General features: G+C 37.4%; 22 protein-coding genes, 1 non-coding gene and 1 pseudogene across 35 annotated transcripts; 12 read left to right on the top strand and 12 right to left on the bottom strand.

The window, feature by feature from the left end:
- The first annotated feature begins 193 nt into the window (after window positions 1-193).
- LOC137736624 (chlorophyll a-b binding protein, chloroplastic) lies at window positions 194-2946 on the top strand. Its single transcript, XM_068475862.2, has 5 exons — window positions 194-643; window positions 767-955; window positions 1938-1975; window positions 2081-2595; window positions 2705-2946. Exons 1-5 carry the CDS (start codon window positions 393-395, stop codon window positions 2720-2722), a joined length of 1011 nt encoding a protein of 336 aa, XP_068331963.2. The 5' UTR covers window positions 194-392; the 3' UTR covers window positions 2723-2946.
- An 885-nt stretch (window positions 2947-3831) lies between these two features.
- On the bottom strand, window positions 3832-4575 carry LOC137736626 (uncharacterized). The gene has a single exon (XM_068475863.2). The coding sequence runs from the start codon at window positions 4448-4450 to the stop codon at window positions 4154-4156; it is 297 nt and encodes a 98-aa protein (XP_068331964.1). The 5' UTR covers window positions 4451-4575; the 3' UTR covers window positions 3832-4153.
- Window positions 4576-11365: 6790 nt separating this feature from the next.
- TRNAL-AAG (transfer RNA leucine (anticodon AAG)) lies at window positions 11366-11446 on the top strand. Its single transcript has one exon. It is a non-coding gene; the product is annotated as a tRNA-Leu (tRNA).
- Window positions 11447-11554: 108 nt separating this feature from the next.
- On the bottom strand, window positions 11555-14345 carry LOC137737980 (oxidoreductase, 2OG-Fe(II) oxygenase family protein). The gene is made up of 7 exons (XM_068477574.2): window positions 14066-14345; window positions 13832-13983; window positions 13143-13489; window positions 12738-12876; window positions 12558-12624; window positions 12317-12438; window positions 11555-12158 (listed from the first exon to the last, which is right to left on the bottom strand). Exons 1-7 carry the CDS (start codon window positions 14176-14178, stop codon window positions 12019-12021), a joined length of 1080 nt encoding a protein of 359 aa, XP_068333675.1. The 5' UTR covers window positions 14179-14345; the 3' UTR covers window positions 11555-12018.
- A 138-nt stretch (window positions 14346-14483) lies between these two features.
- Window positions 14484-17599, top strand: LOC137737597 (uncharacterized). 3 transcript variants are annotated; one of them, XM_088683083.1, is made up of 5 exons: window positions 14484-14802; window positions 14905-15008; window positions 15141-15254; window positions 16329-16380; window positions 17076-17159. In XM_088683083.1, the coding sequence occupies exons 1-4, from the start codon at window positions 14547-14549 to the stop codon at window positions 16368-16370; spliced, it is 516 nt and encodes a 171-aa protein (XP_088539209.1). In that variant the 5' UTR covers window positions 14484-14546; the 3' UTR covers window positions 16371-16380; window positions 17076-17159. The 3 variants fall into 3 exon arrangements, with proteins under 3 accessions (XP_088539209.1, XP_088539208.1, XP_068333230.1); XM_068477129.2 differs by lacking the exon at window positions 16329-16380 and adding an exon at window positions 17298-17599 and having other exon boundaries at window positions 14486-14802; XM_088683082.1 differs by lacking the exons at window positions 16329-16380; window positions 17076-17159 and adding an exon at window positions 17298-17599.
- A 1618-nt stretch (window positions 17600-19217) lies between these two features.
- LOC137736256 (uncharacterized) lies at window positions 19218-21794 on the top strand (annotated as a pseudogene).
- A 3160-nt stretch (window positions 21795-24954) lies between these two features.
- Window positions 24955-26235, bottom strand: LOC137737389 (arabinogalactan O-methyltransferase 2). Its single transcript, XM_068476849.2, has one exon. It carries the CDS (start codon window positions 25966-25968, stop codon window positions 25120-25122), a length of 849 nt encoding a protein of 282 aa, XP_068332950.1. The 5' UTR covers window positions 25969-26235; the 3' UTR covers window positions 24955-25119.
- A 5438-nt stretch (window positions 26236-31673) lies between these two features.
- On the top strand, window positions 31674-33905 carry LOC137737653 (non-specific lipid transfer protein GPI-anchored 1). Its single transcript, XM_068477195.2, has 2 exons — window positions 31674-32365; window positions 33496-33905. Exons 1-2 carry the CDS (start codon window positions 32020-32022, stop codon window positions 33699-33701), a joined length of 552 nt encoding a protein of 183 aa, XP_068333296.1. The 5' UTR covers window positions 31674-32019; the 3' UTR covers window positions 33702-33905.
- Window positions 33906-34768: 863 nt separating this feature from the next.
- On the top strand, window positions 34769-38692 carry LOC137737272 (ranBP2-type zinc finger protein At1g67325). 4 transcript variants are annotated; one of them, XR_015955168.1, is made up of 11 exons: window positions 34769-35109; window positions 35240-35285; window positions 35539-35654; window positions 35982-36255; window positions 36496-36569; window positions 36862-36913; window positions 37016-37125; window positions 37280-37307; window positions 37413-37564; window positions 37812-38043; window positions 38379-38692. XR_015955168.1 is itself a non-coding variant. In XM_068476708.2 (10 exons), the coding sequence occupies exons 1-10, from the start codon at window positions 35101-35103 to the stop codon at window positions 37812-37814; spliced, it is 864 nt and encodes a 287-aa protein (XP_068332809.1). In that variant the 5' UTR covers window positions 34769-35100; the 3' UTR covers window positions 37815-38183. The 4 variants fall into 4 exon arrangements, 2 of the variants coding, with proteins under 2 accessions (XP_068332809.1, XP_068332810.1); XR_015955169.1 differs by having other exon boundaries at window positions 34971-35109; window positions 37283-37307; XM_068476708.2 differs by lacking the exon at window positions 38379-38692 and having other exon boundaries at window positions 37812-38183.
- Window positions 38693-39964: 1272 nt separating this feature from the next.
- LOC148691982 (uncharacterized) lies at window positions 39965-40429 on the bottom strand. The gene has a single exon (XM_088683464.1). The coding sequence runs from the start codon at window positions 40427-40429 to the stop codon at window positions 39965-39967; it is 465 nt and encodes a 154-aa protein (XP_088539590.1).
- Window positions 40430-45423: 4994 nt separating this feature from the next.
- LOC137737437 (squamosa promoter-binding-like protein 2) lies at window positions 45424-50335 on the bottom strand. 4 transcript variants are annotated; one of them, XM_068476905.2, is made up of 6 exons: window positions 50086-50335; window positions 47305-48055; window positions 47032-47171; window positions 46387-46650; window positions 45817-46205; window positions 45424-45630 (listed from the first exon to the last, which is right to left on the bottom strand). In XM_068476905.2, the coding sequence occupies exons 2-5, from the start codon at window positions 47997-47999 to the stop codon at window positions 45868-45870; spliced, it is 1437 nt and encodes a 478-aa protein (XP_068333006.1). In that variant the 5' UTR covers window positions 48000-48055; window positions 50086-50335; the 3' UTR covers window positions 45424-45630; window positions 45817-45867. The 4 variants fall into 4 exon arrangements, with proteins under 4 accessions (XP_068333006.1, XP_068333004.1, XP_068333007.1 ...); XM_068476903.2 differs by lacking the exon at window positions 50086-50335 and adding an exon at window positions 48318-48765; XM_068476906.2 differs by lacking the exon at window positions 50086-50335 and adding an exon at window positions 48507-48679.
- A 4036-nt stretch (window positions 50336-54371) lies between these two features.
- Window positions 54372-56966, bottom strand: LOC137736553 (4-coumarate--CoA ligase-like 1). The gene is made up of 6 exons (XM_068475808.2): window positions 56458-56966; window positions 55782-56363; window positions 55500-55689; window positions 55173-55318; window positions 55010-55077; window positions 54372-54816 (listed from the first exon to the last, which is right to left on the bottom strand). Exons 1-6 carry the CDS (start codon window positions 56878-56880, stop codon window positions 54573-54575), a joined length of 1653 nt encoding a protein of 550 aa, XP_068331909.1. The 5' UTR covers window positions 56881-56966; the 3' UTR covers window positions 54372-54572.
- Window positions 56967-58287: 1321 nt separating this feature from the next.
- LOC137736500 (EPD1-interacting receptor-like cytoplasmic serine/threonine-protein kinase) lies at window positions 58288-60107 on the top strand. The gene is made up of 5 exons (XM_088683263.1): window positions 58288-58626; window positions 58698-58842; window positions 59014-59141; window positions 59227-59350; window positions 59591-60107. Exons 1-5 carry the CDS (start codon window positions 58393-58395, stop codon window positions 59965-59967), a joined length of 1008 nt encoding a protein of 335 aa, XP_088539389.1. The 5' UTR covers window positions 58288-58392; the 3' UTR covers window positions 59968-60107.
- Window positions 60108-65340: 5233 nt separating this feature from the next.
- Window positions 65341-69205, top strand: LOC137736661 (F-box only protein 6). 2 transcript variants are annotated; one of them, XM_088682621.1, is made up of 3 exons: window positions 65472-66616; window positions 66808-66858; window positions 67690-69205. In XM_088682621.1, exon 3 carries the CDS (start codon window positions 67742-67744, stop codon window positions 68933-68935), a length of 1194 nt encoding a protein of 397 aa, XP_088538747.1. In that variant the 5' UTR covers window positions 65472-66616; window positions 66808-66858; window positions 67690-67741; the 3' UTR covers window positions 68936-69205. The 2 variants fall into 2 exon arrangements, with proteins under 2 accessions (XP_068331999.1, XP_088538747.1); XM_068475898.2 differs by lacking the exon at window positions 66808-66858 and having other exon boundaries at window positions 65341-65837.
- Window positions 69206-69675: 470 nt separating this feature from the next.
- Window positions 69676-71142, bottom strand: LOC137736662 (uncharacterized; the record flags this gene model as incomplete). Its single annotated transcript, XM_068475899.2, has 3 exons — window positions 69676-69895; window positions 70508-70664; window positions 70846-71142. Coding segments are annotated over 3 exons (501 nt in total), but the record flags the coding sequence as incomplete, so codon positions are not given.
- A 925-nt stretch (window positions 71143-72067) lies between these two features.
- Window positions 72068-75638, bottom strand: LOC137736660 (uncharacterized). The gene is made up of 2 exons (XM_068475896.2): window positions 75388-75638; window positions 72068-74868 (listed from the first exon to the last, which is right to left on the bottom strand). Exon 2 carries the CDS (start codon window positions 74787-74789, stop codon window positions 72525-72527), a length of 2265 nt encoding a protein of 754 aa, XP_068331997.2. The 5' UTR covers window positions 74790-74868; window positions 75388-75638; the 3' UTR covers window positions 72068-72524.
- Window positions 75639-87149: 11511 nt separating this feature from the next.
- LOC137736659 (histidine kinase 3) lies at window positions 87150-93577 on the top strand. Its single transcript, XM_068475895.2, has 11 exons — window positions 87150-88476; window positions 88846-89127; window positions 89409-89578; window positions 89787-89999; window positions 90158-90344; window positions 90430-90481; window positions 90604-90833; window positions 90961-91059; window positions 91231-92363; window positions 92578-92929; window positions 93079-93577. Exons 1-10 carry the CDS (start codon window positions 87988-87990, stop codon window positions 92843-92845), a joined length of 3123 nt encoding a protein of 1040 aa, XP_068331996.1. The 5' UTR covers window positions 87150-87987; the 3' UTR covers window positions 92846-92929; window positions 93079-93577.
- Window positions 93578-94240: 663 nt separating this feature from the next.
- On the top strand, window positions 94241-96842 carry LOC137737897 (nuclear transport factor 2B). Its single transcript, XM_068477474.2, has 2 exons — window positions 94241-94690; window positions 96494-96842. Exons 1-2 carry the CDS (start codon window positions 94394-94396, stop codon window positions 96566-96568), a joined length of 372 nt encoding a protein of 123 aa, XP_068333575.1. The 5' UTR covers window positions 94241-94393; the 3' UTR covers window positions 96569-96842.
- A 2127-nt stretch (window positions 96843-98969) lies between these two features.
- On the bottom strand, window positions 98970-100258 carry LOC137738395 (uncharacterized). Of its 3 annotated transcripts, none has more exons than XM_068478033.2 (3): window positions 99985-100256; window positions 99287-99632; window positions 99024-99256 (listed from the first exon to the last, which is right to left on the bottom strand). In XM_068478033.2, the coding sequence occupies exons 1-3, from the start codon at window positions 100147-100149 to the stop codon at window positions 99219-99221; spliced, it is 549 nt and encodes a 182-aa protein (XP_068334134.2). In that variant the 5' UTR covers window positions 100150-100256; the 3' UTR covers window positions 99024-99218. The 3 variants fall into 3 exon arrangements, with proteins under 3 accessions (XP_068334133.2, XP_068334134.2, XP_088538371.1); XM_088682245.1 differs by having other exon boundaries at window positions 99066-99251; window positions 99283-99632; window positions 99985-100258; XM_068478032.2 differs by having other exon boundaries at window positions 98970-99632.
- Window positions 100259-100637: 379 nt separating this feature from the next.
- On the bottom strand, window positions 100638-106807 carry LOC137737646 (calmodulin-binding transcription activator 4). The gene is made up of 12 exons (XM_068477186.2): window positions 106026-106807; window positions 105532-105657; window positions 105296-105411; window positions 104917-105005; window positions 104795-104840; window positions 104080-104679; window positions 103771-103858; window positions 103461-103672; window positions 102272-102945; window positions 101429-101993; window positions 100993-101286; window positions 100638-100903 (listed from the first exon to the last, which is right to left on the bottom strand). Exons 1-12 carry the CDS (start codon window positions 106033-106035, stop codon window positions 100793-100795), a joined length of 2931 nt encoding a protein of 976 aa, XP_068333287.2. The 5' UTR covers window positions 106036-106807; the 3' UTR covers window positions 100638-100792.
- Window positions 106808-108834: 2027 nt separating this feature from the next.
- Window positions 108835-109424, top strand: LOC137736640 (uncharacterized). Its single transcript, XM_068475876.2, has one exon. It carries the CDS (start codon window positions 109052-109054, stop codon window positions 109259-109261), a length of 210 nt encoding a protein of 69 aa, XP_068331977.1. The 5' UTR covers window positions 108835-109051; the 3' UTR covers window positions 109262-109424.
- A 2535-nt stretch (window positions 109425-111959) lies between these two features.
- On the top strand, window positions 111960-112658 carry LOC137738391 (uncharacterized). Its single transcript, XM_068478025.2, has one exon. It carries the CDS (start codon window positions 112187-112189, stop codon window positions 112394-112396), a length of 210 nt encoding a protein of 69 aa, XP_068334126.1. The 5' UTR covers window positions 111960-112186; the 3' UTR covers window positions 112397-112658.
- A 1097-nt stretch (window positions 112659-113755) lies between these two features.
- On the bottom strand, window positions 113756-116153 carry LOC137737360 (uncharacterized). 2 transcript variants are annotated; one of them, XM_068476812.2, is made up of 2 exons: window positions 115384-116153; window positions 113756-114196 (listed from the first exon to the last, which is right to left on the bottom strand). In XM_068476812.2, the coding sequence occupies exons 1-2, from the start codon at window positions 115778-115780 to the stop codon at window positions 114180-114182; spliced, it is 414 nt and encodes a 137-aa protein (XP_068332913.2). In that variant the 5' UTR covers window positions 115781-116153; the 3' UTR covers window positions 113756-114179. The 2 variants fall into 2 exon arrangements, with proteins under 2 accessions (XP_068332913.2, XP_088539304.1); XM_088683178.1 differs by lacking the exon at window positions 113756-114196 and adding an exon at window positions 114229-115055 and having other exon boundaries at window positions 115384-116142.
- A 4651-nt stretch (window positions 116154-120804) lies between these two features.
- Window positions 120805-126277, bottom strand: SEP3 (K-box region and MADS-box transcription factor family protein). Its single transcript, XM_068477057.2, has 8 exons — window positions 125880-126277; window positions 123761-123839; window positions 122533-122600; window positions 122345-122444; window positions 121871-121912; window positions 121679-121720; window positions 121458-121585; window positions 120805-121097 (listed from the first exon to the last, which is right to left on the bottom strand). Exons 1-8 carry the CDS (start codon window positions 126062-126064, stop codon window positions 121022-121024), a joined length of 720 nt encoding a protein of 239 aa, XP_068333158.1. The 5' UTR covers window positions 126065-126277; the 3' UTR covers window positions 120805-121021.
- Window positions 126278-137782: the final 11505 nt, after the last annotated feature.

Here is a 137782-nt window from a genome sequence, read left to right as displayed (position 1 = left end):
GAAGAAATGTGCCTATGACCTCAATGCACTACATCAAGAATTTCCCGAGAAGAAAACTAAATCTAACTTCGTCAACGCATTACAATACAAGTCAATGCATTTTAGTACAATCTGGTAGGGTGAAATACAATCTAATTAAAACGGCTACCAAACGAGACTTTAAAGTTATAGATAAGACGACATTTTTACGTTTGTGTTACATGTGTTTCATACATTAAATTGGATAATAAACATTACCTTATGTGAGAATATTAGATATCTACTTGGGCCTCCTTATACGATGCCGTCATTGGTTGCGATCAGTTCTCAGATATATCGGTGGCTCTGACTTGCAATCTAAGCCACCAGCTTGTGATTTTTCCAGGAAAGCTCAACAACTGGACGTGGAAGGAATGAAGGGCCCACTCTCAGATTCTGCATGCCACATGGCACCCCAAAAGCCAATCGGACACCACTCTCCTATCCTACAAGATAAGCCCCTTCAATTCTGTACATTAACTCATCTGCGTCTCTCTCCCCAAACACTCCAAACCCCATACAATTTCACAGATCAAATAAGCAACAGAGTTTGGTCGAAGCCTCGAAAAATGGCCTCCGCCTGGGCTTCCTCTTCCGCCATTGCAGCCGTCGCTGTATCGTCGCGGTATTTATTTATTGATTAAATGTGTGCTTACTTACGTACTCTTGCATGGTTTATTGGGTTTTTGGAGTTTTTTGTTCCTTCGCATTGTTAATTAATACAAGCAAGATGTGAATTATGCTGCAGCTCCCAGAAGGGCGGGTCTTCTTTGGCGGCAACTAAGGCTTCTTTCTTTGGTGGGAGGAAGCTGAGAGTGAGAAGCTTCACAGCCGCCACAGGATCATCGTCATCTTTTACAGTACGTGCGGCTGCTGCTGACCCTGATAGGCCTCTGTGGTTTCCAGGAAGCACCCCTCCCCCATGGCTCGATGGAAGGTAGCTCCAAAATATCCCGTTTATGAATGTTCTCTTATCAGGCTATCTAGCAACATGAAATATTTTGGTTACCAGCATCAACATGCGAGTCTAAACCATTAATTAAGTTGATAAATGTCCAACAATGTGGTTCATATTCACATAATTGAACCTAAACCCTTAATTAAGTCGACATTTGTCTGAATATCTTTGGTTCATAGCCGCATCGTTGAATCTTAAGTTATTAATAAAATGTTTGCTTATAGAAAAAGGGGTGTGCTATCCACACACCTCTTTTTACTTTTCACACACTCTTGTTAATTTATGTCCGTTGATCTTCTTCAATTCATCTGATCCGACAGCCGAAAATTAAAAAGGTGTGAAAGAAGTAAAAAAGGGTGTGTGGATATCACACCCCATGAATGGAGCCAATGAAGGCTCACTAGGGGCAGATGCCCCCACTCAAATAATTCGTTTGTTTAGTTGCAGACTACAATTATATAATATACACGGGTTATCTTTGAAGAAAATATATGTATCTAATATCCAACATACATTCATTTTACTTATACTCTATATCAAATATTATATGAGCAATAGTGCTCTTGTTCTATCATTCAAACCGAAAAAACACTCTCCCGCCTATCATGTACTTATATATTTTCTCATCACTTTGCCACTTTCCACTACTATATTGAAATTTTTGTAACATTGGAATTGTGATACATCATCATTTGAAACCATCCTTAATATCATATTGCATATAACCATACTATAATAGGGTTTTCTTAGTTGTTTTTTGTTGCCCCCACTAGAAATTTTTTTTGACTCCGTCCCTGTCACACCCCATAGAAAAATGTTGTCTTACCAGACTAGATTACAATATAAGATGTTTACGTTGCTAGCATAGTAGCATGTGAACCTAAACCGTCACGAAACAACTCTCTATATGGTATTTTACGTTGTCTATCTACCTTACTGATTAAGTGTTATAATAATGCAGCCTCCCAGGAGACTTCGGCTTCGATCCTCTTGGTCTTTGTAAGTCGAACACCAATGCTATTAATCCCTAACCATGATTCTCACATGATCTCTTAATGCTGATGAAATTTGTAACTAATAATGTTTGTTAAAATGTGATTACAGCATCTGACCCAGACAGCCTGAAATGGAACCAGCAAGCAGAGCTTGTACACTGCAGATGGGCAATGCTCGGCGCAGCCGGAATCTTCATCCCCGAATTCTTGACCAAAATCGGCATTCTAAACACCCCCTCATGGTACACAGCCGGAGAGCAAGAGTACTTCACAGACACCACCACTCTCTTCGTCGTTGAGCTTGTTTTGATCGGGTGGGCCGAGGGGAGGAGATGGGCCGACATCCTCAAGCCGGGTTCAGTTAACACGGACCCAATCTTCCCCAACAACAAGCTCACCGGGACAGATGTAGGGTACCCGGGAGGGCTCTGGTTCGATCCACTTGGATGGGGAAGCGGCTCGCCTGAGAAGATCAAGGAGTTGAGGACAAAGGAGATTAAGAATGGAAGGCTAGCTATGTTGGCTGTGATGGGGGCTTGGTTTCAACACATTTACACTGGGACTGGCCCCATTGACAACCTCTTCGCTCACCTCGCTGATCCCGGCCATGCCACCATTTTCGCTGTGAGTGCAATTAGCGCACTTTAAATTGATTTTAACTAATTTGATTGCATGCTTAGTGTTTTCTTAATTAGGGTTAACATATCTAATTGTTTTGGTTGGTTTTTGGCAGTCTTTCTCCCCCAAGTGAGGAACGAAGGAGATTTCTAATTGGGGTTTTCAAGTGCCGGGAGGAGAAGCAGCAAAGTTGTTAACTTGTTATCAATCGGGGAAAAGAGAGACTGAGAAGTATTGTGTTGTTCCAAGGGAAATTTGTAGGACTAAAAACTTGTAATTTGATGTGCTTGTGTACAAAAATCTCTTTGGAACCTTCGTTACAATATGTATGAAATCAACTGGTGACCTACGAACTTATTCCAACTGTATATGCATGGCATGCAACTACGTTAAACTGATGTTCTTATCAAACTAGCTTGGGATTTATACACAGTAAAATCGATCACAAATTTTTAATCAAAATTTATGTTGCAAATAAAATAATAGAGAAAAGCGGTACATGATCACAATTCAATATTTGTTTTTTGTAATCAGTTTTATTTGTGCATATTTAATTTCATCGGAAAGTTCTACCAATTTTATTTGTGCATATTTAATCATCCACTGTTGACCAAAAAAAGTTAAAAAATCATCCACTTTGATACCAAGTTGCGGAAAGGAATCATTTCTGAATTCCTTCCTCCTAATCCACAAAATTAAAAGATCTGTGTTGTTGAAATTTGATCTAACGACTACAAATAGGAACTCACTTTAAAAGTTATAAGAACTTGAACAATTAGATCAAATTTCAATAGCACGAATTCCCTGATTTGATGGATTAGAAGAAAGAGATCAGGAGAAGATCCCTTTCCCAAGTTGCCACCTAACATCCACAAGTAATAGCCGCCAAAATATTTTAATCAGGAAGGTGAGCTCCATACATGTATATGCATACTATATTCAAAGTCTAACTTGTCAATCAATCCCCCCAAGTTGAAAACAGAAACACAACTATTTGTTTTGAAGCATTCAACTTTTATGAAGCTAAGGCTAATGGAACCCAAATTCATGTTAGTTTGGTATGCAAACACAATTCAAATAGATGGTTGGTTTGGTGATAAAACGAGAATGTAGGAGGAGAAAAAATGTCTACGGAAATCATTTCTCGAAGATAAACTGTTTGGACATAAAATCCTGAAACTTCATCACAAACTTGTGGCCACAAGAAAATTCAAGCAACAAATTAAGCAGCAAATACTAAAATTCTAATTAAACTTGAGTAAACTAAATTATGAAATTCTGAGGAACCCAATACAATTTACAAACAAATTACACTTAAAAAGGCTACAAATTTGTCAATAAGCAGACAAATTTAGTCATAAAAATATATTAATTTGAAGGAAAGTCACCTCATTACAGCCTAATGACGAACTCTCACCTCCTCTTCTTCTCTCAAAGTATCATCAACTACTATTATACAGGATTTAATTTTTTGTAATTTTCACAAATCTCTTCTTTGGGAAAAAAAATTGAGAGGAAAGAGAGAATTTCTATAACTTTCTGATAAGAAGCAAAACCGAACCGGCTAAGACGGAGGGTTGGGGCGCTGTACGGAGATCTGAACCGGAAGTGGCCGACTAGTACCCGACCCACCACAGCTGCTACAAAACGTACGACCCGAGCCGGCACAGCTCCGGCACCCGACATCGCCATCGGACCAGCGCGAGCAGAAGCAAGTGACCCGACCCGTTCCGTTGCACCTGGGACACCGCGGGAAGGGGCCGGCCATGGGCTTCTGGTCCATGACCGATTTGACGAAGACCGCGCCCGCCAAGACGCCGAGACCGGTGGCGAGCTGAGTCAGCACGATCGGATCTCCCATTTGTTTGGTGATGCGTCGGATAACGAGGAGGGAGAGAGCAGAGAGAGGGAGGAAAAGAAGCGAAAGGTGTAGAGAGAGAGGAACAAAGATTTTTATTAACTTATGGGGATTTTACTTTTATGCAAAAAATTGAAGAATTTAAAGTGGTGAGGGGAATGAACACGTTGACGCGGTTGGGTTGGGTGGGATTTTTAAGAATCCGCATCCTCGACGGATTCTATACGTAAGGATTCCGATGATATATTAATTATGCATGTTCATCATATATTATGCGGTTATAAATTATTGTAAATATTTTTATTTAAATTTAAATAAAAACAGTATTTGGTAAAAACTGACCACAAAATTTACGATGAACGAACACGATTCACATATTTTCAGAATCCTTACCAAAAAGATCCGGAGAGGATTTTTAAGGAGGTCGGGGGATTTGGAATATTGCGGACGTGTTTGCTTCCTTGTACGCTACTTCTACTTGGAGCCTTGGGGGCATGTACCACTTGATCTTGATTTTCTTGTACATCACATGTTGGAAATTTAGGAGGTGTGATGAAATTGGTTTTTAAATTTTTATGGGTGGTGACAAAAATTATCTGAATAGTGGGTAATCTATGTGAGTGTGGTTAGTATTGTCATATTTTCCTACTCCAAGCATAAATATGACAAACGTTTAATAAAAAAAGACGATATCTTTTGTTACAAGAGGTAGTGATAGATCTAAGATTTGAATTTTGAGGGATTTTTGTGTTAAAATCTAACTTTGTTAGATAAACACTTACCCGTTAGTATCACGGTCTAGTGATATCCACTTCACTTGTAAGTGAGAGGTGTTAGGTTCGATTCTCATCAAAGGCAAATTTGAACTACATTATTGCTAGCCCATTATGAGGCTAAGCCTACCCCCTCTCCCTTACTGTGATAGTATCGTTTATTAAAAAAAAAAACACTTGGGCATCATCAAAGGCATTTTGTCGAACACTTGGGAGCTTGTTGTCGTCAGTGGAACTAAGTTGCACACATGCCAAAAGATATTGATATATGCCGAAACAATTTGATGAGTGATATTAAGAGAATTTGTCAAGTGTTGTCGATGCAACCTGTGAGAAGCATTTCATTAAACACTTGATTGGCACAAAATAAACCATACTAAACATTCAAAAGCTCTTCACAAAACTACCTCAACCATGGGTTGAACCACAATCTCATACCTCATGTTTTAACAGTTACAATGTCATACCTCCACTTACGAATTTGTTGCAATGTCAAACCTCCATCAGTTTTTTGTCAATTTTTCTTTTAAATGCTAACATGACTTGAGATGGGCCTCACTGCCTAGCCCAACTAGATTAAAAAAATTAATTAAATATTAAAATTAAAAACAAAATCATTTATATAGAGATATACTTTTGTAAAACAATCTAGGAACCACATCCTCTTCCCCTTCCGGTCATCCCTTCCCTTCACCACCCAAACCAACATGAACATGACCTGCAAAAAACCCAGATTAACAGTTATAATCTTTCCCAAACCACCACCCAAAAAAATTCAGGAAAACAAAACAAACTAACATTTTACAACCTAACTCTACTTGACCCACCACATGAAAACCATTAAAATCCAGAAAATCTTCAAATAACAAATCAAAGAATATAAATTTAAATTTACAACTCAATTGGATTAGTGTTCATCTTAGATTCAAAATTACTTCTCTTCGTGACGCTGTCGTAGTATGTTTCCAGATCCGGTAGAGTCGGTTGGCGATGATGGTTTTCTCGTCGACGATGCTTGTGGAGGCGGTGACTGAAACTCAGTTCTTTTCTCTATTCCGATTCGAATTCCAGGTTCTTTTGGCTTTAAATTTGTTCAAATGCTTTTTTAGTGAAGGGATGGGGGACGAATGGAAAGGGGATGAAGGGTGAAGATGGATGTTTGAACGCTTTCCCTGCCAAGGGCGAAGCTACAGAGAAGCAAGGAGGGGATGCCGCCCCTCATCTTTCCAGAAATCGCCACTGAAAGTGAAGATTTCAATCTTCTGAAACCGCTAGAATCTGGGTTTGGTTCTAGGTTTGCAGTGCATTGCACTACTACGCTAAACTACAACGTTTTTTTTTTTTTTTTTTTTTTTCAAAATACATAGGCCAAACTATGTCATTTTGGTCCTGGGATTGTTTTGGTTATACAAAGCAACATCGATGAAATGAGGCAGAACCTTTGTTCTGCCATTGGAGAGCACGACAGTCAACAACAACAACAAGGCTGCAAGCCACCGTCGTCCAGCCATCTGAGAAGAACCTTTGTTCTACCATTTGATCTTTGCTTGTTCTTAGAGCCTTTCACTTAAAACATTTTGCTTTCTATGCAACAAACCTGCAAAAACTCTGATGGGTTTTAAGGTTTTTCAATTTCCCGGATTGGTTTTTTATGTTTCTCAAATTTGCTTTTGATTTGTTCTTGTTAGTACCTTGATGGGCTACTTCTAAATTTGTATGTGAGATTAAATCTTTAAATTTTATCATTTTGTGTGTTGAATCTCTAAGTTTTAGAGGGGTTTTAGACTTTAGAATTGTACCAAACATTGTGCTTTCCTACGATTGTTATGGACCATCCAATTTTCAATGGAATTCCTGATTACATGAATAGTTTTAGGTATCCATGATTACATGAAGGGGGAAGGAGGGTAAGGATGGATGTTCGAATGCTTTCCTAGAATCTCGGAGTCAAAATCACGGGAATTCCACGGTTCGATCCGCCATGAGTGGCAGCCAAACAACGTGAAAGCTGAGTGGGTCATGTTCGTGTCACCAAGAGCAATGGAACGGTGGTGGTGATGACGGCGCTCGTCACCAAAGTTCGCTGTAAAGTCATCTGGGAAGCTTGCCTGGAAACGGGCCGGGGTAGACAGAAGGGGAAGGAGGGAAGGTTAGGGGAGATGGGAAGGGTGAAGGTGATGGGTTGGTAGGGTGGGTCCACAATTTCTTATAAAAATATTAAAATGATTTTATTTTTTTATTTTTTTAATTTAGTTGGGCTAGGAAGTGAGCTCCGCCTCAAGTCACATCAATATTTAATAGAAAATTTGACGAAGATCTGACATTACAATAAATTCGTAAGTTGAGGTATAACATTGTAACTTTTAAAACACGAGGTATAAAATTATGATTCAACCCATAATTAAAATGGTTTTGTATAATTTATCCAACAAGATGACGCGGTTGGGTTGGGTGGAATTTTTAAGGAGGTCGGAGGATTTGGAATAATGCGGACGTGTTTGCTTCCTTGTACGCTACTTCTACTCGGAGCCTTGGAGGCATGTACCAATTGATCTTGATTTTCTTATCTTTTTCTTGTACATCACATGTTGGAAATTTAGGGGGTGTTATGGGAAATTGGTTTTGAAATTTTTATGGGTGGTGATAAAAATTATCTGAATAGTGGATAATCTATGTGAGTGTGGTTAGTATTGTCATATTTTCCTAGTCCAAGCATAAATACGACAAACATTTAATAAAAAAAGAGACGATTTCTTTTGTTATAAGAGGTAGTGACAGATTTAGGATTTGAATTTTGAGAGATTTCCATGTTAAAGTTTAAATTTTTTAGATAAATAGTTGCTCTTTAGTATTACGGTGTAATGGTATTCCTCTTCACTTGTAAGTGAGAGGTGTTAAGTTCGATTCTCGTCAAATGCAAATTTGAATTACATTATTGCTAACATATTGTGAGGCTAAACCTACCCCTCTCCATTACTATGATAATACCGTTTGTTAAAAAAAAATAAAAAATAAAAAATAAAAAATAAATAACACTTGGGCATCGTCAAAGGCATTTTGTCGAACACTTGGAGGCTTACTGTGATAATATCGTTTGTTCAAAAAAAACAAAAACAAAAAATAAAAAACACTTGGGCATCGTCAAAGGCATTTTGTCGAACACTTGGTGGCTTATTGTCGTCAGTGGAACCAAGTTGCACTCATGCCTAAAGAAATTCACATATGCCGAAGCAATTTGATAACTGCTATTAAGAGAATTTGTTAAGTGTTGTCAACGCAACCTGTGAAAAGCATTTCATTAAAAACCTGATCAGCACAAAAAAGAACCATACTAAACATTCAAAAGCTCTTCACAAGACCTACACATGTATTTCTCAAACTGCGGGTGGTCTCGGTGACCAGTCTCTATGGTAACAAAATTGTGGTTGTGACATTCTCAAAACTTGGATACTCTAATATTCCTTTTTCAAACTCGATCCTACTTTTCAAGTGATAAATAAACAGACATATTCTTACACTTATCGACGTAGTTCACCACCATAAAAAAGCTCATCTAGGAATTTCCAAAAATAAAAGAAGTCACGTTTAATTTGCTCTTGTGGTTGTCAATTTTAATTTGTTGTATGGTTAGAAGAGTAAACGATGTAGAAAAGAAACACCTTTTACATATTTGTATCATCCACTAATAGGGATGAGAAAAAGCAAACTTCATACATTCTATTGGCTACCACTTTTCATCAGTCTCCATCGTCCCTTCGTCTTCGACATCACTTATTGCCTGAAGCAGTTCCAACTGAGTAGCTGCAGGATCCAACTCCCGACAAGGCGACAACTCTTCTTCCGAAGTAACTCCTGTCTATTTGGATCCAAATGCGATCAAATATTGTCGAAAAGCTAGCCACTTTCACCAAGGGAGTTACAAGTACACCTTGGTCCTCACCGAAGTCTTCAATGGCGTCGACCATATCATATTTGTGTACAATTTCTTCGGTTGTCAGTTCATTCCAGTCGAGAGACCAAATCCTGAACAGTGCCCAGACTTCTCTCTTCCCTCGATGAGAGTAACCTACATAAACCTTGTACACTATCAGTGAGATATTCCAGTTCAATAATACAATGTCATGCGTAAAAAAACTTAAATACGATGACATTGTATTATTGAGTGATATTCTCACTTCATATTTTCCTACTGGAAAATCCGCAGATAGCTTTGAGAGGCCAGAGGAACCCCGTGTCAAGGGGTCCAGTTCACTATTTGTTTTGGGGTTCAGCCGAAGGATCCGGAATGTGAAAGAACCCAAAGAAATCACCTTATGAACATAATACCTAGACATCCCATCATCGCCATCAAATGCCGCCCACACCTAATTATCTCCAAACCACTTCTCTGGTTGATCCGGAATAAATTCTTTTGTTCTGGTCAACCTAGTTTTAAAGGAGGGGGATGCAACATGAGAACTTTCCAGAAGTCCATCCATATCTCCAAACCACTTCTCTGGTCGATCCGGAATAATTTTTTTTTTTTCTGATCAACCAAGTTTTAAAGGAGGGGGATACAACATGAGAACTTTCCAGAAGTCCATCCATATTCCATACTAGTGCTACTCTCGCCCAAACTTGACCAAAAATTCTTTAACTAGATGAAGAAGTTGCATCTTTGTTACACTCCATGCATATTCCTACACAAATGGATTAGTTTGGTTTTGTTAGTTTTATAGTAACCATTCTAAACAACGATGTTATTAGGTTTTGTTTGAGGTCGGAAGTCTAAACCGAACCAAATCGAAGTGCAACTGCATCTTCTGTCACTACATTTTTGGTGCCCTTCTTTTTTAACCAAATATGAAAAAAATTCTTTAAAATTGGGGCCTTTTATAAAAATAACAGAAATGAAAATTTGTCACAAATCTATTAAATGCCGATGTGAGAAAAAATATTGAGGATATGTAGATTAGATAAAGAAAAAAAAATCAACATAAATTTTGATTGAGTTAAATTATGAACAGATTTCAAACAAGAAATTTCAGCTTAAAAATCTTGATCCTGGGGTTTAGTAAATCTACTCATTAGTATATGAAAAGATTCATTTAAGTAAAAAAATCAAATTGAGATATGAGACTATGAGTAATTACCTTGTTGTACGAGTTGTGAAGAATTTCAACCACAAAGCGCTATCTTGGGCAGACCTTTTGTCTCTAGTTTTTCATCCCTAAAACTAGACCATTTCTTAGAAAAGTTTTCACAACTAAGTCGTTAAATACTAATTTTGACGCTCGTATCGAGGCATGAAGATAAGAACACATCAACATAAACATCACCAAAAAATCTCAATTTGAGATACGTTACCAAAAGTGGGGATATCGAGGACATTTCTGCGAAATTTTAGGCATGCTCACAACTTAGACAATATGTTAAAAATATTTCCTAGCCCAACGTTTAATTATATAAGGTATTGATTTTGACTATTTCTAAAAAAGTTCTCACATCCAAGCTGTTAAATATTGATTTTGACGGTCTTATTGAGGAATGGAGATAAGATTATATCAACATAAATATCGACAAAAAATCTCAGTTGCGATATGTTACCAAAAGTGGGGATATCAAGAAAACTTCAGCGAAATTTCAGGCATGCTTACAACTTGGACAATAGCACAAGAATGTTAAACTATTTCCTAGCCCAACATTTACTTATGTAAAACGTTATAGGTATCTAGTTATAGTGCGTAGAGTGTCATACTAACCCGAGTAATTTAAGGCGTGCTTAAGCAACCTCACACGTATAAGATTATGGTGACTAAATGAGAACTCCTTTGCTAACCTTCATCGTACATGAATCACTTTGTTACAGTTTTTAGTTATAAGTTTAAACTAACAAGCTTGGCAATGTCAAAGCTCAGTGTAAATCTTTGTGAACATTTGCTCCAATCAATACTCCTTTACTAACCTTCATCGTACATGAATCACTTTATTACAGTTTTTAGTTATAAGTTTAAACTAACAAGCTTGGCAATATCAAAGCTCAGCGTAAATCTTTGTGAACATTTGCTCCAATCAATGTTTCCATGATGTGGGACATCTTTCTATTTTGTGATAGGCGCAGATATTCTATCATTATTAACATACAAATAGCGCATTCTCTCAACATGTTGATATGGCCGAGTTGGTCTAAGGCGCCAGATTAAGGTTCTGGTCCGAAAGGGCGTGGGTTCAAATCCCACTGTCAACATCCTCTTTTTTCTTAGTTTTATATGTTTTATATATTTTAATATTTTTTCTATTTTTATGGGGTAAAGTTAGTTTGATGAATTTTAATTCGCACCTAGAACAAAGACTATTGAGCATAAAAAACAGTTAACATCCATTAGCTTCAAAATTTCTTAAAACATTATACAAATTTTTCTTTAGCCTCAGAACAACCTACAAAATCGAGTTGTGACAAAACTATAACCTTGCGCTGCAAGAGCATCAACTATGAATTTTTACAAAAAATAACAACCCCAATTAAATAAAACTCCCAATAATACACGTTCGATTCAATTCCACAATCAAATAACAGTCTTTTTTCTATCCAATGCTACTTGCATTGCTCCATTGGATGATCAATGATGCTTGCATTCGTACTTATTTTCTCTTGTTTCTGCTTAACTTCTAATGAGCCACGCATTCATCGGTGCAACCCCCGGTTGTAGTTATATAGGTCTCCCACATCGTTGCGTAGCACCATCTCTTACAATTCTCCATCGCCAAAAATTCATTTCCGTTGAAACAAAAAAATCAATGACAAAGAATATAAGAAACTCAGAATACTTGTCTGATGTTGATGTTGATTCTTGAAGTTTGGATGTACTCTAAAACACAAACATCCTCCTCGTCGGAGAACTGCTTCTCAAGAGGCACAATTTCAGCATTTTCTCCCTCAGTGAATATCCGAGGCACGCCTGCAACACAAGAAAGCCAAGGCGTTGTCTTATAAGGCTGTAAATACAATACTCTACGAAATCACAACCACAGTTAAGTGTTGTGGTAAATGGGAAGCCGCACTGTTTATCACAAGAAAGCACACGAAAGTAAAAGATAGGTGAAGATTCGCATTTACCATGAAAGCATTCCCTTGCTTCCCCGGCCATAAGTACAACATCACCGCTTCGAAGGAACATTGCTATTGGAGGATCCTCCCTAAGCTTTCCACCCAAAAGGAAAATTGCTTTGCAGCCTAAACTGAGGAAAGTGAAAGACATTTCAGCTCCTAAGGAGATGCATATTACTAAATCTATTTCCTTTTTTCTTGATGAACAACCAGGATCGAAAACCAAAAATGAAATGGCATGGAAGGATACCTCATGCTTACAATAGGCTTACTCCAATCAGCTTCCATGTCATCAAGGTGGCCCCCAAGCATATCGCCTAGACAAAAAACCAGAAGACAGAACATATGTAAATTCTAGCTTGTTCTTTCTTTCCAACCAAAAAAGAAACAGCATTCAAATCGTTGGTGAGGAACTCTTTCGTAGCAATACCTGGGCCAAAGTAGTTGACTATTGCACCTTCAGGCTGGAACTCTTCACCCGGAGGCATTGCAGGTTTTGCCAGTCTTTTAGCCAGTTGACAAAGTGTATCAGGGATTTTGTTATGTGGAAGAGAGACGTCATAGTTTCGCTACACCATGAACATATTTTTGGTTCGATATGTATTGTGAGGAAACTCGAATGCATCAAACAAAGTCTCAAATTGAACTGATTTACCAATAGATATCAGAAACTATTCATTGCTTACAAGGGTAACAACTATTTTTAGCTTGAAAAGTACAGTTTCCGTTTATTCTCGCCTAAATCGTGTGGCATCCAAGTGGCATGCAACTTTTGTTTACTAAAAATGCATGATAGGCTTTCTAGATTGAAAAGAAAAATTGGACCAACACCTACCTTGGACCATTCAAATTGCAGGCCAAGGGTGCTCCAACGCAGTTTCCGTAATAAAACTGAAGCCGAGACCAATTTTCCTGAGTTTCCCTTTGACGACACTTCATGTTCCTCAAAGAACGTCCACCTGTCAGCATCCCCATTGCTGACAGCAGAACTACATTCAGAATTTGAACTCCCTTGTGCAACCAAAACTTTCCTCTCCTTCGCCGCAGAAAATAAATCACTAATAGGCCCGTAAAATGCATTGTGATTAGTTCTGTTAGGAGGCTGCGGGAAGCTGGTTAAACTCTCCTTTATCCATTGGCATTGTTCTTCTACGCTCAGTGCTCCAGGAATGAAATAAAATCCTGTAATGTTTCCAAAAGGAGATACCAAGTCAAATCCGTATAACTAATTTTCTTTTGTTCAAGCGGTATCCTAATTATATATAATCTAAACTACTAGAATGGGGATTCGATCTTCGGTGTGACGTGGGGTGAGCACACTGCTTTAGTCAACTTGGCTACGACAGGTCTATAAACTGAAATTAGTCAATTCAAATCCCTATAGTACTAGTTACTAACGAACCGCGTATGAATTCAAATCCCTAATATACATTAGCATTCATCCAATGCAGGAGAAAAAAAAAATGAATGTATCAAAAGCATATGATGAAATTATGAATGCATTGAAAGAGAATAGGTTGTTGCCTGGGCGATTTTCTATGGAGAAGACGGGGCCATCGAAACCGCATTGAACCGGAACGATTCCCGGCGGAAGCACAGCCTTCTGATTGCAGGATTCTAGAATTGACTTGAAATCCAAGACCTCAGATAAATCCACCGGTTTGGGTTTCCTTTTCCTGACAGAAAATGAAATTAAACGTTTAATTATACGAAATTGGAATCGGAATCGTCAAATTACATGTTCGGGAATCGAATTACTTTTTGGAGGATTTGTAAGTGTCTTCGTAATACAGCTTGTACTTCTTCTCCGCTCGTCTGAAAGCGGTTCGCTCCAAATCATCCGGGACCGTACCGGATTCGGATCCGTACATTTCGGCGAGTCGCCTCGGGCGGCGGTGAGTTAACTCGGAGCCGGGAAACAGAGTGAGCAAGGTAGTCGGAGTGGGGGGTTTCACTAGGGTTTTATCGCGCGGTTTCAGCCCTTCTGGGGTTCGCGTCGCCGCAGTGGTTTTCCTTCTGCCCTTTTTGCCCTTTCGCGGCGGTAATTTCTTATAGCCCTCCACATTCCACCGAAAAGACTTTTAAGCCCTTACTGAGGACTCCTCACTAACGCCAATTTCAAAGGATAATTTCGTCTTTCTGAATTTCAAAGAATCTTCTTTGATTATCTTCTGGGACAGAGAAAGGAAAACAAAAGAAAACACGAAACAATCTTCTCGGAATCGAAAAAGGACCAGAAATGGCGTGCAGGACTGCGCTACGATCCGCTCTGCTAATAGAAGCGTGGCGACCCGTTCATCTCGCTCAGAGCTCCGCCTCCGCCTCGTTCAAGACCCGCGGGTTCTCCTCCCCCAGGCTGACCCGCCACTTCAGGACCCGGGACGTCCACTTCGCGCGACGGACTCACCTCAACCGCGCCCACAACGAAAATTCGTCGGATTTGCCGGAGGACGACCAGGGCCCGCCGCAAGAGGCCATCTTGAAAGCAATTTCAGGTTTCGTCCTCCTCCCAGTCTCAGAAATTTATTTATTTTAATTTTAATTTTTGGTATTTATGAATTTCTTTAACTCGTTTTTGGTGTTGGAGTTGGATATAGAGGTTTCGAAGACAGAAGGGAGAGTTGGGCAGACGACGAATGTGGTTATCGGAGGCACAGTGGCGGATGATTCTACGAATGAATGGGTCGACTTAGATCAGAAGGTATTGATAAACCCATTTCTTTGCTTTTGATTAATTTTGATTCAACAGCTGACTTTTAACGTTTAGGAGTAAGTTTGTAATATTTTCGACGTGGTTGTGTATATAAAATGGTGTGACTTTGTGTTATTGAAGGTAAATTCGTATCCAACTGTTAGAGGGTTCACAGCAATTGGAACTGGAGGGGATGATTTTGTTCAAGCTATGGTTGTTGCTGTCGAATCCGTAATTCAACAACCTGTCCCCGAGGTATACATACTTACGTGCAATCACAATATATGTATATATTAACCCTTGTTGTGACTGCCCATCATTTGCAGTTACTTGATAGATATATTTATGAATTGGTCTAATGCGTGTATTTGCAAGCATTATGGGTACCTTGCTGAAATCAAACCATTTGTGGACATACAAGTACACTTGTGTAGTTCTGTAGGCTGTTGTTTTCTTTCGGGTCAAATTGTTGCACATAGTATTTCATTGAGTGTATCAATGTTCATGAAGTTTTTTTTTTTTATGCAAGTGATGTTGGGGGAAGGGGGAAGCCAACCTAGGACCTTGGGTGCATGGGTAAATGATTTTGACCACTTCAGCTACAAGCCCCGTGCTTTATTACTTGTGTATTGAGTAGTTCAATTGGAGATGAATATAATAGGAAACTAGTAGCTAATTTCTGAGTTGATTTCTCGAGTATGTAAATTTATGGACTGAAACAAGTGAATTATGATAGCCAAAGAGGTGCTTGTTGTCTTAAATAATGTGAGGACATATTATTGCAATGTCAAGTATATGCTAAACTATAAGCAGAGATGTGGTGCATTGGAGTTGTTTCTTAGACTTATGTGTATGTCCTTGAAATTACGATCGGTAGGCTTAAGGTAATTTTATTATTTATTAGGATCAAGAGGAGACCTTATAGCGATGTATTCTATCATGCCCCTCCTGCCCTCTATTTTTGTACAGAACATTATGATTCCAACCAAAGTAAGTGTCACTGTAGTTTGGGGACAAGAATTTTAAGATGTACTGATAGACAGCCTGAGGAATTTTGAGATGTACTGATGGACAGTTTTATGAGAAATAAGGAGCAGCTTTGACCAGTGATCATGATGGAAAACTAATTATGGTTTATGCAGTTGCCACTGAGAAACATCTTATTGGAAGTTCAAAGCTCCTGAAAAGGAGTGAGAAAGTGATAAGAGGCTAAGAGTATGAAATGTGCCAGAAAAGATGTGGTTTGAATTTGAAAATGCGGTGCAAAGAGTTGGGCAGGCTGCATATGTCATAAAAGAAACTAATCAACTTCTCTTTTGAGTGTGGTAGGTACTTTGCCAATCATCGATTAAAAGAGGTTCTGTTGGCTAGAAAAAATGCGGTATACGTCTTGCCCTTAATGCTCATAACTGAAACTGGCTCTTGATGTGAACTTGTTGAGGGTAACATGGAACCAACCATAGGGAAATTGACTAATAGTTGAATTTGACCATAGTTTAGTGTTCTCGCTGATTTAAGATGGCTCAGAAACAGGCATAGCTAATAGATCTGCTGACTCTGCTCCCTCTAGGCTATAGCCAAATGCTTATCCATTGGGATGCATTTTGAAGTATAGATCGTTGAGTGGAATACGAACCTGACAAATTAAGATCAATGGGTGCCAAATTATTATTATTTTTCCAAACGCCCCAATGAACGGATTTTTCACCAATAAGATAATTGTGAATGGAAGGATCATAATACTTAAAGAACTGGGAGTTTTTGTCTTCTTGGCTTGGCCACGATTGCTGTAGTAATCATGACTTGACATTTGTTTTAATTTAAACCTAGTATAAGGTGAAAAGTGAAATTCATTTACTCCAAAAGGCTTATGTGGTAGGTGGTAGGATGGTGCAACATATAACAGCAATCCTTGTGCTACAATCCATTTTTGTTGCCCCTTTTGAATTAAGATGAAAATTTGAGTGTTGATATGTTTGCTGACGTCTGATCTATCAAGTGCACGAGTTCAATTCACTCATAAATAATGAATGCAAAAGTTTAACGGAGCTTGTTATATGCTGTTTTTTATGGCAGGGTCATGTGAGGCAGAAGGTGTCATCAAGGGGAAAATATGTATCTGTAAACATTGGACCTGTTCAAGTAATTTCAAGTGAACAGGTTTTCCCCTCCCTCCCCTGCACTCTCGCCATGAATTTGCTAACGTTATTCCTCTATATCCATTATGCAGACAATCTTCAGGCAGTAAATGGATAACGATTATAATTTGATGACGTGGAATTGTATTGTGATTTCCAGGTCCAAGCTGTATACAACGCCATGAGAAGAGATGATCGGATGAAATACTTTTTGTAGTGGAATACTCCATTTTTATCGTGCATCTGTACAGAGTGCCAATTTCTAGTGGCCTCCCCAGTGCCCTTCTCAGGTTTGGTTCAGATTTGGGCTAATTCATAATACTATCGAGCTGAGCAGTCGTTCAAAATCGATCCATCTACTCGCTCGGGATGTATTTAGGTATAATTCAGAAAGTAGGCATTCATCAATCTGTATTACTGAACTATATGTTACTGATTATATGGAAGGCCAGATTATTAGCAGTTTCCTACTATTTTTTTCTTTAATGTCGGTTTTAGAAGTATACGAAACGAGTCGATTTTAGTCGTAATTTGTTTGAGGTCACGAAATATTTTCATCATATTTGAGTAATGCAAACCAATTATTCGTAAAGCAATAATGTGTTTGGTTGGAGAGGAGATGCTCCCGACATATCAGTTAGCAAAATTCCACTCATGTACTGCAGACACATGCAGCGTTTTGCTTCCAAGCTTTGGCCCAAAGGAGCAACCAAATCGCTGCCATGCGGCGTCTTGTACACAATTTGACCTTTTGCACTCAACCAATGTTGGAAGGGGCTAACGCTAAAGTGATCGAAACTACAAAAAGTGACATTCAAACTCGAGTGTAGAGAAAAGAACACAATGCTTTAAAATAAAGGGATGTGATACCCACACATCATTTTACTTTTCACACACTTTTTTAATTTTTTGGGCTTCAGATAGAATGAATTGAAAAAGATCAACGAACAAAAATTATCAAGAGATGTGTGAGAAGTAAAATAAGATGTGTGGATAGTCATCCCAAAATAAATTAACGCATGATTTTACGAGCCCCTATCAATTTTAGAAAGATCCACGCCCGCCTCAACGACTCGCCATCTCTCCCAATAATTTAATTAATCTTTGATGACCTAATAGTTGGTACCTTTGTTAATTTACTGCTACTTGTTGCCATTTCGTCGTCTCCAACTTTTTGATATCCTTTATTTTTTGGAACTTAGATCGATGCATGCAGTCACGCAGGCATTTCGGTGGAAAAAAAATATATAAACTCAAGGGTGACACATGTTTAAAATTCAAAACTTGAACCGTACCTACTTTGTTAATTTTTTGGTTTGACTCAACCAAGCATTATGTTACCCATTTACAAGTAAATTTGATAATCATTGCTTACTTGAAACGGAGAAGTAATAAATCTGAAAAGTTAGGAATAATAATGAAATGGTACATGGTCACCTATTTCATCAATGTAATTTTTGGTTTTTCAAGTATTAGATTATAGATTAATGTAATGTGAAACTCGAATACTTTTTTATTTTGCATGTGGCAGTAAACGAAAAAAGTAATGAATTTGGGAAGTTAAGAAAAAGAGAGAAGAAAATGGAACAAGATCACTTAATTCACGTAGTCAATGTAATTTATGATTTTTCAAATATTAAATTACGAATTGTAATGTGATCATGTGTATGTCAGTAAAATTTGAGAAAGTCAGGAACCTGAATAATTTAAATACATATTCCATGTAAACCTATCAAAAACCTCTAGAAATCAAGATTGTACTTAAGGGTTAATTAACCTTAATAATTATTGTTAGCTGAGCTAATCAAGGTGAATATATAATTGAATAAACTATGATTGATATCCTACCTAAATGCTGTGTGTGGGTATTGCTTTCATCACTTGCTGGCATTGCTCTCTTTGTCTTGAAGATATATGGTTTTATTTTAATCTTTCAATTTGATCCCCCACCCTGCACCATATAATCTTCATACAGCAAAAGACTAGTCTCAAGTCTTCACGACCACCTTTCTGGTTCGACATTTCTGTTTCCTCTCCCAATTTTCTATGTTCTCCTGCTTCTGAAGGAGTGAGAAGCAACATGGGAAGAAACAAACAAGAAAAAGATACCATGAATGGCAAACTCAAGGTACATATATACGTGTGTGTCTGTATTTCCGTAAACTTTTCTCTGTAACTGTATTATTACTTCAAAGCTGCTCCAAATTGGCATAAGGAAGTGATTTACGTTCATTCATTCTCTCCGTCTGCACAGCCCGTTAATTTCAGTGACTTGGTTCTCTTTGGTTATTCAATCCAAAGGCCAGAGATAAATAGGGGTGTGCATGAAGAGAAAACGAGTGTTTGAAAATCACTTTCCGTTGACATATCTTGTCATAGTGAAGTTGGCTAGAGCATTATGCTCTCCCTCTTCACTCAAGTTCAAATTGTTTTCCCCGTAGTTGAGATGATTAGAATAAGAAAAAATTTTGTTGCTAAATGTGAGCTGTAAATTTCCAATTCTCTGCTCTTTAGGATATAGTAAAAGCTGAACTCCAAGGACTGGCTTCAGGTTCTTCACCAAACTCACCAACTGAAGATGGAAGACCAAGCAGCATGATAGTTAAGGTCGGTGAATTTTGTCCCATACTTTTTTCCTTTTTCCTTTTTTTAAGCGTGGCGGTCATGTCATCATCTGGTATTACTACTAATTTATGTGTTAACTGAGTTCCGCCATACTTGTTTGAATCACAGAAAGCAAACACCATGTTTCCTGCTCACTTGATAGCAGAAGCCATATCCTCACTCAGAGGCCTTGATCTGAGATGGTCAGGTCCCATCACACTAAGTGAGATGCTCTATGTTCAGCAATACATCTTCACAAAGTACCCAGAATACTGCAATGGATTAGCAGAAGATGTCGAAAAACTAGACATCGATAATCTATCGACCAACGAAGAATCCTCAGGAACTCCACCCCATGACAATAAGCTCAAGTCACCCAAGAGTGTGACACCAAAAGAGTTGTCCCCATTCAGCAGCACTCACTCAAACCTGGACAGGACGCAGATGGAACCCTCAAGACTTCTCGACATCCTCGTTCCAAGGTAACTTTGTATCCATTCCTGAGGTCCAAGCAAGGAATTGAAGCAATGTGGGTTGCAAGGGGATGGCTATTTAGTCATTTTCATATCAAATTACAAAGATGCGATGGTGATGATTGGTGAGAGCTACCCTTTCTTCAGAGGAAATTACTATATGACCATTGTGGGAGAGAAGACTGATCAGTCTGATCCCATAAGAGCAACTCCACCGTAGGTGGATGCTCGGGGGACAGGCCAGAGAAAAGGGGGCTGAGGCCCTGTGAACCGGCTCCAGCGTGAAGGAGCCCGAGTGGAGGTGGAGGCCCGAGCTTCGGGCCCGTGAAGAATTGCCAACCCGAGGTTCTGAGTGGATGTGACGTCAGCCTGGCGTCAGGCCTTTTTTTATTTTTTTTTCTGTCAGGTGCGTGCACCCCACTCGCGCGTGGGGGCGCGCCACCGACACAATTTCAGAAAAATCAATAACTTTTTCAGATTCAAAAGTTACCATTGGGAAGCCACGTGGCTTCCCACGGTCCGTTCGATCTCAACGGCTCTTTAACTTGGACCATTCGATCTCAACGGAAAAAAAAATAAAAAAAAGTCTTATTTAATATCCACCGTTCGATCTAAGATCAACGGTCGATATTAATATACTTTATAAATAAATAAATAAATAAAATAAAAAATAGTTTTAAAATTAAGAAAAGTTACCGTTGTGACACGTGGCACAATTTGGAGTGTTGGAATTCAAATTTTTTTATATCCAACGGTAGATATTAATTAGTTGAATAAAAATTAAAAAAAAATTGTAAAAAATTCGAAAAAAAAAATCTGAATTTAAAAAAAAAATGTTTTTACTTTTCTATAAATACCTTATCATTTCGGATTTTATGACAAGTGGTGCAATGAGAACGATTAAAAATCTTATCCGAAATTACAAATAAAATTATTTTGTATTATTTAATAATACTTCGGATAATGACACGTGACGCAACGAGAACGATTAAAAATCTTATCCGAAATTACAATTAAAATTATTTTGTATTATTTTATAAATAAATAAAATACTAATATTTTATTGCCTATTGTCAGTGCTATTGAAGTGTAACGGTGGAGATGCAAAAGGCGATTACTGTTCATTAAGGGCAGTTACCGTTCACCAGGTAGATTGAATAGTGAATAGCCTGGAGGGAGGGCTCCAACGCTGGAGTTGCTCTAAGAGACTTTGCAAGTACCAAAGAATCTAGGGCTATTTCAGCACCAGAAACTTGGTTGGATTTGAGGATAAAAGGGTCACAACTTAGCAGTACTTTAGGAAAAAGTGCAAGTATAGTCCCAAAGGACTGTTTTCCTATCCTGCCACTGTCAATGAGACTAAATACTCCATAGATTGGATCTCGAAGGCACATAGGAACTCATGGCATGTCCTGCTTGACGCAACCGGCTTGGTTGTGGGGGAGGACCAGTTAGCGCTTGCGCTGTACCGGCCGGATTTTCTGCTATGCACCCTCAATAATACACACACCTAGCCATCCAGCATCACTTGCCTCTTGGTCAGGAGAAAAACATTTGACACTATGACTAATCCAGCCTAGGGTTTCATCATGGTATTGCTTTTATTAACAATAAACATGTGTAATTTTTATTTCTTTCTTATTCCTGTGAACTCTAATTTCATGGACCTAATTGTACGTGTTCCTGTTATAAATAGAGCATATATTAAGTCTTTCTTTTTCTTTTTCCTACTCCTATTTTTCAAAACCTAATAGTCTTGACATGTTTTAATTTCTTCATTAAGAAGGAAAGAATTTGTTGGGTAGAGCGTTTACCTTTTGGATTATTTCGCCAATTTTTTCTCCGAACTTGGAGCAACTACTAGTTTCCTCCTTGAACTTTCCTTTGGGCCTATTCTTCTCCTCCACAATCATTATAAACGGTTAGTTTCCAACTTAATGATTATGTTTACGCACAATTTATTCAAATTTTTTCTGGTAAAAAGTACACATGCAAATCATTAGATGTTATTTGCTATATATTTAGGGTAAATTAATCAAAATAGAAGTTTAGAGGAAAATTAGCAATGCATTGCAAGCAAAATCATAGAAATATTCTTACCATTACATCGTTATTTTCTGTTAAAAAATGATACAAAATCGACTAGAATATTTTTCAACAAAAAACTACGGTATAATGGTAAGCATGCCCTTAAGTCCTCAAACATATTCCAGGGTATCACCCACACATTACGGGTGAGTAGTCAATCATTCCAGTTGACGGAAGAGGTTTACAAGACAAGTAACAATGAATCAAGGACCATACAACCTCAAAAACTTTTAAAAGTCGCAAAGTACCTTACAAAATTCGAACTCACCATTATTGTTCTATTGAGTGGTCAATAACATTCCAGAATTATCATTAATTATCTTTCTTTTCACCGACTATTTCAGAGACATGCCACTAACCATTTCATTTTTTGGTAAAACATTTCATCAATTTATTAGTGTTTATATATGTTGACTTTAAAAATTATCAAGCATACGTGGCGCGCAGACCAAGTAACTAATAAGCTAACTACGTCATTCAGTTATGTGCAAGGCGTGCCAACTTGACGACTGAGCTCAGCTGGGAAGTAAAATATGATGATGTCCCATTGAGCGCGTTGCTGACTTCTTGATCTTGCGACTGCGGTCGATGAAGGAACACGTCTCGACATTCAGGTTCTAAAGCCTAAAGACAAGGCTACTAGTTCTGCAAAGTTCACAAATCGTTGGCACCGGATTCGGTCACGGTGATTATATTCATGAGAGTATAAGCACGTCGAACTGGCATCAGACTATATGAACACAAATACTCAAAAAAGATGTATGTCTTGATGGCAAATGTGGTTCGGTCGTTAGAATGTCGAACTCTAAAGTGTAGTTGTGAATATCCAATCATAAAACAACTCGGCGTTCAACGTGCCAAGCCTAGTAACCTGTAACATCTCACTTCGTCGAGAAGGTTGATGAGATGACCTCTACCAACAAGGACTCGAAAATCCTTGTGGATTGAGACTTGGATAAATAACCAGTCAGTCTCGAAGCAGTGTTGTTTATCCAGACTGAAGGTGCTCCTTGATCGGCTGATTCAACGGCTCCAATGTTGTTTATCCAAACTAAAGATGTCACCAATTGTCTTCACAGTGTTGTTTATCCAAACTGAAGATGTGTTGGTGAGAAAAAAGGGACAGAGGATAAAATCTCCAAGGTTGTTAAGAAGCTTTGTGCAGGGCAATTTGTGTGTTGAATTGGAGGGGTCTTGAATGATGCACTCCCTTATTTATTTATAGTAGCGAATCCCCTCATGGCCGAGCTAGAGATGGACTAGGAATAAAACTCCTCACCCCAATTCGATCAGGTCTCGGCCAATCCTAATTCCTATAGGACTTTGAATCAAGCTCTTTAACAATCCAGATTCATCTCCTGATCCTAAGCACCTTTAGCTTCAAGACTCCTTGTTCCATTGGAAATCGACTACTTCACCCTTATCTAAACTAACCCCTCTCGCAATAGAATTCGCTCGACCCTAACCGGACAGTCCACAAGAAAATTCTAGACAAATGTCATTGGGCCGAGAATAATCCCAGGCTCGACCCAAACAATATCATAAATGGTTTTTAAAATTGACTCACACCATTAAAATGGTATTTGAAGTTAAAAATTTATCAATGTAGTATCTGAAAATAGGTATCGTAAATCAATGTGGTCATTTTGTCACAATTTAATAAAAAAAATTGTTATGTGCTGATACGGCACATAAATGGGGTCCACAAGATGTAAGAGTTTTTATCACGCATTGTCTCTGAAATTGACTCACACTATTAAGATAATCCCTAAAATTGAAAATGAATCAACGTAGTCCCTGAAAACATATAGGTGTCGCAAATCAATGTGGTCATTCGTCATAATTCTGTAAAAAAAAAAAAAAAAACAAAACAAAATTATGTACAGATGTAGGTTTAATAACTAATTAAAAAAACTTGTCAAAACACGTTTCACAGTGAGATTATATCAAGGCAGAGCTCACCGTTCTCCGTGTGACCAAGATCATCGGTGGAGAAGCTCTCCAAGATTAAAGCTATGAGGCTGTCAAATGCCCAAATATTGACGATGGAGTCACAAAAGTCGTCACCAATCCAAGTCGTCCCCAAATATAGTTTGGATCGTGATCTAATTCAATGAAGGGTGTCGAAAGGTGTAAAGATGGGTGTCTTAAGAATTTTTTTTTTCCTTCAGAAAAAAGATGGTGAAGGCTACCAGAGATGGAGGTAGAAGAGTATGGATTGAGATTATAGGTGAATGCAGGATTGAGTTTTTGGTTCGACAACTTTTTTAATTAATTATCAAATTATTAGACCTATTTCTAATTTAGTTTTGCTTTAGTTAGATTCATAGGTGTATATATGTGCCACATCAACACATGACACAATTACGACGGAATGATTACACTGATTTACAACACCTATTTTAGGACCAAATTTTTAATTTCAAATACCATTTGTGATTAAAAAATGACCTGCTAGACCGATTTATATGTCATATCAGCACATAAATTTTTTTTTTACAGAACTGTGATGGATGAACCACATTCATTTGCGCCACCTATTTTCAGGAACTACATTTTAAATTTCAAAGACCATCTTGATGATGTTGGTCAATTTCAATTATCATTTGTGATAAAACCCATCCTATTTATTAATATTAAAAAAAAAATTAATTGTTATGAAAACCATCACACTTTATCCATTATCATACTGTGAAAACGGTTTATAATTTAATAAAAAAGGTAAAATTATTTCTTTAGAAGGAAAAGAGAGAGCAGCCAGGAGTAATGTGTAACGCTTCTCCACCTATCCAATCGCCGTTTCGACCGCCGCGGGATTTAGCAAAAACGTTCGCCGTCACCGTGCGTCACGTTAGCGGCGGAGGGGATCTCAAAGTGCCAGAGCCTCCCCACCGCTTTAACCAAGAACTTCCTGCAGAGGAACTCCTCCGCGAACGCCTTCTCCACCTTCCGATCCACATCGTGAAGGAACACGTGCGTCACACCGGATCCCCGCCTCCTCCTCGCCATTACAGCCGCAGAGAATATAGCCCCCATCCGCCCCGGCGCCTCCGGGAAATACCCGCGCGGCGCATCGACCATGACCAGGTCCCACTCCTTGTCGTACACCTCGTCCGGCAGGTTGTCCAGCGCCAGCCTGCACTCGGTATTTCCGCGCAGGACAGCCTCGGACGGGGAGCACGACCGTTGGGAGCGGTACGAGGAGAGGAGCTCGTCCGCCTCCTTGAGCTGCGTGCGGTAGCGCACCGTCTCTGCCCGCAGCTGGGGGGCGTCCTTGAGGACGGTCTGGACCCACTTGGGGTCCTCCTCCAGGAAGAGCGTCGTGCCTCGTGGATTCAGGGAGGCCCACATGAGGGAGTCGAAGCCTAGGCCGAACACGAGGAAGTTGCAGGGGGAGCGGGACTTGAGGACCTCGAAGGATACAGCGATCTCGTCTCGCGACTGCTGCGGGGTCTGGTGCGACGTGGCGTAGTGGAGGATGGCCTGGAGCTGGATGGCCGCCGGGGCATCGTCGACGGCGCGGAGAAATGTAGGTCCGGCGATGGAGTAGAGGACGGAGGTGCCAGCCTGGAAGAAGCTGGAGATCGCCAGCGCCGCGCCGATCAGTAGAACCAGAATGACGACGAGAAACACGGGTCTCTCCGACAATGGACTCCGATTCTTCATGTTAATTTTTTAATAATATTTAAGAAAAATAAAAAGGTGAAAATGTAAAAGGGTAAATCTGCATATATATGTCGATTGAGACTTTAGGTTCCGACGTGCGGTGGTTTATATAAAGCTGGGGAATGGGGATGGGAAGAAGGGGAAGGCGGAAAGGTAATTTAAGCAAAGATCGATAGGGCAGGGGGGAGTTTCGAGGGGGACATTAATACGATTATGCACGTTTTTGGCAGCAAAAACTTGTCCCGTCGTGTCTGGGTTTTGTGGGTGCGCAAATCACGTCGCGTGTCCGACACGAAGCTTGATATTTTTTACATCCCCTCACTCGACTGGCGACACGTGGACTTACTTTTTCCCCATACTGTTGTTTTCTCCCGATACTGTCTCAAATTCTCGGATTTGAATTCTAACCGATTTTAAATTTTTTTATATTTTATCTACTGATTGTATATTATTTGGTTAAAAATTATTTTAAAATTTTTATTTAAAATTAAATATAAATAGTATTTAATAAAAATTAATCACATATTATAAGATAAAAAATAGGATTAGAAGAATTGTACAATCTTACAAAAAGAATTCAAAGATAATCCTCGTTCAAAATTCTCACTACCTCATCAGCCAAAATCATACGGTCGTACATGTTTGACTCCATAAATGCTACCAGAACGAATTTAATTTTAAATATTAAGGTTTAGTAAAATTTTGTGAGGAGAGTTTGACTAGTTAAGGTCGAGCGAACATTTTTTTTCCATAAATACTTCCAGAAACTTTTTTTTTTATTTTTTATTTTTGGGTAATATAGCCAATTTAATTTTAGATATTAAGGTTTGGTAAAGATTTTATGATAAGAGTTTTGGCTCCTTAAAATTGAGTGAGGAATTTTTTTTTTTTCCATAAATACTACCATAACTAATTTAATTTTAGATACTTGGACATGGTAAAATTAATGATAAGAGTTTTACTCTTAAGGTTGAGTGAGGTCTTCAAAATACTTTGTAACCTATTTAAATACAAAGAACTTCTAATTAATGATTATGATAAAAAAAAATGTTCATGTTATCAGATAAAGATTATTTTTGAAGAAAAATAATCAATTTAAATTAAGATCGTTTAGTCAATCAACTAAAGCAAATAGATAGACGGTTCATAATATTTTTACCGAATTTGTTCATCTATTTTTATACAGTTGGATGACTTTTTGGGCGGCCCAAAATAATATTTTGGGCCGAGCTTAGAGTCATTCTCGGTCCAGTAACATTCATCTAGAATCTTGTCATGGGCTGTCTAGTCAAGGTTGGGCGAATTCTATTATAAAGAGGATTGGTTTAGATAAGGGTAAAATAGTCGAACCCTGGTGCAACAATGAGTCTTAAAGCTAAGGATCCTTAGAATTAGGGGATGAATCTTGTTCGTTAAGAAGCTTTGTTTGAAGTCCTATAGGGTTAGGATTAGTCGAAACTTGATCAGATTGGGTTAAGGAGTTGTAATCTAAGTAAGCTTCTAGTTCAGCCATAAGGGGGTTCACTGCTATAAATAGAGAGGGGAATGCATCATTCAAGGCCTTTTCAAATCAACACACAAATTACCCTACGCAAAGTTTCTCAGCAACCTTTATTCTCGCCAACACATCTTCAGTTTGGATAGACAACATTGTGAAGGCAACCGGCTACATTTTCAGTTTGGATAAACAGCACCGGAGCCGTAAAATCAACTGACCGAGAAGCACCTTTAGTGTGGATAGACAACACTGCTTAGAGACCGACTGGTTATTTATCCAAGCCTTGGTCAACAAGGATTTCCGAGTCGTTGTTGGTATATGTCATCTTATCAGCTTTCTCGACGAAGTGAGGTATTACCAGGTTACTACATTCGGCACATTGAAAGCCGAATTTGAAATTGAACTTCACAGAACTATCGCCCTTCTCTTCAAGTTTTAGAACTTGAAGGCCGAGATGTGTTCCTTCCTTAGTCGCAGTCGTAAGATCAAGAAGTCAGCAACGCGCCCAATGCCACATCAACATATTTTACTCCCCGGTCAAACTCGGCCGACGAGTTGGCACGCCCCGCACATAGCCGAATAACGTAGTTAGCTTATTAATTACTCGGTATGCGTGCCACGTAGGCTTAATAGTTTTTAGGGGCAACAATGACTAAAAGATCTTAGTTTTAATTGATTTTTTTTGTGAAGACGATTTTTATAAAGTGATTTATAATATGAACCGTTTGAATCATAAGCACAAAGTTTTATAAACATGGCAGGAAGTATGGAGCCAATTCTTTCTCAAATTTTATTGCACGAAAAATTTTCTATAGTACGACCATGATATATCAAAAAAATTTATTGTAAAATTTTCAATTATAGTAAACTTGATATAAGTTAGCAAATGGTCTTTTACCACAGTGGTGAAAAGTTGTTGAGCCTTTACATGACGACATGAGTTCGAACCCCATCGGTTGCTAATCTAGCATCTAATTTAACAAAATCAATTGTTTAACAAAAAAAACTTGATATAAGTTCAATTTTATGAGTTATTATTGGGCTAAGTCCACTTTGTTGGATTAGGTCCACTCACTAATTATCCACATCAACTTATTTTTCTTATTTTTTGATAAATATCTCTTTATTTATAGGATATCTTTTACTTAATTTTAAGATTAAATATAAAAATTAAATATTGTGTCTCCTGCTCTAATTTGTATCTTAATTTTTCTTCTCCCACATCACAGGCTAACTGTGTTGACTTCTTTATATTATAGGTACTATATATAACAACATATACATGAGTTTATAAATGTATGGAAGATGTTTCTTTGAATTGTTTTCATGAATAATAGGTAGTTTAATTTTTATTTATTTTGTATACACCTCAATCACAGGTTAAATGTATTTTATTAACCCATGGTATATGTATCCTATATGATGACATATCCATTTTGTTATTAGATTTTCAAATTAAAAATTTGAGTAAAGATATATAAATTAATAAAATTAAAACTGAAAAAATTGGAAAATTGGACTAAATTTATAACAACTCCAATTTTTTGACATGAATCAAAGTACCCCTTTGATTATTAAATCGTTAACTGAGAATTTAATGGCTAAAAGTTTAATGTACAACATATAATTAACGAAGCATACTGATTTTTTTTTTTTTTTGTTGGATTGTGGTTTGGTAAATTGCTTAATCTTTAGATGGTTGATATTCATGGCATTGCATTTTTTTTTTTTTTTTTTTAACTCAAGAAATCAAAATTTTATCTGTTGTTTGATAAGGATGTCGTACCGAAAGAAACTCATTTAACATCAAATTTTAGAAAGTTCAAAATGATTGAGGCTTAGAATATTGAAAATTGTTGAAACTCAAAAACAAAAAATGAAGTAATGATTTTACCTTGTATAAATTTGATATTGGATATTCTTAGTGATCCCCTTTTTTGATAAGGATTCCAAACCAACGAAATTGTTTTTGGATAGGTTTAATAAAGTACTTCGCATGTGACATTATACTGCAATGACATGAAGTAATTATGTATATATACACTATGCAGGTTGGATTCTCACTGATGCTCCTTCCTTACCAACTAGTAGGGAGCATCTATCTGTCTACATGCGGGGCTTTTGTTTGGAATTGGATCCTCTCCTGAGCAGCATATCAGGATCATCCTGATCCACTAACACGGATAATTGGATTTTGATCCAATAACTACAAATAGGAAGTCCTTCTAAAACTATAATAATTGTAGCCGTTAGATCAAAATCCAACGATCCGTGTTAGTAGGTTAGGAGGATCCTGATCTTTTGCTAAAGAGAGGATCCAATTCCCTTTTTGTTTAATGTTTCTTGGTGGTGATTAGGCGGATGAAACATCAAAATAAAGTTACAGTGCTAGCGAGTCTAAGTGACCTGCTCCGATACAAAGAAAGTGAACGACTATATTAGTACTTGATATTATCATTGTATTAACAACATTATATTGATGTAATGGTGGGAAATACCAACATTACATAAATAATATCTACAAAATATCGATTATTTATCAACAATATTTATTGAATATAGACTTCTCGTTGCAAACAACGTTGAACAAGTATAAGATAGCACACAAATTAGAATAGCTCCATAAAGTAACAAGAAAGTTCGAGAAATGGTATTGTCTTGTGAGAATCTAACATGAACATAATACCAATTTTCTTTTACGGTTTATACCAACCAATTATATAGAGTAAGGTCGCGTTTGACATCTAAGATTAGATTGGAATGAATAATTCTCAAAATTAAATTATATTGAAATCAAGAATTTTCAATGTTTGTCGAAACTTTAGATCCAATTGTTAAAATATACAACAATGATATTAGCAACAAATTACTCAAGGACTACCGTGGAAAGGGTGGTAGGTTTGAATGGAAAATACTGATAATTTTATCTAATAAGTAATCAATCTTCTACCTTTAAGTTGAACATAATTTATTCATTTATTTCTCAACCTATGAGAAAATTAATTTCTATCCTCCCAACACGCAAGAAATCAAATATGTGACCATTCTCACACCTAATTATGGCCATGACCGACTGTCAAAAGGCCGTATAGATACTTTGCCAACCTCTTTTGCACCACTGGTACTGGATGTCTCATTCATGTGAAATGGGCTTAGGTTAGGCCCTACCAATACCTAACATTGGGCCTGTAGGGGCCACATGGTCCTCCTGGTCACGACCTGAGCCGTTGATTACCGAGCGACTCCGGACGAGGAGAGAATTTCTCCCATCTGATCTCGTACGTCACGGAGCTTCCACGCGGGCGAAGACGTCGGCAGTCGACACGTGTGGGCCACAGCTTACTTCATTTAAACCAAAACCTCATATCATCACTTTCTCGGAAAATTTTTAGTGTGCTCGAAAAACAGAGTGGAACATAACATACTATTACACAATTATAAGAACATTTAAAAAATAAATTTTCTAATTATATAATAATATGTGATATTTTGTCACTTATAAAAACACTTAAAAATAAACTTTCTAATTATATAATAATATGTGATGTTTTGCAAATTATACCAGCGCATTGAAAAATCTCTTACCCTTCCCTTCTTTCACAATAAATGCTGACAAAGTTGGTGGCAGTCCCCGCTTTCACTTTTGTATAATGAATAAGGAGCGGCAGAAGCTACTAAATGCGGCCCAACTACCCCAATGGGCCTCCAATTAAAACCCTCTTCATGTCGGTCGGGAAAACCTCATCTCTTCTCTTCCTGCATCCTCATTTTCTTCAGCGAACATACCATAATATTGTATAATAATAATGAGGACTTCTGTTTGTCCAAAAAATAATAATAATAATAACGACTTAAAAAATAAACGATTCATATCATATTTTGGATAAGAAGCAAAAAAATTGCTATAGAATAGCGATATGAATTGTTCAGCATTCCCTTTTTATCAAATACTAACATTATTGATTTAGGATTTTAGACATTATTGAATTAGGAAAATGATCAACACACGTTATTTTTAAATTTAAATACTCTTTTGTCTAGTTATGTTTGTTGTTTTCATTCATTTATTTGACTTGACGACAAAAAATATATAATGTATGAAAAAGTGTGCGAAAATTATCTATATGCGTCTGTAATTGTCTTAGTTGCATGCAAATGCTAGAAGGATCACATTGTTATAGCGCATTTGTTTGTCGTATGATGTGATTAATGATTGATAACCAACATTTAATTAGATAAATTCATTAAGACATAATGTGTACACATCACTTATCATATCATGTAGTCCGCAAATATAATATAAAAACATAATCTCCGTGACATTTGTCATTTGTCATTGGATAAGCGTCACGATTATTGATGTTAAATTTAACTGACGCGGAAGGTCCAGATTGAAAGCATTCAACCCCCATCCCCCCTTCATTAAATAAGCTAGTTAGACAAGACCAACTCTAACATTTCCCTTCTATTACCAGTCAATTTGTTATTCCACATTATCAAATATCACACGCAAAGAAGAATATATAGAATTGTTGATATAGCTCGTTCAGAAGATGATGAGGAAAATGATGGCGGTGCTGTTCTCCGTTTTCGTCGCCTGCGCTTTGGTTGGCGAGGTCAGAGCGGCGGCGCCAACGGTGGCGGAGAAGTGCAACGACAAGTTCCAGAAGGTGGCGGTGTGCTTGAACTACGCGACGGGGAAGGCGGATGCGCCAACGAAGGAGTGCTGTGATTCGGTGAAGGGGATAAGGGAGACTCAGCCGGAGTGCCTATGTTACGTCATTCAACAGGCCAACAATGGGAGCGAGGAGATTAAGAAGATGGGGATTCAGGTGGCCAAGTTGATCCAGCTCCCCACAGCATGCAGCTTGAAAAACGCCACTTCCTCCGACTGCCCTAGTAAGTCCTAAAACGATGTCATTTTGAGTTTACATGCTTGTCTTGATATATTATTTTTCTTTCCTTTAATACAAAAATATTATTTTTTGAGTTGAATTTGGACTAAGGTTAAATTCACAACTTAGATATAGTTATGTTTCGAATTCACCATGTGAGTGAATTAAACATGAGATACATACAAGTAGTCTAATTAGGTATAAACTTGTCAGTGAGTTAAATTTAAAACATTTCACTTACAAATAAAGAGAAATATCATTCTAAAAAAAAAAAAAAAACAAACCCCGCCAGTGACGATTTGGTCTAGTGAAATCTAGTTTTTACATTGTTGGGGTAACTCATAAATTCAAATGTTTTCTTAGTTCGATTGTGATTTGCGGATTAGTCAACTAAGAATTGATTTTATTTTCTTCTTCCCTTGATTACTTAAACTAGTAGTTTCATTTGTAAAAAATGATGTAATTTAGTTTTGTGTGTCTAGATAACATCATACACGTAGATGCTAGAAAATAAATTATGTTTTATCAAATTTTTCTTCCTAGTCTCTCACATGTGAAATGTGACATGGGGAAAAATGTTGTGGATCTCACATGGAGGTGAGAGGATAAAATTGGGAAATTTAAAGTCAGGATTTTAAAGAGTTTTCATTTATATATATCATAGCATTAGAGAGATTTTTTAATGTACCGGAAATAAGGTCCTTGACACACCAAATGTTATAATATAAGTGAGAAGAAGTTTTTCTTCACTTATCTATTTACTTGTATTTATTGATATTTGGTGTACCGACCACGTATTCTGGCACCAAGAAAAATCTCTCAGTGCTGCATGGGGTAGGCAATTGACAGGTTGACACCTAAAGGCTTAAAATACCTCATGCCCTAATGCACCTGTCCCATCAGGGCCGCGAGGATTAATAAGCCATTGCTCCAACCACCAACTACCAACCAGAAATATGGCTCACACACATACTGACACCAGTAGATAACCATAATTAGATTAACAAGTTGTTTGGCTCTTGATTAGTTTAGGGTTTCCTAATTAACCCTACTTAATGTGTAACACAAAGATCTTAATCCTACCTCACTAATGGTAATTGACTGACTTTGCAATATTGTGGTGTGAATGGCCAGAGCTTCTAGGCATACCTGCTGGCTCACCAGAGGCTGCTATCTTCAACAATAATGCATCATCAACGGCTACTCCCACTGCTGGAGCTGTCGGGCAACAATCGGCGCCCGAAAAGGACGGAGTTTCCAAGCTTGGACCCCAGCATGCTGGTCTGATGGCAATGGCTGTGGCCATCTTCTTCTTTGCATTCCCCGCACTATATGTTTAGCTAGTATATGATCAGACGATGAAGGTTCTCTCTTGAGAAGTGTTTAAGTGCTTTTTCTGCGTGATCTTTTTAGGGTTGTTCGCATTTGATGTGTAATTGTTTCCTTTGACTTGGTATCTACGTTTCAACTTTATTTGTGAACTTCATGCTGTAGTTACCCACTTCGGAAATCTTCTTAATGGTATTATTCGAGTTTAATATTCATTTGTTGTGGTGGGAGCTAATTCATATTTATTTGAATCAGCAAATATTTGATTCAAATAGTACGTGAAAAGGTCAGTTAATTTACAAGGAATCAAGTTTCATGGAGGTGAAAGAGGTAAAATTAGAAGTCGGGCAAGTTTCTTATCTAAATTGCATGAAGAAGAATTCAAACTCAGGTGCATAGAAGAGTGTATGATTGGAGTGTATATGTTACATATTCTTTTGTTCATTTGCCTACGCTAACGTGCACATAGAAAACGGTTGGGAGAAACATGACGTGCAGAAACAACTTAACAAAGAACTTTTATGTAACTTTGTACCTTGGAATTCAAATTATATGGGAGTAAATGGTCACTGTGGCAGCTCAACTGCGCGAGCCAAATAGAAAGTAAAGGCACCAAATTATACTGGTTCTCAACTTCTCACACAGAACAGAAGTACCAAAATTGAGTCTTTACCTCTATAAATTGAGTTTCTCGACTGTTACTAGTAATTCTCATTAATTGCAGTGTAAAGTCAATAGGGCTGCCTTCAAACTCAATATTATGGAGTAATTTTGGCTTACCATGTTCATCAGTACCAGCACCTAATGTGTCGATTTTGGCGAACCATGCTCCATCCGATGAACTCAATCGGTTCCAACATGCCCAACTGCCGGGTTGAATCCGTTCACAGTTTGTAGGACCAACACCATTCGAAGGTCAGTGGACTGCTTGCTTAGAGCAATCATATTCGGCTTTACACTCATTTGCTCACTTATTATATTCTCGCTTGCTATTCTTAATCATAACGAGCGACCCTCTCCTAATCATTACAATGTTGAAAGACCCTTCTTACAATGTGTCTTGCGTAGGGCATATTGTGCAGGACGTGAACAACAATACACTTACTTCTTTAAGAAAAATAATAGAATTAAGAATCATCCTTCTTATAAAAAAAAAAAGGAGTCCTCCTAATCGGCCCATCTGGACCGTCCATCCTACCCGAACTTGCAATCTCTGAAAGGGCAGACACGAAACGGTGCGCCGCGCTCGACCCGCCACTCAAATCCACTTAATCGTATATTATCGTATAGAAAACCCCTGACAATGTATTCGTCGATTCCCCAGCCAGCCAGCGCCACCGTTGCTTCTGCTAGGGCAACTTGCCTTCCTCTCTGACATTCGAACCCGGATTCTAATATCTCGCCGCCGATATGTCTCAGGTAATCGCCTCCCACTTTCTGCAATTTCAATTTTGCATTTTGGTTTTCCCCAAATCTCCACAACGAAGCCAAATTTAGGGTTTTCCCCAATTTTTTTAGCCGCTAGTAAAGTTGATTTCTTTGTGTTCAGGTTGACAACAGAAATTCTTCAGCAGCCAAGCGTGCTAGAACCGATGGTATTTTTTTCAATTTTTAATTCTTTAATTGAGGTCCGTTTGATTCGGTTTTTGTATGTTATCAGATACAAAGATTTTTTTTTTTGGTTATATTTTAGTTTATTTATTTGGAAGATCTAATTTCAGTAATTGTATATAATGTGCATGTGTTGATTCATAATGTTTTGAATGTGGATTTTAGGGTTTAATGCATTTGTATTATGTTTGGTGTTATGGTTTTGGAGTTCATTATTCGTGTATACGGTGTTTGTAGGTAGTCGAAGGGAAGATGATTGGACCTGCCCTAGCTGTGGGAATGATAATTTTTCATTTAGAACGACTTGCAATATGCGTAATTGCACTCAGCCGAGGCCTGCAGATCATAACTCAGTAAGACACCGACCGCGATTATACTGAATACTTATGAACTTGGATGAGTGTGATGCGTGTAATGCATATTTGAAGTCACTTGCTAAATCCTGTTTGCATTTTGTTCTCTAAACTTTGCATGATTTGTTTGTTGGTTTTTGTATTTTGTTTAAAAAAAGAAAAGAGAGATGGGGTCAAGTGGCAGAGGGGATTTATGTTGCGAAACTTTGCACTTTATAATGAAAACTTGTATATTTGGGTTTTTTGATAATTTTTTTTGACATGGAATCTTTGTTGGGTTAATTATGTTAGATATAGATATAAAGATTCGAGTTTTATACATTTCAGAAACCCGCTGCTAAGCCTTTCCCAGCCCCACAGGGTTACCCGTCTGCTCCTCCTTATCTGGGCTCTGCTGCACCCTCTTCAATGTATCTTGGTGTGCCACCCTATGGTTCTTCTATCTTCAATGGATCATCCATTCCTCCCTATGATGTTCCATTTTCAGGGGGATCAGCATATCATTACAACTACGGCAGCCGCCTATCTACAGGCAGCCCCTACAGACCTCTGCATTTGTCTGGACCAACACCATATTCTAGTGGTTCCATGATTGGAAATGGTATGCTTTCTTGATTTATCCTGTGATGTCCTTGTTTTTTCTTGCTTGGATAATGGATTAATTAGTACATTGATTACTATTTTTTTTATGCTGTTTAAGCAATTTTTTCTTTTCCCATTTACAATTTTGTGGTTATCCCATGTTGCTGTAACCTTGCTTATGCAAGTTCCATGCCAGAGTGTTGTTGCTTGATGAGTTAGTATCTTATGGTTTCTCTCTTATGATTTTCTAATTTTGCAGGTGGAATGTATGGTATCCCCCCGCCTATGATGGATCGGTTTGGCCTGGGTCTGCCCATGGGCCCTGGCCCTATGGTATGTGCAAAAGCTAATGTTATTGTTGCATTCTTCGCATTTAGTCATCTTCGTTCCCTAGAACTCGTTCCCTAGAACAGTCTGCTTGATATGTGTTTTCTATTGCTATTTTATAATTTAAGCCAATTTTTGCTCAGTCATTTAATTACATTTGATGCTCATTGGGCTCTCAAATTTTCTATATATTTGTTTCCGAAGTTCACAGGAAGCATTTCTTTTCTTTTGTTGAACTTGCAACAGAATACCTTGCTCTTGGATGTTGTAAAGCTTTATGTATTATTTTCTTGTGCAGGGACCAAGGCCAGGATTCTTTCCAGATGATAAAGCTCAAAAGAAGGGCACAGGTCAGTTATGTAGTCTCCTTTCGAATCTCTAGTCGTTGTTGGACATCAGTAAACGATTATTTCTAAATGATCATCAAGTTTTCAACTTTATTGCACATTTAGATGCTACACGTGACAATGACTGGACATGCCCAAAATGTGGAAACGTCAACTTCTCATTTAGAACTGTTTGTAACATGAGGAAGTGCAATACACCAAAGCCTGGATCTCAGGTCTCTCTCTCTCTCTCTCTCTCTCTCTCACACGCACACACACACACACACACACACACAAGTATGTTTGTGTGCATCTCCTTTCTCTGAATATTTTACATTTAAGTTTCTCTCGAGGATCAATTTTTCTGACATGCAATGTTCTCTTCTATAGCAGCCTGCAAAGATGGACAAAAGTTCCAGTAAGTCATCCCAGGCCTTTTTCTCACCAAATTAATTCCTTTTTCCTTTTACCGTTCTTGGCTATTAACTTTGTTGTACCCTTTTTTAATGTCAATTGTTTTCAGAACAAAAGATGCCAGAAGGTAGCTGGAAGTGTGAGAAATGTAATAATATAAACTATCCATTTAGAACCAAGTGTAACAGACAGAACTGTGGAGCAGACAAACCAGCCGAGTCAAAGAAGTCCCCTTCACCTGCTCCGAATGAAAATGATCAGGTTTGTTGCATTAGACATTTTTTCTGGTTTTCTATGGGTTGCTTGGAATCCTTGTTTTTGGTGATGTGTCTACACATTACAAACGTAATATACATCTTATGTTGTGAACTATTAATGGATCAAAAGCTTTCTTTTTCCGCTTGATTTTTGTTTTTAAACTGTAGATGGATTTTGATTCTCGCTGTTTTTAATTTTCCTTGTGTATTTTCAAGTGCATCGGTTAATTTATATTTGTCTACTGTTCCAGTGAGTACTAGGACATATTTGAGGGTTGAGAAGGTCCAGAGTTGTCATCCAGCGATGCTCAATATGGGTGTCTGAAAGTCAGTCCTGTCGTCGTCGTGTTGCAGCGGTTATCGAGTTACTCTACTTTATAATGATCTGTGTCAAGTTGTATTAACTGCTATGGTATTTATGGTCTTTGTGGATCGTACAACGCATCTTGTGTCCGCCAGTGCCATCTGTCCTGGGTTTAACAGGTTGGTTCTGGTTTCTATTAGCTAGACCCTTTACTTTTGGAATCAATTCATCTTTTCTAGTCAGTAACTCAGTAAGTTACCGCGCATGGTGTGGTACCAGTTGGCTATAAAGGTTACGAAAGTTTCTGGTTTTCATTTGATCTCAAATTGTCTGTCTTTTAAGTATCTATGGTCTTCCAAGTTTGATTGTCTGACCGTTAGAGTTGGGGACGTACAGGTTTCTTTTTTAGTCAGTTGCTTGTATTTCAATTTACTTTGGCTCTGGTATGGTGGTTCCACGTCTTATGGCCGTCATTAATCCCGTTACCTGAAAATTTATGTTTATTGTTTGACAGGCCGTTCAGTGTCATGTATACGCCTTTCCCTGTGTTTGTTTTGTCTATAGTAACCAAATACACTCGTATGCAGCAAAGAAATTGTTAATTCATACGGAGAGATTTTTCATTGTGCCCAGAACGTGAGCTGGTACGCCCTATTGTAATAATGCAGTTGGTTGAAAAATTGAAGAAATTTTTTTTAGAACCAATTGTATTATAACACTTCGTGTATTAGGTCGTTTTCTCAGCAATTGGGTCTCCGATTGGAAGTTTGAGATTTGTGGTAGCAAAAGTATTGACTTTAATAAATGCGAAATTGAAGTTGTCAAAAAGTTGTTTCGTCTTTATGATTGATCATATGAATAAATTACCACCTGTTTCCCTTAGTTGTTCAACATTCTTAATGTAACATTAGTTTTATTTTCAAAATATTCAAAAAATGGGCCATAGTAAGGGCCTTACATTTAGGGCTGGTTTCGGTTCGGTAATTGAACCGTTTTATTCGGGAATAAGAAATAAAACTGAAACTGAATCGAAATTTTTGGTCGACTGAAAATCGGTAAAACCCAAAATATATTTGGTTTTTCGGTTGGTTTGGTAAACCGAAGTGACATTTGTTTTATGGATTCGATGGAGGATTACATGGCGAAATTGTAGGGGGATTCAACTGAGGAACTGCAAGAGGATTCGAAGGAGATTTGCTCAGAATTACATGATGGTTTGACGGAGGAGAACTAAAGAAATCCGGGTAAGGTTCGCCTCAAACTGTTCCAGAAACGGTTCTCCTTTTAAAAATAATTAGAACCCAGAGGATTAGAAATTTAAAATTAGTAAAATTATATCAAACCCCAACTCGATTTTAAAATCGTCAACTGGGAACTCTAATTCAACTTTAAAATTCCCAAATCGTAAGCCTTAAATCAATTTAAAATTTTCCAAATTGAATATCCAAATCCAATTTAAAATTCCTAATTTTTCCATTTAAAAAAAAAAAAAAAAATCACAAAGTTTTTCCAATCAGGAAAACCGAATACCATAACAAAATTTTTGGTAAGTTTCAGTTTTGGTTATCAAACGGTTTGGTATTTACTGGGTTTGATATTTTTTTGTTGGTTTGGTAGGGATCGGGTCAGGTTTTGTTTTGTCGGGTATTTTTTTCAGTCCTACTGATAGGGACTCGAGAAAAAAGACAGATAAAAGGAAGAAAAAGGGAAAAGATAAAGGCTAAAACATTTGATTTTTCATTTTATACTTTCCCAAATGATGAAAGTTGGTTCTTATACAACCGTGGAGAAAGGAGTGTACATGATTGGAACACATCTCCACTCTCTACCCAGTTGGATGATGCCAACATTAACAACTGAAAAGACAATAATACCATAAAGATAATAGCCTAGTTACAATATAGTCCAGAGTCCTAACGATCCTCCCCCCTAAGAAGAAGCTTGTCCTCAAGCGTTATAGTCTAGGAAACGGTCCAAGATGACATCGGCATCTTCCCAAGTAGCGTCATGTTCTGGTAGACCCAACCATTTGATAAGCCAGCAAGTTACCGCCTTGTTTCCGTGTTTGATCATTCCACGTTGCAGGATGCTTTTAAGAGTCTATATGACAAACCCGGTATCAGAGATTGGCAGGAGCACAGTAGAAGAGACCACATGAGAGCCGAGCTTGGGTTTGAGAAGGGAGACATGGAACGTTGGGTAGATGCGGGAGGAAGGAAGCAGATCCAAAGTATAAGCAACCTTGCCTACACGAGCCAGGACATTGTAGGGTTCATAGAATTGAGATGCCAGTTTACGACAGTTGTTGTGACTTACTGAAGATTGGCGATATGGTTGTACGCGGAGGAAGACCCAATCACCAACCTGAAATTCTCGCTTAGAATGTTTCTTATTGGCATAAAGACACATTCGAGCTTGGGCAAATTGCAGGTTCTCGCACAGGTGGCGGATGAGAGCATCACGGTCACGCAAGATGGTATCCACAAGGTGAACTGGAGATGAACCCGGTAAGTAGGACGTGACACGCGAGGGTGGGTGACCATAGACAACTTCGAATAGGGTCATTTGGATGGCCAAATGGAAGGTGGTATTATACCACCATTCAGCCTACGGTAACCAGTCAACCCTGGATTTTGGTTTGTCATCCACAAAGCTGTGAAGGTAATGTTCCAAGGTTCGATTCAACACATTTGTTTGGCTGTCGAACTAAAGGTGATAGGTAGAGCTGCGACATAACTGTGAATCGTGCAACTTGAAGAAGGATTCCCAGAAATGACTGATAAATATTGGATTGCGGTCGCTGACAATTGTGGCTGGAATACCATGGAGACGAAATACCTCTTGAAGGAAGACATCAGCAACCTTGGCAACAAAATAAGGATGTTTGATGGGTATAAAATGGGCATACTTAGAGAGCCGGTCCACGATCGTAAAAATGGCTTACGACCCTAAGTAGAGGGAAAACCTTCGATAAAATCCATAGCAATATCAGTCCAAGTTTGTATGCTGTCAAGTATCACAACTAGCAACAAAGGACTTAACGTCTTTCTTTAGACCAAGCTAATGGAAATTACGAAGTATCCTCTTGTAAGTGCGAATAAAGCTCGAGTGCCCTGCTCTTGGGGAATAATGGAATTCCTCCAAAATACAGCATCGCCAAGGTAAGGAAGCAGCCACAAAAATACCATATTTATAGTATAAGAGATCACCTTAAAGAGAAAAATGTGCAAGAGCTGACTGGTGGTTTTGTAGTGCCTGGAAAATAGCAACAGCTTCGGGGTTGTGGGCATACTCGGCTTGGATCTCGAAGATGCTGTCAAAGATAGGTTGGGAGATGCCCATCAACGCCAAGCATTCATGCTGTTAGGACAAGGCATCAGCGGCCATATTTGTAGAACCCGAAAGGTATTCCAAGGTGTAATTGTAACCCAACAATTTAAGAAGCCATTTCTATTAAGTTGGTGTTGTGATTTGCTGATTGAAGAAGTGTTTCAATGTTTGATGGCCTGTGAGTATTGTCAAAGGGTGCCCGAGTTAGTAGAGACATCATTTTTGGACCGCAAAGACTATCGCCATCATCTCCTTATCGTAGACCAACAAGGTTTTATGTTTCTCTACCAAGGACTTGCTCAAAAAAAACGATAGAATGGTGGTCCTGCGAAACCACTGCCCTAATGTCCGCGTCGAAAACATCGCATTCCACGGTGAAGGGCTTAGAGAAGTCCGAAAGAGCGAGGATTGGGGTAGACGACATAACATGTTGAGAGTTGTGAAGACGTGTTTTGTTATCGGTGTTCATTTAAAATTGTCCTTCTTGAGAAGGTCCATTAAAGGACGAGCAATAAGGCCAAAATTATGCACAAATTTCCAGTAATAGTTGGTTAACCCAAGGAACCCACGCAAGCCTTTTAGTGTACGGGGAGGAGGCTAATCCAGGATGCATTGCACCTTGTGAGAATCGATGGCAATGCCGACCGCCGAAATGATATGGCTGAGGTAAGCTACAGTAAGTTGGCCAAAAGAGCACTTGGCGGCTTTGAGCTTCAGGTCGTGTTCCCTCAGAACCTCAAATACAGAGGTTAAATGTTGCAGGTGCGATGGTAAATCTAGACTAAACATGAGAATGCCATCGAAAAGGACCCTTTTTTTTTTTCGCGCTTTCTTTTGTCTTTTTCTCTGTATAATTTGAAATTGTGAATTCTGTGTTTTTCCACATCCAATTTCTAAATTTTTTTTTCATCCGTTCAAAGAACTTCTCCGCGCTACTTAGCCAATCAAGAAAGTCCTCAGGATGCAATCGTCCATGGAAATCGAGAACGTCTGCTTTGATCCCAGGATCTTCGCATTTTGAAATCATGATCCTAAAAGAGTCCTAGTCGCCATAATCAGAGATTTAGATATAGTTCCGAATGATCAAGACAAACTTTCGCAAAAATGGCTTGAAGATGGAATTCATTAGGGCTTAGAATGTAGAAGGAGCATTGCAGAGGCCGAAAGGCATGACCAAGAAATTGAAGTGCCCATCATGTGTGCGGAAAACTGTTTTGGGGATGTCTTGTACATGCATACGGATATGATAGAATCCTAACCGGAGATCGAGTTTGAAGAAAACCTTAGCGTGACGAAGTTCATTGACCAGCTCGGCAATGATGGGCACGGGAAAGGGGAACTTAATAGTCACCAGATTTAGACCCCGGTAGTCCACACAAAAACGCCAAGTTTTGTCGGCCTTGTAAACCAATAAGGCAGGGGACGAAAAAGGACTTGAGTGAGTAATGGTAAGGACGAACATTCACTGGTAGAGTACTCGGCAACAAGGTGATTCGGTGGTCAATTTCACGACGGAGTGGAAGGCTCGTAGGAGTAACAAACAGATCCGAGTAGCTATCCAATAGAAAGGTAAGTGTCATTGGGGTGGGTTGAACCTCCAAACGATAGTTGGTCCCATTAATTTGGAATTCCATAACCTTGTCTTTGAAGTGCCAACCGATGTATCCCAAAGTCTCTAACCATTCAGCTTCGAGGACGAGATCACACTCGACGATGGAGAGGAGACGCACATCTGAAGTAAACTTGTAACCCTGTAAATTGACCGAGACATTGTATGCAATCCCTTTGGTATAGCAGAGACGGCCATTAGCGACAACTATTGGTTCAATACATGAGCTGTTAATACGGAGATCGAGGCGAGTTGCAAGTGAGGGGTTGAGGAAATTAAGGTCAGCACAAGAGTCAACAAAAACCTGAATAGGTAGAGTATCTACGTGATCCACAAGGTGCATAGCACGGCCTCGCGTGCGTTTGGGAGAGGCCAAAGCGTTGAGGGTGATGGGTTCAATATTTTCCCCAGAGGCTTATCTGGAATTGGTTGTGTATCTTCGGAAAATGTATTGGAGGCTGCCTCAAAGACGGACGTCGCATCCAAAAGTAACAAGTAGGGTGTGGCACATGTGTGACCTGGAAAGTATTTCTCAGGGCAGTAGAGACACTGGCCTCGTTAACAGCGTTCACGGATTTCCACCGGAGATAGGCGCAGAGGTGGCCAAGCCGGCAAGGAGGAAGATGGTCTGGTGGGTGAAGCAGACGCTGTCGATGATGGTGCAGGAAACGTTGGAGAGGCGAAGAGAGTAGAGGCGAAATATGCTACGACGCTGTTACTGCTTGTTGTCATAAATACGAGTGAGCTCTATGGTGCGGGGATTGGGCTAATACATCATCTTGTAAGTCCAACTTAAGCCCGCCAAGGAAAACCCCTAAAAGTTAGGCATCGGTCCAACCTTGGGCTCAGCAAGACAAACGAATGAAATCGTTAACATAAGCCTCAAGAAAGGCTTTTTGGGACACATGAGAGAATGACATATTAAAGTCTAATTGATCATCGGGCCTAAACCGTTGTAAGAGACATTTTGTAAATGTGGCCCATAAGCCCGACCCAACTTGTTGTTTATACCAATCGAACATAAAGCCGCATCACCAGTGAAATGGAGGCCCGCGATCGTGACCTGGTTGAGGGGATCGACACCATGATAGTCCAAATACTCTTCTGCAAGTGCTAACCAGTTGTACGGGTTGTCGCTGCAGAATCAGATGAGCTCGATTTTCATGAATTTGGGACCATGGGAGGGGGTCGAGGCACCAGAAAAGATTGGGTGTTGCTAGTGGTTGGGAAAATATGTAGGAGGAGGATGTCAAAGGGTAGTAGTGGACATCAAAAACTGAGGTGACGCTTGCGGGTATTCGGTCATGGGGGATAAGGTGTAAGGAATATATGGGGATTTGGAGTAATGAGAACCCTATGTATGTGGAGGTACAACAGCAGGGGGTGGGGCAGCGGGGTGGGCGCCGAGCCAATCGGAATTTGGAGAGAACCAATTGGGATCTGGGAGACCTGGGTAAGTGGCGACGGTTAGCGGAACAACCAGAGCTCCTCCATCAAGTGGGACTGGACAAGGCTGATATTGGACAACAAGGCCTAGATGTCCGTCAAGTGGGACTGGAACGTCTCTTGGCGAGTGGCCAACATTGACACCGAGTCATGAAACCCATTAAGCTGTTCAAGTATTTGGTGTTGCTGATACTCCAGCTCGAGATTGGCCTTCGTGACGTCGGCAACAACCACGGAGGCTTTGCTCTTGCCCATAGAAGACAACACCTGGATGCTAATACCAAATGATAAGGACTCGAGGAAGAAGACAGATAGAAGGAAGAAAAGGGGAAAAGATAAAGACTAAAACATTTGATTTTTCATTTCATACTTTTTCAAATGGTGAAAGTTGGTTCTTATACAACCCTAGAGAAAGGATTGTACATGATTGGAACACATCTCCACTCTCTACCCCATTGGATGATGCCAACATTAACTGAAAAGACAATAATACCATAAAGATAATAGCCTAGTTACAATATAGTCCACAGTCCTAACACCTACTCAAGTTATTTTAGTTTTATTTTGAATGGAATTTAAGGGCGAATATGAGTGTGGTTCCATTTTATAGTCATAGCTTTAAATCGAAGTTCTTTTACACCTACAGGTTTGGTGGGTTTCTTCTTGATTTATAGTCAATATGTAGAGGTAAAAGAACTTTCATTTAAAGCTATGAGTGTGGTCAAAATAACATTTTACGTAAACATGTACAACCCTTGGCCCGCCATTGTTCCCATTTTCAGGTTTTCCAGTTCCCACAACCAGTTGAAGGGCGTTTCGAAGGCAAACGTTGGTGGCCTGGCCTTATGAAAGGTACCGGCAGCCTGGCGCACGGAGCCATGAGGCATGGCGAGGACATTGTGATTGCGGTTGGGCGCCGAGAACTCGACTGGTGGAAATCAGTTTTGTTTTTTCATTTGTTATTAAAAGAGAACAATAGACGGTGTTTTCGATGTATATACATCTTAACTTGAATTGTTTCCTACTGCTCTAAAGAACGGTAATGGCTGCTCATGAAATATATAGTATGTCTTTCTCAGCAAGGGATCCATCGCTAAGTTCCGTGACCACCGGAAAAAAAAAGGCCCGGTCAAGCAAGTTTATCATCGTGGGTTCCTTCCATTTGACGTACAAGTCACAACAACCACCAGTATATAAGAAAATCCACAAATATAAAGCAATATCCCAACAACGAACCAAATTTGCAAAAAATTGTCAAATTATTGATGCAATAACAAAGATAGAGTAGCTAGCACCAAAGTAACACACACAGCCCTTGAATTTGCATCCATGCCCAATCCCCAGATTCTCGTCTGTAGTAAACCAAAGCAAGGCCGAGTTTCTGGAAGACAATGACATATTGTTACAAGTAGCCTGATTATCAAAAGGTACTCAAAACACACAACTCAGAACTCACAATTTTTCAACATAAAACTTCATTAGTGTAGTAATCAAGAGGCAAAGAAAAATCAAATATAGCAGTAAGATCAGATAGGCAATGCAAACAAACACCATTGAAGGAACTAACCTTCACAAACGACAAGTTACACGGGTGAAAAAATAGTTATCTTAGGTGGAGTTAACTGAATTGGTTTGGGTGATAGCCAAACTCATACGGCGCCTTGAACTGATGAAGATCCTGAAAGTGGTTGCTGACATTACTGTGTGAGTGGGAGACATGTGCTTGGGTATCGAGGGATGGATGCTGACTTTGCCAGTACTCTGAAGAGACCGGCACACCTTGAGTCATTGCATGCATCCCCTGTTGAGGCAAGTTGTTATGATAGCTTTGGTTGGTATCAAATGGAACAGGTTTCGACTCGCCTGAAACCCAAGGACTTGTTGACAGAAGAGAGAGAGCACGATGAATATCCCGTGTTGCATCCAGGTTGAAGGAAATCATAGATTCTTCAGCACCTGCAAACATAACAAAATAAAACTTACACCACCTTTTAACATATATGAAAATCGATGAACTACGAGATGTGATACTATTTAAATCCAAACAAAAACATTGAGGTTCAAGAATATTTCAAAAAGTGAAGACAAAAAATGATTGATTATGAATCATAAGGCAGTAGTGTGAAGTAAAACAGACCTTGGTTGAGAACCTCAGCCGCAGTGTTCTCAGATGGTGACAGCCTACTGGAATCCTGATAAAGCATGGTTATCGAGCCTGGAGTTTCATTGTTGGCAAAATTTAGCTGCCTGGCATTGCCTCCTGCTTTTGCAGGATTTGGAAAATAATCTTTCGTTTGTGCGAACTTGAGATTGCACGAGCCATCCCATGTTAAATTTGAAGCATGCTTTGTGTAAACATATGGACCTTGGTCAAAAGCAAGGCTCATCTGTTGCCTGTCATCTGCATTGGAGCGAAAAGCCAGCTCAACGTTAATGGATAAGTAACAGGACAGTACAAATATGATTAAGTACTTAACATTAGCATTAATCTAAAAGCATGCCAGAGGACCAATATTGCAGTTGGCTTATTTCTCAGGGATAGATAACTACTGGCTTTTGCATTGGAACGCAGAGGATCTTCAAAAGTAAATCTCGAAAAAATGCATGAGATGAACTATTAGATGAGTGAATTAACACGGGTTGGCTTGTTTGCATCCCTGACAAGTCTAAAACAGAAACAGAATCGCACCGTTTAAACTAAGATTTAAACAAACATCCTTGGTCTATATCACGATTTGAAGTATGTTGGTAAGTGGCACGAATTTGAGCATGAGTTCAAAACCTGTAATGAACAGTGATGAAGACAGCCTCGCTGGGTGTCTCGCTACTTCTGTCTGTGGCTTGCGGCGCCTTGCATTGTGATCAGAAAGTCGCCTGCGACAGCTTCGCTTGTTTTCATCAAATTCAGAAAGGCCGTGGAACCTTTAAGAGTACAAAGGATTTATTCATATGAAGATCGACTTCAGAAAAAACTCAAGCTCATTCTGATTAAACCTTTAAAAGAAACAAAACAACATCATAATTCAGAAAACAAGTCATCTCTAACAAGCTTTACCTGCTACACTGCTGGCAAAACCGGCGTTCCACACCATCTACAACAACCTTCGGAGATTTGGAATGATTTGCACAAATCCTATGTTTGCGATGGTAATCTTTGACTGATGAAAGATCAAGATTGCAGCCTTCAACTTGGCAGTGTGATGCAAACGCACTCTGAGCAGGGGACTTATACCTCTTTGTCCTTGTCGGTATTGATGTGGAAATAACAGAAAGAGAAGAGGTCTCATGATTATTTCCTGCACAAACGTCTTCGAAGTACATCCGCTTACCAAGCTTTAGACTGAGCAAGGGCTCGCCAGAGCCAGCCGAAACCTCATGAGTTGGAGAAGATCCAAGGGCCTCAGCTTCAGCTGAATCCTTTTTATCAAAGAAATCCTTTGGGAAACCTTCAGAAGACTCAAAGTTGAAATTGGATTTCTTACTTTCCCCGACCGAAGAATTGACAGAAGCTGATTTCGAACACTTTGATGAACCATCTCCAAAATCAGAGCCGGAAACACCACTACCCCCATCACCCCCAGTCGAATACAAAGATTCAGAGTTCAATCCTCGTTCCCTTTCAATGCCCCAGTCTGCTGGTTGTAATTTCTTAGGATTTTCAGTAACTTTTGCACCATACATGAAAAGGTTCTCCAAATCCCATGGTGAAGGAGGTTTTTCATTCCACTCCATCATCAGCACCGAATTCATAAAACTACTTCAAAATCGTGACTTCAGATAACGCAAAAGCAACCAGCCACCAGATGCTGCAAACATATAATACCACACACAAGATTATATGAAAGCACATATGTTGCAAAGTAAATGGGAGGATCAACACGATGCTATGTCAAATTGTCAATTAACTAATCGTAAACACTGTCCACAAACAAGAAAGCAAACACAGTAAATCTTTTTTGCAGATCAAAGAACATTGTGGAATTGCTTGAGCTTAGATCTGCACAAATACAAAAAGCTCAAACAATGCAGACCAAACAATTAAATACACAAGCAAAAGAAGCATCTCACCGCAGAGAAACCGTGTCCCAACCCCTGTAAATCGTTTTCACAGCTATAACTAGTATTTCTAAATCACTGTCCTTCCTCTAAAGCTAATAAATTGATGTCAGATTTTTAAGACACACAGATGCAATAGTCCCCATCTACTCCATTTGACCGAAAAGACACGACTCCGATTACATAAATCCAAAACCCTACCTACTGTATTCCACACATCCGAGTCATTTCTTCTCAGTCAAGTAGTTTTAACAGTCCCCAACAATTCACAAACTTACAACCAAACCTGAACCCCCAGTAAGTTTGTCAACTGCTCCCCATTCCCCTGCAAATATTTTGAGGTGAAATTTAGGCTAACCCGGATTTTTACTCTCGGACCCAAGATGAAATTTACCACCTTTATACATGAACATTACCTCTCTCTCTCTCTCTCCAATTATTTCTAATAATTTTGTTTTTCTTCTTTTAACTTGTTACCGTCACCTTTACACACATACCCTGTACTTTCCAGACCTTTTAGCTCCAATAATTCATATATTCAATACAGTCGAAATCTCATAAAGTCGGCCATTCAATAACCCCCACCTACTACCCCCTATCAAGCATCAATCAACATTTACACTTCACCTCCATTGCTCTGCAATTCATACATTCCTCCAAAAAATAAAAATAAAAATAAAACCCCCTCAAAGCCTCTTGTAATGGTCTCGTAGCTCAGTTGCTTAAGGCTTGGTTTAGTATTGAGGTGATTCTGAAAAAGGTTGGTATCAAAAAAAGTTGGGAGCTATTTTTGTATTCGGTAAACATTCAGCTTCACCTTTTTTTCACAGTTTTGGATGAAAAAATGACTTTTTTTCACATCTGTTTTACATAAAAGTTTACCAAACACTATAATACTGTTTTTTTTCAAAAGCACTTTTACAAAAAAGTTTACCAAACACTTTGCTGCTTTATTTCCCAGCTGCTTATTCTCACAGCACAGCACAAGCAGCTTTTTTTCAAAATGTTTTAAAATCAATACCAAACCAGCCTAAGAGCATTCTCCATTGCATACGAGGTCTCGGAATTTGAATCCTCCTCCCCTAATATCAATTGTATAAAAAAATATAAAAAGTAAAATCTCAAAGCCTCTTCCTTTCTAGTCACCAAGAAATTGTCACCAGTCAACAAGCGTATTCACACATCAAATTGAGCAACTTAATATCTTAATCAAATGGGTTTTTAATCCCAAAAAGAAAGATTACTTCTTTTTGCTTTTCCTAAATTTTGCTTTACTAAATACCCAATAATTTTTTTATTTTAATTATACAAAATCTGGAACCAGACCCCCAAAGAAATTGCTTTTAGCCTTTTATGCATATACCAACGAAGCTCAATAATTTTCCAGTACAATATATGGTAAAAATATAAAATAAAATTTCAGTTCCCACTAATTTAAATACATTACAGGAAGAAAGAAAGAAATAAATAAAAATCTAAAACTAATTTTCCAAAATTAGAAATTCCAGCAGCTTCGATCGCCATAATTGCTCTCTTGTTTCCCCAAAAACAGATACCAATCTAATATCGGCACAATCACGGCCGCAGCGACTCGTCGTTTCCCAAAACTTCCAAAATATAACATACAGCATACATATTGATTCCATATAGCAGAAAGATAAAAATTAAAAAAAAAAACCCAACTTTTATACCATGAACTGCTACGAGTACAGAGGGAAAAGGAGAAAAGTGGAAAATTGGAAAATGATTGCGAGCTGAGGTTGTAAATAGTAAAACTTACATGGTGATTTGGGGAAGGTTGCAGAGGAGCTTTTGAGGTATTAAAGAAAGAAAAGCATTTTCTGGCAGTAATCCCCCCTTTCCTTTCCTAAAGTTTCAATCTTTGGTGGTAAGAATTGACCAGTGAGCGAGAGGAGAGCGGAGAGAGAAAGAGAGAGGAGCGAGAGACATCAAACTTTTCCTTTGCTTTTGGGTCTTTGGCAGCTTTGTCTTTTATTCCCTTTTTCTTCTTACTTTCACTCAGTAAACCCAACAGGGAAAAAGCGTCCGAAAAAGAAAAGAAAAATAATTGGAGAAAGACTGTCCGGTTCGTCCGGTTCACCGGTCCAACCGAATGGTCACCGACTTTTTTATCTTTTTCTTGTATATATCGGAGAAGAAATGTTCGAAAACAAACCTCAGATGTAGAGTTAACGTTTTTAATCATCTTATTTAGGTTTGTGGGCTTCTTAAATTTGATTCCCACAAATATGAGAATGATGTATATTTTGTGTCCCAGTGAGTTCAATATTTAGTGGTTCATTATGATTTGTTGTAGTTAAATTAACATTTGGTTAGTAAAAAGTATTGACGCATGATTAAAAGAGCAACTCAGATAGATGAACTCCAACGTAAATAGTATTTTTTACCGTGAATATTGTTGCTTGGTGTTTTCAAAGCCTGTTTGAAAGAATAACGAGACGAATCAAACTTGTTGCTTATTTACACATAATGTACAATGGATTTCAATTGTTAAAACGATTAGTGGGTCAAAAACTACTTTTAATTATTTTGGGTATTTTTGTACTTTTATCTTTTTATTTCCTTTTGATGTTAGAGTGTCATGGATGTCACATTCCATTCCGGATCTCCACCACATTCTGGGCTCAACTCCACCGTAGCACGATATTGTCCACTTTGGACCTCGACCATGCCCTCATGGTTTTGTTTCTGGGAATTCAGACGAGAACTTCTCAATGGGTCACCCATCTTGGGATGCTCTCGCCCAAACTCGATTAACTTCGGAGTTCCAATGGAACCTGAAGCCATTGAGCTCCTAAAAAGCCCCGTACTAGGTAGAGATGGGAATATACATATAAGGCATAGAGGATCCACTCTCATGGGCAATGTGGGATCTAACAATCCACCCCCCTTAGGAGCCCGACGTCCTCGTCGGCACACTTCCGCCCAGGAATTGGCTCTGATACCAAATTGTCACATCTCGGCCCGAGCCCCCACCACATCCCGGGCTCAACTCTACCATAGCACAATATTGTCCGCTTTGGGCCCCTACCACACCCTCACAATTTTGTTTCTGGGAACTCACACAAGAACTTCGCAGTGGGTCACGCATCCTGGAAATGCTCTTGCTCGAACTCACTTACCTTCGGAGTTCCGATGGAACCTGAAGCCAATGAGCTCCCAAAAAATCTCGTACTAGGTAGAGATGTGAATATATATATAAGGCATAGAGGATCCACTCCCCTAACTATGTGGGATCTAACAATGGAACCTTTTAAACAACTTCACTTTCAAAGTTGTCTATCGGCTATCTTTTCTTTTTATTATTAATTACTGCAGTTTTTCTCAATTATTTGGTGTTTCATGAAGTTGACTATTAGTCTGTTATGGTCAATGCAAACTTTTATTATTGGTACTATTTTTTTTTTTAACAAATGATATTATCTATACGAAGGAGGAGATGACGGATCTAGTCTTACAATAAGCTCACAATAATGTAGTCAAAATTTACCTTTGACGATAATCGAACCTAAGACCTCTCACTTACCAAGGAAGAAAAATATCACTATACCGTAGTACTAAGTAACTATTATTGGTACTAATAAAATGGTAAAGAAACTAAAACTTACCATCCCATTCCCAAATTCCCATACATGTTTCCAAGGTTGGAGTGTGGTCATATAATAATCTACCACAAAAGACGTTAACAATGTCATGTGGAGTGCTCTTGATTTGGGAATTTTGGTTAGATTAAATAAACTAAGGATTGTGTCTTGTATTAACAACTTGAACTAATTTACAAAACGATTGCGAAAATTAAAAAAAAAAATTCTAAGGGTCCTCACGTTGAGAGATTTTCTAATGAGTCTAGAACACGAAACAGTACGCCGCATATTATTATATAAATAGAGGAATTTTTTTTTTCCAAATACACTGTAAAATCTCTACCTAGGTTAGGATTTGGGATAATCATAATTAATAATTTAAATTAAGATACATAAAATCAAAAGGGGATGTGATTAAAGTAAGAATAATTTATTGGTTGGACAAAAGAGAGTGATGAGAGTTGGGTTTATTTTTGTTGGACAGAGATCTTAGTTAGATCTCACCCCATCAAATCTTAAGAATTTCCGGATCCTTAGAACTTGGTGGGGGAGATCCAGCTGAAATCTCTGTCCGTTTTTTTTTTTTTGCCCAAATATTTGTTTTAACTTTAAGTAATGATGGGATATAATTAACTAATTTTGCCTAAACCAACTTGTGTGTAATGAACAATAAGTTCGTGTGGATTGAGGTTGGCAAATGGAAACAATTAGTTAACTAATCCGATAAATTAATTAAATCGAATTTCAAGATCTCATGCTGAGAAGGGAACGCGTGGGCACGTTCACTGCTGTTCATTGCTACCACTTGGTGGTGTTCATCGTTTTCAAAATCTCAAGTTACCCGAAGAAATGGGTGAATCACATGATAGTGATTAAGAAAGTTTAAATATTTCTGTAAATATTTTTTGTTTCTAAAAAGATGGACATTCGTGACGAAACCACGAGAATCTCTTTTTAAAACAAAAGGAACATAAGGAGATATGGGATGTGCGATGGCCACTTTCATTCTTAGCAAAAACACTTTGATACTTTCCATGAGAAAACTATTTCTCGTAGTGATATATTTTGTTTTGATATTGTGTTGAATTTAATGAATAGCGATAGGCGAAAACAAATCCATAGAAAATTTGTCGTTATCAAAAGAAAAAAGGGCTTACTTTCCAAAGTTGACTAGTCTGAAGAAATGTATAGACGAACTATTATACACTATATAGCGCCACATGTCATAATTTTTACTTCTGTTTTAATGATTGTTTTATCTATTAATAATGTACACTAAGTATAAATTCATCGTCCACCTTATCAAGAATTTATCATTAGTGAAATATATTCCCCCATCTACTATGTGTGAGTGATTGACTATTTTTTGACACGATTGGACTATATTGCACTGATTGATACGAATTTCGATTCTAGTCTCGCTTGAATCACATAGTTAATCATACCACATGACAATATTTTAATATCATACAATCAAGATTTTAAAAGACGCTAGACATTATGCGCTAGTAGGATGGCGGGTTGGGACCTAGCACTTAAGTGTCTAAGCGGGGCCTAGACAGATTTAAGTTAATTTATTATATATCATATATAAATAAGTGTCTATTTATACTTAAAAAGATACATAATTGTATTGAGATACATAAATTGCAAAATAAGATAACCTATAAATTATAAAGTATTAAAATATATTGAGAACATGAGGAACAAACATGTAATGAGTGTTTATTCGAGTACTCAACAAGTCTCTTACATTTTATTGAAAAAATAAAATGCAAAATGAAAGCTATCAATTTTCTGTATAAGTGAGAGTCGCGACTGAAGTGGGTCTAGATAGGCTAAGCGTCATTTCTCAATTTTCAAACACCTGTAGATTAAGTCGGACGATAGCCAACAATGTAGCACTTAGACGAGGATGTTTAAAACAATGCATGCAATTTACAATATAATTAGAGAATTGTTATTGACAGTCCAAAAATCTCATTCTCTACTCCAAACTTTCTATATTTGAAAAGAAAAATACACTTGTAAGGAGTGTTGAATGAGATTTTTAGAGTGTCAATACCAATTCTCTATAATTATAAGCTTTTACTAAATTATTTCTACTTATATATCAGATTTATAAATTTAAAAGAAATGACTCTGGGTAAGAGAGTTGCCAAGATGTGTTGATTTTCAAGGGAACTTTTTTTGGGTATGGACATATGTGTGATCCTGCATCAAGGTACGTGTGCAGGTGCAGACCAAGTGGAACCTCACCGCCCCCGGCCTCGCCCTTGCCCTCGACTAGTCGACTTGTTCCATGGCCTGGTCCCGCGCATCACTCGTGTCTGGTCCATTCACCAACAGTACGGCCTTGTCTCTTAAATTCTTCTTGTTAAGCTGTAAAATCAGATAAACCTAACCAAACCCTCCTAGTATCCTACCCACCAAAACAAAATATGGTGGTACGTCTTGTGAATTATTTAACGTATTGTAATATAGATAAAAGGTAAACGACATTTTAATTAATCGTTTTAAACCAGATATATATAATCGTAATAGAGCTTAGTTTGCTAATCACATCTCAACAACAATCAACCTAGTTGGTCATGATAGATTAGGCCCGTTAATGTCCGTGTGTATTGGCTTTGGCCCTGTTATGGTAGTTTAAACCATGACATTAGTTAAGGCAGTGGAGCTTGGATGCCTTGATCTTTTCTATCATGCTCTCCTTGATAAGCCTCCTCATGATCTTCCCAGAGGGCGATTTTGGAATTGTGTCCACAAAGTGCACCACTCTCACTTTCTTGTATTGTGCAACGTTTGAGGCCACGTAGTTGATTATCTCTTCCTCGCTCTCTTTTGCACCAGCTGCGATCACAACACTTGCTGCCGGAATCTCCCCTGCCTCCTCGTCCGGCAGCCTGCAAAAAAGTGCCGATAACATAAGCAGACAGCATTGTCAATAACTAAGCATATCGATGTGTTATTGACACATTGTGGTTGCAAAAGTCCATCATTTAACAAAGGATGGGCGTCATGCATAGGAAATTTCTAACAATGAATATGAATAAGAACAACAGAAGTTTTTGTTTCGGTTTATGGAAATAAACTTACGGGACTACTGCTACATCTTCAACCGAGGGATGACTGAGAAGAATGGCCTCAAGTTCAGCAGGAGCCACCTTCAAATGTCGCACACATAATTAGTCAAGCAAACGCTTTGCAACGTTGATTAATTAGTCTAGTTAATCTATTAATTATAAGTCGTCCGTCTTACTTGGAAACCTTTGTACTTGATTAATTCCTTGATCCGGTCAACGATAAAGACGTTGTCATCATCATCTATGTAGCCAATATCTCCGGTGTGGAGCCATCCATCTTTGTCGATAGTCCGGGCAGTGTCCTCTTCGTTGTTAAAGTAACCTGAAAATCAAGTTACAGTTGTGACATGAAATCTATTGACATTATTCAGCTGGCTTTTTTTTATCGCGAATAGTCTTTGAACTGAAATAACGAGTTTGGAACCATACAGATGCTATTCCCGATAAAAAAAAAAAGCCATCTTCAGTTTGATGCAAATCAATCCTAAAGCTCTATGCTTTACCTTGCATTACACATTGACTCAACACGCAAAGTTCACCGGGTGTGTTTCTCGGTAGGGAACGACCGGTGTCGGGGTCAATGAATTTGACTAGCAAATTCGGTAGGATAAACCCTACTGAGTTTTTCTTTGCTACAAGACCTGGTCCTGCATGAGTGAGTGTGATGCAGCTATGCTCAGTCAATCCGTATGCCTGCAAGTTTAAAAATTATTAATCAGCACAAACACACAATATTTTATTACAATTTTTAGCTACAAACGTAGGGTTTTGTCACAATGTGTCACCTCTTGGACTTGGACGCCGGGGAACTTGTTTTCGAAAGCGTTGAGGACTTCGGGTGCAAGAGGAGCTGCTGCAGTCATAATTGCCTGGAGTTTGAGCTTGCTGAGATCAAATTCATCAACAATTGGACTCTTAACTAAGTTCAAAATGATTGGCGGCACAATGGGCGCATAGGTGACCTCATGTGAGATCAATGCGTTAAGAAATGTTCGAAGTTCGTATCTTCCCATCACCACAACTTTTCCCTTGTTTCGGAGCGTGGCACAACATATTCCAGTGATCCCGTAGATGTGGAAGAATGGAATTAGGCCTAGCACAGTGACTTTACCAATCATTTCCGGCGTTACTCCAAAGAGCGTGGAGCTGAGGTTCGCAACTAGGTTTCGGTGAGTCAGCATTACACCCTTAGACAATCCTGTTGTGCCTGATGAGAAGGGAAGGGCACATAGATCAGTCTGCTTCGGCTCCTCCTTATCAATTCTGTTTCCCGCACGGTCTGCTGCTTCAAGTAGGTGTTCCCAGTTCATGGCACCTTCAATAACTTCTTCTCCAAGCAAAATTACCGGTACCCCAAAAGCTTTTACCTGATCATCTCAAATTCTCAACTTAAAAGGCTTAGATTTTTATGTGATCCTAAATGCCTGCATTATTCAAAATAAAAGAATTAGTGTGCTTTACCTTTTCATAGGTTGCACCATTTGTTACAATTATCTTGGCATCGGCAACGTCAACCTGCTTCTTAATTTCGGATGCGTGCCCTGACGGATTTGCACCCGAAAACACACCACCAGCAGCCATTATTCCCAAGGCAACAATGGCATACTCTGCCACATTTGGGAGAACAACCACCACCACTTGCCCCTTTCTAAGGCCCAGAGACCTTAAGGCTTTAGCAAACCTCCTTGTGTCTCTAACCACCTCGCCGTACGTAATTTTCTTTCCAGTCACAGCCTCCACGAACGCGACATTTCCAGCGTATAATTCTGCATTTTGGAGCACAAATTCTGGCAATGTGATGTTATCAGGTACTCGGACAGATGGGGACCGGCTTCGGAAAATATGTTCATCCTCTTGGGCTGAGTTCTGCATAAAAGTTCCCATGATGAATATGTGAAGGGAGCTAATGGAAGCCAAGGGGAGGTTGAAACGAGTGAAGGTATGAGATTTACCATTGGATTAGTGAATTTAAAGGAAAATTAAGATGGGATTAGTGAGTTAAATAAGGAGATGTTGTTAGAAAACAAGTGAGGGTGAGATTTTCCATGGTCTTTTGGTTGGTAAGAACTTGTTAAATCATGTTTCTGTCACAAGCTATTTGCAACTTTGCAAGCCGTTCAACTTGAAGGGCAATGCTGTTGGCATGTGGAAAAAAAAATTATCACCCCCTTTGCTTGTTATGCATATTCCATATTTCGAGAGTTTTCTTATAGAACACGGCAAATTAAATTATCTTCGCGAAAATCGAATTTGATCGGAATTGTGAGATCCCACATTGCTCGGGTAGAGGAGGTGATGTGCTTTATATGTATATGCCCACCTCCCTATAGTAAGACGCGTTTTGGGTGGAAACCCAAGAACAAATCCACGAGGGAGTGGCCCAAAGTGGACAATATCTTACTATGCGGATTGGGATGTGACGATTTGGTATCAGAGCCACTCCCCTGCAGGAAGTGTGCCGACGAGGGCGTCGGACCCCTAAGGTGGGTGGGATTCCACATCGCCCGGGAGAGAGGAGGTGATGTGCCTTATATGTACATGCCACCTCCCTATAGTAAGACGCATTTTGGGTGGAAACCCAAGAACAAATCCATGAGGGCGTGGCCCAAAGCGGACAAGACAATTTGGTATCAGAGCCACTCCCCAGCCGGAAGTGTGCCGACGAGGACGTCGGGCCCCTAAGGTAGGTGGGATCCCACATCGTCTGGGGAAGAGGAGGTGATGTGCCTTATATGTACATGTCCACCTCCCTATAGTAAGACGCATTTTGGATGGAAACCCAAGAACAAATCCATGAGGGCGTGGCCCAAAGCGGACAATATCTTACTATGCGGACTAGGATGTGACAGGAATGCAATTAGAGTAACTGTACATTACATCATTAATGACTTCGGATTTGGTTTGAGCATAATTAGGCAAACATTTAATGACGTTCCGATTTTAGATCAACTTAATTAGGATATGGTCGTTGTAGCCACTACAATACGATTGTTGTAGGCTTCCATTAGGTTTTCTGTGACATATAGCAACATACCGTCTCTCTAGCTTTGTAGCAATGGAATCAGGTACACCTTCGTCGTAATTCGATGTTTATTGTTTATGCGTTGGACCATGGAATCAGTATAAGTCAACCGTTGGAGTTATCACAACCAAAGCGACATCGTCCGAGATTCAAATAAAACATAAAAAAATCACGTAAAATCTCGTTGTATATCATTAGGAAGAGTAACATATAATTGTCAACGTCTAATTTTCTTTTTATATTTGGTCTTTGATTTTTCTGAAGTTTGGATAGAGTAAAAAATCAGGCCGCTGAGCTAGCTATTATATATATATAACCGGCCTAGTATAGCTATTTTTCTGCTCAGTTGTCATCTGAATTTTTTTCTGTGGCTGATGGATTCTGCAGCAAACATTACAGTGTTTACATCTGGGGACTTGAAAGCATGCACCAATGATTTTCACCAGAAAAACCTGATTGGATTTACCCAGTTCGGTAAATTATATCGAGGACGGATTAGGCAAGGATTTACTGGAACAGATCAAGTTCGAGATGTTACAGTAAAAATATGGGATGAAAAATCAGCAGGCTGCAGTAAACTCATGCATGATGAGTTTCTGGTGGTTAAGGTAAGTTGTGAAAGTTTAAAGCTTTTTGGTTTTGGGGGGTTTACCAATTGATGATTTGGTTTTTACTGCAGGAAGAAGTCGAATTTTTGACACATCCCACTTTAAATGGTCATCCAAACTTGGTGAAATTGATTGCTTACTGCTGTGAAAAAGAAGTGAAAGGTGTTGTTTATGACCTCAATCCATGGGACACACTGCATAATTTGACTGACAAGGGTAAGTTCAGTTTATGATTTGAACCTTCAATTTCTTGTGGGTTACCAAGTAGCTTATATGATATGATCAAAAACGTTGCTGATTGTGTTTAACATAGGCGCTTTCCGCTCATATAGGGAACACTTCTGCTCGTAATCGTTTTCCGCTCTAATTGCTTAAATTTATACGCAGATTATCTCAACTGGGTTCAGAGGGTGAATGTGCTTGTGCAATTAGCAGGCCTGCTTGAATTTCTACACAACAAGGAGAAGCCATATTTGGTGCTAAATACGAATGCATCTCATATAATTCTGGATCGGGTTTGGACCTCAGACCTATCTTTTTCTCTGTTTCAAATCTGCATTGAAATTAATAAATATCTTCACGACTTTTGGTGTCTTTTAGGATTGCAAGCCAAAATTATTTGATTTTGGACTCATTAGTGGAGGAATCAATGGTGAAATGACTACACCAAAAAAGCAGATACCAATGTCCATCGGCTTTGTTGACCCATTTTTTGCTGCTAAAGGTTCTTTTCAAAACTATAAAAATCATCCGTACATGATTGTTCGATTCTTATAATTTTGTATTTATATGTATCAGTAACACGTTGAATTTTTTTTCATTGGAATATCATCTACTAAATATTAGTGATGATTTATCTCACACCATATCGACAGTCTGTTATTTAATAAAAAAAAAAGGGACTTTCAATGGAGAGAAGAACCATTCAAAACTGATGAAAAACAAAAAGCGTTTCATTTTTCAGGTGGTAGGTATTGGCATACGAGCTGTGATGTGTACTCATTCGGTGTGATTCTCTTGGGCCTGATAGCCAAGAGAGGGTTTGAGCCAGAGAGTGTGGAAGAACCCCATTTGGGCCTGGACAATTTAGTCCAGTACTGGGCCAAGAAGGAATATAAGCCCAATTGCTCACTTGTCCACAGAAGCTTACAGGAAGACTGGAGTTATGTTATTGAAGATGGTACGGCAATTACAGAGCTGGGGATGCGTTGTGTTGAATTTTTCCCGACAAACCGTCCGACAATGAAGAACGTTGTTGAAAGTCTTGAAGGTTTAATGCTTTTACAACGGTTTGGTGATGCTAGACCTAACAAAAGGGAGAAGACAGTTCATGGCATGTAGGCATTAGGCAACCAATGCAGGATGCAGATGACAGTATGTAGCAATTAGGTTGTAACCTCCTTTTCCTTCTCGTTTTTCTTCATTCAATTTGGATATAGTATGATGTAGTTGAGTTCAAAATAATATTATATTATGAGTAATGCTATGATTTTATTAGTGGCGCGTTTAGGAATTGAGGTTTTTGATATAGGCGCCTTAATTTCGAATTTTTTGAATCAAACATCTACAGCTTTTAAAATTTTGATCAAACTTTTTTCTAATAAGTTTTTATTAAAAATTATGACTTTTATTATATTTAATTTACCCATTAATTCACAAATCTTCTAGAACCACAACAAACATCTTAACTTATCACAATTCGTTTGAAATTTTTTTTTTTTTAACTCAAATAATTTTTTTATTTGAATTCTAAAAATACTCAAACATCGTTTTAACATACAATTATGAGATACTAACAGGATCTTCTCTGGATCATTTTGATGAGGATCCTGGGAATCCATGAATCGTGTTCGTTCATCGTACATCATGCAACTAGTTTTTATGAAGTACTATTTGTGTTTAATTTTAAATAAAAATATTTAAAATGATTTCTAACCGCACGATGTATGATGAACGGACATGATTCACGGATCCTCGGAATTCTCATCGTGCAGTCAGTTTTTGTGAAGTACTATATGTGTTCTTCGTACATCATGCGGTCAGTTTTTGTCAAGTTATTGGTACATGTTGTGTTATTCGTATTTTAATTGTAAAAGAACTCTTATTTTTTTACAATCTGTATAAAATGCTGAGTTGAAAATTTAAAAAAAAAAAAATTATATTCCATCCAATTAATCTTCATCCGACTAGATATAATTGAATCCTTAAATTGAGGAAGAGATGAGATATCATAAAAAATAGCAATAAATTGATTAATATTATTGAGAGCATTTTTTATATGAAAGTGAATTTAAAATGAATTTAAAATAAAAAAAAAACTTAAGTTGAAAATATGCCTAGAATATAGAGTTTAATCAAAGGTAAAAGCACCTTAATCAAAAGTTAGAAAGTAACAAATGTTTGATCTATAAATGTCTAAAATGAGGCATCTAATTCTAATGTTCTTTTTTCCTATCAGGAGCAAAACGAAGCTCGCACACCACTTTGACTTGTTGTCATTGACTATCTATTATGTCTTAGCCTCATTAAGACATTTTGTTAAGCATCTTACCTTTGTTGCTTCATGCTCAAGAAGAACATCAAAGAAACATTGAACGGTTTCATAGGTAACAATTGTGGACAGTGGGTGCAACTACATGGACTGACTCTCACGTGCATCTACTAATGGACATTACAATGATGTGGTTTCCTGACATATCGTATATTGCTAGTGGTTGAAAAATATTGGGAAGCTTGATGTAATACAATTACAAACCCTTTTTGCTGAAATAAGAAATTTAGTACGATCGACATGAATTCGATATAAAAAGTGTCGCACATGAACTAACTCAACAAATAAGGAAAACTCTCTATATATCACTTAAAACTACATCATCGATCAATTTTATCTTTCAGATATCAATTTTTATTGTCACACATACAAAATATTCGAGACATGTCACATATTACGCTTGGAGTCACATGATGGCAAGACGGTCATGCTGCTAGAGTCGGATGGACTACTCCCAACCTAAAGTTTGCATTTATATGGGTTGAGATGAAATGGCGCGGAATCAGTGGAGGAAAATGGAAAGGGTTGAGTGAAGATTCAAAAAAGCAATGTCACACGGGGAAAGGGAATGGAATGCACACGTAAAAGAAGGGAATCGATGATGAATGTGATGATGGACAATTATACCATTTATACCCACCAGTAACCACCCAAATGACCAAAATGACCCAATGTCTTCTTTCTTTCGTCCTTCCCAAGGAGGGAAGAAGAAGGAGGAGAGCCATGTGAAATGATTACAAAACCGCATCCGCATCTCACTCGCTCACTCCCCTTGGTTTTGCCAAACCTAATCATTAATTTTCAAAACCTTCCCTCTCACCTTAACTTTAAGCCTCCACATTTAATCATTACTTCCTCCCTTACCAAATTCTCCACCTCCCCCATACCTAATTACCTTCCTTACCATTTTCCCACTTTTTTCTCCCTCAATTTGTTCAGTTGTGTAGTTGGACTGTTACTGAATCGAATTATGATATAATTACATTATAAATTGTCTCTAATATACACAACAAGGCGAGAGAGAAAAACTACTTTAATGGATCTCGTTTTGCTGAATGTGAGACATTATAACGATTGATATGATCCTATGTTTGTGCAGAATGTGAGGTAATCAAACGACTCGCTTAATTTTCTAACACTTCGCACAATAGAATCATGTTGATCGCCCGCTTGTCTCACATCTCACAAAATGGTTCTCCATTTATAAAGCTTCTAGAGAGAGAATGAGTGTTATAGGAAGACAAGTTAATTCGGCAAGGCTCAAGTGCTGCATTGAAGCAACAATTTAGCTTAGGTAGCTATGTTTTGGGTTTAAGCAATTGGTACTTATTGCATCAGTTGGCGCATGACTCTGGAGTTGGGGGTGTAACAAATTAGTAGGTAAAGGAAAGCCCCACGAGTCTTAGGAGAAAGAAACTTTCAAATAACTACAATAGTCACCAAATTGTAACATATGCTCATTTCTCAAGTGACACTATCACATGTGGTTAATAACATTTAAATCAATCTTTCTTAGCTTAATTTAAGCTAATCTAATTGAAACTTTATTAACCTACTTTTAAGATGTGATTTGATAAAATGGAAAAAGGAAAAGGAAAACATCCCCTCACTTATTAGTCACTTCATGATGTGTGATCGAATGAGTAGATTGACCATTTGCTTAGGAAATGAATTGTATGATTGCTTCTTTTTTTTCTTTTTCGAAGTCTGAGGTATCCCGTGCTTCAAAGAGTAGAATTAATCTTCAACAGAGAGATATCTTTTAATGTGTCTAGAACATTAGGCGATACGTCACATATTATATAAGTAGGGAGATTTTTTTTTTTCAAATATCCATCCACTTGTATAATGACATTTGCGTATGTGATCTTTCTTCAGTGGGGAACTTGTATGACTTTGATTGCTTAAGACAAGGTTTGCTGCCATCACTCATTTCAACAAATGTTGTGAGGGGGAATGTATGCAATTTTTCTTTCAACTTTTCTTTTCTTCATGTTTTTAGTGGTAGTTATTATCAGCGTCATTTATGGCTTTTCATTTCGCATGAAGGAAGAGTATTTTCAACTTTGCTGATTTGCATTTCCCATTGTTACATACTTTTGCTTTCAAAATCATTATCGTCTTTTCATATGAATGAACTCTCAGATTGATCTTATTGTAGAAATAAATTGATGTACAACATATAACATATTTAGTGTCTTGAAAGTAAAATTGATTAGTTTGCAAAGATTTGCAGTTCAAGCAATTACAAGCATCTTGTGCGCGGAGGCTGAATTTTAGTCTTTTGTAATGTCGCACATATGAAAAAATATCTAAAAATTTGAGTAATTTTACATAAAAAGCAAAATGAAGGAGCTTTCGAACGTATTTTTCAAAAAGCCAACTTTTTGGTGAACGTGTGTCTCATTTAAGTCATAATATTTTAGTTTCTCAAATGTGGATTTTGTTTATTTAAAATGGTCCAAAAGATTGTCGTAACGCCTCACTTTATTCCCTAAGATTTAAAATCGATAGAAATGATCTATGAGATTGTCCACTGTTAATCATTTTGATCATCCTATGAAAAATCTCCATCAAATTGATAAAACCATCAGTTTAAGTGGAGGGGTTGATTTGAAAAAACTATTGTCAATTTATTGGAGATTTTTCATGGAAAGACCAAAATAATTGACGGTGAATAATCTTAAAGACCACTTTTATCAACTTTAAATCTCTGTAATCAAAATGGGAGTTCTGCCAAACTTAAAAACTGTTTTGACTAAAAAGCTTTATTTTAACATTTTGGTGTGTCGTGCCCTAGGGCTTTGTTTGTAATCTCATTTTTTTTAGTACAAAAATGAAAAGGGAAAACAAGAAAGATGAATAATGATAAGCACTTGAGGGGTATTGTGATAATTATGGAAAATGAGTAGATGAAAAGACTGAAAAAGGCATTAAGTAGGGGTGGGCACTTCAATAATTATAACAAAATTCATCATAAAACGGGAAAAGTGTTGGGAGGGACAATCATGCGGTGTGCGTGGAACAAGGGCAACAAGGAAAGAGCCTTCCCAGATCTAACCACAGCCGTTGATTATCTCTAAAAGCCAAGCTATTATTATTTGGTACTTCAAAAGTTCGCTCTCTTCCGTGGTTTCCTTGACCATCATCAAGTTAAAATCTTTCGCGTTCACACGCTTGATTGCAAAACCCTATGTTAAACTTATGAATTTACTCTTATACCCATTAACAAAAAAAACCACTTTATTTTCAAAGTTTAAATAATATGTAACAAAAAAAATAAAAATAAAAATAAAACTTGTTTGGTCACTATTTCTGTTTCTAAATAAAAGTTACAAATAGTTATAGAAGGTTTTGGTAATTGACATTAATTCTGAAGATGAAGAATCATAAAAAAATTTATGAAGATCATCCTCAAAATTTAGAACAATACCAAATATAATTTTAATTTCGGTTAAAAGTTAAAAAGAAAACGAAATGATTACCAAACAATTTGTAAACAATAAACTTTTATTTTGAGCATCCGACAAAATCCACGAACAGTTGTAGCAAATAAGTTTTTCTAGTTTGACTGCCTACATACCAATTCAGTTGTGTTATATAATGTAATGTGTATATAGTTTTACAATACTCTATCAAAAGTCCATGACATATTAATTAAGGAGGTATTTGTTGATTTGCTCTCTGAACCTTGTATGCATCTGTCAATTTTTTCTTTGAATTTTAATTTTAGCCGATTACTCCTTTAAACTTTTTTAATTGCCAATTTCCTCCTTGAATTTTAATTTTTACCGATTATCCCATGAACTTTTACAAATAGCCAATTCCCCCCTTGGCGTTAGATTTTTAGAAACTTTCATTCAATTTTTCAACCTTTTTTCCCTTATACAGTTTTCATGTATTGTTTCCGGGATCAAGATATATGGAAAATTGGATAAATTTTTAAAAATTTTAACTATAGGGGGAATTTGTTATTTATAAAAGTTCGAGGGGATAATCTGCTAAAATCAAAGTTCAAGGAGGACATTGGTTAATCCTTATAACAAGTGAAATAGTAATTATTTTTAGGGTCAAAAAATTTAACTTCAAAAATAAAACATTGGGGAAGGATAGAGTTGGAAATGGAGAACACATAAATCATGAGAGGATTTATATGGAGTAATGACAGTACAAGGTAAATGGAATGGGCGCGCTGACGTGGTAAGGAAGAGTGGGTTGGGGGGAGCGAGAGAGAGAGGAGAGAGAGAGTGGAAGTTGGGTTGGGTTTATGGGGGGTTGGGGAATGGAGGAAGAAGAGAAAGGGGCAGCTCTGGTTTTTCTGGTGCTCTCCTGTTATTTATTTAATTAATTCTCAATAAAAATAAATAAAAATAAGAAGAAGAATAAAAGGTCTGGTTTTTGTGTGTTTTGTTTGGGAGTTTGGGTCGTCAATCGCGAGAGGAGAGAGAGAGAAGAGAGAGGGAGAGCCTGTGAGGGGCATGGAAGGGCTGGCCATGCTGAGGCAGCTCATCGGTCAGCTTCAGGAGCTCGTCGGCTCTCACCCGCCTCCTCCTCATTACCAACACCATCTTCAACTTCAGCTACAGCTGCCTCCTCTGCTCCGCCATCGCCACTCTCAGCAACCACAGCAGGACCACCACCACCACGACCACCTCCTCAGGTTTCTTTCTTCTCTCTCTCGCTCTTCTGGATCTCTCCCGCCTTCTCAAATTCCATTTCTTTCCGACCCATCTCTTCAATTTCTTCTCTTTCTTTCTTTTCATGATTTATTGGTGGTATTCTGATTTTTTTTCGAGTTGCTTGCTTGTTTGCTATATTTGGTTTCTTTTTCTTCCTCTGAAGTGTAAATTACATGGCTTTCCTTGATTTTCTTGCTGAATTTGGTTGTTTTGCTTTGTTTGCTGTGTTGCCATTTACGATTGAGAAATTGGGTCTGATTGCTTTGCAGAAATGGTTTTGCCATTGTGGAGTTGGGTCTTAAATATTTGAGGAATTTGTTATTTAATTACTGCCTTTTACTCTATGAGCTTCATCTCTTTTCCTTTTATGTTTAGCTTATTTCTTTGTCACAAAATTGATGGGCTCTACCAAACTATTTAGTGATAGACAGTAGTAATGGTGCAAATATTTGATATTTTTGTTTCTTTCTCCCCTTTCTGGTTTGTCTTCCTGACTGTCCAGCCGGGGTTGGGTTTCCGGGTTCACGGTGTTCTTGGGGAGGCTCATGGCCAACTCTGAACCTATTCATGGTTGCCCATTTCTGTCTTAAAACCATTTGATTACGTCTACCATAGCGAACCAGAAAAGGGCAGTAGCAAAAAAACAGTTAGGTCCCTGAACTTTAAGAATCTGATTAGATGAAGGAAAAGTTGGAAGAGGGGTTTTCAGAAACATAGACCGCCAACTGAACAGTCTCCTTGGACCAAGCTGGGTAAATTGGTAGGTGACGTTCATTACATTAGGGTACTGAATAAAAACAATTAGTTTCTGGTTAAATATCTCACATGAACTTCACCTTTTGGTTCCTTGTGCTGTATGCTTACGTATATTCCATTGAATCGTAGACCTCTTCATATTTAGTGTTTTAACAAACTTCCTACATGTTCTATATCTCTTTCTGTTCGGCGTAGGTTGTTGGTTAGCATTACATGTTCTGCTTGGTTGTCTTCACTTCTTGACTGGTAATCTGGCTAACTTGGATTCTAGCCTTCAATAATTTGTTGCCTAAAGTTGGCATTGTTTAGCGATTATTGCTTAATTTTCATGAAAAATACAATCTCAAAGTGTATAAAACTTAGCTTATTGTACAACAGAATCCGGCACACTGGGAGAAGCATGTTTCTTAAAGTAATTTAAAGGACGAAATGTTTTCTTAATTTGCTCACTTGTTCTCTGAGTTTGTTCACCTCATGTCTGTTGAAATTGAACTTATGCTTGGTGTTTGATTTCAGTTTTTTTGGGGTGGAACCTTCAAAATTTGAGTGTCATAGGTCTTGCGTACTACTACATCCATGACCCTTCCTTTCTCTTTAAGTCCTTAATATTCAATATCTTTCATTTGTGGTCAATTCCATGCTCTAGTATTAGCTTGCTTCTTTTGATAAGTTATTGCAGATTACTTAAACTAATATTTAAGGCTAAGTGAAGTTCTTTTCTAAGGGATCTAATAGAGTTTCAGTAAAGCTTGTAGCCTGTACTGCACGGAGTTGGCTTGAATATGTTCTTAGAAGAAGAAAAACCTAATAAAATCGTAGATAAGGCCTCGTAGAAGCAGCCTCATAGATTTGCCTACTTCAATTTTTCGATAAGAACTCCAGATTGGGTTTTGTTTTACATCTTTGTACTCAATAGTTCAGAACTTGTTATTGTTTCTCATGTCTTTGTGTTAATGTACTTTGTTGACCTTTACATGTGTACATTTCATTTTTCTTCCCTTTTTAATTTCTAGCTGCAGTAAAGTTCCTCAATTAGGGAGCATATAATTAACTTAATCATTACTTCAATTTACACAGGTGGTGCCCAATTAACGTTGATGAAGGTTCTGCAGATGATTACTACAGTTTTATGATGGCAGCTGGAAAATCTGGAAGTTTTAAGATGATGGAACCATGCAAGCCTCCTCCTACCAAGAGATCTCGTAAGGAGCGAACCCGGGGTAAATCCTCTGAAACTACCAATACCACTGGGCCTATGGAACAGCATATTTGGAAAGATTTCCCGGAAGACCTTTATGAAGCTGTCATTGCTAGGCTTCCCATTGCTACATATTTCCGATTTCGTACTGTATGCAGGAAATGGAATTCCTTGCTGGATACTGAAAGTTTCTCTCAACATTGTGCGGAGGTCCCACAAACTACTCCATGGTTTTACACCATCACTCATGAAAATGTGAATTCTGGAGCCATGTATGACCCTTCCTTGAAGAAGTGGCACCATCCCACTCTTTCTTCTTTGCCAACAAAGTTAATTGTTTTACCGGTGGCTTCAGCAGGGGGACTGGTATGTTTTCTTGATATCGGTAATAGGAACTTCTATGTTTGCAACCCGCTGAATCAATCTTTTAAAGAGTTGCCGGCCAGGTCAGTTAAGGTCTGGTCTCGCATTGCTGTGGGGATGACTTTGAATAGGAGTTCAACCAGCGGCGGCTACAAGATCCTGTGGGTGGTTTGTGATGGCAAGTATGAAGTTTATGATTCAGTGACGAATTCTTGGACCCGTCCAGGAATCATGCCATCAGGTGTTAAGCTGCCACTATCGCTGAATTTCCGGTCGCAGGCTGTTTCAATCGATGGCACACTCTACTTCATGCGTTCAGACCCTGAAGGGATTGTGTCATATGATATGGCCACTGGGTTTTGGAAGCAGTTTATAATTCCCACCCCGCTGCATCTGACTGACCATACACTTGCTGAATGTGAAGGCCGGATCATGCTCGTGGGATTGTTATCAAAGAATGCTGCCACATGCGTGTGCATTTGGGAGCTTCAGAAAATGACACTTCTTTGGAAGGAGGTTGACAGAATGCCAAATATATGGTGCTTGGACTTTTACGGGAAGCACGTGAGGATGACTTGCCTGGGTAACAAAGGCTTGCTCATGCTGTCCTTGAGGTCGAGACAAATGAACAGATTGGTTACATATAATGTGTCGAGCAGGGAATGGCTCAAGGTCCCTGTTTGCGTGGTGCCCCACGGGAGGAAGCGGCAATGGATTGCATGTGGCACCGCATTTTATCCAACCCCGACTGCTGTTCCTTAGCCATCGGTTTCGTCACGGTCGGTTGCAAGCTTTCCCGGCCAACTTGTTTCTAGACAATTTTCGTTATTTGTTTTAATCAAGTGGACAATTCCATGTGTTGTAAGTTGTATGACGGCCGGAGTCTACTCTTTTGTGTACAAACTTGACACATTGCTTTGTTTCCGGAAGACAGATTAGAATGCCTATGTTTCAGTCACTCGATGAATGTAATCTCATCTGTGTTTGTAACTGGTTCTGGTTGTACTGAAATAAACCGTCTGTCTACCATTATATATTGTTTGCAGGTGTATTTTCATTGGTGGAACTGGAATTTGGAAAATCAGAAGCGCACACGAATTCTTCAAATTGGTAGCCTTGATTTGTCTCGGACAACGTAGAACTGGGCGAATACAATACAATCTCGTCTAATGGTTATCAAACGGGCCCAAATTTCACAAATACAACCTCGTCTAATGGTTATCAAACAAGCCCAAATTTCACAAATACAATCTCATCTACAAGAACGAATCGTTTTTACTACAAATAATTCCGAAATTTGTACATCCTTAACCTTGATAGTGGTGGATTGCCAAGGGCAAGGGAAATAGTGGTTTTCACAACCCTGAAGTTGTCATGCAAACTCAACCACAAGAGAAACGATTGTCGGAGACACGATTATATCTCGGTGACACTGACGAGAGATGCAAGTTAATCTAGCCAATGACAATGAAAGGTATAGGGAGAAAAAAAAGAAGGTAGAATTAAGCGAAGCAGAGGAAGGGGTCCTTTATTCAAACTTCCGCTGTTTTAGTTCTTACTACATCACATCTGTATATCATCAGTTTCCTAATCGCTAACAAACGGTAAATGGCATGACAGGTTCATGCCATCTCTCATAAATTAGAAAGCATCAGCAGCAGCAGCGTCGATTTGATTAGGCCATGCCTCCGCTTGTAGCAGTCCTGATTATCTGAAAGAGAGCTGGTCCACACAAAATCAAAAGGTCAGAATCGCAACGCCACCAAAAATTCAATTCATGCACATCAAATTTGCAACAGAAAAAAAGAACTGAAACTAGCAAAACCCCCCCTTATCTTTTCGATCAAGGCAATGTCCCAAGTTCAAACATCCCTTTGGGTTTCAACCCACATGACCATTGCCAAATAAGTGCTGTACGTTTCGGTTTTGATCTTAGTCAAATCAAGGAAACGAAACAAATTCGAAAACCCTTTTCGGCCTCAACCCAAATGAGCATTGCCAATTAAGTGCTTTACGTTTCGGTTTTCATCTTACTCAAATCAAGACATCGAAACAAATTCGAAACCCTTTTCGGCTTCAATCCAAATGAGCAATGCAAAATGGGTGCTTAAAGTTTCAATCTTTCTATCAATTTCTTAATCCCCTTCAAATTCCATGGCAAGCAGACACAATACAATGCACACCAACCAAATCAAGAATCCCAAATGGGAGCTGAACCCAGATACAATTACCAATTATACGGATTATTCAAATGAAATCAATTAGGTAAACTCTAGCTTATGACATAATCATATCAGGTTTGTGATCTGCTAAATTGAGTGAGATTACACATACATGATCCGATGACAACAAAGACGAAGAAGCCAAGGAGAATCGGGCCCACTGGATAATCCTTGCTCTTCTTGGCGGTCGTCTCAGGCACCGCCCCTCTCTTCGTTATGTTCTTCTCGAACCTCTCCACCTTCCTGTCAGCCAAACGCCTTGAAGTCGTCTGCAAAGATCCCCAATTCAAATTTAAATACATACACACACATCATCAGCATAATCCCAATTTCACATGCAGCTACAAAAACAATTCGATTCAATTTTACAGATCTGCATCAAAGAACAAAACTTTGGAAAACCCAAATGATTTCATCTAACATTACAGAGGGGATCAGCGAGAATGTTACCATGGTTGCGGGTGTAGATCCGGTAGCTGAAGTGCGTCGCAGGTGATTACTCCTCCCCTTCCTGGTCGAATTCTCTCTCTGAGGCGAGTTCTGACTCTCGCCCTTAGTTTCTCTTCCGCGAAAACAGTAGCGTTTTCTGACGGTTTTATCTTTGGCAAACGGATGATAGGGTCCCCGACCGCTGCGTGACGGAGTCACCGCCTTCGCTGCGATTGGCCAAACCACGCAATTCGGGACACGCGTCGGGTGGTGATTAGGGGTAAGTGCGTGTATCCCGGAAACCGGATCTTCACCGAATGAAATTTTTAGTTATAACGGGAATACAAGTGGTACACCACGTGTTTTAATAAAAGTGGTGGAAATTTTATTTTTAAGTTATTAACTTTTTAACACACATATCCCACCATTTGTATAATAAAACGTGGTGTACCATATCGTGTACCGATCATATTGAAAAATCTCTCTTTGATTGGATATTCTTTGTGAGGATCCAGATATTCATGAATCGTGTCCATTTATCGTATATCGTATGATTAGAAATCATTTTCAATATTTTTATTTAAAATTAAATACAAACAATACTGGATAAAAACGCACAACATATAATAAACAGACACAATTTATAAATCCTTAGATTCTCATAAAAAAAATCAGGAAATGATCCTGTTGGCGGATCCCGTATCTAGAAATCGAAAATTGATCCATTACGTACGCGGTATATGCAAAACACCATGCACGTGACGGTTTTTATGAAAACGACATGTCTATTTTTAGGAAAATAAATAAATAAAAAATCATCGAAAAAGAAAGTATCTAGAAGCATCGGATTTTTCAGCACTTGGCAAAAATATAAAGCCCTTAAATTCTCAAGGTATTAAAAAATTACGATGACCGCCCAAAAGCCTAATTAGTGTACTTTGAGATTGTTTTTTTTTTTTTTTTTAAACGTACGATGTTAGCTGCATTAAGGTGGTAGAATATTGAATTAAGCCTCATTATAATTACAATAATGTGATTCAAATTCCATTTTAACGAAAATCAAACTCAAAATTTCTCACTTACAAGTGTAAAAGAATATAATAAATGATAGCATATTTACTTGAAATTAAAATCACGATTTTTCATCTGCAGAAATTTCGTCTCGCCCGGTTTCATAAGAGTTTACAGAAACAAGAAAATAAATCAGAAAACCATGTCTCTCGTGAACTGAAATGAAATGGGGTATCAGAATGCACGACTATTTGATAAGTAATCAGAAGACTAACACAGCAACACCAGAGTTTTACACGAAACATGCGGCAAGAAGATGCAATTGGGCAGGTCATAGCAACTACATCAAGGGAATGGAGCATCAGCTCATGGACAACCAATAATTAGAGATACATCCTTCACAGGAAACAAAAAATGGCTGTTGGAAGAGGGCATGTCAATATCCGGGCTTTCATGCTTTCACCTTCTAATGCCGCGAGCAAAATCTCGGATTGAGCTGCAGTGAAAGGGCCTTCAGCGTCTCAGCCGCTTCAACTCCCTGGGCGCATGGCATTTCACCTATCAGACTCTGCTGCAGATGATGTGAGGTGCCGTAAGGAGTATCATTACAAACTTTCCACAAAAATTCAGTTTTCCAACTCATGCTGCATGGCCCCAAAATATGTCGCAGCAAATTCTATCTGCATATATCAGCTCCCTTTTGCTTCTTCCGTGACGGGAATGGAATTGGCTGCTATATCTATGCCAGTATCATTCTCTACATCATCTGCTACATCGACTTGCTGACACTTTTTGTCAATCTCCATCGTATCTTCCTCTTTAAGGTCGTTTATAACTTTAAGAAGCTCCAACGGAGTAGCTGCTGGATCCAGCTCCCGACAACCCTTCGGAGCATTTGCAGCTTCCTGACCCGTGATCAAGCTTGAAGGGATTTGATGAGAGAACCGAAACAGCTCTTCTCTAGGGATCCTCCTGGTCTCTCTGGGATCCAAGTGCCGGTGAAATACTGTCTTGAAGCCAGCCACTTTCACCAAGGGCGTCACAAGCACACCTTGGTCCTCACTAAAGTCTTCAACAACTTCAACCATGTCATACTTGTGAATGACATTGTCAGCTGTCAGTTCATTCCAGTCCGGGGACCAATTCCGGTATAGCGCCCAAACATCCCCCTTCCTGGGATATATGCAAATAGTCCCCCGTGGACCTTTTGTTGACCGAACTCTGTGAGAGAAAGAATTAAGTGAATTACTCACTTCATGTTTCCCTACCCGGAACTCCCCACACGTCTTTGAGAAGCCAGAGGATACCCAGTTAAGAGGACCCAGTTCACTATTTGTTTTCGAATTTAGCCAGCTGATACGCACTGTGAAAGGATCCACAGAAATCACCTTTTGAACTAATGCATAAAACCTTGGCATCCCATCATCATTATCATATGCAGCCCAGACCTGATTATCTTCAAAACACTTCTCTGCTCGATCCTTGTCAAAGTCATGAAAATCAGAATCAGGAACATTTATTGTCAATGTGTCTGCATCTGAACGGACACCAGAAATGCCAGAACCTTTCATGTCAGAAGAACCATTCTTTGTGTCTACCGGCTCACTGGAATGCTTTTGATTGTTATGCACATCAATGTTTCCCAAATATTTTTCTCTCTCATTCCCAATCCCCGTCTCTTTGGCTGCAGTCTTGGATACAGTGGATTCGTTTAGTTTCTTCAGAATTTCTTTTCTAGCCTTCTCCCTTAGTAAACTTTGAATTTCAATCTGGGAGATATCCCTTGTGATACTGGGCCTTGCGTTTCCATTTGATCCAGAAAAATAAGTTGTTCCAGCTCCTCCAGCTCCAGCTCCAGCTCCCACACCCATTTGATTTGTGATATCCCTTCCGTAGCTGCTGACACCGACATCTTCCATTCCTCTTCTTCTCTTCGCAGCATTCTTGGAGGCTTGATGCTTCCTCCGCAACTCCTCTCTTTTTAATGCTGCTTGAGTGTGCTCGCGCTCTCTCTTTGCTGTCTCATATGCCTGGCTAACTACGCTTGCAGCTTGGGCAGCCGTAGAAGCACCCGATGCTTTAGAGAATGGACCCCATTGGAAGTTGTTTTGGTTGTACGATTGATTACCACTGAAGCCTGCAGATCCCACACCCATTCTATCAGCTGTTTCATGCTTTGGTGGAGCTGACTTGGCACCATTTGTAGGTGGTGGAGCTATTTCTGCTGCTAGAAATGGTTCGTGGCAATTCGGGCAAAGAAGATTATGATTAAGATAAATCCTGAGATACTCATACTGCATCTTGCATTTATGACACACTGTCCAAAAGGTATTCGGTCTTGGTTTTTGAGATGAAGCAGGAGCTGAAGAGCGGCCGGCCCGTGAGGTACCCTTCTGATTCTGTGAGGTACCCTTCTGAGTCTGTGTGGTACTCTTCTGAGTTTGTGTATTAACCTTCTGAGTCTGTGCGCCTGATGTTGCACCTTTTGTGAAATTGTAGAAACCATTGGCACCCGGAGGAGCCTGCGAACTCCCACTCGCAGTCGCGACCCTTTGGTGTACTCTCCTCTTCTGGTCATAGGCTACTCTCTTAGATTTATCAGACAACAAACTCCATGCTTCTGATAGTAGCTTAAACGCTCCATCAGCTCCTACAGACTTGTTCTTATCAGGGTGAAGCATAAGAGCTAGTTTCCTATACTGTTTCTTCACCGCCTCATCATCTGCTTTCGGATCCGCACCAAGTATCCCATACCAATCAGCCTCCCCATTTATTTTGTTCTCCGAAGCGATATGCACATCGAGGGTCGCCAACATTTGGGGAATCCCCTCTAGCCCCGGAAACAAAGTTTGAGCCTTCAAGGCAAATTTCTTTGCTCCCATAAGATCCTTTGCTGTGAACTTTCTTTCCGCAATCTCTTTTGCCCTAGCCGCCTCATCTTTGTTGCAGTCCATATTCCTACTCTATCTTCTTCCTCTCTAATGTTTGCCTACTCTTTTACAATGCTCCCAATTACTCTAGCGATTCAGCAACCTTATTGTCAAATTAGATAAAAATCCAGTTAGAAATTGTCATGAAAGTTGCATGCAAACACAAGAATCCCACAACAAATACATATCCGTGATACATATCGAAAATAACAACGCTTTTTCGAGCTTTTTCAAGACCCTCATCCTCACCACGCAACCCCAACATAAACAAAATATGAATTCATACGCATATCTCGAAAATATATGCGTCTAGTTTTAGCTCTGAGGCTCAAAGTTGACCAGCGAACTGGTAATTAGCTCAAACAAACATGCAGCACATAACTACACAGATGCAAAATCAATGAAAGTAAAAAGCACAACCCATATCAGAGAAATGAAATCAGAAACCTCAGCCATGGATCTAACTCAATAAGTTCCAATTCAGCTCCAAAAAATCGAATTTTTAACGAAAGACCTCGAATTTGATAATTATAAGTCGGAAATCAAACACTAGAATCAATGATTCAGGCATGAAATTCACTAAATTTTAGGAAACCCTAGATTCAGAGATGAGTTTAATCACCTTATTATGTGAGCTACGCTGGCTGAGGAATTTGAATCGCAGAGAGACACCATGGACAGACCTCCTTCACCAGTTTTTTTTTTCTTTTTTCGGCCCCTCCTTCTAGCCCAAATCTCAAAAATCCCCAAAAGCTGGCCCCTTTTCTCAAAAACACAACTTCTCACAACCTGCAATGGCATTCTCCCAAATACCAAAAAATATAAAACAGAGCATGGGCTTTCCTAACCCAACATTTTTCCCACCCTAACCATGGTTAAATTCTAACTCTTGAATTGGCAATTATGGAATTTTCATTGGTGGATGGGGGTGTGTGTTTGTGGTGGTGTCTAAACATGTTATATCGTGAAATGACGTGACAGTGTTTGAGTGATTTAAATTTGAGTTCATTTATCAATAAGATATTAATAAATGCTGGGATGTCGATTAACGTGCAAATTCGAGGACTCTAAATTTTTCGATAAGATAAATACGAAAGTGGACCTAAGTATTTCAGAGGTAAAAAAACTTTATTTAGTGTAGACTATAAAGTTTGTAAACAACATATGCTTAGAATATTCGTTTTACGAAATAGCATATTTTGAGAATATTTCAACTTTCAGTTATCTCGTTAAACCTTATAAAAAGCTAATGACTATTTGGTATAGTGATAATTAGTCTTCACTTTTTTTTTTACCAAAGTATGTATTCAAATATTATGGACGACAATCGTTATGACAACCCATCCTTTTTTTTTTCACCCGAAACTTTTTTTTTTTTACCCTTTTAAATTAAAAATAAAAGGGAAAAAAAAACCCACCCACCACCAACATGTCCAACACCGACAAGAGCATCACTCATGTCCTCTTATCGGGGACTCCTCTTCCTCCGACCTCCCACCCCTTCTTTTCCATTTCCTCTTCCTCTTAGTTTATTTCTATGTATCTTTTTCTATCTATTTTTATTTCTCTTTCCTGTATCTATCTTTCTCATCATATTGACCCAAATCTAATATTAACGAAATCAGCAGCCACCATATTAGAGGTAGTCAAATATGATCTGGTGGTTGCCAATGCCATGCCAGCTTTGACATTATTCCACATGGTCAACTCGAGAGAATGAGGAAGAAAGAAATGAGGAGAAAAGGCGAGAGAGGAAAGCGAAAAGAAATGAAAAAGAGATTATACTAGATAACTCACTAAATTCAAAGCACAAAAAAAATGAATATTAAAGGATAAATTTTTTTCAGAATAATTTAACTTCTATCTTCAGTTTGGACAAGATTTTGATTTAACGTTCATTTTCTGTATCAACGTACGTTGAATTTAGTAAATTATCCAATCTGATCTAATTAGAGTCACCAAACGTGCTCTATTAATTAATCACTTGCATGATAAAAAAAACTTTTACTTTTGAGTTTAAAAAAAAAGCATTCTGAAGCAAGTGAGAATGAGTAGCGAGTACTTTAGTTGGTGGCATGATAATATTTAAATGGGGCTTCAAATATGGAGAAATCTCGTTTCCATACCTCCAACTCTACTCTAATTTCCAATAGTTCTAAAACTAAAATGTGCCAACCTTTAAATGAAACACCTAGGCCGGCATAGCTGCCACCTGGCCAATCCTAACGGCCATGTTGTGGATGGTGTAACGGACGTTGCTACTATTGGATAAGGGCAACCGGCAACCTGCCAAAAACGTCTTCATTTCCGTATAGCACAACACTCTTGAGGTGACGTCCGCGTTACAGTGTAACGGACGTTTGTTTCTGTTGGGATAGTGCTGACGGCGGCTATGTGGGTCATATGCATATTTGGCGGTAATACGATAGACGCGTGGTTGCAACAAGTCAGCGACTCCAGTTAGCATTTCTCTTTTATAAATGAAAATATGAAGAATTGAGAAAGAAAATAGTGTTTTTTCCTTTTTTTATTTTTTTTTAATTTTTTTTTAATTTTTTTTTGTTGTGTGTGTCTTAATGATGGAATTAGATTGGATAACTCCTTTGATTTAATTTTTGTTGGAAAAACAAAATTTATGTAATTTTTTAGTTGAAGAATAAAAATGAATTAGTCATGAACAAAACGTACCCATTAAAAATGTCCATAAGAATGATAGGATTTGGATAACTAAGTTTCTTGCATGAATCATCCATATTCTACATTAATTGGAAAAAAATTGAAACTTAGCATCCAACAAATATTAATTAATTGAATCTAATCAGTTCTCCTATCCATTTTAATTAATACTTTAATATTTAATTAATGCATCATTTGGAGCCTCAAGTCCTTGAGAAGGAGAAATTTTTGGAAGTGACGGAAATACACACCTCAGCAAGACAGATGGTGTTCCTAACCTATCAAATTTTGACAGCTAGATTTTGTCATTTGCTCATTTAAAAATACTTGGGAAAGCTGAAAAGTCAAAAACCAAAAGATTCCTGTTAACATCCTCCGTTTATTTCTTTCAATTAAAAAGCTCTTGCAAACTTTGTTAACATCCTCCATACACTGCATCCCTTGTAAATTGTAATACAAATATACAAAAGAGTTAACATCATCATCCCCTGCTGCAACCTCCCAACGCCACTCAAGCGGCATGAAAAACCGGAACTGGCTTTCATATCAAACCCATAAAACCAAATGCTTCAAAATGCTAAATTTCACAAAATTTTCACAAAACTCATTCCTGTACACAGATTTACACAATATTTCACCATTCATTTTAGCAAATTCCCAATTCACAATATTTCCCTTTTCCAGCCAGGCAATTTTCTTCCCTTTTCTCTCCTTCATATGATAAGGATGAGGAAGAAGATGGACTTCAGATTGCTGGCAGCCCTGTTGTGATGAGGCTAAGTCTCCATCCATAATTTGGAAAAACCCTAAACTGGAAAAGAAAATTTTTTTGGTAGTAGCCCTGTTGTGATTGTTTGACGACGCAAGAGCTTTTCAATTGAAACATGGGTCTGAGTTTGTAAGAAAACAACTTCAACATTTAAGGTTTTCAGACCATTTATTCTACCCATAAAAATTTAACAAAATTAAAAATCATACATGCAGAAAGCTACCTTGGTATGGGTTTGAGTCTCCATCCATAAAACCTTGGTTTGGGTTTGAGTACGTGAGAAATGGAGGGAATTCTTGTTATTTTACAAAAACAAAAAAGGAATTGAGTCTTTGCAACTTCCCTCAAAGTTTCAATTGAAAGAAAGAAACGGAGGATGTTAACATGAATCTTTTGGTTTTTGATTTTTCAACTTCTCCAAGTATTTTTAAGTGAGCAAATGACAAAATCTAGCTATCAAAATTTAATAGGTTGGGAACACCACCGGTTTTGCTGAGATGTGTGTTCCCGTCACTCCCAAAAATTTCTCCTTGATAAGTTGATGTAAACAATCTAATAAGTAGTTAGCTCAAGAAGTAATGTATAGTCACTTAGTATTATAGTTAAGTGATATTTATTTCTACATACATGCGAAAGGTCTTAGATTGAATTTTCGTATATGGCCAGTTCAATTCTAAATTGTTATAGTAGACTTATTGTGTAGCTTAGTCCAAACTCTCCACCACCTTAGTGTAAATATATTATTGTAGTTAAATAAAAAGTAACGTATAGACAGTTGAGACGCATAGTAGTCAATGACTCAGGTGTATCTCAATCGTCAAACCAAATCATTTTGTTATTAGTATAATAAATTACTTAATAGATCTAATCATTATTATAAATTAACGATTGCATTGACTTACTGATATCGAAGTGATATTTGATGATAGAATCATAACTAGCTGCTCACTGTTGATGAAGAGTCATCAATAAAGATAAAAAGCCCAAAATCCAAAACCCAACACCCAAAATATGATCTCGTTCCCATTTATTCCAAGTTTCCAACCAGGCACCTCCTAATTTTTATGGGCCTTAATCCAAAAATGCTTCAACCCGAAGATATAGGCCCAAAAGTTAATACAAACAAAGCTCCCGTAATTTTGTCTTCACACATGTACACATTAAAGAGAAAAATGAAATGTGAAATGGTAACGACACAGCTTTGATTATTATGTTTTTTGAAAGTTTTCTGATTCAATTCAAAAGTCATAAATAAATATAAGTTAGGGATTATTACAATGGATAGGACCTTTTCCAACACAGTGCATTTAGAATTCAATCATTTGTCATTTATTTAACTAGGGATAAAGTTAGAATAATTCTTTAGTGGGAGCGACCTTAACCTCTAGTTATACTTGAGATTTTTTTTTTTTTTTTTTAATGATAGTAGTAGATCTTATGTAATTTCATTGCTATTTTTCTTTCTTCTCAAATTTCATTAAGCCAACTTGTAGGCATTTTTTTTTCTTTTTATAATGATCACTTGTTATTATACATATTATTTGAAAATTTAAACTGATCATTTGAAGGAGCATGAATAACATGACAAATACGTTTTCTACCCCTTCTATGAGCATCATGATTATTAACTTTGCACAACATTTCAGCAGGAGCAGTTATCTCCGGTGAGCCTCAGCTGCCTCCGTCCTTGTCCTTAACATAACTTAGAATAGTAATATCGTTTGTAATAATATGATAAAGAAAATATAAATAAACAAAGCTCCTAATTGTAAAGCTTTACTAACATAAATATCTAGAGGGGAAGTTTGTACAATAATATTGGAACCCTAAATGATGTTAAAGCCTGAAAATAGTCAAATTAACTTTGTCCCATTTGCAATATTGCGACAGGCAGTTCCATTCGGACCTTCAAATTTTGAGGATTTTTATGGAGATGAATGCCACCGTGGGAGCTCAATCATGATATGACTTATTAGTCATTTGGGTGAGTGTGAGATTAAAAGTTGCTCTCATTGTTTTGCACTTTTGCTCATACAAAACAGCTTGTTAGGGCCCCATCAATGAGTTGTACGCACTTGGTGAATCATCAGCCGTTGGATTTTTACTACTCTACATATATCTACGGTTGGTATATATAGAGTTTGTGATATGTATGCTTTTGCATGTTGCATATAGTTAATTAGATGACTTTGATGGAATAGCATGATTGAAGCAAGCAACCATTTTGAGGCCTGCTCGCTGATCGTGACCAGCTTCTGTCTGCAGGACCCATCCATGGTCCATGTATACCCACCCACTATGCATTTCCAACCACTTGATGATTTTAAAAGGGCTTTCTTTTTAACTCGAACTCGTTAGTAAAGATTGTCAATCCAGGATTCAAGAGAGATTTTTTATGCAACGAAAATGTCACAGTTGCATTTGCATCAGTTTCCTATATGTGCCCTTCAGTCTTGCGGTAAAAGATTACCGTGTATTTCAACATCTTTGCGATGTGTATTTTAATTATGTCAATTCTATATATTGCGTGTGAAAAAAATTATAACATATTGTAATGTATAACGAGATTGAAATTGCATGACATGGTTGAATCTGGCCCTAATGAAGTACTTGAGATTTTTGTACTATTTACTTATGTGTGGACAATTGTAACTAACATGATTAATGTATTAATACATATGAGAGGTAACCATAACCTTTTTTTTTTAACAAACGATAATATCCACACTAAAGGTGTGAAGAATGGACTAAGCCTTATAATAAGTTTGTCATAATAATATAGTTCAACTTCGTATTTTAGCTCACTTACAAATAAAGAGGAATACCACTAAACTGAAATACTATTTGGCAACTTTAACTGTTAACTATACTTACGCTCACGATTAATCAACTTTGATTGTCATCTTTTAGTTGAATAAGCTTAATTTTTTTGTATTGTCTGAATTTTAATGCTGGTTTCCAAAAAATATATTTTTTAATGCTTAGTTAAACCTATACCTTTTTGGTGACAATTAATTTTTTTGGTCCCACGAGTGTTGAGCTGTTAGGCTGGAAGCCAGTTAGAGAAAAGCAAAGAAATTTGGCAAATTCCCACCGTCGCGCATGTGGCCACATCTCTATCGTGCACAGAGACTAAATGTGGCCTTGTTGGTCCACCTCCAACAGTAATCTCAATTATTCTAATCTCATTCATTAATTAGTGCGATGTTTAATTTAAAACTTTGACAAATCCACACATGCTAATTTCCGTCAATCACCACACTCGTACGTTTAAATAATTTAAGGGTCCACGACGTGCCGAATGAAGCTGAGGTTAATTAGTAGTGTGGGAATGAGTAACAAATGAGCAATTTTTTAGGTTTGCATCAAGAACATGTGGTACACGAGCTTTATATGCAGTTAAATTGATCGTGATATCATAAAAAAAATTAAAATTAAATTCCGAAAATAGCTTAATTTTCTATATAGTACAACTCTTCACAACCTGCCACGTGCAAAGCTATAGTAAGAGAGATTTCCTCTTGCAACTAATGCATATTTTCAGAGCAAGCAGAGGCAAAGACACCCCCATCTCTACAGCATTCGTTTCAACAGCAAGGGCCTAACTAGTTAGAGGCAGGTAGAGCAGAAGCGAAGAAGGCAGATTGTCAAGCGTTCAACAAGTGTACTACATATTAAGTGAACGATTGTCATACTATGTTTTTAGTCACACAAGAGTCTTTCTCAACAATAGACGTCTTTGGAGCATGCATCATATAACATGGCTTGCAAGAACGAAACAAGTATATAATATTGTAACGTATATGAACACAACTTACTTATTAGATTAATTAATAATTAGGTTAAGTAGGATTAAGAGAGATGCTTCATGTCACAGACAACTTTAACCCTTTTATTCTCTCTTTGTTGACGACATGGACATGCATGGTATGCATAAACAATGAAGCAGCTGGTTCGTCCTTCGGGCGGGCAGGATGCCGTAATCTCTGACGCCTAGTTTGTTTGTTAATTAATGAAATCAAGGATTCAAGGGGAGCTTTGTTGAGAGTTGCCTAACTACGTTTTTATTAATATTTTGTTTTAAAAATTAGGTGGGATATTGAAACTTTGTCTGTCTTTTACCTTTCATGTTGAAAGCCAAAACCCTATCAAATTTCGGTTTGGACATACTTTCTTCAAGTTCTATATTATATTTTAAAGTATTAAATATGTCTTCTGCTGATCGAAGCTTCCCAATATATTCATCAAGGTATTTCTTGTGGATTAATATATCATGAACCATAATGCTTCTTAATGTTTGGATCGAGAGCTCCGCCAATGTTAATCACCCTCCACGTATACATACGGCGGATAGTTAATCAACAACTGTAATACTCTACGAGTTCACGAGCGACTAATTAGATGGTTGTTAATTGGGCATCCTTATTAGTTTGCCCTTAAATAAAGAAAAATATACGCTGCTTGTGATGGTGATGTTAATTGTGTGTATGCGTTGCAAGCATTTGGACTTTTGAGTTGAAGAATACCTAACCTGCACAACAATGAAAAGGAAAACTGGAAAGTGATCGATTTGGACAGCCACCATTTTCAGCGGAGGATGCTTGTCCCAGATGAAGAAGTAAGCCGCCCAGTTTCCTTGTCTGCATAATTAATACTAGCAGAGAGCACACACTTTGTGTGTGTGAACAACCATCCACCTCCTTTCCCATTCTCCTCAAACACAACTGTTTGAGTTCATTCAAACTATCCAAAAAATATCATGATTTCACTTACTTGTATGAAAAAATGATGGTAGGACAATTTCTCTTAATAAGTGCATATTTTTATCTTATGTAAATATTTTGATACAAAATTATTATTTTGCCCTTCTTATGTAAATATTATGTATCAAAAGTGAGGGCAAAATAGAAAAAAATTTCAAAAAATTTCAAAAGATACAAATTTACTATTTTACCCTCCTCATGTCAATATCGTGTATCAAAATTGAGGGCAAAATAAGAAAAAAGAGATAAAAAGTTGACAAGCCATATTCTCTTAATAGAATAGATAGATAAAAAATGGTTATTTTTTGGTAAATTAGAAATTAAAATAAGAAAGTTTAATCAGGTCTGCTGGACAGGGATTAGGAAGTCCTACTAGTACTAGTGCATTGAGCTGGCCTAGTCCTAGCATATCCAGAAAAAGCTACCTTTGAGGACAAAACTGCATCCATCAAGTACAATGTAAATAGATATAATGAAGAAAGAAATGTGATTTTAAGAGTAATTTTTTTTTGATGAATATGAAAAATTTACGTTCTAGTCATATAATCACGTGAAGCTGGTACGAAATGCTCGTATATGGGTTTTAATTGTCTCACGCAAAATTAGAGACAAACTGGTACTTGCTCTAAATTAAAAGTAAATGTAAACAATGCATGTGAACATACAAGTATCATTTATTTTAGTAGGTTGTGGTACTTTTTTGTAGGGAGTGCAATTAGACCGCTCTTAACTCTGTCTAATTGGTTTGGAAAATGCCTCACTTAAGGAAACAATCATGGGATTGATTGATTTCTTTGTTTTGTTAACTAGGGATTTACTTTTCTTTCATGGCCAAGGAAAACAACTCTATACCTTTCAGACCTACCTACTAATCATGTTCTACATACATATTGATCATATTCATCATATTCATCATATTCATACCCTTTGATTCCTTAATAGTACATATATAAAGTAATATTAGGCAAGTCAAATTACATAAAAGCCCTCATATAAACACAAACCAATAAAAGCCAACTAAGTATTAGTAAGGTAACAAGGACCTGGATTGTCTATCCATTTTATCTTATACCATTTCCATCCCCTTCTATATTATGTGATCACGGTTAAGACACGTCAATAATTTATATTGATTTTTTTTATAGAAATAATAAGACAAAAAGCAATGAAAATATAAAATATTGACGTGACTTAACCGTGACCACAAAAATAAGAGAAGATAAGAAGTGTATGAGATGGAGAGGACAAACAATTCAGCTCTAGGTAACAATCCATGCCGCTAGTGAGTTTGTACGACGCTCTACTTTAAAAATTGTTTTACATAATCTTGTGTAGATAACATCACACTAAAAATTACTAGTCACTAAAAGCTGCGATGAAGAGGCATTTTTTACAGTTTTACAGGGTTCATACAAGAACACAATGCAGAGCTGCAGACTCGGACAAAGTTTCTACAAAACGAAGGGCAGAGAGGAGAGAGATAAAACAGAGAGAGAAGGTCTGAGTACACGTTGGAGAGAGATGCTCACAATTTCCATCCTCTACCCCACACGTGACACGTAGCTAGCAAAGCCATTACGCACATTACAGGTTGGACATTCTGATTGACCCACGCCAGAGAACTGGAGATGATCTCTTTCACCAAGATCACCGGATCAAATGATTTGAACTTTTAAAATTTTATCCAACAGTAAAAAAATTATTATAGTTTTTAAGAGATTAAAATAGATGGGCGTTTGATGAAATTTCAAAAGTCCAGATCACTTGATCCGGTGGTTTTGATGAAAGGGATCCAGAAAGGATCTCTTCTTTGTTGAAGAGGTCACCCAAAAAATGAGTGTTGGGTACTGAATTACGATATAATAGTATTTTTTTTCATTTATGAATGAGAGCTTTCGAATTCGATTTTCATCTAAGTTACTTCAAATCAAATTGTTATGTCTAGATCATTTTGAAGCAATTTACATTTCAAAATTCAGTGAAATTAAATTCGAACTAAATTATTGTTGATAAGTGATTCAGTTACTTTTCTATCGCAGAGTAGATAATAATATAGTAGGCGTTAAAAGAAAAAGTGGATAGTAGTGATGGCCTAATGACTTCGTGACAAGCCTTGATTAAAGTGCCCTTGTGTTCTCGCCCTTGCTTTCTCACCTTTTTACGCTTCTGCCACTGTTGTCGTCTGATCACCTCCTGTAACTTATCTCCTTTGATGACAATTTTACCCTTGAATTTGGGTTGTATTTGCTTTCATGCCCGGTTCCTTGTCCAACTTTTGTCTCTTGTTTGTTGCTTCCTATTAGGTTAACAAGCTTAAAATTGAAAAAAATTGAAAAAAAAAGATGCCCACTCTATTTACCCATTTACTCTTAAGAGGCTTTAGAGGGATCAGATACATCTACACATTTACTAAAAAAAAGTTATCTCTCATTGTTGGGGTTGATTTTAACTTTATTTTTTTGATATATTCCTTTTAACTTATTAACTTTGATTTCAATGTAATAAGCTTGAGTTTTTGAGTTGAGGCATCATACAAATCATAATGAAGGTGGATATTGAACCGGTTAACTAGTGAATCAATCAAAATCGTGCTGAAAAAACATTAAAGATCAATTCAATTCTTGATTTTTGTCACGTAAATACTGAAGCAAATTGATTATTGGACATTTTATTTAAAAAGCAAAATCAATTGTAGACAAGTCTCTCTTTGCCACTTTCTTAAATTCTAATCCGCCTACCCTCCCCCAAACTAAATAAAACCGATAGACCATAGTTGAAATTAAACTCACCAAATTATATTGCTTAGTTGAAATTAGAGGTGGAGTCAGCCGAATCAGAACATAAAACAAATGAAAAGTGAGTTTATCCGTTCAAATCTTAAAAGTTAGTGTAATAAATAGATTATTATTATATTTTACATGTTTTTCTTTCGTGTGTTGATGATTTTAATTCCAAATTCTCATAGTATACAATAGAACAAAATTCATCCATCAACATTCAACCCCAATCTATGTTCCAAAAACAGAGAATAAAAAATCACTAAGCCGGCAACCAAACAGTGGTTAAGATTCCAGAACAAAAAACACGGAGAGCAAATAGCCAATAGGATGGAATGGAAGATAGCACGATGCCAACAATGGCATTGGCACCTCCTACAAGTTCCTATCATTGGCCCTTCTCTCTTTACCAACTCTTTTGACTACTGGTCCTCCCAATCGCAATTTTGGAAAAGTACGGGGCATCTAATGCCATTTGGTAGCAAGTGGTCTAGTGATAAACGTGCAGACTGCGACTCTTTAATAAACAAAAATATGCGAGAGGTTTCGGATTTAGTGCTCTGAGCTGGTGAATTTATTTAACTATAGTTATGGGCAAGGTAAAATTCTCATAACCTCTCTAAACCCCCAGAAAGAAATAAATAAATGTGGCTTGCCATTGGTTGTTCTCTTTTTAAAAGAACAAAAAAATGCCATCTGGTACAAAGAACCAAAGGCTGACATGTCAAAGAATGAAATTACACCCCCATGCAAAGGGTACTTTTGTCACTAAAAAGTACAGCCAAACAAACGCATAGGGTTAACGAATTGGCGACCATAGCGTGTGGAATTTGTCTACCAGGCATCGGATGGATCGGGATGTCAAACACCAAACGAAAGTTAGACCAAAAAGCAGCTACTTCTGCTCAGTGGGAGTAAATCTTTACGGCCCTCCGTTAGTAATTTTTCCGTCCACATAAAACACGTTTACACGATGTTATTCAGTTTAATTGCTGTGGGAAATCATTTTAAGCCTTAAACAAATCGGTTTGATCGATAAAAAGAGATCAAGTGGTGATTTTGCCAATTATTTTAGAGTTAAAAATAAAAAAGATTCACAGAGACATACCTAATTTTCATAAAACTTCATCTACATAGCTTTATTCATATTTTTATGAGTAATGCTATAATTATTAGCTAGTTGTATTATTTTTTGTACTATCTTTTTAATAGAATTAAGTCCTGCGCCATAGCATGTAGATTTTGTATTTATTAGAAAGATAATATACATGATAGTTGAACTAGAAATTAAGAGTAGCATTTTTGTATTTTTATACAAACAAATTATATAACATTTGGTTTTGTTTTTATTTTATTTAAAATTTAAAATATAAAATTTTATATTTTCCCCTGGGTGGATGTTTTGGATAGAGATAATGGCCCGTGCTAGCAAGACATCTCCAATTTGCTACCACCATATTCTTGCAAAACTTCTCTCAAAGTCGCAGATTCTTCTTTGTTCTTCCTAGTTCTAAATGTCCATGAGTCATCCACACTTGCTAGCTTCTTCTTCTTCTTCTTCTTCTTCTTCTTCCACTACCAAACTTGCTACTTCCACCATTACCTTTATTCCTTATGATGTTTTCAGTGCTTCTTCTCTGCATAGATCTCTCCAGCTGGTTGTGCTCAATAGTCAAACGTTAGCAAACAAAACCCACATGCTCGAACTTGTTCTGGTATGATTTCACGAAGGAGTTCTCTGTTGGTTTGATTACCAAATTTGGAATCTTTGTTGTCCCATTTGCTTGTTTTGGGCTTTGGTTGGTGGCCGGAGAGAATAATCAAATCAAATTCTTCTTAGAAGTTAGAAAAACCAGACAGAATCTTGGGATTCTCTTGTTCTTCTTGGGTGTGGTGGAAGTAAATTCATTGTCTTTTCGTGGTTTTGGGTGTCCTGTTTCTGCCTGCTGCTGCACACCCGAATTTGAAGTTATTTGGGTGTGGATAAGGGTAACTTCTACCGACACACATCCTACCAAGAATCCCAAAATCTTCCTGGCTGCAGCGGATTCAAAGTCGGTGGGTTTGTTTTCCAAGCTTGGAATTTTACTTCTAAATGTTGGGTTTTGCTGGACAGTTCCTGTAGATTTGATAGTTGGTGTCTCCCTCTCCCTCTCTCTCTCTCTCCTCTCCACTCTCTCTCGCTCTCTCTGTCTCTCTCACTGTTTGTAGTTAATTTGCTTGGTTTACTGTGGTGGATGAGTGTTTTCCATGTATTTGGGTTCGGTTTAAAGGTGGGGCATATGCTTTGGATGCTATGTTGCTGGATTGTATCTGTAATTTCCATGAACTGGTACCTCACTGGTGGGATTGTGACAGACACCAAGGCAGGATTGCTTGGTGAAGTTGCCAATATGTGCCTCAAATGGTGGGAGAAAGTCCCGATGAACATCAGCAAGATCCGCTACCATTACTACCAGTATATCGGGTCGAAGAGAGTCCGAAAAACGTGGTGGAAGGGGCTTTTGTTTACGTGGGTGGTTGGATGGACAATTGGGAGCCTCTGGATCTTATGGTACATGAGCTCACAGGCTAGTGAGAAGAGGAAGGAGACTCTTGCAAGTATGTGTGATGAGAGGGCTAGGATGTTGCAGGATCAGTTTAATGTCAGCATGAACCATATTCAGGCCATGTCGATACTGATCTCGACATTCCACCACGGGAAGTACCCGTCTGCCATTGATCAGGTAAAGAGATCATCTTTCATCTTTGGGTAATTTTAGGATGGTAAATATGTTGGAATTGATGTTTGTCATTGGTGCTTTTGATGCATACAGGTTAATTGGTGTTTTATGTCGCTCAGTTTGATGTTAATTGGCCAAGTACCTGTCTGTTAATTAACTGTTTTGGCTACGTAACTGTCTTAGTTGATGCATTTTGTTCATATGGGTATTACTTGGAAACGTTAAATTGTTCGAATTTTGTAGCGGTTTCTCAACCGGTGTTAATTTGATATGCTTAGCTTGTTTTGGTTTCAGATATTCAGATCTGAGCTTTCTTTAGCTAAGATGCTAGTTATCTATTCGATAGAACATCCTAACTTTCGCAACCTGCAGAAAACTTTTGCGCGGTACACTGAAAGAACTGCTTTTGAGAGACCCCTCACAAGTGGCGTGGCATATGCTGTAAGGGTGCTCCACTCGGAAAAGGAACAATTTGAGAAGCAGCAGGGCTGGACTATAAAGAGAATGGATACCCTCGAACAAAACCAGGTTCATAAGAACGACTATGCCCCAGAAGCCTTGGAACCATCCCCAGTTCAGGAAGAATATGCTCCTGTTATCTTTGCACAGGATACCGTTAGACACATCATCTCTTATGATATGCTGTCCGGGAAGGTATTTCCTTATCTAGTTTCTGTCGTCAACTTGTGCAATACAACTATACTGGTAGATCCAATCGAATTATATTATCTTAATTAAGCAGCATGTTAATTAGTGGTTGTCTAGGATCTATTACTTTTATTTTGCAGTCCTGCTGTATCCAAAATCTAGATTATAGTACCTTTCTCTTAGAAATTTAGAAAGCTCTTCAACATTGTCTCATGTTATCTAGAAAAATTTGGTTTCCTGATTTGCGATCCTCAACCGTGAAGTTTCATTCATTTGCGTTGCAACAGGAAGATCGACAAAACGTGTTGCGTGCAAGAGAATCAGGAAAGGGGGTTCTAACTGCTCCTTTTCGGCTGCTTAAAACAAATCGCCTTGGAGTAATACTGACATTTGCTGTCTACAAAAGAGATCTGCCCTCAAATGCAACTCCAAATGAAAGAATTCAAGCGACTGATGGGTATGCTTTCTATGAATGAGAACATGTTAATATTAAGAACGTAATGCAAGTTTTCTGCCGATAAAAAGCATATTCACAGTCCTTTATGGTATCATCAAGGCCTTGAAGTGCTGTCAGCAGACAGGGAATTGCTGTTAATGCTAAACTCGTAATATTCAGAGTGGTCATACTTTCAAAGTTTTTTAATCCTGTTGTTTCTGCCAACCAGGTATCTCGGTGGAATCTTTCATATTGAGTCACTTGTGGAGAAGTTACTTCAACAACTTGCTAGCAAGCAAACCATCCTTGTGAACGTGTATGACACTACCAATCAGTTGCATCCAATCAGCATGTACGGTTCAAATGTTTCAGATGATGGATTGCAGCACATAAGCTCCTTAAGTTTTGGAGATCCCTTAAGGAACCATGAGATGCGGTGCAGGTAATCACCTAGTCTTGTGCTCATATGTTATATGCCTCTCCTTGGTCTCTGGTAACGGGTCTAAGTTCATATCACTTATTGTGATCACACTATTTCTGAGGCACCTAGGCATCTAGAAAGTCTTGTAGAACTTTATTCCAAGTTTATTTTTTTTGCAGGTTCAAACATAAGCCACCATGGCCGTGGTTAGCCATTACAACTTCTTTTGGGATCCTTGTGATTGCATTGCTTGTTGGATACATTTTCCATGCAACTGTAAATAGGATTGCCAAAGTGGAGGATGATTTCCGTAAGATGATGGAGCTCAAGAAACAGGCTGAGGCAGCTGATGTTGCCAAATCTCAGGTACTTTCTGAATTTTGTTAATGCAGGAAAAATTTGTTTGGAATTGTACTATTTTTGTGCCTAATCACATCTTAATCCTATGTAGTTTCTTGCAACTGTTTCACACGAGATCAGAACCCCAATGAATGGTGTCCTAGGTGAGTTCGTGAGACTGCTGCCGTTATTTGTTTAAAATCATGTCCCTGCATTGCTCAAAATTTTCGAGCAAAACTACAGCCAAAAGAGCTTGCTGAACATTGACAGTTCTGTTCCCTTTCAGGAATGTTACATATGCTAATGGACACAAATCTGGACGTTACTCAACTAGATTATGTCCGAACTGCCCAGGGAAGTGGAAAAGCTCTTGTCTCACTTATAAATGAGGTGTTGGACCAGGCAAAGATTGAATCTGGTAAGCTGGAGCTTGAGGCGGTGCGTTTTGATCTGCGAGCTATTCTGGATGATGTTTTGTCACTCTTTTCAGGGAAGTCTCAAGAAAAAGGAGTAGAGGTAAATAACATTTCCACCCCCGGCACTTCCCCAGAACTTTTTTTATGTGTGGTTTTCTGCTTCAAGTTTTCATGGTCTAATAACTGAACTTTTGAAATTTGCATGACCAAATTTTTGAGGAGAGCAGTTGGCAGTATACATCTCAGATCAGGTTCCCGATATGCTTATTGGTGATCCCGGAAGGTTTCGGCAGATTATCACCAATCTCATTGGGAATTCAATCAAAGTAAGTGTCTAGTTGGTTCTCAACTCTTGGTTAAAATGATGAGATTTTGTTAAATATGGGAAATGAATTCTATTTAACTAGAATTCACAAAATATTAGGACAGGGAAGAAACTAAGCGATGCTGTCTGCTTTCTGTATAAATAGTTCTGAAATTGATTATTTTATTTAAAGTTCACAGAGAAAGGACACATCTTTGTCACGGTTCATCTTGTCGAGGAGCTGATTGGCTCGATAGATGTTGAGACTGAATCATCATCAAAGAACACCTTGAGCGGTTTCCCTGTAGCAGATAGACACTGCAGTTGGGGAGGATTTAGGTGTTTTGGTCAAGATGGATCGACGAATCAATTCTCATCCTCCTCTGACCTCATCAATATTATTGTATCTGTTGAGGACACAGGAGTAGGAATCCCTCTAGAAGCACAATCTCGTGTTTTCACTCCTTTTATGCAGGTGGGACCATCCATCTCACGTACACATGGAGGCACAGGAATTGGGCTAAGCATAAGCAAGTGTTTGGTTGGCCTCATGAAAGGGGAAATCGGGTTTGTGAGCATTCCCAAGATTGGTTCCACATTTACATTTACTGTTGTTTTCACCAATGCCAGCTCCAATTCAAACGAGTTAACAATCCAGCAAATGAACAGCCAGTCAAATGTTGCATCCTCAGAATTTAATGGCATGACGGCATTAGTAGTGGACCAAAGACCTGTTAGGGCCAAGATGTCAAGATATCATATCCAACGGCTTGGAATTTGTGTTGAAGTAGTTTCTGATTTGAATCAGGGTTTATCTAGCATAAGCTCTGGGATTACCACCATCAATATGGTCCTTGTTGAACAGGAAGTCTGGGACAAAGATTCGGGCACCTCAGCTCTCTTTGTCAATAATTTACGGAAAATTGATGGACAGGTTCCTCCGAAACTGTTCATTCTCACCAATTCTATAAGCTCATGCAGAATAAGTTCTGCAATTTCAGGTGTCTCTACCCCAACTGTCATCATGAAGCCTCTCAGGGCAAGCATGCTTGCTGCCTCACTACAACGAGCCATGGGAGTTGGTAACAAGGGAAATCTCCGGAACGGGGACCTCCCAAGTTTGTCTCTCAGCAATCTTCTGCTCGGGAGAATAATTCTTATTATAGATGATAATAATGTGAATCTCAGAGTAGCTGCTGGTGCTTTGAAGAAGTATGGGGCTGAGGTGGTCTGTGCAGACAGTGGTAAAAAGGCAATCTCACTGCTTACGCCGCCCCACCATTTTGATGCCTGCTTCATGGATATCCAGATGCCAGAGATGGACGGGTGAGTGATGCTTCTAGTTTAGAAAGCTTTCATTTTTGAAAACCTTACTGAAATGTCAGAGTATTAAAAAACTTGCTTTTTTGGCCTGTCTTACAAGTCAACTTGTATACGATGGTAGTTGTTTGTAGTTCATTCATAAAAAACTCACTTTCTGTTGCGTACTTGGCTAGTTTTTGGCCTCTAGATTTATATGTTCTATTTATTTCCCTCACAGGTTTGAAGCTACAAGGAGAATACGCAACATGGAACGCAATATCAGTAACCGTATTCAGCATGGCGAAGTTTCTGCAGGGGATTCTGAAAATATTCAAGCATGGCATGTACCCATTCTAGCCATGACTGCAGACGTAATTCAGGCAACCCATGAGGAATGTACAAGGTGCGGAATGGATGGATATGTTTCAAAACCATTCGAAGCTGAACAGCTTTATCGCGAAGTTTCACGTTTTTTCCAATCTACAACAACTGGGAGCTTGGAGTGAGGACTTGAATTGATGAGTTGCAGATGGCATAAGCTCAGGCACCGTTTCTCCAGGACACTGTAAATGGATCCAGAATTTTCCAGAGTAAGTTTTTATCGACAAAGATTTAGTTTGTGCTCGCTAATGCTCCTTCATTGTGTTATATTAGAAGAAAATGTACGAAAAATGTGATGAAATCATCTTGAGTTCCATCAGGAACTGACAACGCACTGCCCCACTTTCTAATTTTTCAGGAGAACATGTCTTTTGTCACACAGAGCATATAAGGAGCCCTGCTCGATTACTTGGGATCCAAGTCAGTTTTTCTTTTCCCTTGTATTTTTTCGATGAGCCAGATATCAAAGCCGGTTCATTCTCCTTGCACAGTTGATCCATCTCAAGAACCGATGACTTGAAATCCCGCATCATTTGGGGGTGAAATGGAAGCTCTGGGTTTGGATTCTGATTCTGATTCCGAGTTTAACGATAGAAGTTTGCATCGTTGAAGATATATGACACTTTTCTTAGCACCAGTGTACCATGTATAGATTGATTTGGCGGTGAGGAGGAACTTGGAGCTTATCCTGGGAAGATGTTGGAGGATCCACCATGTACATTTGTAGAGTTTGATCAAATGTAGGATTTGATGTCAACTATATACAATGTTGGTAATTTCAGAAAATCTCATTATTTTTTGTCTGATTTGTACATTTCAAAGAATATGTTGAAAACATGCTTAAGAGTTGGGCCCAATCATGTCATTCGTAGCGGCATCTTGCACAGTATTTATTTTAGTTTTGTCCAAAATTAGACAACCTTGTTGAAATTCCGTCAATTTTGTCAATAATTTTAAGGAAAATTAATGAAAAAGGGTTTGAAATTTTGAATTTTAACAATAAGGACAAAATAAAGAGTAAAGTGAATAGTATTAGGATTGATTTTTTAGTGTAAAAATATGGTTTTTTGTTATAGTAAACAATACCGAGAGCTTTTCGTTAAAGTTCTCATTATTTTATCAAAGGGAGGGTTGTTTTGTTTCATTTTGTTTGGTTAAAGCCTCTGAATTTGCAATAGAAAGAAATCTCAATTATTATAAATCAGTTAATATAATTTTAGGTGTTTTATAATTCATGTGAATGAAGTATTTTGTTGACTGTGCCTTTAAAAGCTGATGAATTTTACGATGATAGATGATTAAAAAGGTTGAAACGTCCTCTCTTTTCCTGAAAAAGTAAATTGTCATGATGAAGGTACAAGCTAATTCCTTTTATTAAAAACAAAAAAAAGGAAAAAAAAAGCGACAAATCAAAAATTAAAAGTTTAAAATAAAAAACAAAAATAATAATAACAACCGGCGTTCGTCATTGATAATTCAAAATTATAGTTTTAACTCCCCAACCCCCTGAAAAATCAATTAATTAAAAAAAAATAGATATAAAAACCTAGCCACTCGGTCGCAGCTTGTCTCAACCGCCCCGTATCCTTCCATCGCTTTGTTTTGCAGCAGTCCCTTCCAACAAATTTAACAGTCGAGTCTCCTCTGCGGCGCGGCGATCAGGTGCGGCGGCGATGGATCCAGACGCACTTTCCAAGGCCTTCGTGGAGCACTACTACACGTTGTTCGACGCCAACCGCGGCGCCTTGGCGAATCTGTACCAGGAAACCTCGATGTTGACCTTCGAAGGTCAGAAGATCCAGGGGTCACAAAGCATCGTGGCCAAGCTCACCAGCCTCCCTTTCCAGCAGTGTCAGCACAGCATCACCACCGTCGATTGCCAGCCCTCTGGCCCCGCCGGCGGCATGCTCGTCTTCGTTAGCGGCAATCTCCAGCTCGCTGGCGAACAGCACGCTCTCAAGTTCAGCCAGGTCCTATTCCTTAGTTTTCTAAATTCGTCTTTGCTTTAATCTTTTGCGGCGATTCTAGGGTTATAGATGCGATTTATTTGCTGATCTGCTGCTAAATCGGCGTGCGATCGGTGGTTGTGGCGATTTGATTGTCGTTGCGTTTCTGCTGGTGCTATGAGCAGGATTATGAGTTTTCTTGGCTATGATATTAGGGATTTTGGCTTCCGTGATCGAAGTTTAGTCCTCGATCTACTCGAAACTCGAGTATGCAAATCCGATAGTGGAACTGGCATCATTGATTGACTATGATTGGTTAGATTTATCAGGTGTTTTTCTGTATGTGATTTTGATTTGTGGACCTTATGATTATATTCATGCGATTTATTTAGTGCTTGTGTGATTGTAATTTCAGTCGGATGTGCTTATGCAAGTTTCACTCTGCGGATTACTCGCAGAGATGGACATTTGTACCTTCGAGTATTCTGATTTTGTTTCTTTTACAATGCGTTTGATTTGAGCTCACAGTGGATTTTATGCTCATTCGGTGTTTCTTTCTGTTTATGCACACCAATTGAAGATTATTAGTTGATTTAGCAATGCCTTTTGTTATTAATTAGATATGGCTTCTGCTGTAAAAGAGAGGGAACAAATGCACATTGTAGATGATGTTGAACCGTCTGCATAAAAGTGCTGTTTTCTCTTTTGAATTCTTAGTTTTGACTAAATGGTTGTTTCATTTTCATGTGGCCTAAATTTTGGTGGATAGGTCCACAAAATTCTCGTTTTCTAATTTCACGTTAGAAAGTTTTACATTGTCTCGTTATGTATTTTGGATTTCATGTTTGGTATTTATTGTTTGGAATTCTATTTGTGTCTATCCATTATCTCTCTTGCCTTTAATTGCTTTGTAGGTAATGTGAAGGGTCTCGTATCACCTTTTGCTTTATGGGCACCCATTTTACAAGGATCTTGGACAACGTGTAGTGATTTACAATTCGAAACTGCTTGATTCGCTATTCTTTTCAAGAAAGTTTTTCGCAGTTGCGAACTGATAGATAAAAACTTGGGATGGGTGTACTTGACCTAAGAGTGCTAATTAAGTTGGTCCCTTCGGTTTTCTGATTCAATCGTGATGTGTCATTCACTGACTGACATTTTGTGATTCTGCGGTATATATTCATTTCTTAGGCATATAACTGTGGCTACTTTCTGCTTGCACTCAGCCATCATCTATGATACCCGGTGATAGAACTCCAGAATTAATTTTCTTTCCCGCTCCCCTCCCTTTTGCATTGGGATATAACAGTGTGTTTGCATGAGCCCCATTAGGGATAAGAGCTCCGTTCTGCGTCTTCTTGTAGGCTTGCATGCCTTGTTTATCATTATAGGTGTATAGGCATGGCCATTGCTACCTGCTGCTTGTATTAACATTATGAGCTGTCTTCTGGTGTTGTCATCATCACTTTGCTTGATCACGATGTCAACAGCTTTTCACTTATGCAAAACCATTACATGTGTACTAGGTCACGTTTTAAATTTTTTTTATGCGGGTGTATATTTCAGATAACTGATTAAATAATTCCAAGTTTCCCGAAATTGTTCTTAAACCTGTTGCAATTGCGTATTCTACGATGTTTACTTATTTTAGATAGAGGGTCTTGGGCCTGTGTCTGTCTTTTATCGATTCCAATTTCTATGTGGTTTACCATTTATGTAGGATTTTGAAGATCTTGAAATATTCGTCTTTGCAATGTAGTTTACTCGTTTTTGTTTCCCATCTGCAGCCAGCTTTTACCTAACCATAGTTCTTTATTTCGTTTCCAGATGTTCCATCTGATGCCGACTCAACAGGGAAGCTTCTACGTGCTCAATGACATTTTCCGGTTGAACTATGCGTGAAGACAAGATTATGAACCACATTTCAACAAAAGGGTGGGATTATGTGTGGCCTCTCTCTATTGCCCTGTTATTGTTTAGTTTCTAGGGTTCTGAAATGGAAAGTATGAACGTTCTTTTGGTCCTTTTCGGTTGGTGATGTGTTTAGTGTTGTTGAATGTGGTTTTTGTCTCTTAAAAGTTTTAGAAATTTGAAATATTGTTATTGCTTAAATTGATGATGTTAGCTTACCGGATAATTGTCTAAATGAATACAGTTATTGGAGGTTTGAAAACGAGATCTGTTTCTTTGCTCCAATTACTCTTCCAATATGATTTTGTGAAGGGGTATTGTTTTGCTGAAATATCTAGTAATGGGTATTATTATAGTGAGATTTTTTGGAAATGTTTTTAAAATGACTGAAAACGCTTTTGGTAAAAATGTTTTTGGAACACTTCTAAGGGAGTCATTTTTTTGGTTTTCTAGCTTCCCTTTCCCACAAGTTATGTTGGGTTGGAATGGGCAAAAGTTCTGGATAACTGGCCGAACTGCCCGACTCGGATCCAACCCGCATTGGAATGCATAGGCATCACATAGGCATCATTAACATCGCAGTGTGCATATGTATTATTACTTTTCGCTACTATAAAGCACCATCTGCAGTTTGGCCGATTTGGTTCAGTTTTCTCAATTGTGCAAGGGACGTTCGACCGTGTCTTGTTGAACCCAGGCAAAGATCATGCTAAACAACGTCATGATATCATGAAAGCATTAACCAAATGAGCAGTAGACTCCTTACAAAAATGTCAAGGTCACCACTTCACCAATTCCACGCACATAACTGGCGCCACCGATTGCCTGAGCTCTAGCCCTGCCGGCGACATTTTTGTCAGTGGCGAGATCCAATTTTATCTTTCTTGCATTCTTTTGTGGCGGTAATAGGTTTTGTTAATCATCATGTAACCCTGTGATTCTTTGCTTCTTCTGTTGCTAAGTAGATGAATTTCCAAGTAAGAGTCGTCGTAAAACTTGGTATGAGTATGGTTCTCCTCTCGTTAACTTCCAATTATCTATTTAATCAAAACCGTTCATTGACAATATCACAACAATCTCAAACACACTCACTCGTTCTGTTTAGTAGCATACAGGTTGGAGAAAAACTTGTGTGGGGTTTGGCGTGCCATTGGATTTTATTGAGTGGCATTACAATTCAATCAAAATTCACCACATGGTAAGTCTAAATATAATCTTTTATTTTTAAATTTAAAGCTCTTATAAAAAAATTTCTTACTAATTAATATACACCATAAGAATAATTTAATGGTTTTTTTTTTCCTCTTCTCCTCTCTCTCTTTTTTCTTCCCAAATTTTCTCTACTGTCTTCTTCCCCACTCTGTCTTTCCTTTCTTCATATGAATATGGGAAAAAACCAATTAAGTCATCTTCTCCCACTATCATGAAATGGAAAAAAAAAAAATCCAACACATATTTCATATTTTACAAAAGCTGTATTTTTACAAGAGTTGTTCGTTCATTTAAAATTTTATTATATATTTTTAACAATATTATAAATAATAATGAACGTTTTGATATTTTAAACACAAAACTTACTACAGTAATTAAGATTGCAAATGTTGGAAACCCAGTGACCAAAACCGGCTGTTGATACAAGGTGAGTTCACATACCTGAAGAAAACTATATTTTTATATATACATTGAGGAAGGTGAAAAGTAAAAAAGGAAAAATAGATTTTGAAAAATATTACACAACAACGGAAAAAGGAACAAACTTCCATCTCCATTTTCCTTTTTCCCAACAATAGAAAGGACTTGGGAAGAAAATTTGAATGGCTTAATTTTTTTTTATCATATTCTTATGAAGAAAGGAAAGGACGACACGAGTAGGAAAAAAAAACATTAGATTAATCTCATTGAAAAAATAATTATGAGAGCTTTAAATATAAAAAAGTAATAAAAGTTTTATATTGTAGAATTGTCATGCGGTGAGTTTTGATTGGATTGTAGTGCCACTCAGCAAAATTCAGTGGCAAGACAAGCCCCACACAAATTTTTTTCTACAGGTTGACGCATATACTGAAGCGATTTACAAAATTACGACAAGAAAAAGTTGTGCACGTCAAATTATGATTTGTATGTAATAAGAAGAAACAAAAAAACTAAGGAGCCAAGTAATTTTCGAACAGGACTCACGCAACACTAGCAAGTATATTCACAGTTTGTTCTCAAGCAGGCAAACGCTGTTTGAGCTTTCCTTTGTCAATGGTTTGGTATTGCTGTGCTTTGAAAAAAAAAAACTGTTTCTCCTGTGCTGTGAAAATAAGCTCAGCTTTGTTGCTTCATGTTTTCAGTTTTTTTTTACCCAAAACTGTGAAAATAAGCTATTTTTAAGTGTTTACCAAACACATTTTTGAGCTCAATTTTTTTTTATATCCACTTTTTATAAAAGTACCTCAGTACCTCAGTACCAAACCAGTACATAGAAGCTTCAAAGACGTCAACATTAACAACAACATTATACCTAAATTATCTTCAATGTTATTCTCGAATTTGAACCGGAGCAGACGAAAAACAAAGCAGGCAACACACGATCGACTCTTCTTTTTTGTCGAAAGTTCAATGCTTTTCACTAAGATTAACATCTGGTAAGGGGAACTCAGGTATTTTGAGGGAAGGGAGGAGAAGGAGACTCATCTTGAGGGAAAGGAAGAGAAGCAGACTCACTCCGGTGGTGTTCTTCCGAGTCCTTCTTCTCCTTCAGCATCCCTCCTATCCATCGAAAGGGGTTTCTGATTCCGTCTTTGAGTTTCCAAATCATAGTCATCTCAGAGGCTTGCCAGGCGACAGTAAGCACAATCATGACCGAAAGCAGCCACTGAATGACGCTGTTCTGTTTCTGCACCTTGTTTAGTTCTTTCACAATTCGTTCCGTATCAGTTTCAGCCCCACCGCCATCATCCCCATCCACTCTGCCACTGCCCTCTCTTTGCGGCTCCAATTCCCCGTCTGCGGAGGGTTTGGTTGAAGATTTGGGTGGTTGAATCCCGTCATTAGCTTTCAATGACTCCAACTGTCATTAGAAATGAGAGTAGATTGAATTTTGAACAATACTCACTCACTCTCATGAGATGAGAGATGAAACTGTAACGGTATCTCAAAACAATCATGCACTTTTTCATATGTCAATGCCATGCGTACTTTTTTCACATGAGAGTGTAGGAATTCAGTGACATCTCGGCTCTAATCTCTATGAAATTCGATAACCACGGCATATTCTAATTTCAATCCAAAATATTAGTGGGGGGCAACAATTTGAATAAGATTCATGAACTTCTATTGCAAACCTTCCACACGAAACAAAGAAACGAATCCGAAACGAGGGAAATAGATAGAGAACTAGTGGATATGGCCCGTGATCTGACCTGAGAGAGCAATCGGTGGAGGAGGCGGCGGTCCTCATCTTTATCATCATCTTCACCGCCTTGGAAAACGCTGTCAGCGGAGGAGGCTTCGCTGTATTTGCTCTCCTCTAAGAGCCTCTTGATTGCCACGTTGATCAGCTCCAAGTTTTCATCTTTCGAATCCATGGCTTAAGTTAGGATGTAATATCTCACACAGAAAGAGAGAGAGAAGGAAGGAAGACACTCATGAAAGTCTAGAACCGTTTTCGTTTATTCCATCCAGATTTGACCAACGAGTTGCCAGTGGAATTACACGTAGCACTTTAACCTACGAGTGGCAGACATGCAATTATAGTCACAGTACTCTACTTCAAATATTCAATAGTTACCGCAACACGTTTTGGGTTTGATTTGTGATGCTAATAAATCGTCACCACTCGTCTGTTAATACCCTTGTTAAAACTTGAATAGTATAACGTCGTATAGATTTGGAACATGATAACCAGAATGCTATACACGTATTAGATTTCATTGCAAAAAGTAGTTGCACAATACATGCTCCGATCATAATCGTATTGTCCACGTATTTGGCTTTAGTAGCAGCTATAATGACAGTTTGCATCCATCACTTTGGGGAAGGGAGGGCAAGATTTTCTCCGAAGAGAGGCCGAATATTTGAAAACAAATGGTCATGATTCATCAAACATCATCTCTTCACATAAACCCAGATCAGATCAGATCATTATGTACAAACTGAGAACCCATAAAACATCTACCATTTATCAGTAAGATTTTCGCCAACCTAGAATCACCACATGTTGCTTTGCTTCTACGGAAATAGGTACATATCAATGTCGTCTACACTTAAGTCATCTTCACCGGAAAGTGGTGTCTCTGCTTCAGCACCGAAACCTTCACCGCTAGTGCCTCCTAGTTCAGCCTGCAAGAGAAGCATATATCTTCTGAAATTAGCTAAACCCAAGTCCATGGTACGTTCCGTCACCAAAGATTAGTTGTTTGTTTGCTTACCTTAGCTTGATGGTACCTCGTCAGCATGCGATGATATTGCTGGCGTGCCTTAGGAGACTCAACCATGGACAGCACGCGCGAGACTGCCTCCTCAATGGCTACATTGACTTTTTGTTTGCGGAACACCTTGAGAATATCTTCATCTTCACTTTCTTCATCGGTCTGTGTCTCCTGCCGAAAGCCACGCAAACCAGCTCCTTTCCTTCGCCACCTTAGTACAACCTTGTCCAGAATTCCAACAGCCCAGCAAATTACCTTGTAGTGCTTCCTCACCTGATAACCTCTCACATGCGCCTGCCAAGACAAAAAAATTTAATACTTCATTTTACTAACTGGAAGAACATCAATATAATGAACTTATATGCGGGCGTTGCATCTCGTTAAAATGAAAAAGGTAAATAAAGAAGAGGACTTCTTTTGTCCAAAGGTGAGGTACCTGTATCTTCACAACTTTCTGGCGGAGAACGAGGAAATCTTTGCGGCCTTTATACGCACGATATTTCTTTTGAATAGATACTGCAGCTGAATTGTAATCACGCGGATTGCGAAAGCTTAGCTTTGAAAACACTGAAATGTCATCTGAACTGATACCATAGTCATCTATACTAACACCAGCTTCTTTCAGTTGCCGTTTTCTGAAAGAATGCGCCCGGAAAGCAGACTGTATGCGTGCTGCAGCCTGGGCTGCATTCCGGACTGCAGCCAAGGTGTTTTTAAGTGACTCCTGGTCCTCACTGCCCTCGAGGCTTCTATTTGAGATGCTGTTTACTGTTATTTCTGCTTCAACCTCAGCTGAACCTTTGGAAAGCTCAGTTTCTTCCAGTGTAAGGGAGGACAGATGACTAGTCAGTGACAGCTCTGAAAGATAACCTGCAAGTCCCTTATGCGCATTGATGGCTGCAATAGATGCCGCAGTTCTTCCAACTGGATCTTGGGAACTGGGATCTGTCACCGCTCCAGCTGATGCACCAGAAGCTACAAGTATGGCAACCATCTTTTCCCTGTTAACATTAAGAAAGTTTCAATGATGCACATTGCACAACAAGGGATAGCCTATTTCAGATTAAACAAATCCAAAAGTTCTGCTGAGTAATCACCCTTAATCCTAATGGTATGCCGATGCACAAACAAATCTGACCTAATAATACCGATGACATCATTACGTGTTGATACTTGTATTAAGCAATCATATTTGTACACAGATGACAACCCCTATGCATTACCCCCTTTGCTACTTTTTAACAAGCAATAACTCAAAGAGAAAAGGAAGTTTCATAACCTTCCAAAACGAGCAGCCCAGTGTAGAGCAGTCCATCCGTTTATGTCACGGAAATTTATATTGACTCCACAATTTAGTATCGGGTTTAAGGCCCACTCAAATCCCAAACCAGCAATCATGTGTATTATCCCTTGCTCTTTCTTGGACAAGCAACAACCATACTGGTCAAATTCATGGGATCTGGAAGAAAGCCATTGCTGCAACTTGTCTTTCAGTAGCACTTCCAAAAGCCAATATATGGTAGTAGATGAACTTCCATTGCCGAGTAACAGGGATTCAATGATAGTACCCCATGAATCATCATCAGCTTTCAATTTCCTCAAGGACTCAGACCCAGCACTGTCCCTTTTCTGCACTGATGAATCATACGTAAGCATCTGAACGAATCTAACTAGTAATAACAGCTCTTCAGCACTCTTAGCAGCTTCTTGTGGAGGTGAATTATTGTGGGTATAGCTACTGCTCTTCACTCGATATTCAAACTCCCTGACTTCACTGCAAGACACCCGATTTCCAGCAGTAATGCAGACAGTAACCTTTCCTGGAAGGTGAGGAGGAGCTTCACAACGGATTACACCTTCCTGAATGATCCGAGCAGGGACTTCAACGCCACCAAACATACAAGTCCATGCAGATTCTGATGGATCACACAGAAAAGATCCAATAATGATGACCTGCATCAAGCAAAGTAGGTTTTTAAGTATTTTGAAAATAAAGAATATATCCAAAGGAGAATGTATGACATTAGAATTTTGTTATAAAGTAGAAACCGAAACCTAGTGGGTTCTGCACTGTTGGAAACTTAGCACCATAATAACTGAACAAAACCAATACCGTATAACCCCCTCCCCTTTAAAATGGACATAGGAAAGTACCCACTACCCATAAACATGACTAATTTTAATTGTTGTTTCTTCCGCTGATCACAGTGTGATGGATTGCATTTAAAATTCAAACTAACAGTATACAAACTCTTTATTTTCTCAGGAAAATGTAAGATTAAAATGTCAAGTTAAATTTCTAGAGTTGAGGATATTTGGTTTTTGAAAGGGCTTTGATACTTGTATCTGTAACTCTGATAATGGGTCATCAAGTTCTGGACCTATAACTCAAACTTTAGTTTTTTAGCATTAGAAGCACCTGGTAGAAAATATTTGCGCTAGTATGATAAAACTGAGAACAATCATACCTTCGTCGCTTCAGTGGCATAACCCCACTCTGGAGATATTTCCCGAATTGTAAACTTTTGATTTTGTGCAACGGTCAAACTAATATCAGATTCAAGAGATCCTATCTGGCCTTGCTCAAACAACTGTGTATAATAATCCGAATGTGTTCCAGTCACAGAAGAATACGGAGAAAGCTTGAAACTGTCAACTTCTTGTGGCAGTGGCAAGGAATCTGGTTACAGGTGAAGCTTGTTAGAGTCTGAAAATTACTCAATACATGCAAAACGAAGAATTAAAAGAGATTTTCATAACGAGAAAAGGATATCATACAATTGTCAACAATGTTTCCATTGGAATTTAGCCACTGACAATGCTCCTGCACTTCAGTTGGTCCACTCAAGGAAGACGGCAGGTTTTCCTGATCCAATTGGGAAAAAACAACAAATTAATGGCTCAATAGTTAAAAGGACAACTACGCAAATAACATAGAGAGGTTATTGTCACAATAGACACCCAGGACCAAGTTATGCATAAAAGGCAAACAAAGCGGCCAAAAGCCATTAACAAATTCATCTGAGTAAAGGTGTAATAAAAGTGCAAAATAAAAGAGAATACTATGACCTTTTTAGCAACACTCACATTTCTGTCCAATGTATATAAAGATTTCTCCTCGGACATTAGGACTGATGAAGTCTTGTGTGGATCCAGAAACTCTTTCCAAGTAGCAGATTCTTTGTTACCGTCTCTGATTTCACGGTCATCGATTTGATGCTCACCACTATAGTCAGCATTACCTTGCATCTGAGCAGGTTCATTGTAGAACTGATCATGTACAACATATTCAGGTCCATTGAAGGCATTAAATTGATCCTGATCGGCAATATCACTATAGTCCAGGATATCTAAAGCATTTGGATTATCATCCACAAATCCTTTGAAGCCGTCCTCATCTAAGCTTAATTGCTCTTCAAGCTGCCGCAAAGCTTGATTAACGTCCAACTTAGTCAAACTATCTAACTCCCCCATTCCATATAAATTTTCTGGGTTCTCCCTTCCATTTTCCTTGATGACTATATCTGAACTAACTTCTAGTGAACCTGGACTGGATAGATTCTGATAAGGTTCATGTAAATCACTAACAATGGAGATAGAGCCTGGATGAGTAGTATTAGAGCTCGGACTGTGGCTAAAGGAAGAAGATACTGGTGATTGTACGAAAGATCCAGTACTCGGCTTGCCCTGAAATGCATAATTGTATAAAAAACTATCACAACCTGGTGAGGGGAGAGAGTGAATTCATGTGAAAAGAAGTAGTGAGATATGCCTGGTTTATGATCGGGTTCTGAAGACTCACCTCATTAGTTTCTCTATAATGCACAAGAACAATGTGCTCGTATGCCCTGTAAAAAAAATTATCTATTTTGTAAAGAATCTCTTCAGGGAAATGCACTCAACAATAATTGCAAGGGTACTCACGGATCTAGCATCCAATAGCTACGTCTCTGAAAACTTGGGTTGTCCTCTCCATGTGCGTAATAACAGTTTAAAGTTTCGACATTTCCAACCTATGCATATGAAACTTGGTTACTCAAGCAGGAATATAAGACTACATTGGCCTCAGTAGTGCAAACAACATTAGCTTAGTGCAACAACATAAAGGGAGGAAAATAAAGCACGATTTTTTTAACACTAGAAATCATTCCATCGGAATGCTGAACCATCCAAAGACTCCAGACAGATGAATTTTATCATTTTATAACTACCTGAGAAAACAAATAACTGTCATGTGTAATAAGGACATACCTTTTCACAAAAGAACGCATTCAGTGTAACTAAATAGACAGCGTTAACAAACCTTAAGCCGTTCATGTGCTTCACCTACGGTTCGTCCATCCTTCTTTTTGCGCCATCGGTGCCCATCTCTACGAAAGAACCGAAGGATCCTCTTGTTAAAAAGAAATAAAGATCCACCTGTTGGAAAATCCAAAAGAAAAAGATGTAAGGATAAATGGATTCAAAATCTAGTGGAAGCAACAATGCCACTAAGCCATGCCATTACAGTACAATAAGAAGAACACACAGGAGACATACTACTAGGCTGTTGCGCGGGCGCCGTTGCGAACTTATACTTGTCATGGTTCTGCAATATGAAGAGCACTTCAGCAGGCTTCAGCCAACGGGCTTGCGCTTCTTGAAACAGATCATTGATGTTATATCCTGAGACATCATATGACATAGACAATGTCAAACAGTTTCCAATTGACAAGACAAACACAAATTTGAGATCACTAATATTTGTAATAAAATAGTTGTTTGCAGCAGGAAAGACTACTTCATGCAGAGAGAAATTCACCAACAAAAGAAGTTCAAATTTCGATGGTTATTAGTTATTTCGGTGCATAAGCAAACTTTAATCAAACTGTAAACAGGCCCAAATTTCCCTATTTGTAACACGAAAAGGGGCAGAAAATTTCCAATCTTCAACATAATCATAGCATTTTCGTACTCAAAATTCAATAAAAAATTGTAAAGTTGGTCTTTTTTTTTTCTGGGTACATGTGAACAAGCTCAGTGGCCGTACATACCTGATTGCATCGTGATCGGCTGCCGAAAAATCAAAAACTGACGAACTGCAGAGAAAGCGTTTGACTTGCGGGCATTTGAAAACCGGGGGCGGTCGGCGGAGCAAACTCGAGAGTCGAAGTTTGGACTTTGGAGAAAAAGAGACCGGAATCTAGGTCGTGAACCGGATCGCAGGTGAGCAGAGTCCCGTTCGCCTTGTACTCGAAAGGAAAAAACCCGACAGAGACAGCACGATCAAAGACAATAAAGACAAAGTGTGCCAGGATGTCGTCAGAGAGGACGAAGGGTGTAGGTAAACAGGAGCGAGTTATCTCCCGCGCCCTGTAACTGCGAAGCTTCCTGAATCCTGATGAGGTGCCAAAATACTATTGCCGAGCTCCGTAGTCATCGAGGTCAACATGTACGGACGAAAATAGTACCAGCAGCTGCCGAGAAGTAGAGGAACGAATATGGGTTGGTGGAGGCCACAAACGTTGTCGTCGCTACCCGAATGGTATCATGGTCATTTTAGTACTGCTGACCGCTGATGCACATATTGTTTTTAGACCATCATAAACAAAGGAAAACGTGGAAAAGGTGCCGACTGCCTTGCCGTGATCGCATTATCCGCCAACAGATTCTATCTTTTGCTCTTTGGATATGTTTGGGACTGAAATTCCCCACTAGGACCCCTACCCAGACTCGGATTGAGACTCAGAAGGATGATGATGCTCTTCAAACATAATACAGCCACACAAATTATGGATTTCATAAAAGAGAAATGTTACAGAGATTTTATCAAAGTGAGATTCTTAATGAATTTTTTATCACTTCATAATTTAACGTTAATTTTTACACTAATATTATAAAATATTGTGTAAAAAATATAAGATGTTGAAGAATTTATGATGAGTCTTACTTTTGAGAACCCCTTAACATTTTCTATCATAAAAATGAGAGACTGCCTAATTGACGGCAATCGGCCTCAAAAGTGGGGATTGTATGTTTTTGGGAAAAGATATTTTTCAGTATAACCCGGTTACTCTATATTCCAGTATTTTTAGTTGTTAAATTCTTGATTAAGGATGTAAGGTCTTTTGGGCTTTTCACAATATACACACATAAAGTGTGAGTGTAATACTAGAATATTGAATTTATATAGTAATCACATTAATAGTAGGGTAAAAAGTTAAGTGTGATACCAATACAATAAACTAACGAAGTTAATATATTAAATTCATGAGTTTGATACTTATAAACTAATTTTGTAAAAACGTATGACTCTCATAGTTATTAAACGCACACTAGTATTGTAGTAGCGTTATAATACTAGGTATTACACACGCTCAAACTATTGTAGAATACCTTATAGTGATAATTGCTTATTGCTTACAAGATGCAATCCAAGAGTATATTCCATGTGAAGAGGCCATGCAAGGAGAAATTTTAAGAGTTAAGTCGCATTACCACGTTGTTATATTATTATAATAGGAGTGGACAAGACAATTGATATGATACTAGAATTCTTGTGTGGAGCTAACGACCACTAACTGAATTGGAAATTGGTACTTATCCCAAGCTGAAAACGAAGCTCTTTACCAATCACAAACTATTGCCGGCGGCTTGCGTTGCGATTTTGACAGGCACTCTATTTCGGGCAAAATAGTTAACATACCAAACAAATAGTGAGCCAAAAATGAGACCAAATTAACATCAAGGACGTGGAGATATTATATTTCATGATTCTTTATATATCCAGAACAGGTCAATTTGTTGAGAGGTCATAAATTGAGTGGGTTCTTGGTTATCATTCGAATGTTCAAACACGATGATGCAAGACAGAAAACATGCCAACAGGATCCTTTCCGGATCATTTTGGTGAGAATTCTGAGGATTCATGAATCTTGTCCGTTTATCGTATATCGTACGGTTAGTTTTTGTCAAGTACTGTTTGTGTTTAATTTTAAATAATATTTAAAATAATTTTTGACCACATAATGTACGATGAACTAACAAGATTGACGGATCTCCCCGGAATCCTTACAAAAAGTATCTGGATTCGAAAACATGGGCACACCATTTGCACAAACTATTATAGTATATTAGTAGGTGTTGGAACTGAAACTGCCTAATAAGCCTACTTACTATGTTCATCATCCAATTAATTTTATGATCAAGGTGAAGAAAGTCATGGTTCCACCATAAAATCGATGGACAATATGGAAAGTAGTCAAACTTACTTATAAGTTTATGCAATGTCTATTCTCCCATTAATGTGGAATTCATTATCAACACAAGAGAATGTTTTATATGTGGTCTAATGTCCCAATAGATAAGATGTTGGGTTTCTACATATGCGTCTCGAATTCGAAACTCTCACATTCTTTATAGTATTGTAATAGTTTTGAACTTTTTCGCTTCCCCACAATATTAATAAATTTAAAAATAAAAACATGAAAAAACACGAGAATGTTGCAAATTGTTGAGGATTTCAGCTAAGGGCGCAACAGGGACTCTGTGGTGATTAGCCCAGTAATACACAAAAACAAACGGATAGGGATCAAACGTGGGTTAAGTCAAAATGATACGTACATATTTGTGATGGGCCAGCAGTAGCACAGCAGCAACATTAACGAGAAAGAAGCCTAAGAAGCAAGGAACCTCTGGCTCTTATTCGTCGTCACATGCATGGCAGAAACACACACAGACAGATCTTAATGGGACGGCGGCAGCGAATCCAAGTGACTTGTTTCCCCAACCCTCCACCCCACCACCCCCACACCCCCCCCCCCCCCCCCCCCCCCCCAAACCAAAACAGACTCTTCTCTCTCTTTATCTCGCTTCAACCAGTCAGTCAGTGGTTCCTTCCCATCGAAGTCTTCTCGACATATACATAACCCCAAATCCGATCCTACCATAGTTCTCACTGGAGCACTACTGCTATAATTATTACGTACGTATCAACTGATTACTTCCTCGGTTTATTGGGCACGCAAAAGATCCTGCGAAAACTCTAGATCATTAGTAGAAATACAAAGCGAGCTTAAGGATGTTGGACTGGGGCCCAGTTTTCGTGGCGGTGGTGCTGTTCGTTTTGTTATCTCCGGGCTTGCTGTTCCAGTTGCCCGGCCGCCATGGCTGTGTGGAGTTTGGCAGCTTGCACACAAGCGGTGCAGCCATCATGATTCACTCCCTCCTCTACTCTGGTCTCATTTGTGTCTTTTTGTTGGCCATCAAGGTTCATTTTTACCTTGGTTAACTAAAATTCTTAAGTTACTCCACCTCCTGTGTACTGATCGAGGTAAAAATGGACACAATCTGAACAATGTGATCAACTTTTGTTTCATCGATATTCTGTGTTACTTCATGAATTTGTAACATTTCAACTACAATGTTTGGGATTTTTCAGCAATAATATGTAAGTTTTTTGCGGCTTTGATTAATTGATGAAGGGTGGTATTCTTTTTTTTTGCAATTTGGGTTGGGAAAGTAAAAACAGTGGTAACATTTACGTTGGATGGTTGAAGCTTGGATTTGGATCATTGGATTTCGATGTGCCTATTTCATTGATGATTGGCTTAGCTCTCACTCGTGGATAAAGCGGACTCGAGCGAAATAGCGGGCGTGGTCCATGTAATATTGCAACCTGATATTTCCGTAGTTAAAATCAATATATATATATATATATATATATATATATATATATAATGTTATTCAAAAACTTGCACTACAATCAATTAAAAGTATATGTAGCTGCACAGGGATGTTCAGTAAAAACAATAGAATAATGCTCGGGAGATCAACTTTTTAAACCAAATTTTATAGATCATATGACATGTTTGTTGATGATTGGGTTATAATTTAAGTGTTGATTAACATGTTTATTTCCTATTCGTACCACATCATATAGTTTGCATATTTTGTTTAAAAAAATTAGTCTACCTAGCATTACTCAAAAGAATAGAGGGTCAATATGAATGAAGAGGGCATAGATAATATTTTTTACTAATCTGGATGGTCGGAATATAATATGGTTTCAAATTAAAACGATACAAATTAAATTGTTTTATAGTAAAAAAATTATGTTTTAAATTCTTGTGATGAAGTCTGTTAGTATCTAAACCCAAAATTGAAAATTCCGTCAACTCGCAATTAGATTTGTCTTTTTGTTCCTTTAAACTCATTCAACGTTCTCTTCATGCCCAACAGGAAAGGAAAAAACAAAAAAACAAAAAAAGCCATTCAGTGTCCCACTGAATTTGAACTGGGATCGAACCGAAATCGTCTATTGAAATAATAGAGGTGAACGATGAAACCGAGAAGTCGCGAGATGGGTGTTAGGATTCGCCGTAGAAATCGAAGTGGGTTTGAGTTAGATATCTAAGAGGGTTGTTGAAATTGTTTAAACTCACATAAGTATTTTGGTATTATGCTTTGATTTTTAATTGATGTTGATTTTGATGATTTGTAAAATTTTAATTAAGCTGAAGAATTGTGGGGGAACCCAAACTGTACCGTGAACGGAGTTTCGTCGTCTAGGGCTTATATCCATTGATGAAGATTCTACCCTCCTAATTTCTCTACTCTTTCATGTCCTCCTATTTAAACGGTCACAGTTAAGCCACGTCAACATCTTATATTAATTTTTTTTTATAGAGATAATAAGACAAAAAACAATGTGTGAGTGGAGGGGATGGAAGATGATAAGAACAGAAGGGTAGAGAATCCTCCTCCATATCCATGAACCTACATGCTGGTTTTATATGTATTAGACTTATGCCATCTCCAATCGAAAGATGGTCAAAATGCTCCTTTTAGCCCTATAATTCTGCAAGAAATTATATTTTAATGAACAATGTTAAGCCATATTTTATATCATCTCCAACCGAGGGGGCCAAAGGGCTATAGGCCGAACATAACCCTTTGACAAAAAATCATCTCTAACGACCAAAGGACCGTAGGCCAAACATAATTTATTATTTTAATTAAATTAATATGGTTAATTAAATTAAACTACCATATTAAAATAAGATTTTCAGACATATTTTGAGTGTCACTTGTTGCCAAATGAATAAGCCTCTGGATTTCTTATCTTTATATAATCTCAATAATTTTTTGGATAGGATTTCGAGTAATACGTGAGTAACTCTCTAGATTTCTTATCTTTATATAATCTCAATAATTTTTCGGATAGGATTTCAAGTAACACGTGTAGCTAAAGTGAGTAACTCTTCAGATTTCTTATTTTTATGTAATATTAATAATTTTTTGGATAGGATTTTGAGTGACACATGTCGAGATGTAATTGGTTGTGCAAATTTTAGATAGGATTCTTATCTATGTGACACTTCTTATCTTCAACTTTTAAAGTTGTAGGAATGATGTAGGTATTTATAGGAAATTTTTTTTTTTAATTCGTCAAAAAAAAAAAATTCAAATTCCAAAGGTAACCTGACGGTAGCATGACGTTAGCTAGCCGTTGCTAGTTGGCGTCACGTTGACGCCAGGTAGCCGTTGGCATTCAACTGGGCTGAGCTGGAGGGCTGGCTGGAAATGGCCAGCTCGCTGGCCTGATTTGGGGGTTTGGGCCTAGTGGGGTCTACAAACCCTTTGGCTTAGCTCTCGGTTGGAGACGGTTTTCGTATCATTCTGAGCTATTTTAAGCCCTATAACTCTTTGACCAAGTCGGTTGAAGATGACCTTAGATATGGACTAAAACGGTTCAGGACTTCACAGCACATCCGTCTATGGAGCCATGTGTCACAGTGGTCCGTTTTAAAACATATTAGACTTGAATTGAATATGGTGACGTCGTCAATATTAAAAAAGGATAAAGGAAAATGGTCATCAACCACAGCTTTTTAAAGGGTTTTGTTCATCACGTTGCTGCTTTGCCATATGTCTAATTAGCATCATCCATTCCACAAGGCACCGGCCAAATATGATGATTTATCATTTTCCTCTATATATATATAAGGAGGTGGCAGAAGATTTCTTGATCCACAATCAACACTGATGCTCCTTTTCAACATTCCTTTCTTCCGTTGCTTAATTACTTACCCTCTTTGATTCTCTTCTTTCTTCCCTTTTAATACCACACACATAAACTCTTTGTGACAGCCTACACTTGCACACAAAGAAGTAAAAACAGTAGGAAGATCATCTCACATATCGTAAAGATCGAATGGCGGATTGGGGGCCGGTGGTGATAGCTGTGGTGCTGTTTGTGCTTCTGAGTCCGGGGCTGCTGTTCCAACTGCCGGGGAGGGGCAAGGTGGTGGAGTTTGGGAACATGCATACGAGCGGGATATCGATCCTCGTCCACACCATCATCTTCTTCGGCCTCCTCACCATCTTCCTCATCGCTGTTGGCGTTCACATCTACACTGGATGACCATTACCTTAGTCTCCACTTTAGAGATTTGCTTTCTTAATTATTTCATTTAATTTCAATATGCATACTTTGTTCAGATTGCTTGTTTTGAATTTGAACAGTACTGTTTGATGTTCTAAGTTTTTCCTTATGATCGATAAGAAATTGGCGAGAATAAGTTTCTTAATTTGGGGAAAGCATGTACTCCTCCAAACTTTTTTTTTTTTTGAAATTTCTTGTATTCTCTAATTTTTATTGAACGCCATTGGTTCTTTACATCTAAGAGCATCTCAAAATGATATGTCAAAACTGTCACATAGGTATATAACAGTAATACAAATTGTGGTTATGTGTGTTAAAAATTTAATAACTTAAAAAATAAAATTTCTCACCACTCCTATTAAAACACGTGATGTACCACTTATGTTCCCATCACAACTAAAAATTTCTTCACAAAGTGATTAAAAAAAATTTAGAATGACATTATTATTTAACATATTGGTTGTATCAAAGAATTGTACAAAATGTCAAATTGCCACATAAACCATTAAATATCAATTTAATGTTTTAAATTTGACATCTCCTTTGGAGATGCTCTAAGAAGTCATTCTCTAAATTTTTTTATTTTTTATTTTTCTTATGATCAAAATTGAATGACCATAAATTCTTAACATCATGTGATCAAGAGACCGAAACTCTATTTTGACGTGAGAAGCACTATTCAGACTTGATCAGGAGAAAACCACCCCATTTTCAGTTCTTAAGCACTTGGCAGTTTGAAGTTTCCCGAAAAAAAAAAAAAAAAAAACACTTGGCAGTTTGATATCATTTTCCCTTGGGCTTTTGACATTTTCACAATCTTCCTTGGTTGTAACTTGTACACTTCGCAACCCCTCACTGACTTGTCGGACATCGCCGCACGCTTTTGTTTTCTACTTCACAATCAATCAATTTTCTCACAGCTAACATTATGAATTATCGAGAAAAAGACAGGAGACAATGCACAACTAATGGCAACCTACATCCCCACTACTTACCTTGAAGAACTTGCATGACAACTGTAGCGCCCAGTGTGATTGTTGCAATGCCTTGTAGAAAGAAATTTACATAGGACATTACACAAAACGCCACTGCAACAACAGTCTACTCATGTCATGAAAATCTCCGTTACCTAAAATGACAGCTGGCCAAATTAATTCGTTATGGAGATGATTCCATCCACACCCCATGCCTCTTCATTTCCCACTGGATAGAATGCGTACATTTAAGTTAAAGCGAACGACTTTAAATTCCCCTACAATTTTCCCATCCGTTCCCTTCCCTGCCCACACAAGTTACTACCAACCTTATCGTTGACAAACCAGTCCCAACATACAAATATGCACAAAACAACAAGTGAAAGATCATTTGTTCCAGAAATTGAAGAAATGTTGAGCTGAGCTATAAACTTTTACAGATTTGAGAACAAGAGATATATAGAGATGTATATGTACTGAACATCACAGATATCAGAACAACGAAGAGGCTAAGCGACATCCCTCGCCATCTCCTCAAAACTAGGAATTCCATCATCCTTCAACAATTCACTATTTCAGAAGCCATTTCCCCGTATTCAGTAGAGTATTAATAAAACATTTATCCACTGTGTATGCATCAATTACTTCAACAAGCTCTCGTATTTAATTTTCCGCCCCCTTTACCTATATGCAGCACCACTCTCACAAGAACAACATCTGTGCTGCTGCTGCTGCTCCGTCCTTCCGTAAGACATATCAACTCTCTTGAACCACCTCCTCCCTCTCCTTCACAATAGCTTCCATGCTGCACCAATAGAAAATTTATAGAGACAGTTATTAACAATCTTCAGAGAAGTACCAATCGAGGCAGCAAATAATATTTCCTGTGCGTCTAGAATGAATGAGGGAACAGGGACTACACCATTAACCTTGACAGGGGAAAAGAGCATGGAAGATGAACCAAAAAATAACTAAATGTCAAACACGTCCTCACAGGCCTTAACTTCACATAATATTTCCTTTAACTTTTTAATAAAAATATACCCACGACAAATTATACTTCAGATATCATTTTCAATACCAAAACGCTTTGTGAACAGCCACATGGACCTACATCCAATCCGAGCAGAGTTCTAACTAAATTTAAATCCAAGCTAGCATGTTCATCCTTCAATTGGGTTTGATGAATCTAAACCCTGGTTAGTCGGGCCAGGTCACATTTCATTGCACATTCAACACAAGTGTTTATCTTCCTTAGCGGCTTTACAAAGTAAACAAAACCTTCCAATCTGTTTCTTCCGTTACAGGAACTTCAAGATTGTGGGACTGCTCAAATTAACAGATGAGAAATTTAGAAGAAAAAAACAAAGTATTCCTAGGATACCAATAAACAAAGATGTCCAAATCAATTTTCCTCTCGACGTTTTCTTATTGAACGATCATATGCATTTCTGAATCGAAGGGTATTAATGAAGTTTAATACTTTTTCATCAATGATGGATTAAGGTTGGAAATTTGGCACAGTTGTGGCAGCAATCAAAGCGGAATTTGATGAACAGATGGGGGGCCGAGGGAAAGCCAAATACTAATGCATATGCAGCACATGGCTCCGCGCTCTAACAGAGCAAATGGTTTGAGACTAATTTCTAGCTGGTTGTACAGTTCTTCCCCAATAGCGCGATATTCCAATTCCAATCAAAGTCGGTAAATTTAACATCAAATGTTAAATCAAAATGTTTCCAAATATTACCCCCTTTTTGGTTCTAATTAAAGAATATATAATCTTCCAAATAAAATATGTTTAGCAAATGGTTACAGATGATACAATACACAACGAAAAACCAGACAAATTTCATACCAAAATATACAGACGAACAACATCAAAAAAGCCATAAACCATGGAAATGAAAACAGAAGCAGATTATCCACCAATAGACAAAAAAAAAAAATACTAAACGGTGAGAATTAACGCTAAAAAGGAACAGAACTTACCAGGAATGTCCTTCCGCGGCGTCGACGGAGCAGAGGCGTAGCAAAGAATCGACTTCCCCAAGAAGGAGAGGCTCGATAGGATCCCCGCCACATACAACACCATCAACAATCCCAGCACCCACGGCATCAATAAGAACCCAATGAAGAAAGTCACCGATCCGCACAGCATCAGAGCCATCGAAATCCCCAGCATCAACGACGCGAACCCAGCCGGAGAGATCTGCGCCGTCGACGCCGCCGGCGGCCGCCTCAACGAAGACGAAGACGGCGGCATCACCGTGGAGTTATCGGAGAATTGAATCGGTGTGGAAGGAGATCGGAGGAGGTTGAGAACCAGAGCCGATAGCTCGTAGAAAACCCTAGACTGCTGGTCTTGTTCCTGCTGCCTCCGCATCATCTTTCCTTCTTATTTTCTCGGGAAAATTAGAAAATTGAGGTCAGCAACTCTTAAAAAGGCCTAAATATTTCGAAATCGAAATCGAAATTTGGGCGAATTTTTGCTAGAATCGAGGCAATCGGATAAAGAAGTCTGTTTGGATTGGATAGAGTTCTTTCTCTTCTGAATCCTTTTGTAATAATTAAAATCCAAGTGGTGAGTTTTGAGAGGCAGAGGTTTGTTTGTTTCTTTTGATAAAATCTCAGAGAGAGAGAGAGAGAGAGAACCGGATTTTCCTTTTCTTTTATTTTTATTTTTTTCTCGGAAAATCGGCTGTTTGGATTGGAAGAAAAAACAGAGAAAAGAGAATAAAGAGGGGAGGGAAAATCAGCTATAAATGGAGACTTCAGCTATTTGCGCGCTTTATCCGGAAAGCAAAAAATAATAGGAGGTAGTTTGGGATAGGACTGAGTGCACGTGGCGGGCGCGATGTGGACTGGAGTGGAACTGCAGTCAGTGATGAGATGAGTTGTGGGACCTTATCCTCTCCCGCAAACAATCACCTTTTTATTTTGAGTATATTTTTGCTACTAAAGTCATTTGGTACTTATTATTTTATTTATTAGCCTTGTATAAGTTTAAATTTTAAACTTAACAACTAATTTAAAATTTTAAAATTTACAAATTAAAATTATTGAAATGATTAATGCTTAAGTAGGAGACGGTTTACAAACTAATAAAACAATTATAGCAAAAATATTGTACAATTTTATTCTTTTTTTGATAAAAGAATAAAAACAAATAGATGAGTTGTTTTGTGAGTTTGTTGAATCATCCTAGCCTGTCATATTGAAATTTGATCCAACGACTACAAACAAGAGGTCCCTATAAAGTTATAATAATTGTAGCAATTTGATCAAATTTCAATGGCCCGAATCATTTGATCATTGGGCTCAGTTCCTTTAGGTCCGGAAGGGGATCTGGTTCATTTTTTGGCAAAATGGTCATCGAGATTGGTATAACTCTCATTTTGGTCCTTGAAATTTGAAATCGATGGAGATGGTTTTTAAGTTTATTCACCATCAATCATTTTCTTTCTTTTGCGAACAATCTTTGTGAAAAAAGACCAAAATGATAAAAATACATTTAATAAATAATAGGCAAAATGATTTGATAAAATTTGATCATATTTTTGTCGTTTTAGTCCTATTTAATAGAAATTTATCATGAAATAACTAAAATAATTAACGGTAAATAAATTTAGAGACCACTACTATCAATTTTAAATCATAGGAACCAAATCTTGTTAGAGCTCGAAAAAGGAACATATTGGGGCCCAAAAATTTTCTATGTACGCTGGCATATTTAGGATATTATTGTTTGAATTTTCTCACTTTGATCATGCAACTATGAATTTATTGTTATATACGGGTGGCTTATAATTTGAGAAATCTTGTAATCAAATGGTGCCAAAGTTGAAGTCAGATCATTCATTGAAGTTGATCCACAAAATTATTACTTTTATGAAATTGGGATGCAATGAGGTCTCAATCCCATATACGTGCCATTTTATATCCCTCAAACATCCTATTTGTAAATCAATATACATATATATATATATATATATATATATATATATATATATATATATATATAGAAAAGTGTTATTGGCACTCCAAAAATCTCATTGTACATTTCTTATAAGTGTATTTTTCTTTCCAAATATAGAAAATTTGAAGTGTGGAATGAGATTTTTGAACTGTCAATAACAATTTCATATATATATATATATATATATATATATATATATTCAATTTCATACCTTGACCAGGCCCATTAATTAACAAATATCAGTTTGCACAACTTCAACAAAATTACATACATGTCAATGTCATTAGCCAAGCCCCTCTAGACTATTTTTCAAAAACAATTTCAGCTACATAAAGAATCAATTTTGTATACTTTTTAGTATAATCAATTATACTTTAAATAAAATTACATGTAAGCCATTAGCCCAAACCTCTTCGACCATTTTTGCACAAATTGTTTCACTTATATGTAGAAGTAGTTTTGTATATCAATTTGTGTACCTTTTAGTAAAACTAGTTTGTACATATAATTTTGGTTTTTATCACAAACGATTCCTGAAATTAACCCACACCATCAAGATGGTCATAGAAATTAAAAATCAATCAATGTAGTCTCTGAAAATAAGTGTTGCGAATCAAAATGATCCTTCTTGCCACAATTCTGTAAAAAAATTTGTTATGTGCTTATGTGAGTTTAATAATTAATTAAAAAATTGTCTAAATACTTTTTTTGCACAATGAATTTTTTTACTTCTTATAGTAGGGCCTACTCTGAAGAGAGATCCCTTCCATAAATTCTCAAAGGCATAAGGCTTAACCAAGGCCTAAGAGGGGGTGTGGAAATAGTTTTCAACCAACAATAGACACACCTCAGTCATTATCTCAAGGCGGATCTCGCCGTTCTTTGCATCACTAGACCACTAGGGAACCGTCGAACAAGCTTTCCAAGATTAAGGTTGTGAGGATGTTGATCGCCTAAATGTTAACGGTGATGTCCCAGTAGTCGTTGCCAATGGGCCAAGCTGCCATCAAAGGTGATTTCGATCTAGGTTCAATTTAATGAAGGGTGTCGAAATGTGTAAAGATAGGTGTATTGAGATTTTTTTAGAGAATAGAGAGCGAATGAGGTAGAGAAATGTGGGCTGGGATCGGAGGTGATTGCTGGACTGTGTTTTTGGGTTTTGACCAATTTTTTTTATTAACTATTAAATTATTAAGCCTATTTGTAATTTTTAAAAAATTTAATTAGACTTGTGTGACCCATTTATGTGACACATCTGTCATCAGCACATAACATAATTTTTGACAAAATTATGACGGAAATACTACATTAATTTGAGACACATACTTTGCGGGATTACATTGATCAATTTTCAATTTTAAGGGCCATTTTGACGTCGCGGGTCAATTTCAGGGACCGTTTTGATGTTGTGAGTCAATTTCAAGGATCATTTGTGAGAAAAGATCACTTATGAGGCCCATTTATGTTACACAATAGAACTTAACATAATTGTGACGGAATGACTATATTGATTTGCGACACCTATTTTTAAGGACTAAATTAATTGATTTTCAATTTCAATGATCATCGTAATAGCAAAAGTCAATTTTAGGACCATTTGAAATAAAAATCCTATACGTTTTAATAAATCAGTTCGTGAACGTTAGAAAAATATCTTGTGAAAATGACAACATAATTATCTATAAAATCAGTTTGTATACGTTAAAAAATATCTTGTGAAAATGACAACATAATTATTTATAAAATCAATTAAACTATTTGTACAATTAATTTTGTATATTTTAATGCCAATAGTCAAACCAACCACCCTCACCAGCTGTAGATTCAAAAACTTTCCTTGTTTGATGAATAGACGTATATTATTAAATTAACATTGATGGTTAAATATGGGGACACATATTTTGACTAATCTTATTGATAAACGTTTTCCTCGTGTGCAACATTCTCATAATTTACACAAATAATGCACTTTCATGCATTTTCTTTTAGTTATTATTCTTAATTTTGTATCGGAGTTATGATTATTCGTAGTGATAATTAAGTTGCTACATTTACAAGGGTTGATTTAGTCGGTAAGATTTCTGTTTTGTGTGTTGCTTCATCAAAGTTCGAGTTTCGCTGTCAACAGTTATCATTGGTGCGCTATTTGTAAATTTCTACGTAAATATATACATGTGGCAGCTGACATTTAGATGCCACGCATAAGGCCTTCGACTCGAGGTTGTTGATATACCCTTGCGCTAGTGATAAGAATAACCAATCTCCCCCTAAACTTAATCGAAACAAGTAAGTTGTTACATTTACGAATTTGTATCAAATACTAGGTTGAATATCATTATACCTTACTATAAGTTAAAAGTATCACTCTTTCATAGAACGTATATTATTAAGGAAGAAGGCCTTATGATTAAACATTCATATAAGTCCTAATATGCCCTTAAAATATTATAGAAAATAAAAAATTCAAAAAATATTTTTCTATACTTACAATCTTCGGCAAGGTCTAAACTTACTGTTTCATTTATCAATTGTGAAATGACAATATACTCATTGAATGGTTAATATACGTGTATTTCTTAAAATTTCTAAGTTTTCGAAAATTGTAAATCAAGGTAAAATCAGGTGTGCATGGTCAAGAAAAATTCTCGTGCATATACGAAGCGTAAAAAAACCTCTCTTAAAAATTATAATAAAAAACAACTAACATAACATATTTTTAAAAGCGCATAACCCTGTGAATAAAAAAAAAAAAAAAAAAAAAACTTTCGCGATCGTAAGCACATTTGGAATGTCAAGGGTTGTATTAAGCGACAAGTAAACAGCGACAGAAAGAAGCAATACTTCTGTCTTGATTGGATAAGAATGTGGCATTTGTCGATAAAGTTGCAAAAAATGTACGCAATAGACATGGACATTTGTGGCTATAAAGTCAAGCTTCTCGATCGTCTTGTACCGCGCACAAGAAAATTGAATACTTGTGTAAGGCCTGGATTCATGGGCCTAAATTTTGGTCAGATTGTCCAGCCCAGTAAATTCAGGCCCAACTGACCTTGTGCTTCTTCAAGATTAGAAGTTCCACCACCACAAAAGAGTCCAATTCCTCCAAAATCACGATATCCGATTCATGATTCCATTTGTGTTTACATTCTCATATAGTCAGGAAACTAAAAGAGTAATTCGTAATCGAAAATTCGAAATCCAACTTCGTGTTCTAATTTCAATTACGTATAAGTAAACATGTACCAAAAATGTTGACCTTCAATTGTTTGAAAAGAAATCATGGTTTTTAACTAACTTGGCTAAACTCGGATCTGCATAATGCTTTAAACTTTCTGCTTAAGGCTAAATAATTGGTGGTTGGTGGTGGACTGGAAATTGAGAAGAATTGAGAGGCAAATACAGAGAATTTGGATGGGCAAAACAACACCAAAAACTGGAAATTGACAATTCTTAAAGGTCCAGAGTTAATTATGGCATAAATAAATCCATACAATTACAGAGAAATGAATGTCGTCGTTGATCCTTTTAGGTCAAATAAAACTCAAACATAAAAACAAAACATGCATAGATTGTATCTTGCTTATCAATATTAACTGCAAATAACATGCATGGCTATAGCGGCTGTTGTTGTTGATGACCATGCATGCAGACTCATGGCAACCATCCTCCCATGTAATTACTCAAGCTTGGACCTGCTGTCACCACCGATATTGGATCATTCTGATATCTGCAAAATTAAACAAGTACATTCATTCAATGAGAAAGATGACTCAAACCCAGAAAGAGAAAGAAAGAGAGAGTATCATCCATATATTACGAGTCTTAAACTTCACAATAGTCACTGACATTAGTTGTACAAAATCGGGCGCGCGAAAGGCCTATAAGTGGCTAATTAGTGATGTTCAATTTAATTAAAATGCTAATTAACTGGGTTTAGCATAGAGGCTAATTAAATACAGAAGACCTAGACCTGGTATCCACACCTTCTAGGTTCAAGCAAGAGGAGATGATTTCAAGTACAGCATAGACTTAATTAGGTTTGGAGTTTGATTATATTATAAAATGCAGTACTCGTACAAGTACATACCCAATCTGTAAAGTGGGCTCGCAGTCTAAGGGATGGAAGAAGACATCACCCTGGGCCGCCTGAGCTTGTTGGCGGCCGTACTCGTCGGCATTTGCATTCAGTTGGAGTGCATGGTATCCCTCGAACAACTGCACAACACGAGCACCAAAAGGTCAGCTGGTACGTGCAACGTCTGAAAACAAAATCAACTTAATTGTTCAAAACTATTGACTTTTGCCTACCCTTTCTTTCAGGGTCTTATTTGCTTCGTTTAGCATGTGCTCCTGTGCATAAATCAAACAATAAATAAATAAATATACAGGATGATGATATATATGCATTTGCGAAAACGGAAAAGCACGAAAACTTCCGTTGGCCAAGATGGGAAGAGTAAACTCAAATGAAAATACATAAGGATATATGTGTGCTCGTACCTTTCGCTGAAGATCTGTGAGCTGATCCAGCATACATTGGGTCTGTAACATAAGAATGCATACCAAGTTACAGATATCAGTTTATGTCATGCATGCTTCACTTAGAGGCAATCTGGAAAATCTGTTTCGTGTTCTTGGTTTTGGATTCCCAGTCTCTATATACTAGGTAAAACCTTTTTTTTTATTTTTTTTATTTTTTATTCTGCAATAAGGATGATTTTCCATGCATTTATACACACGTCTGATTCACTTCATAGTTTTCTAATACAACTTGAGGCAAGCCGTTTCAAATATCACAAAAAGTTAGAAGAGTTTACGGAGCACCCGACAAATATACATGAAAAATCTGTCACACAATAATTAAAACCTTGAAACAGCCAAATATTCAAGGAATCACTGAGAAAAAAGACAATATGTTAAATCAGTTTAAACAGTTTAAACAGTAATTAGGTGGCGATCGATGAGGTCAGGTACCCGTGTGGATCTGATCTGCTTCAGCGACATATCCAGCTGCCTTTCAAGTGATTCAAGATCTTTGCTGCTTAGAGGGCCAAGATCTTCTCCAAGGAGATTCCTAAGGCAGTTACGAGAAAGTTCGTACTTAGTAAACCTAATTTTTAGCCTTTAAGGTTTATATAACTGAAGGTCGGAAAGGCAATAACCTTTGGTTTCGTTGTAGGGCTTCGAAGCGTGCCTTGAGCTTCAAATACTCCTGCTGGCTACTCAACTCCTGCATATATATATATGAATTAGGAGGTTTTCATATATATATATATATATATATATATATTTGAATCCAAAACCTTTCCTACAAAGCACCTTAATCAGATTTTTGGTCTAATATACATACAAAAAAAATTAATAAAGATTTCATATTGTACAAACATTTGAATTAGTAAAACGGGGAGGGATCGACCTATATATTTAAGCACGCCTAAAAACACGTTAAATTTCTATCTTCAAACTTAGCTTGTGGAGAATTCTGAATTGAAAATGGGTACTGATTATAAATTCATACTTTCTTTCATAAGCTAATCAACCAACACTAAGATTCTTTAATAGCAAGACCAAATGTTAAGCTTCTTTGAGTCCCAAACATTGAAGTATTTGTGTAAGTAATACATCAATACTAAGAAAAACGTTGGGATTGTCATTTACTAACAATCAAGCTATGCAACAACAATAAGATAGGGAGAGAGAGAAACAATTAGCAGTAGATAGAAAATAACCAAACCCTTAATTAGGAAATGAGTCAACTATGTATATCAACTAACACCCTCCTTCACTTGCATCTATCTTATGTGGGAAGAGGTAGACAAATGTAATAAGATTTAAGTGCAGTGCCACCTTATTGGTTAACAAATTGCCGAGGTCCGGGATGGGTGCCGGTTAGAGGTTTCAAACTTAATTAGGACTTCATATAACCATTTACAGCTTATAAATCATGTGACAATAGTAGAATTCAAAAACTAAGGATCGTTTGATAATCATTTCGTTTTCAGTTTTTACTTTATCTGAAAACCAAAAACTTGTTTAGTAACTGCTTTTGGCTTTTAGTTTTCAGAAAAATGAAAACAAAAAACTAAAATCGAAATAGTTACTAAACGGATCCCAAGTTATTATTGGTCAATAGGCTAACACAACGTATATACAGTTGATACCAACAAGATCTTAATTGAAAGGAAAAACCAGTAAAAAATGTTTCAATGTTAATTGTACTTTCTTCAAAACATTCTAAATATCCATAAGGTTTGAGAATGAACCCTTGTCATAATGCAGTGTTTCTTGCCAGTAGTTTTGTTTCTTTTGTATCCAATCAATATTCCTTGTTATGTAGGGTAATAAGCAAGAAACTCAATATCAACTAATTAATTGAGAAGAAAGTATTACCAAGGCCTCCCTTGTTGATACATTTGTCTCCGGTGCTCCATAGTTGCACTTCTGGTACCTCTCAAGAGTTTTGAGCATGCTGTACAACAACATGAACAAACATGCATGTAAATTAAACACTCTTTGAAACATTATTTGAAGGGTGTAAATCATACAAAATATGAACTGATGGTTTAGAGGAGAAAACAGACATCACAGGCCAGATAAAATGAGACATTTTATGCGCGCGTGAGTAGGAAAACATGTAATTAGCAAAAACAAGTACGGAATTCCTTGTCCATATACAAAATTCGAATTTAGTCACACCTTGACAATTTATCGTTGGCTGAATGATATGAATGTTTATAGAGAGACTAATAGTAAAAGTGTTAAGTCTTGTACAATAAAAATAAATAAATGCTGCTTAAAAAGCTCTACCTCTCAAGCTTGCAAATTTCATATTATCTAACATAAAGTATGTGCAAATTAACTTAAACACTTCAATAGTTGCGTAATTAAAATACTTTATAATTCAGTTGGTACTACAAGATCTAAGAAGGTTTTACATCACCGTTGTACAGATGCATTTGAAAAACCAACAAACAAAGATGAAAATTGAAAACGGACAAAAGCAAGGCGATTATATATATGTTAATTTCTCATAGAAATTATACGTGTAAGTACAAAAAGATTTTTTACTGATAAGATAGATCACTGGTAAATTAAGCAACTAGAAAATTCAGAAGTGATGGACGTAAAGAAGTCATTTTTGACATAAAGTCAGATCACAAAGAGTGAACAAGAAAAACCCTAAAGTCGGATCCAAGCCAAAATTGCAGAGATTTAGTACTAATCACTCGATGTCAAGATGTGATTGAAAAACACAGTGGAAAACAAGGGAAATCCTGTATATTTAGAGGACCCAAATGAGGAAGTCAAAAAACCAGGTAATTAACTGCTTGCTTTTGGCTTAATGTTCCCAGGAATCTCAATTTAATTTAAAAAAAAAATAGAAAAATTGCCCGCCCCGAATTTTCTGTGAAAGAACAGAGATGATAACAATTTGTAACAATTTGTAAAAGAAGGAAAACAGAAGAAGAGAATTTGGTAAAACAAAACCCTAGCTAAGTAATTAAGCAGCTAGGTTTTTGGAGAGAGAGAGAGGACCGGTTGATTCGTGAATCGCAGAGTAGTTGGATCCAATTGCAGATTAATTCGTCTGTTAGTTGGTTCTTCCTGGAAGAAATGAGAGCTGAAAATCCGAAAACAGATACAGGAAAAACAAAATATCCACACCTGATGAAGAACAAAAGCCTGAAACTAATTAACTAAGCTGGCTAACCAGAAAGCTTCAAATGCTGAAAGGCTTTTGGATCGATCAGATCGCTCTTATGATAAAAAAATCAGGAAAAAAAAATGGAAAATTGAAATAAATTGAGTGAAGCCAAAGTTAGGGCGAGCAAATTGAGAAGAGAAAAAAGGCAAGGGCTTTGTGGAAAACCACGTTCACAGAAGTTAAGGCGTTAATTAAGCATAGAGAGAGAGAGAGAGAGAGAGAGAGAGAGAGATCTTCTTTTGATGGCCTTTATCTTTATTTCCAGTTGCAGATCTAACAGCAATGCCGAAGCAGAAACACTCAACCTGCTAAAAACACCGAGGCAATCACCAAAACGGCAACCAAAAAAACGCCGCTAAATGTCGTCAAATTTCAACAATTTAAGACAAAAGGCGAATTTTTAAAAATAAAAATTAAATAAGTAAACTTCACGAGGAGCTTTTGCCAAAGCGCTGCTGCTGCTAATGCTTCATAACGCATGATTCAGCAAGAGAAAACTGGAAACAGCAAAAAAGGTTCACGGAAGCAAACGCCTTGGAGATCCAAAAAAGCACTCCAAAAATCATAGAAGAAGAAAGAAAGAAAGAAAAACAATTGAAATTAAATTATATGAAAATAAACGAAAGTTAATTACTTAGTTAGATAAGAAATAAGAAAGAAAGAGAGTGTATAAATTGATGTATGTGTGTGAGAGAAATTGCGATAGCCGAAATGGTACGAAAATGGAGGGAGGGAAAAGGCCCCGAGGGGGGGGGGGGGGGGGGGGGTTTAGTTGTTTTGGTGAAATAATATTGGAGAGAGAACCTTGAACTACTGCAAAACTCGTACAGCTTTCCTCTATTGGAGAAGATGATGAGAGCAAGCTCGGCATCGCAAAGAACGGAAAGCTCGTAGGCTTTCTTCAATAGTCCGTTCCTTCTCTTCGCAAAGGTCACCTGTCTGTTGATCTTGTTCTCTATCCTCTTCAATTCCACCCTCCCTCTTCCCATCTCTCTCTCCTTCCTCCTCCCTACCTCTCTCTCTCTCTCTCTCTCTCTCTCTCTCTCTAGATTTCCTTCTCTATTCACCAAGTAAATTATGTGACGACTCTCTCTCTCTCTCTCTCTCTCTCTCTCTCTCTCTCTCTCTATCAAAAAACAACTACAACAACAATAGTTACAAAAAGCTTCCTCTTTTGCTTTATTTATATACTTTTATTTTTCTATTTTCCTTTTTTACATAAATATGTATAATATTTTCATGGTTATGAGCTTAACACCATTACCATCTTCAATTCTCTCAAGAGTTTCACTCTCTCTCTCTCTCTAGCTTTGTGTTTTGGTTAACAATGATAAGACAGACTAATTGAGCAGAAGGAATCAAATTAATAGTTCAAATCAGTGGTGACTCTGAGACAAAGATGGAACCCAACGGTTGAGAGTATTAACAATTAACATGAAACGGATTTACTATTTCGGTCTAATAGTCAAATGTTATATGAAGAGACATACACATAATTGTATTATAATATTAAATTAAAACGTCACGATAACAGTAAACTCATTCAATATAAATGTAAGTTTCATGGACGGGGAGGAGGATTTTGGCACGTGAGAAGCAGGTGATGCTCGAGAGAGAGACAGGCCAATAGGGTATAAGCGTGCGAAATGGGAGAAAACCTTAAAACCGGCTGGCAAATGGGGCAATCAGTGCAGAGGTCCCGAAGGATGCTACGTGTCGAAATATTAAGTCAACAACGTTTGATATCCACCTGATCTATTTTCCGCCTCGGGCAATCATGTGACCCAACCTTAAGAAGTTGAGCCTTCGTATGTTCCCCCATTTTACCTAAATACCCTTCCTTTTGTCCCCACCCCATCGCCAGCCTTTGATTCAGCGATGGCTGTTTTCATCTTGCTCAAGCGCGCCTCAAGTTCAACTTACATAGATACAATGGTGATATATTTTTATTGAGTTGGAGTAATTCTTAGATTCGACTTTATCGATATGAGAACGATATATTGTTTACGAGTGGAAGTTTTAGTTGTGGCAAGTTCAATTGTGATAACCTACCTAATTTTGTTGCAGGAGTTGAGACTAGTTATAAATTTTTTTTATAAAGATTCCCTTGTTTTAAGATCATTTGATTAGGAACAATACTTGGCTACTCAAAGGATAGGCAAAAGTTCCTACTCAAAATTGCTCAATGCCGATTTATAAAATTTTATTTTTATAATCGGAACTATTCATATATAAATCACTCTATAACGATCACATATGCAAAAAATCAACTAAAACTAAGATTGTTTAGTCATTGAATTGTATAAAAATAGATGAACGGAATTGGTAAAGCATTAGAGACATTTACTACAATAGATTGACTAATCGACCTTAGTTTTAATTCATTTTTTATTGAGATCGTCTTTACAAAGTGATTCATAACATGAATTGTTCTGATTATAAGCACAAAACTCTGTAATTCAAACACAGAAATATTTTAGTAGGAGTTCCTGCTCATCTTTAAGTAGCCAAACATTGTTCTTTAATTAGCGGGTAGCTTAAGTGTACTTGATATTAATGTTATATAGTTTTAGGATGTACTTGTCTGAATTTTTCAATTGCAAAAATTACTCCAGTATTTTTGTATAATTTTAAATTTTTACGTGGCTGGTTTTTAATGGGAATGTGTGGTAGGTCTGCATGAACATCTAGAGATTTAATTTTGGGTTTGCCAGTTTTTAAATCATATTTTCCAAGCAGCATAAAAATAGGATTTATTGAGAGAATTAGGAAAATCTTAAATCCCAAACCTTGCCTAGCAAACAGAAAATAAAAAGAAATAAACAATAAATATCAACCTAACCAATAATTTTGTCTACATTATTAGAAAATGCAGAGGTGAAATTCCTGATTTTTGGTTTTACCATTTAGACTAAGAAAAAAAAGCAAAAATAAAAAAATTGTTTTATATGTTATATATATTTAGCGGGAACCAAATGATTTCAAATTGAACAACTTTTGGTACTCAAGGATGAGTAGAAGTTCCTACTCAAAATTTTTCGTGTTTAAATCACAGAGTTTTGTTGTACTCAAGGATGAGTAGAAATTCTTACTCAAAACTCTTCGTGTTTAAATCACGAATCTTTGTACTTATGATCAGAATCGTTCACATTATGAGTCACTCTAAAAAGATCTTATTTACCAAAAAAAAAAAATTTAAATAAATAAAACTAAGGTCGTTTAGTCAATTTATTGTAGTAAATACATAGACAGGTGCTTTTACCAAGTCCATTCATCTAGTTTTATATATACAATTTGATGACTAAACCGAAGTTCTATAAAATCGGCAACAAATAGTTTGAGTAGAAACTCTTACTCATCATTTGAATAACCAAATATTATTCTTTCAAATTTACGAGTGATGCCATGGGTTTTGAGTATGTTTTGCACTAATTAATCAAATTTACGAGCATGCTCTATTTCAGGTCCATCTCGTCCTTACAAATTAAAACATGTTTTTTTTAGGGTTTATCTTTTATTATTACCTAAACTGCCTAGGCATGAATGGAACACAACATTGCTCCATCCAATAACACGATGATTCTACTTGACCTTAAACCTGGGTTTTGAGGATGTTTTGCACTAATTAATCAATTAGTTTAAGTGATACACTGTCATTTGATGGAGGTTTGCACACTTGCCAAATAAAATGTTGGTACTAAATATCTCTATTTTAATTAAAGACAAACAAGTAAACGTTTGAAACGTTTTTTTATGGGGTCGACAAGTTCAATTAACCGTGGAATATTTGGGGTTTGAGTGTTCTACCTTCTTTTGACTAATGTAAGAAAGACATCACATGTCAATCTGGTTCTCTTGAATCTTAGGTCATCTCCTACTGAAATGGCTAAATATAGATCCGTCTAGAATTATAGCGCTGCAAAAAATTATTTTAAATGAAAAGTGTCATGAGCCTATACTCATGTACCATCTCCAACCAAACAGGCTAAACATAGCCCATAAATAATGTATTAGTTTTAAGTTTATAGTTTAATTTTATTGATTAATTTAATTAAATTACCATTAAATGTTTTCAAATCTAGTCGTTGAATTTAAATTAATTATTGCAATTAAGGAGCTGAGCCCCAAAAAAATTGCTAGGGGCTACATTTTGTCCATATGCCCCTTTCACCAAATAATGATCTGGTGGCCTTCATAGAAGTACAGCCCAACCATTAAATGTTTTCAAATCTAGTCGTTGAATTTAAATTAATTATTGCAATTAAGGAGCTGAGCCCCAAAAAAATTGCTAGGGGCTACATTTTGTCCATATACCCCTTTCACCAAATAATGATCTGGTGGCCTTCATAGAAGTACAGCCCAACCATCGGTTGGAGATGCATTTGAACAAATCAGGCATTTTTTTAGTTTTTAGACCTTTAGCCATCTCTATTGGAGATAACCTTATGGCTTTTTATGGTCACTTAATGTTAATTTGATCTAATTCAATGAATTAGGTCATTTAATTGTTTTTTTTTTTAGTTTTCCTTTCTTCTTAACCGTTAAATTAGATCGAACAATAAGTAATCACAATTTTTTTAAACCATAGGCCAGGGGAACGGGACTGCGACTGACAAAGACATATTTGAAATATTGACTCCATGGAACAGAAACATGTGAAAATCTTGTGCAATGAAATGAGAGGAAGGTTTATACAAAAAAGGTGGTCTTAAGGAGACGACTCCTGGACTGGATCAAAGAAAGGAAAGAAGGTAGCTGAAGCAAGGTTTTGCGTAAGGGGTGAGGCAAAGACAAAGTACACAATGATTTATATGCGCTTCACCTTTTTTTTTTTTTTTTTTCAACAAACTATATTAGCTACACTTAGAGGAGGGGATGAGTTTAGCCTCACGATGAGCTAGTAATAATGTGGCTCAAATTTGTCTTTGGCAAGAATCGAATATAAGATCTCTCACTTACAAGTGAAGAGGAATATCACCAGATCGAGTGGCTGATGTTATTACAAGTTAAAGCAAAATAAAGATATTATAATTTGTCTTAAACATTTTCAAGCCACCCGTAAGTTTTTCCTAATCTATAGAATCATTTTTCTTTTTAGAATTCATTTTTTTCAATATTACTATTTGAATTTGAACTATAGATTACGTAGTGTAACAATTCACATATTTCAGTCTCTTGGATCGCACATGTATTGTCAAGATTGTAGAAGATTGACTAGCTGCAAACTACTAATTAATCACATATATATCGTCCCAAAAGTATTTATTATCACTTACAAGCTTCTATCATAAAAAAGCTATGACTAAATAATAGTAGAATCATTCATTATTACGTGTGGAATTCTTCTAATTTTACAACATGCATTGTCTACAATTTATTAATCACTTTGTCAAAATTATTCACGTTCAAAGTTTTATTTTAAAATAGTACTATTCAAACATCCATTTTATTTCCCACGCACATTTATTAATTGTTTCAGTTGAGAGAAGAATTTGTTCAAAATAGGGAAGGCCAATACCAAACCAATGTCCCATCGGTCGCATCCTAGTCCCGTGCCGGCAATTTAGATTGTGAGTCTTTTTTTTTTTTTTAATAGATTCTTTGTTTTATAATTTTTTTTTTTTAAATCTTTTATCCAACTATATTAGGTAGAGATTTTAATTAAGTCACACAATGATTCATCAATAGTTAACTATCAAATTTGCAAGTAGTACTGGATAGAGGTTTTCGGTCTTCAGCTCACTACATCTCATGTTCACACCCTTCTCCTCTTTTAATTTAGCTTAGGGTATCTAATAACATCGCTTAAATTTAAAAAAAAAAAAAAAAAAAAAAGTATCAACCTCGTTATTCATGACGAGCCTTAAACGAATGCAATATCACTAGACTAGACTAAAATACTAATGTTATTTTAAACACCTAATTAGCATAAGCTACAAGTAATTCGATCACTGAATGATATCCATGAACTAAAATAATAGTTGAAGTGCAATAAAGTGAAAAATAATAATTAAGGATAATACTTGTGTTTCACTTATGGGGGAACCTACTTGTATCTCCTCTTATAATTAACGTAGCTTCATTAAACGACCTTCATGATCATAACTATTTATTATTTTTCTCATCATTTAAAGATCATATTTGTAAAAATTAGTCAATTCAAATTCGTTTAGCTATCTGTGTGTGTCAAATTGGTCGACAATTTTGATAACATGTAGCATTCTCATGATGAACGGTCCATTTGTTTGATGCATACAAATTGCTAAACAATCTTCAAATTGAATGATTTTTTTCATATATGATATTTAGATGATGATTAAGAGTATGAATCCCGATTATGAAGTTGATATAGTGAAGATACGTTAATTATACATGAGGGGACAAGTAGGTTCATGGGGGAACACAAGCATTATCCAATAATTAAAAAGCTAGCGGTGAAAATACACTTTGAAAAATACTTTCATTTCCCCTTGGAGGAATGAGCTCGTGCCTTCACTTGCAAATAACGTATCACCATCGTAAAAATTTCTTAACAGGAATTGTTTAATTTCTTAATCTTTATTTGAATATCATCATTACAACAAAAAAATCATTTAAATACGAGATCATTTAGCCATCCAAATGTATAAAAAAAAATTAACGCTTGATTGTAACAACATGTCCCTAATTTTACGATTTTATTAATTTTAAAGGAGGGAATTGATGAAAATGCCCCTTAAGACAAGATTGCTGACTTTCTTTGACCGTCTTTTGTGATGTGTACAAACTATTATTTTACTGTATTTTTGAAGTACTCGACGGTACGAACGCGTAGGCGCAAGCGGAATTGAAATCGTACGATGGAGGTTTTACGGAACTACGAATCCGAAAAATACTTTAGTAAAAATTACTATTTATTATTTTATATATTTATCATAATAATTATTTTTAAAATATTTTATTATTGTATTATTATATTAATATTTTTTGGGGGAATATTTTAATAATTTATTTTTGGCCCGTTGGGCCCACACATCACAAAGTCTTCATTCTCTTGTTGCCACATGTCATTTTCCTTACACTCTCTGGAACTCTCTCAATCCCTCACTTGCTCTAACTCTTCCTTTTTTAGCTCTTTCTCCTCCCCGTCAACACAGACACATGACACCACCAATCACCGTACCTCTGGCGACGCTACCACCACCATTTCCTTCTCTGCGAGTCCTACGAACACAGAACGGGGAGAAACCCCTCGTTTTTCCTCTTTCCCTCGCTGCACAGTACGTACCATGTGCAATATTGAATCCGGTGAAGAAATCACACAGGGGAAACATTCGCCAGTTTTCCGACGATAACCCGAGCTTTGCAGGCTTTTTTTGCTGTCTCCGATCACGGCTTGACCTTTTGATGGTGCGATTACTATCAAAGACTTTGGCCTCGCTCGTTCGAACGACTACAATTTCGCAAGCATCTGTGAGTGGGTCTTTTCTTTTATATAGTATATATATTATTTGAGTTTCCATACATTAATAATGCATTTACTAAGTGATGCCATAATTAAATTGACGTTATAAGAATTGTCGCGATGATGAAAATTGTGAGATTATTATGAATCCTACAGGATGCACATGTATGCATATTATTACGGGGTGCCTTATTTATATTTACGGCAGTGAATAGTATTATGTCGATGTATATGGATTTACCGATGTATGATTTTATTTACGTTACCTGCTCATTGTTGCTACACCGATGTTAGTACTCGCTTAGGCCAGGGCCAGTCTTTCACGTGTATATTCACATCGCACCATACGTTCACTTTGGATCCATTGTAGGTGCTAGTCATGTCCTAGATTGCTATAGGTAATTAGGACTTGTATGTGATGCGCATAGCGCCAATCTTCACGTGATTGTAGTACTAGAGCGTATATCATTATTACACCCAATCCTGTTCATGTCAGAATATCTTTGCATGAACTCGTGTGTCAACATATGTTGATGAGCACTCGATATGATATATTCGTTTATGCGAGATGTGATGATTATAAGATTTTATGTGCTTATTTATGAGATATTATGAGATATTACATGCTCAAGATATTACGGTTTACGGTAAGTATTCCATATTATATGTAATACCCTGAAAAATTTAAGTATATGAAATTGATATTCATAGTTTTATGAATATATGGTGAAAATCGAAAATAAATTTGATTTATGGTTATGGAAATTTAATTGAGAGATTTTAGAATTTTGTTTCCAGGATTTATTATAATTTACGTCGAAAATTTTTCGACAAGTGGAAATGACGAAAAGGCCCCTAGTTGACTAAATGTAATTATACGATGACGTATTTTATCCTCATATATTTTAAAGTATTTCTTGAAATAGTTGGATAGAGCTCGACCCTATGAAAGTGTAGGCGAAAACTGTTTGTAAATCGGAGTTGAAACGAAGAAATTAGAGGTAAAAAAAAAAAAAAAAAAGGGTAACTATGACATTTTTAGCCTACCAACAACTATTATGTTCTGAAATTCGGGGTGTTACAAATGGGTATTAGAGCAAATGATCCTACCTTACAACGTGAGATATTATTGATGGTTGTGGATGTGAATTGTGAATTGCATTAATATTGCATTATTTCATAAGTTCTATGACTAATGAAGAATTTATGTGGAATACCTATATTGTGATTCACCATGAAGTAAATTGAATTGAGTAGGAGTAGAAATTTTTAAAATGTCACATGTGTGGGCTGTGAGAATGAGTTAACAATGTGATGTGTATCGACCAGATATATTACGATCTTTTCCAGTTGCTAGTCACTTGTTGGGATAAAAGAAAAAAGGTGGTGAAATCGTTGTTTTGCCAATGATATTTATGGCTGAAAATTTAAATATTTACAGAAATCAAGATGAAATTTATCGAACAGGAAAGAAATCATAAATTGAAGTTATGGATTTTTCATTATATTTGGAATGGTGGAAAAATCATGGAGATTTCTTCATTTATTGAATTATTGTTGGACATGAATAATAGAATGAGAATTTGAGTTCGTTCAATATAAACGGAAATTGCAGGTTGGTTTTAAATTCCTCATTTTTATATAGTTATTGTGATTAGAAGTTCTAATGATTTTTGCTGGAATTTCTAACATTTGGGTTGCCAATTCTATTGGTTTGACTTGAAATTGTAATATTTACTTAGCCACTGATGATAATGGCTTGAAATTCTGATATTTATTTGGCCGATGATGGCTACGATGGGAATATATGATAATTGTTTTGCCAAAAATGAATATGGATAAAAATTTCTAATGTCTGGTATCGCCAGTGATTGTGGCCAGAGATTTGAAGAAAGAATCAAGGTAACAACTATGTAAAGCCAATGATGGTAAGTAGTTTTACCCATGACTGTGGTTCTTATGCTAATATTTATTTAGCAAATGGTAGATGTGGCTTGATATTTGATATTTATTCTGCCAATGTGTATGGCTAGAATTTTTTATATTTATTCTGCCAATTAAGGTGGTTGGAAATCGGAGTATACGTGTGAAAATCATGACAAATTATTTTGAGCTTGAATAAAATCGTAGACTGAGGTTATGATTTTATTCACTATAAATGGAATGGTGGGATTAGTTCTAAGTCCCTTCTCATCATTCCATGGTAGAAATCTCGAGGACGAGATTTATTTTAATGGGGGTTGAATGGAATACCCTAAAAAATTTAAGTATATGAAATTGATATTCATAATTATGAATATGTGGTGAAAATTGAAAATAAATTTGATTTATGGTTATGGAAATCTAATTGAGAGATTTTAGAATTTTGTTTCCGGGATTTATTATAATTTACATCGAAAAATTTTTGACAAGTGGAAATGATGAAAAGGCCCCTAGTTAACTAAATGTAATTATACGAGGATGTATTTTATCCTCATATATTTTAAAGTATTTCTTGAAATAGTTGGATAGAGCTCGACCCTACACAAGTGTGGGCGAAAACCGTTCGTGAATCGGAGTTGAAATGAAGAAATTAGAGGTTTAAAAATAAAAAGAAAAAAGGGTAACTATGACATTTTTAGCCTACCACCAACTATTATGTTCCTAAATAAAATTTTCGAGTCAGGGTAATACATTATACGTAGTATGTATACTTTGGAAACAATATTTGTTTTACAGCGAGGGGTTATTACATTTTCGAAAAAGTTTTTACAAAACTTTATTTTTAGGCCTACTCACCCATGTTTTTCGCCCCTCCAAGTTTTAGTAGCTGACCTTTCGTGTGGACGAGGACTCTTGACAAACTTTGGTATAGATGTTTACCTCCAACGGTATAATTCTCATTCTACCTTACTGTACTTTACTAATGCTCTAACATCACGTGTGAAATGAGTTCATTCTCGCTCACTAGTGTACTCTTACATTTAGGCACTTTTAGGTTTAAATTTACTTATATTTTCCACATCACTACACTTTATGGCTTTATCACCCTCCTGGTGTAAGCCAGCACAGCTCGATTCGGAGTTCATGTGGACATTCCTGGTCGGGGTGTGTCATTGATCATAAATATGTTACTTAGTACTTACACCGTTGATTTATACATTTGGATGATGTCATCCGATGTGAATGATTTTTTGTTTAGATGATCTTCAAATGGGGATTAAAAAATTAAACGGTTCTAATTATAAAATTTCTAAAATAAAAATACGTTATTTGCAAATAGGGGAATGAGCTCATCTCCAAAAAATGAAATTAATGCAAGTATTATTCATTCACTTTATTTAGGATAAGTTATTTGGGGTCCATATATCAACAAATCCAACATATTTTCCAGTTTTATCTTTTCTCAAATCTTAACACACAGTTTTATGAATTTTGCAAATCTATATATATGGTGTTGTCAATTGTTGGGTATTATATTAGTCATCGCTAGTACTAAATATTTGAGTCAGACCACTTATATATTCTCGTGGCAGATTGAAAAGTAGGCTAGAACATAGAATGTGTTGGCGAAGAAAATATAGTTACAATTAACGTGTTATTCATTCCAACTTGGTCGTTGAAAGTTATACAGATCAAAATGAGTACGTTGTTTTCCAGTCCAGTATCTGTGTAATGTTTTTATTATTTTTCAGTGACGTAAATGGGAGGGTAGATACCATATGGGATTGGTGTCAAAGAAGTTTGTTATTAAAGGGATCAATTGGTGATTTCGCCACAGTAGTCTAATATTCCAATTTTTGGGAAGATTCACAAAGATATTTCAGCCTTATCTTGACCATCATTGTATGATTCACACAACGCCAAGAATCGAACCCAAGACATGCCATGTAGAATACGGACCTGAAACTCGACCTCAACCAATGGACCATCCCGTGGTAGTTAAGTTTGTTAATTTGTTTGTTGTTTTTCTTTGATAAGAATAATGAAAATTACAAAGAAAAGCTCCTAAACCACACAAAGTTATCAAGAGCAGGCACAAGTCGGATTTGGACGGAGGATATGAAAGGATATTGTTATGGATTGAATAAATTGAAGAAGATCAATGATAAAAATTAACACGGATACATATATCGGAAGTAAAATTAAGTGGGTGTGTGAATAACACTATCCGTATGAAAATACAGTTGTATTTCATCTATCCTATATTTCAATAGAGCTAAAACATTCTCCACAAAATTGGCTTCACGAAAAACATGATGGAAAAAGATATATAGATCAAAGGAACAAACTCGTTGACTGTTTGAAGCGAATAATTAAACCACGTGCTGAAGAATGTCCTTAATTGAAGCGGATCGTTCCCTCTTTAGTTGACAAACAATTAGTATCTTGTTAGATAATTGTTTAGCTAATTAGCTAGTCCTAACGCACACCGGTATTAGAATGTAGTAAGCTATTTGGAGCTAGGGTTTGAACCTTGTCTCGGCTAATTGGGCAGTGATGAAAGGTAGTTGTTTTAGGTCAGTTGGAAAAATAAATAAACAAATAAAGGACTAAACTAAACTATGGAACTGGCCGTTTCTCTCTTACTACAATATTTAAGGTTGGAGCACAAAGTTTCTTTGCTCGATCGACCACCTTTTTTCAGGTCAAAGTCCATTAGAATATAACCCTACTTTTGGTGAACATGGCCACCATCCATGCATTTACTGGAAAAGTCGGTTCCAGAGTTGTAAATATCTGAATTTTCACATTCCAAGTGATCAAACCAACAAGTCACCATCAACACGCATGCATGTACTGATCATTTACACTCATATATTCATCTTTTAACTACTAGAGAGTAGAGAGAAAGTTGAAGGAGATAAATAATATGAAATATTACAAATATTACTCTCTTTTTTATACAAACGATACTAAGAATTTAAATTTGGGTTAAGTCGTATAATTGGATGGTCACAATTAGGTATCGAATTATTATCCATGAGAAATGAATTTATAATCTCTCCCTTTCAAGCTCAAAGGAATACAATAAACCGTACAATGCATCTTAGCGAAAGTATATGAATTCTTACTTCTAATGATGCGTTTCCAACACTGTGGAGTGGTCCAAACAATACAGGACTTGGTAGGTATGGCAACTTTTGAATTAGCCAATCAACTGACTTTCACCTTTATTCAATGCATAGCATTCACCATATATTAAGAACAGTGTTATTCACACACCCATTTTTATCCTTCATATATTTTTGTAAATTTTTGTTCATTGATTTTCTTTATTTCA

The sequence above is a fragment of the Pyrus communis genome, chromosome 13 (genome assembly GCF_041283825.1).
Source record: "Pyrus communis isolate YQ-2024b chromosome 13, ASM4128382v1, whole genome shotgun sequence".
Classification (NCBI taxonomy): domain Eukaryota; kingdom Viridiplantae; phylum Streptophyta; class Magnoliopsida; order Rosales; family Rosaceae; genus Pyrus; species Pyrus communis.
The sequence above is the reverse complement of the archived record's forward strand: the minus strand, read 5'-3'. Positions and strand labels throughout refer to the sequence as shown.

Excerpts from the sequence above, each read along its gene's own strand:
- LOC137738391 (XM_068478025.2), top strand. The coding sequence starts at position 112,187 with ATGGCGGATTGGGGGCCGGTGGTGATAGCTGTGGTGCTGTTTGTGCTT.
- LOC137736640 (XM_068475876.2), top strand. The coding sequence starts at position 109,052 with ATGTTGGACTGGGGCCCAGTTTTCGTGGCGGTGGTGCTGTTCGTTTTG.
- LOC137737437 (XM_068476905.2), bottom strand. The coding sequence starts at position 47,999 with ATGAATTCGGTGCTGATGATGGAGTGGAATGAAAAACCTCCTTCACCA. Across the intron at positions 47,172-47,304 it reads TTTTGCCAGCAGTGTAGCAG|GTTCCACGGCCTTTCTGAAT; the intron begins GTAAAGCTTGTT and ends GTACTCTTAAAG. Across the intron at positions 46,651-47,031 it reads TTCATCACTGTTCATTACAG|ATGACAGGCAACAGATGAGC; the intron begins GTTTTGAACTCA and ends GCTCCAATGCAG.
- LOC137736626 (XM_068475863.2), bottom strand. The coding sequence starts at position 4,450 with ATGGGAGATCCGATCGTGCTGACTCAGCTCGCCACCGGTCTCGGCGTC.
- LOC137737272 (XM_068476708.2), top strand. Across the intron at positions 37,126-37,279 it reads CACCAAAGCCTGGATCTCAG|CAGCCTGCAAAGATGGACAA; the intron begins GTCTCTCTCTCT and ends TCTCTTCTATAG. Across the intron at positions 37,308-37,412 it reads AAAGATGGACAAAAGTTCCA|AACAAAAGATGCCAGAAGGT; the intron begins GTAAGTCATCCC and ends AATTGTTTTCAG.
- LOC137737597 (XM_068477129.2), top strand. The coding sequence starts at position 14,547 with ATGGCGTGCAGGACTGCGCTACGATCCGCTCTGCTAATAGAAGCGTGG. Across the intron at positions 14,803-14,904 it reads CATCTTGAAAGCAATTTCAG|AGGTTTCGAAGACAGAAGGG; the intron begins GTTTCGTCCTCC and ends AGTTGGATATAG. Across the intron at positions 17,160-17,297 it reads AAGTAATTTCAAGTGAACAG|GTCCAAGCTGTATACAACGC; the intron begins GTTTTCCCCTCC and ends TGTGATTTCCAG.
- LOC137737980 (XM_068477574.2), bottom strand. The coding sequence starts at position 14,178 with ATGTACGGATCCGAATCCGGTACGGTCCCGGATGATTTGGAGCGAACC. Across the intron at positions 12,877-13,142 it reads TGCAATTTGAATGGTCCAAG|CGAAACTATGACGTCTCTCT; the intron begins GTAGGTGTTGGT and ends TTCATGGTGTAG. Across the intron at positions 12,625-12,737 it reads AGTCAACTACTTTGGCCCAG|GCGATATGCTTGGGGGCCAC; the intron begins GTATTGCTACGA and ends TTTTTTGTCTAG.
- LOC137737653 (XM_068477195.2), top strand. The coding sequence starts at position 32,020 with ATGATGAGGAAAATGATGGCGGTGCTGTTCTCCGTTTTCGTCGCCTGC. Across the intron at positions 32,366-33,495 it reads CACTTCCTCCGACTGCCCTA|AGCTTCTAGGCATACCTGCT; the intron begins GTAAGTCCTAAA and ends GTGAATGGCCAG.
- LOC137736553 (XM_068475808.2), bottom strand. The coding sequence starts at position 56,880 with ATGGGAACTTTTATGCAGAACTCAGCCCAAGAGGATGAACATATTTTC. Across the intron at positions 55,690-55,781 it reads CCGGCGTCCAAGTCCAAGAG|GCATACGGATTGACTGAGCA; the intron begins GTGACACATTGT and ends TTAAACTTGCAG. Across the intron at positions 55,319-55,499 it reads GAGTCAATGTGTAATGCAAG|GTTACTTTAACAACGAAGAG; the intron begins GTAAAGCATAGA and ends CTTGATTTTCAG.
- LOC137737360 (XM_088683178.1), bottom strand. The coding sequence starts at position 115,780 with ATGATGCGGAGGCAGCAGGAACAAGACCAGCAGTCTAGGGTTTTCTAC. Across the intron at positions 115,056-115,383 it reads GCCGCGGAAGGACATTCCTG|AACTGTACAACCAGCTAGAA; the intron begins GTAAGTTCTGTT and ends CTATTGGGGAAG.
- LOC137736659 (XM_068475895.2), top strand. The coding sequence starts at position 87,988 with ATGAGTGTTTTCCATGTATTTGGGTTCGGTTTAAAGGTGGGGCATATG. Across the intron at positions 88,477-88,845 it reads ACCCGTCTGCCATTGATCAG|AAAACTTTTGCGCGGTACAC; the intron begins GTAAAGAGATCA and ends CGCAACCTGCAG. Across the intron at positions 89,579-89,786 it reads AGAATTCAAGCGACTGATGG|GTATCTCGGTGGAATCTTTC; the intron begins GTATGCTTTCTA and ends TCTGCCAACCAG.
- LOC137736500 (XM_088683263.1), top strand. The coding sequence starts at position 58,393 with ATGGATTCTGCAGCAAACATTACAGTGTTTACATCTGGGGACTTGAAA. Across the intron at positions 58,843-59,013 it reads GCATAATTTGACTGACAAGG|ATTATCTCAACTGGGTTCAG; the intron begins GTAAGTTCAGTT and ends ATTTATACGCAG. Across the intron at positions 59,351-59,590 it reads CCCATTTTTTGCTGCTAAAG|GTGGTAGGTATTGGCATACG; the intron begins GTTCTTTTCAAA and ends TTCATTTTTCAG.
- LOC137737897 (XM_068477474.2), top strand. The coding sequence starts at position 94,394 with ATGGATCCAGACGCACTTTCCAAGGCCTTCGTGGAGCACTACTACACG. Across the intron at positions 94,691-96,493 it reads ACGCTCTCAAGTTCAGCCAG|ATGTTCCATCTGATGCCGAC; the intron begins GTCCTATTCCTT and ends TTTCGTTTCCAG.
- LOC137736624 (XM_068475862.2), top strand. The coding sequence starts at position 393 with ATGAAGGGCCCACTCTCAGATTCTGCATGCCACATGGCACCCCAAAAG. Across the intron at positions 644-766 it reads GCCGTCGCTGTATCGTCGCG|CTCCCAGAAGGGCGGGTCTT; the intron begins GTATTTATTTAT and ends ATTATGCTGCAG. Across the intron at positions 956-1,937 it reads CCCCCATGGCTCGATGGAAG|CCTCCCAGGAGACTTCGGCT; the intron begins GTAGCTCCAAAA and ends ATAATAATGCAG.
- LOC137736660 (XM_068475896.2), bottom strand. The coding sequence starts at position 74,789 with ATGGACTGCAACAAAGATGAGGCGGCTAGGGCAAAAGAGATTGCGGAA.
- LOC137737389 (XM_068476849.2), bottom strand. The coding sequence starts at position 25,968 with ATGAAGAATCGGAGTCCATTGTCGGAGAGACCCGTGTTTCTCGTCGTC.
- LOC137738395 (XM_088682245.1), bottom strand. The coding sequence starts at position 100,149 with ATGGATTCGAAAGATGAAAACTTGGAGCTGATCAACGTGGCAATCAAG. Across the intron at positions 99,633-99,984 it reads TCCACCGATTGCTCTCTCAG|TTGGAGTCATTGAAAGCTAA; the intron begins GTCAGATCACGG and ends TTCTAATGACAG. Across the intron at positions 99,252-99,282 it reads GAAGAACACCACCGGAGTGA|TCTCCTTCTCCTCCCTTCCC; the intron begins GTCTGCTTCTCT and ends CCTCAAGATGAG.
- LOC137736661 (XM_068475898.2), top strand. The coding sequence starts at position 65,656 with ATGGAAGGGCTGGCCATGCTGAGGCAGCTCATCGGTCAGCTTCAGGAG. Across the intron at positions 65,838-67,689 it reads CACCACGACCACCTCCTCAG|GTGGTGCCCAATTAACGTTG; the intron begins GTTTCTTTCTTC and ends CAATTTACACAG.
- SEP3 (XM_068477057.2), bottom strand. The coding sequence starts at position 126,064 with ATGGGAAGAGGGAGGGTGGAATTGAAGAGGATAGAGAACAAGATCAAC. Across the intron at positions 121,586-121,678 it reads ATAAGACCCTGAAAGAAAGG|TTGTTCGAGGGATACCATGC; the intron begins GTAGGCAAAAGT and ends CGTGTTGTGCAG. Across the intron at positions 121,098-121,457 it reads GAGCCCACTTTACAGATTGG|ATATCAGAATGATCCAATAT; the intron begins GTATGTACTTGT and ends TTAATTTTGCAG.
- LOC137737646 (XM_068477186.2), bottom strand. Across the intron at positions 105,412-105,531 it reads GCCCGCGCAACAGCCTAGTA|GTGGATCTTTATTTCTTTTT; the intron begins GTATGTCTCCTG and ends ATTTTCCAACAG. Across the intron at positions 105,006-105,295 it reads AAGCACATGAACGGCTTAAG|GTTGGAAATGTCGAAACTTT; the intron begins GTTTGTTAACGC and ends TCATATGCATAG.
- LOC148691982 (XM_088683464.1), bottom strand. The coding sequence starts at position 40,429 with ATGACCCTATTCGAAGTTGTCTATGGTCACCCACCCTCGCGTGTCACG.